Source organism: Callithrix jacchus, chromosome 10 (assembly GCF_049354715.1).
Source record: "Callithrix jacchus isolate 240 chromosome 10, calJac240_pri, whole genome shotgun sequence".
Taxonomy (NCBI): domain Eukaryota; kingdom Metazoa; phylum Chordata; class Mammalia; order Primates; family Cebidae; genus Callithrix; species Callithrix jacchus.
In genome coordinates this window covers 52,159,534-52,303,712 of record NC_133511.1, presented here as the reverse complement: position 1 = coordinate 52,303,712, position 144,179 = coordinate 52,159,534, and the positions used below count along the sequence as shown (strand labels likewise).

General features: G+C 38.0%; 1 protein-coding gene and 1 long non-coding RNA gene across 2 annotated transcripts; both read right to left on the bottom strand.

Annotated features, from left to right (window-relative positions):
- Positions 1-49,402: 49,402 nt before the first annotated feature.
- Positions 49,403-52,650, bottom strand: LOC144577987 (uncharacterized). Its single transcript, XR_013522876.1, has 3 exons — positions 52,394-52,650; positions 51,319-51,398; positions 49,403-49,847 (listed from the first exon to the last, which is right to left on the bottom strand). It is a non-coding gene; the product is annotated as an uncharacterized LOC144577987 (long non-coding RNA).
- A 13,733-nt stretch (positions 52,651-66,383) lies between these two features.
- Positions 66,384-134,968, bottom strand: RAB38 (RAB38, member RAS oncogene family). The gene is made up of 3 exons (XM_002754707.7): positions 134,695-134,968; positions 100,479-100,759; positions 66,384-67,255 (listed from the first exon to the last, which is right to left on the bottom strand). The coding sequence occupies exons 1-3, from the start codon at positions 134,894-134,896 to the stop codon at positions 67,103-67,105; spliced, it is 636 nt and encodes a 211-aa protein (XP_002754753.1). The 5' UTR covers positions 134,897-134,968; the 3' UTR covers positions 66,384-67,102.
- Between the last annotated feature and the right edge of the window lie 9,211 nt (positions 134,969-144,179).

Below are 144,179 nucleotides of genomic sequence, written 5' to 3'. Positions count from 1 at the left end.
CATTCTTGTCTAGTGCTGGATGTCAAAGGGAATGCTTCCAATTTTTGCCCATTCAGTATGATATTGGCTGTTGGTTTGTCATAAATAGCTTTTATTACTTTGAGATACGTTCCACCGATACTGAGTTTATTGAGGGTTTTTAGCATAAAGGGCTGTTGAATTTTTTCAAATGCCTTCTCTGCGTCAATTGAGATAATCGTGTGGTTTTTGTTTTTGGTTCTGTTTATGTGGTGAATTACGTTTATAGACTTGCATATGTTGAACCAGACTTGCATCCCCAGGATGAATCCTACTTGATCATGATGGATAAGTTTTTTAATGTGCTGTTGCAATCGGCTTGCCAGTATTTTATTGAAAATTTTTGCATCTATGTTCATCATGGATATTGGCCTGAAGTTTTCTTTTCTTGTTGGGTCTCTGCCGGGTTTTGGTAACAGGATGATGTTGGTCTCATGAAATAATTTGGGAAGAATTCCCTCTTTTTAAATTATTTGGAATCATTTCAGAAGGAATGGTACCAGCTCCTCTTTGTGTGTCTGGTAGAATTTGGCTGTGAACCCATGGACCTGGGCTTTTTTTGTCTGGTAGGCTCTTAATTGTTGCCTCGACTTCAGACCTTGTTATCGGTCTATTCATACTTTCGGCTTCCTCCTGGTTTAGGCTTGGGAGGACACAGGTGTCCAGGAATTTATGCATTTCTTCCAGGTTTACTAGTTTATGTGCATAGAGTTGTTTGAATTATTCTCTGATGATGGTTTGAATTTCTGTGGAATCTGTGGTGATTTCCCCTCTATCGATTTTTATTGCATCTATTTGGTTTTTCTCTCTTTTCTTTTTTATCAGTCTGGCTAGTGGTCTGTCTATTTTGTTGATCTTTTCAAAAAACCAGCTCTTGGATTTATTGATTTTTTGAAGTGTTTTTCGTGTCTCTATCTCCTTCAGTTCTGCTCTGATCTTAGTTATTTCTTGTCTTCTGCTAGGTTTTGAGTTTTTTTTTATCTTGCTCCTCTAGCTCTTTCAATTTTGACAATAGGTGTCAATTTTGGATCTCTCACTATTCTCATATTGGCACTTATTGCTATATATTTTCCTCTAGAGACTGCTTTAAATGTGTCCCAGAGATTCTGGTATGTTGTGTCTTCGTTCTCATTCGTTTCAAAGAACTTCTTTATTTCTGCCTTCATTTCATTGTTTATCCAGTCAACATTCAAGAGCCAGTTGTTCCATTTCCATGAAGCTATGCAGTTCTCAGTTAGTTTCTGAATTCTGAGTTCTAACTTGATTGCACTATGGTCTGAGAGACTGTTGGTTATGATTTCAGTTGTTTTGCATTTGCTGAGGAGTGCTTTACTTCCAATTATGTGGTCAGTTTTAGAGTAGGTGTGATGTAGTGCTGAGAAAAATGTATATTCTGTGGATTTGGGGTGGAGAGTTCTGTAAATGTCTATCAGGTTTGCTTGTTCCATGTCTGAGTTCAAGTCCTGGATATCCTTGTTAATTTTCTGTCTGGTTGATCTGTCTAATGTTGACAGTGGAGTGTTAAAGTCTCCCTCTATTATTGTGTGGGAGTCTAAGTCTCTTTGTAAGTCATTAAGAACTTGCCTTATATATCTGGGTGCTCCTGTATTGGGTCCATATACATTTAGGATCGTTAGCTCTTCTTGTTGTATCAATCGTTTTACCATTATGTAATGACTTTCTTTGTCTCTTTTGATCTTTGTTGCTTTAAAGTCTATTTTATCAGTGATGAGAATTGCAACTCCTCCTTTTTTTTGGCTCTCCATTTGCTTGGTAAATCTTCCTCCATCCCTTTATTTTGAGCCTTTGTGTATCCTTGCATGTGAGATGGGTTTTGGTTTTTTATCCAATTTGCCAGTCTGTTTCTTTTGATTGGTGCATTTAGCCCATTTACATTTAGGGTTAATATTGTTATGTGTCAATTTGATACTGCCATTTTTATGCTAGCTGGCCATTTTGCCTGTTAGTTGATGAAGATTCATCATTTTGTTGATGCTCTTTAGCATTTAGTGTGTTTTTGGAATGGCTGGTACTGGTTGTTCCTTTCTATGTGTAGTGCCTCTTTCAGGAGCTCTTGTAAAGCAGGCCTGGTGGTGACAAAATCTCTGAGTACTTGCTTGTTCACAAAGGATTTTATTTTTCCTTCACTTATGAAGCTCAGTTTGGCTGTATATGTAATTCTGGGTTGAAAGTTCTCTTCTTTAAGGATGTTGAATATTAGTGCCCTGTCTCTTCTGGCTTGTAGAGTTTCTGCCGGGAGATCTGCTGTGAGTCTGGTGGGCTTCCCTTTGTGGGTGACCCAACCTTTCTCTCTGGCTACCTTTAGTATTTTCTCCTTCATTTCAACCCTGGTGACTCTGACGATTATGTGCCTTGGGGTTGCTCTTCTTGCAGAGTATCTTTGTGGTGTTCTCTGTATTTCCTGGATTTGAGTGTTGGCCTGCCTTGATAGGTGGGGGAAATTTTCCTGGATAATATCCTGAAGAGTATTTTCCAGCTTGAATTCGTTCTCTTCGTCCCCTTCTGGTACACCTATCAAACGTAGGTTAGGTCTCCTCACATACTCCCACATTTCTTGGAGACTTTGTTCATTCCTTTTTGTGTTTTTTTTTTTCTCTAATCTTGGTTTCTCGTTTTATTTCATTGAGTTGATCTTCGACTTCTGATATTCTTTCTTCTGCTTGGTCAATTCGGCTTTTGAAACTTGTGCATGCTTCGCAAAGTTCTCGTGTTGTGTTTTTCAGCTCCTTCAATTCATTCATATTCCTCTCTAAGTTATCCATTCTTGTTATCATTTCCTCGAATCTTTTTTCAAGGTTCTTAGTTTCTTTGCATTGATTTAGAACATGTTCTTTTAGCTCACAGAAGTTTCTCATTACCTACCTTCTGAAGTCTGATTCCATCATTTCATCACAGTCATTCTCCGTCCAGCTTTGTTCCCTTGCTGGTGAGTAGTTTTGGTCCTTTGTAGCAGGTGAGGTCTTCTGGTTTCGGGTGTTTTTCTCCTTTTTGTGCTGGTTTCTTCCCATTTTTGTGGATTTATCCCTCTGTCGTCTGAGTAGTTGCTGAGTTTTTGATTGGGTCTCTGAGTGGACATCCAGATTGTTGATGATGAGGTATTTCTGTTACTTGGCTTTCCTTCTACCAGACTAGCCCCTCCACTGTATGACTGCTGAGGTCCACTCCAGGCCCTGCTTGTCTGAGGTATACCTGTAGCAGCTGCAGAACAGTGAGGGATGCTACCAGTTTCTTCTTCTGCTATCTTTGTCTCAGAATGATGCCCACCTAATATTAGTCTTATCAGTCCTTTTTGAGGTGACTCTGGATATACAGAGGTCAGGGAGCTGCTTAAGGTGACGATCTTAAGAGCTCAAGTGCTGAGCAGTGATCTCTGTTTTTCATTCAGGGCTGTTAGGCTGCTACGTTTATTTCTGATGGAGCAGACCTCTTAAAACTCCTTTTTTTTCTCAGATGCTCTGTCTCAGGGAGTTGGGGCTTTCTTTATGAGTGTCTGTTGCACTATCCTGTCCAGCTAGGAGGCGGTCTAGTCACTATTTGCCTGCCGAGGCCCGCATTGCTGATGTGGGGTCCACCCTGTTGCTGTGGACTCTGCCCTGCAGCTGCTGGCTCCACTGCGTGCTCCGCCCTGCTGCCACAGGCTCCACCCTGCGGCAGAGTCTGTTATGGTGGGTTACCTCGGCAACGGCAGGTGGCGTCAGAAATGGGAGTGTACCTCAGTAGGGGCAGATTGCCTCGGTAATGGTGGAAGACCCTTCTCCACGAAGCTGCACCATCCTGGGTTCAGCTGTGCCTGCAGTGAAACTCTCCACCCGGAGCATTTCGAATTGCCATTTTGTTTGTCCCTGTGGGGGTGAAACCCACCAAGCTTGTTCGCCTGGATCCCTGCCTCAGAGTGCCTTTCTTTTCTTTTTTTTTTTAAGTTTAACGGATGGCTCTCTCTCAGGTATTTCAGTCACCTGCTGTTAGGGCACCGGGATCTGTGTGATTTCCCATGCAGTGAGCCACTGCACTGGCTCAAACGCCACTTCCCAGGAATCTCCTGGTCTGGCTCACTGTCCAAGTCCCATTTAATCAGATGGATATGCTAATCTGCCCTCCCAAATCTCAGATTGCCGGTTTAGCAGGGCACCCAAACCAGTGTGTTTTGAGCAGTGTGTTGCAGAGTGCCGCTGTGCTGCAGCGCCAGCCAAAGTGGCCGCACCAGCCAAAACAGCTGCACTTGCATCCCGTGTCTCTCCTACACCTGGGAATTTCCCCGTACTGTGGACAACAAAGATCCATCTGGTAATGCACCTTTGACTCACCCTCTTCACGTTCACTGAGAGCTGCGATCCTGAGTTGTTCTTACCACACCATCTTGAATCCTCTCTCAATCATTATGATTTTTTATATATATATATGATTTTTTTCTTCTGTCCTGGGAGGAAGTAGTGGGAAGTATAAAAGTTTATATATATATATAAAATATAATTATATATATAATGTATATAGTCACATTTATATATTATATATGCCTTCTGTTCATATTCCAGAAAATTATCAAATGAACATGAAAGTCATCAGAAAGCTGTGTGTCTGGTGAAAAAGGTGCATTTACAAAAACCAATAGGAGCTTCACTCATACTGGGAAAGAAAAGTTAAAACCAAATAATATTCAAGAGGTTGGGACAATGAGACCAAAGCAGAAAATTTAAATGAATTTTATCAAAAGTCTTAACTACACAGTGATTTGCCAAGGACAAACAGCTACTTTAGTTCTCAATCTGGTGCACTGTTAAAAGAAAGGATTTAAGCTCATTTTTTTTTCTTTTTCCTCATAGCAAAGTCACCAGCCAGGTGGAAAAGAAAACGTTTGAATGAATAAGATGAAGAAGGCATTCTTCTTTATGTCATGGCTGCTCTTACAGCAAGAAAAGGTCATGCAGCATGTAAAGAGTACACATTTTGAAACCAGATAGAATTTTTTGCACATTGCACGTTTTCCCTTTAACTTGTATGTGAACTTGGCAAGTCATTAAACCTGCCTTGATCTCATGTGCATAAACAGTGAAGAATGATGTTATTCCTGCATCACATGACTATTGTAAGGATTAATGCATATAAAGCACACACACAGCCACATCTCTAAAAACTTAGATATTGTGAAGAATGAGAGGTAGAAACTTGACAGATAACATTTTTCTTGCATGTAGAGTACAACAGTCCCTCTAATTGGCCTTCCATTTTCATCTTGTTTTTTAAAGATTGAAGGATGAGATTAGGATGGTTTCCTTCAATTGACCACATTTCTGGGTAGTTTTTTGTATTCTAACAGCATCAACTTTTATGTGTAAGATGGAAAAATAGAACATGTAATACTTTAATCAAGTTTGACAGACCTCAGTGAAGTAATTAAGTAAGTTGGTATTAGTATGAATTTTAGCAAAAAATCCAAAAAGCAGCAAACATTCCCAGGTAATGTGCCCAACATAGTTTTAATGCTTTAAATTGTATAGCTAATTCAGCTCAACTGGGATTTACTAAGCATCTACTGGATGTGACATAATCTCTGTCTTCCAAGTGCCTAAGGCAAACCCGAGGAGACAGAAATCCCACTGTACTCCAGTGTAATAAATCCAGTAATAGAAAGATATACAAGGAACATAAGGGAGGCCACTAACTTTGTTCAGGGTGATAGATGTGCTTCTCAGGGAAAGTGACATCTGAGCACAAAGATATAAAGAGTTTTCATATTTGAGGTGGGAACAGGTTTCCCAAGAAAGAACAGCTTGTACAAAGATACAGAACCCAGTAATTTCACAGCATTATCAGATCTCCTTAAGTCTATGATGGTCTTAAGACAAAGCCTTGGGGATAAGAATCCATTTTTGTAGAGTCAGAGTTGAGAGGTTCTAAATTTCACACAAGTGGATACAATGGAGGGAATAATATGTAGACAAAAAAAATCTAGGTAGATTATTTGATCTTGGGCAAACCAACCAGGACATTAGTTTCCCCATCTGTAAGTAACCTACACTGGCTGTTGAGAATTTACTAATATTAAGTTACCCTTTAGCATGATATGATGGCGTGTGCCTGCAGTACTACTACTTGGCTTAAGTAAAAGGCTGGCTTGAGCCCAGGAGTTCAAGGTTCTAGTGCACTATCATCATGCCTGTGAATAGCCACTGCACTCCAACACAGGCAATATAGTAAGATGCCCATCTCTTTAACAAGATAATTAAATAAACAGTATTTAAACTGTAAGTCAATATAGATGTTGTTAAGTTTGTTTCTTTTGATATAATTTATAAATCAACATTAGATTACTCTTAAGTAGCAATATTCATAAAGTAACAGATACACAGTGCCATGAATCAGATTAGTATGTAATGCATGGCTGCCACGAAAATGTTCTTGGAGTTGAGATAGGTATGAAAAGATCTGGAGACTTTTGAATCACTTTCAAAATGTTTAGTGACTAGGAAGAGAAAATCAGTCACTTACATTATTACTTTCTATCTGCAAAGTGTAGAGGAAAAGCTGTATCATGAAAGAGGTACTGTCATAGGAAAAACTAAAACAAGTCAACAGAGTACTGTGCTTGAATACACGGTCTACTTTAAAAACATAAAATTATAAAGCAGTTTTCAAGCTGAGAAACTTGGCCAAAGGATTGTGTGGAATAAGAAGTAAAAACCATGCAGCTTCCCAGGAAGAATGAAAGAAGACAAAAGATGAACAAGGTAGAAAATCTTCAACATGAGGAATTTAATACTTAAACTGCAGCAATTCAGAGTAGCAGGCACCAGAAGTTTTAAAAGAATGAACTACTGCAGTGAGACAATTAGAAGGAGGCCCTGGTGATCTAATAATGAATTCAACTTGTTTAGTTTCAGTTTGTTTTTTATTTTGCTTTGCTTTGCTTTTATAGGGCCCTCATACTGCTACTTAGGTGCCATTTTATAATGCATGTATTTTTCTTTTGTGTGTTGGGGGGAGGCACAGTTTATATATAATAATTTGCTTTTGTGTAATTATTCTTATCTCTTCTCTGGATTATGACTCCCCTACCAAAGCATATTCATCATGTGTTTAGCATGGTAATCAAGAATAACTAAATATTGTACTCATTGATTGATTAGTTCTTTCATTCAAACCAATCAAGCCTACTTTATGCCAGGCTGGATATTACAGACACAAAGGTGACTAAGGGAGCCACACTGTCTTCAGGATGCTTACATGGGAATGAAAGAAGATGTCTAAATGAGAAGATGATTCTAAAAATGTTAATAGGTGCTCTGACAGGAGACGTATAGAAGTCATGTGGCAGAATTTCGTGTGTGGTTTGGCATAGGTGTAAGTCAAATTGAGGATTGTCAGGGAAGTATTCCCCAACTAAATGCAGTTCTAAATGGTGGGGTGTTTTTCAATTCAAAACATTTGTTGAGCACCTAAAATTGTCATGAGGACTTAGGGGATACAGAAACTACCAAATCACCAAACCTAATATATTAACACTTATCTTCAAGTTCCTTCAGTGATTCCTGGATTGCTGTGTTCACCAAGTCATTGATATATAATGAGTATCAATGGCTTCTATGGCCAGGTACTAGGTATGAGTCCTGAGTAAGACTGATCTGATCCCTTTCTTCATCCAGTTTAAATGTAACTCACCTAAAAACTTCACTGTACCACTGGAGAGACACTTAAACTAAAAGGAACACTGATCAAAATTTAGAAGTGGAGATGTTTTCTTCCCTGAGACAAGCATGCACAGAAAATAAGCTAGAAAATCCTGAAATATAATTTTGCCCTTTCCTCTGCCTGCACAAAGGACACAAACATTCAACCAGATATTCCTGGGTGGAATTTGCCTTCCCAATTCCCAGAACCATGCACCCTCATTTGAAGACCTCATGAGATCTGAATAGTCCTAATGCATGAAGGAACAAGGAAGGTTGAAGACAAACAGGTCTAGGTTGAAATCCCAGCCTCGAAGTGCCATACCTGTGCCACCCTGAGTAAATGCTTGATTTTTCCTGGGCCTTACTTTCATTGTCTAACAAAAAAAATGAGAGAAAATGCAGCTATCTTGTGCAGTTACCATTATTCAGCTAGCTAATCTAAATAAAGAAGCACAGAGCATACAGTGTTCAATAAACGTTGTTTCTTTATTCCGCAAGGTCCTGTCCAACTGTCAACTCCTGAGTTAAAACTTGCTTAATTCCCTTGACAGAGTAGGGAACTTGAAGGTCTCGTCTAGTGTTCTCATCCTCACATAAATGCAATTTTAAAAAACTGTGTGTTACAAAATTTTTTAACTTTTGCGTTTCCTCCATTAAGCCGGAAACTCTTTGAGAGTGGGGAATTTGTCATCTGTATCTGTGTAGCCCCAACCCTAGTTAATTGCTTAGAACCTTTTAGCTGTTCTTCACCTCTACCCCATGTAAAATTACCCTGACTTTCCCCATTAATGGGAGTTAAAATTAACAGGGGGTAAGGGAATCCCTTGTAACATCCTCACAAATGAAAAAAAGAAAAAAAAAAGGCTTGGAAAATCTCTGCCTCAGATAGAGGTACTTACCTGCAGTGCAAGTTCCTTTAAATCTGCGGGTAAGTGGCCATGCATTTTTGGCAGCCAAAACAAAGAAGGAAACGTGAATATTTACATGGTCTGATGTCCAAGAGGAAAAGATAAACCAAAGGCATTAGGGAAGCACAATTATCTTTGCGATTAAAACCAGAGAATCATTTCTCTGGGCCTCACACAGAGGACACTGTTTAAGTAACAATGCCGACAAGAGCAACTTTACTTTAAATAGGACACACAACAAAAAGACCATAACCATGAAATCTAGGGATATTCCTGCTGGTCATTCACAATGTAGAGGTAGATTTTATAATAGCTACAGCATAGAGGGTGCACAGCAACAGATTCACGCTTATGTACATGGCATTTGAGATCAGGCATGGAAAAATACTGAGGCACTGTGTATGTTATTTGTACATGAGAATGAAACCCCTTTACTCTGAAAACAGGACAGGGAGTAAGTAATGTGTGTGGTGTGATAAGGAATGCTGAAAACAGCCTCCTGAGAATGCAGTTTGAGTGTGTACAAGGTCACAGGTGCCTCAGCAACCCACCTTAAATGACCATCTAGTGGATATTTGTAGTTAATAGAAGCCATTTCAATAAATACTTGGCAGACTGATGCTGGGGCGGACTCTCTCGGAAGAGCTATCCCCTAGCCCTGCTCTAAGCTCTGCAACTGGTGCCCCCGACATGATTGACTTGAATTTATGTGTGAAGGAGAAGAGCTCATCAATTTTCAGGGAATCCCGTAAGGGACAGTTCTGACTCCCATCAGGAGGATGGGATGCATGTGTAAAACATCAGGGGCTAGATTATCATGTGTCAAGAAATGATCAAAAAGCAGAAAGTATTTTTTTAAAAAGTGCAACAGCTACTTAAGGCTGTCCAGTGCACTATAGAGCCTGGAGCTCTACACACGCTTATGCTCTTAATTCCGCAGGAATGCCCTTGGTTTCCTGATCAAGGAACCTTAGATTTAGAGTTATGGGAGCAGGTAGGTCGTTGCCTGAAAAGAGGACATAAGCAAGGTCATTTTACTAATGCTACTATTTTGACCACCTGGGTGCTGGTAGGCTCTGCATTGTATCCTCTATCTGTTAGCTTGCGATGTGTCAAAGGGCCCATCTTCTCCACCTGAAGGGAATTCAGGAGATTTAAAGGAGAAGGAAAAGCAGAAATCAGAACAACAGGGAGAGACTTCTCTCCCCACTTTATTCCCTTCTATAGGGAGTAAGGAAGAGTTTTTTTCTAGTGAGGATAAGGATGAACCGGAGCCTTTTCCTCTCCTAACAGAAAAGCTATTGCCCTCTTTTCTTCTACCCTTAACGGGACCTGCATTCATTGGCCCCATTCAGACAACAGTGCCTCCCATCCCCCTTGAGGAGACTAGAGGCCGCCCAAGGGACAGTCCTTGGATAAGACTCCTCGTCAGTGAACATCTATGTGATTGGGTGGCCGTGTCTCCTTAACAAACTTCCCTGCTGGAGGGGTGCCTCCAGGAGGGAAGGAAAGTGGCTGATTACGATTGTCTTTCTAATATGCAAGTTCTCACTTCCTCACTTTCCTATTTCCAGCATCAGCCCACCTGGCCTTGACTTTTTTCTGTTTCCCTGGAGTATAATGGAAAGTTACATGCTGCCTCCTGGGTTTTATCCAAGAAAACTCTGGCTTTCTTGCTGTCCACAGAGGCCTGGGGCAGGAGAGTTGCTATGATGCTATGGAGTGCCCATTTGGTCTCTGGCAGTCTAGACAAGTTGCCCTTGTCTGGGTTTGTGGTGATGGAGGGGAGGCCAAGAGGTACAGACCGAGTCCCCGGGTGACTGCAGGCAGCTCCAGCCCAGTCCTGAGAATCCTCTTTACCATGGTCACATGCCTTAGTAACTGTGCCCAGAAAGTGGCCTGCTGCCTGCTGCGCTGCTGCTTTTCCTACTTCTGCCCTTCCCTGCCACTCCCCAAATGTCTCAGCTGATAAGCAATTCTTTGTCTTCCCTGGCTCTCTATGGAAAGGGCTAAGAAACAGTCCATGTACACCCCAAACTTACTAGCCCAAGGTGGGCAGAGGAGTGTGGGGCAGCCTGGAGTATAGAGCTCTGGAAGAGAAGCCCGCTTGTAAGGGGCGCTGTCCCATCGCCATGTTAAATGCTAACAGCTGCTGTCATCTTCAGACGACAGCCACAGCAGTAAGGAATGTTTTTTTATAACATGTTTAAAAACACTATGGCTAGGAAATTTCAAGCAGACCCTGTGCTGCATGTCTGCTCCTCCTCTGAGCCTCTTTGCTTGGGGGTAGTAAAAATAATAAAAAGCCCAGTATGTTTTCAGTACCTTACCTAACAGCGTTGGTTCCAAGCTTAGGTGGTCTGGAGGATGAGGGGAGCAGTCTTCTCCCAGCTGTTACCCTCCTGACTCCTGCCTCCGCACTTACGCACTTTACCATCTGGTCATTCTCTGGCCTCTTGCTGCCACGTGTCGTCTTCCTTCCTTCCTCTCGGGGTAAGGGGAGCAACAGGTGGCAGGTTGTTAAAAAGAGAGGCTCTCTAAGGAGTCCGGAGCAGGTGAAAAGAAACCAACCACAGCCTTACTTTTCCAAGCTTACTTCTAGAGCATTCCAGCTAATGCAGGGAAATGGCCAGCTCCTAAAGACATTTTAAAAAGTTTTTTGAGTTGTTTTATTTTTTTTACACACTTAAGCTAACTCAGTGCAGGTTTATTATCCTGATGACTTGCAGTCACATTCTAATCACTTTCAAGGGCCAAAATATGGTAAAAATAACTTAGATCTCCATCCCTTGCATGGCTTAGTTTAGCAGATAGGGTTTGCCTTTTGCCAGTTCTGTATTTATGTGCTATTTACCTGTCTCACAATCCCTCTAAACACTACAAAAGACCACAGATTTAATAGCTTCTCTTCTCATAGAGGGGTGCTGATGTTGCCTCCAGTTATTAAGATACAACCCTGTTACTCTTTTCCTACAATTAAGCAGGAAAAATAACTTCCTGAGAATGCAGTTTGAGTGTGTACAAGGTAACGTGTCTCAGCAACCCACTTCAAATGACCACCTAGTGAATGTTTGTAGTTAGACAAGCCCTTTTAATAAATATCTGGTGGATGGATGCTGGGGCGGACTCTCTCGGAAGAGCTACCCCCAGGCCCGCTCAGCCGGAACTGTCTGAGTATTTCATTCTTGGCGTTCAATGAAAGCTGTAAGCTCTGCATAGAGGAACAAATTAACAGCATCATCTTCAGACAGTCTTCCGTAAACATTGTTTTCTCAGAGTCAGTTCAACGTGTATAGAGGGAGCATCTGCGACTTTAAGAATCTACTCCCTGAAGAGTAGAGCTTAGTGGTGGTTTCCTCTTACAAAAAACATGTGGCCTGTGTAGAGGTTTTTGATCTGCATAATTCATGACTATTTAGAAACATTCCTGAAGAATACTACCTTCTCCAAGAAGTGAGGCTTAAGACATTACATAAAAGGGTTAACTGCAGAATCAGTGGATCCCATCCCTCACGTTAACAAGAGGTTTTAAAATAATTTCAAGGCATTCAAATAATTTCAGTCATTTCATGGGTCTAGCCTTTTTGTTGCGCATCATCTTCATAGTCAAGATTCTTTTAGGCATTGTTATTTATATTAAACATTATCCTCTGTTGTGCCCCAGAGAAATGATTCTCTGGTTTTAATAGCAGAGATAATTGTGTTTCTCTAATACGTCTGGCTTGCCTTTCTCTTTTGCACATCAAATCATTAAATATTCACATTTTCTTCTTTGTTTTGGCTGCCAAAAATACGTGGCCACTCATCTGCCGATTTATAGGACCTGACACTGCAGGTAAATACCACTGGCTCAGGCAGAAATTTTTCCAAGCAATTTTTCCCATTTGTGAGGATGCTCCAAGGGATTCTCTAAGCGTGTTGCTTAATGTGTAAGAACTCAGGCTCTGGACTCATACTGACCTTAACTACTATTCTGTGACTTTGGGAAAATAACTTAACCTCTCTAAGCCTCAATGTTCTCGTCTGTAGAATGTGGATAACAACAGAATCTATGTCATAAGTTGATGTGTGCAGAAAATAAGGATATGTGTGAAAAGTGCTTAGTTCAATGGGTGGGAAGTGGCAAGCATTTAATAAAATGCTAATTATTAACACATGTTTTGAATGGTAAACTCATTAACTCTCCTAAGTAGTTATTTCTTCAACTGAATTTTATTATACTTCCCTCTGACTTATAATATATCAGGGTATATTTCAATAGCTCTTGCTAATGTGAGGGATGGGATCCACCTGATTCTGCAGTGATGCCTTTTATGTAAGGTTTTATGCCTCACTCCTTAGAGGAGGTATTATTCTTCAGGAATGCTTCTAAATGATTGTGAATCACCCAGCTCAAAGCCCTCCACACAGGCGACTTTGGCTTCTTCCCAGAGTGTTTCCCTCAGGTTTCAGAGTCAAATGTTACTGTTTCAGTGTTTCTGTGAGACTATTCAATAATCATTATTAAACACCTGTGTTCCAGGCACGTGTTTGGTCCTGCATCTGTTACATTAAACAGGATGACATACCTGCTTGCATAGCATCAGGACAGGCTCTCCTGGAGCTCCCTGACACCTATCTACTAGTGCTTCAACACAAAGATGGTGAACACTGGAGCATTCTAAAACTCTGGTATGGCTCACTGTCAGCCTTGGGCCCAGGCCTGGAGGAAGGCCAGCTGGTTGCAGCAGGTGCAGATGCATTTTCCTGCCTGCCGTGTTGGTGCCCAATTCTCTGGATGCTCACAGTCTCCTTTGGAGGCTCTAGACTGCCTAGAACAATCTTGATAAAAGTAAGTCTTTGTGATTCTATGAAACCAATTAAGCAAACATTCAATTTTATGAAAGCTGACTGAGCTCAGGAAGCAACTGGAATTCACATGTCTGTTAGGGCCTTGGCATATTCAGTTCCTCTTAAAGTGATCTGTGTTTGGGAAGCAAAGACAAAAGTAACCCAGAGTGGCCTAGCTACCAACAGGACACATGAGATTTCTTTGCATTCTCTTTCTGTAACACATTTTTCATCAGAACTGCCCCTCTTTGTGTCTCCAGAGAACAGCCTACATCTTATTCAAATTCCTTATTAAGACAAGGATTCCTGCTTGCATCTTTCTACCTCTCTGTGTCTAGATTCTTATAACATTTTATGCCAGACAGATTTTTAAGGAGTGCAAGGAAAATGTATATATATTTGCATAACGTCTATGTATTAAGCACTGACTACTTTACAATTATTATTTTTTAATTCCCAAAGTAAAAGGAAATGATAGCTTTATTTTACATTAAAATATAATATACTGACTATATACAGGTTAAAAACCAAGATGTAATCCCAGCACTTTGGGAAGCCAAGGTGGGTGGATTACGTGGTCAACAGATCGAGACCATCCTGGTCAACATGGTGAAACCCTATCTCTACTGAAAATACAAAAAATTAGCTGGGCATGGTGGCATGTGCCTGTAATCCCAGCTACTCAGGAGGCTGAGGCAGGAGAATTGCCTGAACCCAGGAGGCGGAGGTTGCAGTGAGCCGAGATCACGCCATTGCACTCCAGCCTGGGTAACAAGAGCGAAACTCCGTCTCAATTTAAAAAAAAAAAAAAAAAAACAACCAAGATGTAAAGAAGCCAAGCAACTCGCCCAAGATCATAAAGCAAGTGTACAACTGAGTTGGGACTGGAACCTAGGTCTGACTCTAAAGCCATATTTTCCACTATAGTAGGGTTTCTCAATCTTGGCACATTTGGAGCCAGATAATTTTTTGTTGTTTGTATACCCTATATATTCGAGAATATTTAGCAGCATCCTTGACTTATACCAACTGCCAGAAGCACCACCACCAGTTGTAACAGCCAAAATTTTCTCCAGACATCTTTCCATTAAAAACTACTGACTAAAGCTAGGCTAAGAAAAACCATCTATCAGGAAAAATTACAAAAATGTCAAATTATGTAAGGTGATATGTTAGCAACTGTGGGGATGCAAATTTGTATGAAACATTCTACCTTTAAGGAGTTTAATAAAAAGACTTTGGAATCAGAGGAAAGATGTCTAGTTTACCTGAAAGGTCAATAATTTATTTTTTGGGTCAGAAAATTATTAATGAACTGCTGTCCATTTACTAATCTGACAAACATTATCAGTACCCTACAATGATATGATGGTAATGTGACTAGTAATCATCACTGATATAACAATAATCATGTAATATTGACAGACTCTTGCTGATTTTGCCAGTGAGGAAATTGAGGCTGAGAGAAATAATGTATTCTGCTTTGGATTATACAGCTGTGAATAGGAAAGACCAGGATGGGCATCATTTCTGTCCAGTTCCAACAGTGTTCCAGGGGATCACAAATGGTGAGCAGTCACAGATGCTACAAAAGACCCAAGTGCAAGCAATTGGCAGAAGCCTCAGAAGTAAAGGGAAAACAAGAAATTAGTCATGAGTTTCAGTTCTGAAAAAATAAGAATATTAATCAAACAAGTTTGGAAAAGACATCCCAGATGTCTAGAGGCATTAGACTGTGTATGTAACATAAATGAAGATGTCACTTTGTTCAATGATCATTTAAGAATCACATTGCAATACGTGTTTGCCTCAAAAATAGACATCTGATTCTAACTGCTGATAGATTATAATAGAGCAATTTAGAAAAAATGAGGCAATGGAAAGAAATGGTTTTTTTAAAATTACCTTTATTGCTTATAGGAGGAGAAATTAAAATAACATTTTTTTCCCCATAGGCCCTAGAGAAGTGCCTGGAACTCAGTTCAGCACAGGTGTGAGGCCTGATTTCTCCTTGTGATCCTCACAGTGTGCTGGCAAGACCTGCTGATCCGCTCCCCTGGGAGCCCATCTGTCAATATGCAGAGGTGTCACTACAAGAAAATGGTCAGGCTGACGTTTTATTGTCTTCCTACGACTGCATGTCTTTTCTTTAGTGAGTGCAAGAAGACTTGATTCAGTCCAGCCTGAAACAGGGTCTTTGGTTTTTTTTAATGCTGTCTTCAATTTTGCTGTTCAATAAAATTTCAAATTGCAACTTCCTTGGAATTTGCAGATACATATATCACCATTTTTTCCCCACTAATTGTAGAGAAATGAAGACCAGTTTAATAAAGGCAAAAATAAAAGTAAGAATATTTGAAGAAATAGATTTGGAGATTAAATACTGATATGGTTAGGCTCTGTGTCCCCACCCAAATCTCATCTCAAATTGTAATCCCCATAATCCCCACGTGCTAAGGGAGGGACCTGGTGGGAAGTGATTGGATCATGGGGATAGCTTTCTCCATTCTGTTCTCATGATAGTGAGTTCTCACCAAGATCCAATGGTTTTTATAAGCATTTGACAGTTCCTCCTTCACACACACTCTTCTCTCTTGCCTGGCACCATGTAAAACATGCCTGCTTCACCTTTCACCATGATTGCACGTTTTCTGAGGCCTCCCCACCCATGTAGAACTGTGAGTCAATTAAACCTCTTTTCTTTATTAATTACCTGGTCTTGGGTATTTCTTTATAGCAGTGAGAGAATGGACTAATACAAATACTATCTTAACAATGCTCTAGTTTTCTACTTTCTAATTATTTCTGTTTTCTAAATTTTATTACTTAAGGAGTATCACTAAGCTCCTCATAAAAGGTAGCACTTGTTTTTCCTAAAAAGTGATAAGCACAGTGGCTGCTTAAATTATTGTGACTGCCTTTAATTAATCTGGACAATACTAAAGAGCAACATGGAAAAAGAATTAGATTAAGAATCAAGAGACTTCATTTCTAGTCCCAGGTTTCCCACTAACTAATTTTGTAATCTTCAGCAAGTCACTGAATGTCTCTGGATAGTGTTTGCTTCAATTTTACAACCCTATATATAATCTATTTCTCCTAAGTCTACAGTAATGTAAAGACTATATAGTCACACAGATTTGTCAAATTCCAGCTGTTAAACTCTATTTAAACTTATTTAACTTCATTCATTGAAAATTGTTGAAACCGGATGATGGGATTAGGGTGGTTCATTATGCACTCCACCTTTTTATATGTTGGAAATTTTCCAAAATGATTTTTAAGGCTTTGAGTGAAAAATGTTCTGTAAAATGTCTCAATTGAATAAACTGTCTCAAGGGATAGATCCATTCATGCTCTGCCTAAACTTGACTCCACTTATATTAAGAGAGAGTCATGGTGGGGGTAGCAAGAAAACAAAATAAAACAGACTTTAGAACTAGGTAATAGAACTTTATGATTAAAAGAAAATGGAATAATATGGAAACTAATATTATCAGAATCACTAAGTTTTTGAGGTAATTGTATTGACACAGAAACTCTTTTACTTCCCCATGTACATCCCCACACAAAAAACATTTTTTAAGCTTTGAAATTACCCTTTAGGTTTCCACTTTCCACAAGTAGAAAGTTGTTTTGGAAGTTTCTATAGTCTTCAAGGAGAGTACCATTCCTATGCTCTCTTTAGAATAGGCTAGGAGAAAAATGAATGAAGAGAAACTTCTTTTTCAGTAGGGACACAGAGAATAGTGGTCAAAGGAACAAAAGAGCCTCTGTCAGAAAGTATAGCCAAGGCTTAAGCAAGGACCTTACCCTACACATAAGATAGGGTATTGATATGATTTGGCTCTGTCCCTACCAAATCTCATCTTGAATTATATTAATCCCCACATGTCAAGGGCAGGGCCAGGTGGAGATAATTGAATCATGAGGGGTGGTTTCACCCATACCATTTTCATGATATTTGCTGGTTTTATAAAGGAGAGTTCCCCAGCACATGCTCTCTTGCCTGCCACCATGTAAGATATGCCTTCGCTTCTCCTGTGCCTTCTGCCATAATTGTGAGGCCTCCCCAGACACTTTGAACTGTGATTCAATTAAACCTCTTTCCTTTATAAATTACCCAGTCTCAGGTATGTCTTTATTGGCAGCATGAGAACAGACTAATACCAGGGTCTTCCCAAGCATGTGCTTAGTGGGGTTTCACTTTTGCTATGAACCAGTGACTTCTATGTCCCATTTGAAATGAGATAGTCTACTTCAGTTATTCTGGGCATGTTCCACCATTTTAAATGGCTGTATTGAACAGATAACTAGAAGGAACCACAACAAGGACTCAGAGAGGAAACTGTCATCTATGGAGATTCCAAAATTTGAGATGGGTGGAGGGCAATGAGTGACTACATGGGACACTGGGTTATCCCCTTATAGAGATGGTGAATGTGTTCATGGTGTGAGAGAAAGAGTATAATAAAAATTTAATGCTCAAAAAGATGGAATGGAGTAGAGAATATCCAAATGTTTACAAGTTCCAGTTCCTCTTAATGGACAAACAGGAAGAGAACATTTCCAACCCCTCTTCTAGTTAAGTTGAAGCCATATTTCTGGCTTCTGCCTAATGGCATGTGGAGGGAAGTAATGAATGCCATTCCCAAGATTGGCCTGCTCTTACCTATGTTATCTTGTATATATTCCGTCTCTCTCACCAATGCAATTGTAAGTGAAGTATAATACTCTGAAATGAAAGGAGCCTGGATACTTGAGTTGCCTCATGGGAGACAGCTGCCCACATCAGACTATAATATGTGATAAACAGGCCTTACTCTGTTAAGCCATTAAGATTTAAAGGTTGTCTGTTGAAGCAATTAGCATTAATTACCTTAGATTTACACATATGACTCCAAACAGCTTTCCAAGTAATAATACAACAATGTCATATACTTTAAGCTATTATGTACATGAAATTTTCTTTGAATTGACAGTTTGGGGAATTCATTAATTATATTCCTTTGCCTTTTTTCTCCACTTTTCATTCAAAAGATACTTAACAAAAATTTTTTGAATGCCTGCTATTTGTCAAATATTATTCTCCTTGCTAGGAATTCCTTAGGAAATAAACAGTATTTCTGTCCACATGGTGCTTACAATCTTGTGAAAACATCGTCTAGTTCTTGTAAAAAATCATTTTCAGAGATCTGTATTTCTAAAAAGATCTAGCCTTATGCTGTGTCTTTTCCTGGGCCCCATGATTCTTGACTTTTCATTTTATCTTCTCTTAAGTGATCTTTATATGGGCAGAACTCTGTCAATGCCAGCATTTAACAGGCTTGCAGCATTTCCTCCACAGATCCAAATATGAAGGGAAAGCTTTGCGTTTATCTTCTAGCTCCATATGTGATGCTCAGGTGCAGGTTTGCTTTACAAGTATTCACTCTCCTCTAACCAATGCCACAATAATGAGCTTTGTAACTTTAATAGAAACTAATATTTCATTTACAATTCATTGATCACACAGTACAAGAGAAACCATACATCCTAGCATCTAATTTTCCTAATAGTCTCTGTCCCTTAAACCCCAATTTTAATGTACTCACTTCAATTTGCAATGCCCCAAGATGCTGAGCTTGGAAAAGGTGTTTAAGGGTGAGGAAGTGCTGAAAGCAGCACAGAAAATGTCTAGCTGTAATTCCAAGATTAGTTGACCTGGGTAAGTGCATCCCCAGATATAGGCAGTAAAGCAGATAAACATGTTTTAACCTTTCCTTTTGGGAAGGGTTGCAGTATTTCATAGTAGGGAATAGAGGTAGCTAAAGAGACCTGAATATTGGCTCTCCCACTCAGAATTATGGGATGTGTATCCTCAGACAAACCAACACAGCTAACATGTTTTATTACTCTACGAATGTGCATATTAGTATTAAAGTCCTCATAGGGTTGCTGTGAGGATTAAATGAGTATATAAAGTGCTTCACATTAATACTGAATTTCAGAGGGTAAACTCACAGTTCATAGCACAAGAAGGCATTTCTCAGTTTATGTTCATCATGGCACAGAGGAAAAGGTCCCTTCGATTTGGTCAACTGTCCTTTTAAAATTTGGATTTCAGATTCAGATTTCTGAATTTATGTGGACTTTTTGATAGAAGTTGGGAGAGAACACATCAGGCAAGGTTTTGATAAGTTTAGAAACTTCTGCCTCTTTAAGGCAGAAATAACCTTAAAGTGACACTAATTCTGCAAAGGCACTGCAGATTGCTTTGTTTCATAGTCACCAAAGTATCAAGGGATCTTTGCTGACATATTTGATTTGAAATTTAAATGTATGCATTGTAAAAGAAGGTTAGATAACAAATTCAGTTGGTTGTTAAAGCCTTGTCTTAAAGATACTCCTAACTCCTTGAGGGTCCATTGCATGGCAGACATTGGTAGTGAATTTGCCACCAGAGGACTCACTGAGGTACTGTTTGAATATGCTACCTGAGGTTATCACAGCTGAAACATTACTTCCAAACATTTCCAGTGTTCTTGCAAATGCATAGCGATTCAAAGGATAGAATATATCCTGGGTCTCATCACCCTAGCTAAACATTTTGGGATATATGTTTTCTGCATAGAGGTTTGTCCAAACTATGCAATTCTATCTCTAATAAGACTATTTCAATAATATAAACAATAATGCAAATATAAATATGGTTCTCTGCCTCAAACTATGTTATACATTTACTAAGGATAAAATAACAAAGTATAAATATGAAAACATGGGTCAGCATACACAGATCTCACTAGAGGCAGTGGAGCCTAGTGGTTAGGTGCAGGAGCCATGCACTAAAATATATCTAGATTTGACTGGCACAGCCACCAGCAAGTGTGAGCTTGAATATATTATCCGGACAGTCTTCTTTAAAAAGTAGGCATAAAATGTTCCACTCCATGGATATTTTTACCAGTAGGTTTTTCCTCTCAATTTCTCATTCAGGGATAATTTACCAACAGTAAAATACCCACATTTTGTGTGTATAATTTGATGAGTTTTTCAAATGCTTACAAACCCCTATCGTGATTTAGCACATTTTTCATTACCTCAGGAGTTCCTTGGGGCCCTCTTCCAGTTAATCCCTGCTGGTTCTACTCCACTGATTTCTTTCATTATAAATTAGTTTTCCTTTCAAAAAAGACCAAGTTTTAAATGAAATAATGTACCTACAGTGTTTAGAATACTTCTTGGTATTTAGTAAGTACAAAAAATGACTTTGGTCATCAGTAGTATTTCTGCACAGTTAGAGCTCAGATGACAGATACACTGCAGCCACTAGAGAGGAATATGAGGGCAAGTTCAAACTGACAGAAAATGAGATGCATGTAAAACATTAAGAAAGTAAAAAGGAAGATTAGAATATTTAAGAAAAAGCAAGATATTATTTAAAGTTCATTGAATTCCTTCTAGATGTTGGCATTATGCCACAAGTTTATGTCATTTAATCTTTATAATAATCTAACATAGGTATTATTCCCTCCCACCTGTTTTACAAATTAAAAAAAAACACAAGACTAGAGAAGTTAAGTAGCTTTCTAATATCGCATAGCATCATTAAGTAATAAAGCTGGGATTCAAGTATCTTTTTCCAGCTCTGAAGCTCCATCCATTCTAATAGACCATCATGACCTCCATATTAAAAAAGCATAAAGGGAAAGAAAAATAACATTGATTGGGCCTTAAAATTGAAAGATATTAAACTTGGTGATTTTCACATATTATTTCATTCAATTTTCAGTGATGTTATTTTTTTCTCCCCATTTTACTCTGTGGAATATGCAATAAAAAGATGTTGAGCATCAGAGTTAAGATTTTAGACTAATTTCAAATGGCAATACTCTTCACACTATCGAAAAAGAAAAGAGAGAAAGAACACATGGACACAGGAGGGGGAACAACATAGGGTGCTGGGGGCAAGGGGAAGGAGAGCATTAGGACAAATACCTAAAGGATGCAGGGCTTAAAACCTAGATGATGATTGATACGTGAAGCAAACCACCATGGCACATGTATACCTATGTAACAAATCTGCACATTCTCCACATGTATCCCAGAACTTAAAGTAAAACAATATATTTTTTTGTTATATACACATATACATATACAAAAGAACATTTAGCTTAACCCATAATTCAGTTTGCAAAAACTCAAATTCTACAAAACATTCCACAAAAAGACCTACTGAAATCTCAGTATTTACACTTGAAGTTAAACGATGTGATCAAGGACTGAAGTTGAAAAACATTCACGGTGTGAATTAGGACTAGACAAGTGTACCCTTACTCCTGGCATACACATGTCAAATAACGTGTAGATTTATGTAAAATACCTCACTGGTAATTGAGTTATCTTTACTTTAGCTAATACATCACCTGTCATCTGAGTTTTTTTGTTAACTACTTGTAAAATTATTGTATTTTCTTCCTATAAGAAGACATTGCCTAATCTTTGATTATAAAAAAATAATAAATATAAACTTATGCAATCTTTTAAAATAAACCCATTTAAACACAGTAAATTTCCTGGCACTTGTGCAAGCTAAGAATTGAAACCGAGAAAATTTAGGATTTCTGAGCCCTGTGAGAAATCATTACATTGACACTATAAATTTCTTCTTTTCATTCAACTGTATTTGATTAAAACCAAATACCATGGCACTTTTTATAATACAAATCAATGTTTAATGAAGCTATTATAAAAATTAAATGACACAAGTAAGTATTTTATATTATTATGAGCTCATACTTTCCCTAACAAGACAACTTTCTGAATCTGGCTGTTCTAAATAACTATTACTGGTTGCACAAGAGAATTGTGAAATCAAAGGTTTTCTAACCAGTTAACACTGAAGGTTCTTCAATTCTGGCACCAATGCATCCTCATTTGATGAAAATAATATTTTAAGGCAATTTGTGAGGTTTATCTGAAGCTCTGCTGGGTATGGCTCCAGGAAGCAGAATGAGTCTAAACTATTTTCTGAATTTTCCCAGCAATTAAAAACATAAATGCCATCAGTCTGACAGGCAATGCTTCCTGAGTTTAAATTTCATGCACATGTGAAAAAGAGAAAATCTGGCGGGGTGGTTAGGGGAGGGTGGGAAGAAGAAAGAAAAAAAGAAAATGCTCAGAGGTCTTCTTAGGTCAAAAATGATATTCTAATCATCTCTGGTTGCCAGACATCAGCATTTAAGATAAGAATAGTGGGAAAAAAAATCCACTGTCACAAAGAATGAAGAAAACTGAAAGAAAATGTTCTCACCCAAACAACAGGAAAACAACAAGCAATCCACAAAATTACAGCTTATTTTGATCCCATCACGCAACTGAGATTGCAAGACAGTGAGAACTACCTAAATTACCAAGAGCGATAAGCTCATTTAAGAAGAAAGAGGACACATGAACTGTTTATAGAATGTTGAGATTCACTCAGGGAGGTTGGCAAAATATTACAGAAAATAGTAAAGATATATTAGGGAAAGTTGTAGATTAGTCTCAAGCCTTTTGGAAGGCCAAAAGGTTTTACTGTGGCAGGCTGAAGGTGAAGGTGGCCATCCAGTCCATTAAGTTAGGGAGAGATAGGGATAATCAAAAGCCTTACCCTGCACCCGTTGGTCTCTACTCTATTTACTCATGTCGATTTTGTGCTGGGTGGTCTCTCTGAGGAAGATCAAAGGGCAATTACCTGTTAATAGCATTTACTCTGGGCCTGGGAACTTAAAGCTTTTATTAATCTTAAAACCATTCGCTTAACCATGTTAATTATCCACAGGTGTGTTACCTTAGAACCTGTTATGAATAAAAGTGTGGACAGACAGAGGGTCTGGGTTGATTGGTTGCATTTCGCCTTCTGAAAGCAGTCAATAGCCCACTTAAAACATTGTAATGGTGTGAGAGTGCATTAATTCATTCATTGTTGAGTCAGGGTCTGCGGGTCAGACTTCCAGGACAGTGGAACCCACGTCTCAATAGAACATGAGAGAAGGAAATGGCTGTCATAATATTTGGTAAGAGAACATCAGTTAAAATATTAATAAATTTTTAAAAGCCAAGTATGGGCTATTACGAAAGTTTAAAATAACTGGGAGCCTAAGACTTGAAAGGGATTCACAAATATATACTCAAAAACCCTTTATCATGGGCTTCAACTAGATGATCAAAAGAAAAACTAGAGTCAGGGAAAGAGTGGAAACACTACAAGGTGGTATAAACATGCAGGTTCTGATCGCTATCCCACAGAGATGAGCAAGAACCCTTACCTGCTTTCCAGGATACTTCCCTCATAGAAAATAAAAGCCTTTAATACATTGGGGGAGGACACACACACACACACACACACACACACACACACGGGCAAGCAGAGGTTTACTACTTCTGGGGAGGAACAGAAACAAAATCCACCTTTCTATGGTGTACAGTGGAGGAATGGAAAACTCTCATATGCACATGGTCCAACAAGCTGCTGTTTTGGGGAGAGTGGCAGAAGCAATGGCTAGCTAACTCTGAGATAAAAGGAGGAAATTATCTGGAGCTTAAAATTCTGCACGAATATAAGACAGAGCTCTGGTCTCACTAGAGGAGCATTAGGAAACCCTTAGCCACCTAAGACACACCACAAATTAAAGGCAATATTTTACTGCCATATATACAGGGCATAAATTCAGAGAAAGACCAAACCCATGCCCAGAGGCTCATAAGAATTACCTAAATCTGACACTGGATAAGGAGATTTGATAATGACTAATCAAATCCACCATAACCCAAGCACCAAATAACAAGCAATGACAATCTACTGCTAATGGCAGCAAGGGAATGATTAAAGAACCTCTTTATTATACGCAAATGCGGAGACTGATGAAAGTTGGGGATGAATAAGGAACATCAGAAACAATCCTCTGATACTCCAGGCCCCATACTAGACAAACACTGGAGGATTTGATAGCTTTGGTGCATTGAGACTAATGGTAGCAACAAAACCCAAGACAGCTCAATTCCTGGATAGAATCACTTAACCTCTGACATTATAGCCTGACAGAAGAAGCATGCCCATTGTAAGGCATAAGTACAAATTACCTACAAGTCTGCCTTTCATACATTCACAATGTCCAATATTCAATTTAAAAAAAATTGCACAACCCACCAAAATACAAGAAAAAAAATCTCATTGTCAAGAGATAAACAATCTATATTACTGGAATCAGAAATCAGCAATAATTCACATGCTGGAAATACCAGACAGTAACTTCAAAATAATATGATTAATATATTAAAGGTCTATGGGAAAACTTTTGAAAAAAGAGGAAGCTTATAGAGTCAAATGGAATTTGCTAAAAATAATAAATGCAATACCAGAAGTGAAACAGGTCCTCACTGCATTCATCAGCAGACTGAGCTAAAGCAGTGCTTAAAAGGAAAAATTATAGCAGTATACACTTACATTAGAAAAGAAAAAATATTCAAATCAGTAATGTGTACTTCTTTTTTCAGAAAGTAGAAAAAAAGACCTCTGGTTCCAAAATGTTGGTGCAGAAGCTAGCTGGCTTCACTGCCTCAACCACCCGTTAATATACAACATTAAGGTTATAGGCAGGAAATTCTCAGAACTCAAGTCTGAGGAAAAGATAGTTCCTAGGGCCATAAAGAACACAGAAAACTCAGAGCAAACCGTAAGAGAATTGGGCTTGTATATCTGTGATATCACTGCCTCCAATCTGCTTGGCACCAAACACAGAAAATCTCCCTTTGACGCCTGGTTTATACACTAGTAAAAGTGAGATCAAGGTGAACAATCAACTTCCCCACCATCTTGGTTTTCTTGGCAGGATACCTTTCAACACACCATAAGAAGTGTTGAAAGTACCTAGAGAGAGATATATCTCTGAATATGGCCAGAAAAAAGTGGGGACGTCCATCTGCAGCCCTGGAAACTCTGCTCTGTGACTCAGCCAAAGGAGGCATCAAAGTGGATGTTCAACAGAACCATGCTATAGGAGGTTTGTTCCACAGTTCTCCTGGGCACAAACTCCTAGTCAGTCTTCCCACACTACTGGGATATCCTCCTTGGAACCTCCCTCTTTGGTGACTGAAGGCACTGTGATTGTTTATTAGAATTTAGGCAAACCTGGGCTTAGGGTGTCATCTAATAGCAAAACGAAGACAGAGATTTAGTAGGGAAAAAGAAAAGAGAGAGAGAGAGAAAATCAACAGGTAAATTACAAAGAACCTCTAAGCAAATGTATCTAATAAAAATCAAAGCAAGCCAGAGAGATTATTGGAATAAATAACTAATCCTTCAGTGAAAAGACATAGACATAAATCCACAAAAAACAACAGCAAGCAAGAAATTATGATCTTCTCAAATGCACAAAGTAAGGAACCAACGATTGACCCTAACAAGACAGTGATATGTGAGCTTTCTGACAAAGAATTCAAAATAGTAGTTAAAAAAAAAAAACAAACAAAAAAACTCAGTGACCTCCAAGGTAACACAGAAAAACAATTCAGTATTTTATCAAGGAGAATTTATTAATGAGATTAAAAAATTTTTAAAAAATCAAACAAATTTTAGAACTGAGGAATATATTTGTCAAAGTAGAAAATTGATTAGAGAGTCTTGACAGCAGAATGGATAAAGAAGAGAGAAAAATCAGTGAGCTTGAAGATAGACTATTTGACAATACCACAGTCAAAAGAGAAAAAAAGAAAAATAATTAAAAGAAATAAAGATCACCTACAATATATAGAAAAAAATACCTTAAAATCTAATGACTAGTGTTTAAGAAAGAGTTGAGCAAGAGCTGTAAAGCTTATATAAAAAAAATAGTAACAGATGTTTTCAAAGCTTGAGAAAGAGATAATTAAATAATGAAAATTCATTGCTAAAAGAAAATGCTAAGAGGAGATAAAATTTTACAGATATAAAACTCACTGTTAAGATAGGTGGATAAGCCCAGAATACTGTAATACTGTAAGTGTTATGTACAATACATACATAACTCTACTGTGAAACCCAAAAGACTAATCAAAAACAATAATAGCTACAGCAGCCTGTTAAGTATAGGCAATATAAAAATATGTAAATGAATTCAACACAAAGATTAACTATGGGGAAGTGGAGTTAAAGTATAGAGTTTTAACACTATCTTTTGTTGATTTTCTTTTTGGTCTAAAATAGATTGTCATCTCTTTAAATAACTTGTTATAACTGTAAGATCCTTTATGTAAGCTTCATGGTTACCACAATGCAAATACCTATAACACAGTTACTAAAAATAAAAAGCAACAAATTAAAACATACTACCGAGAAAATCACTTGACAACAAATGATGACAATAAGAAAGGAAGGGAGGGAGAGAAAAGTTACAAAACAATCAGAAAACAAACAACAAAATGTCAGTAACAAGTTTTTTTTTTTTTTACAGAAAACATGGAACCATATGCTTCTGGAGAGGCTTTGAGGAGTTTTCACATGCCAGAGAAAGAGAGAGGAAGGGTGCATAGGTGCTGCACATTTTTTTTTTTTTTTTTTTTTTTTGAGACGGAGTTTCGCTCTTCTTATCCAGGCTGGAGTGCAATGGCGCGATCTCGGCTCACGGCAACCTCCGCCTCCTGGGTTCAGGCAATTCTCCTGCCTCAGCCTCCTGAGTAGCTGGGATTACAGGCATGCGCCACCATGCCCAGCTAATTTTTTGTATTTTTAGTAGAGACGGGGTTTCACCATGTTGACCAGGTTGGTCTCGATCTCTCTACCTCGTGATTCACCCGCCTCGGCCTCCCAAAGTGCTGGGATTACAGGCTTGAGCCACCGCGCCCGGCCGGTGCTGAACATTTTTTAAAAATCAGCTATCATTCAGTCATGAGAATAGCATTAGTGGGATGGTGCTAAACAATTAGAAACTTCCCCAGTGATTGAATCTCCTCTCACCAGTCCTCACCTCAAGTATTGAGGATTACAACCTGATACGAAAGTTGGGTGGGGATACAGATCCAAACCATATCACCCAGGAAGTGCTAAATTAAATTTGGCCTAAAACTGCTTCTGTACATAGTGAAATGCAACCTAACTCAGTATATACACACAACACAACCTAACTTAAGAGTACATTTTTGTAACAAATAGTTGAATTTCAGTAATCACAGAAGCTGAACATCAGCAAATTACAGGCTGCCAACTGCTCAGACCATGTCCATGTAAGGCAAATGCTGGAGCTATAACCAATCAAGCTGCTTCCCTATGTCACTTCCCTTTTCCATTTATAAATACTACCAGCCCACAATCCAAATGGAGCTATGTGGACCTCTGCTTGGTTAGGGTGCTGCCCAATTTATAAGTAGTTATTTGCTCAAATAAGCTCTGCTAAATTTTGTCTAAAGTTTTTTAGTTAACAGAAGTAATCAGAAACACTGACATAATTATGACACAGATGTTGGAAGGGAACTAATTAAACTGTGTGGATTGGGAATGGTGTTCATTATGCATGTTTGGTAAATGATGATAACAATACAATAAAAGTTAAATTTAGAGATATAGGAGGAGATGAAAAATTAATATAGTAAAAATATAAGTAAATAGTGCCAGTACCAAAACTGTAACAAAGAAAGATCATGTTTGCAAATGTATTCAGCCTATTAAAATACAAATAACAGACATGAACAATTTGTATTTAGTGTCATAATCATACAACTTTTGAACTCTAGAGTTTTATATAGTTTAACAACTCTACTGTAATTTTGTTATAAAAGTCTTAGAGATATGAGTTATTAAATTGGGTTTTAAATGTTAGATGTGAAGGACAAAATTGTTCATATTTCTCTTAAAGTATTAGCTTTCTTATTTAGTAAGGCAGGAGTAATGTGGTTTGCCTAGATAAAAGAAATATTGGTGCTTGACAATTTTAGCAACTGTCAGAAATTTAACTAGATATAGAAAAGTATGAATATTTGCAATGAAATATTAGATTATTTCAATATCATCTAATTTTTTATTATGTTTAAACCATCACAAACACAAAGATTCTTATAATTCCTTTTAGCTTCTGATAGTACTTTTAATTTGAGATTTATCACTGTTGTTATATTCATAGTAACTGGTAATTAGTGGGAATTAAGTTTCTTGATAATATTTGAAGAAGAACTTTGAGTTGGCTTTTAAAACACAATATGGCTAAGATACACTATTTAAAAGCATATGGCAGGCTGTCTAGGAGACAGCTACAACCATGCCTGTTGTCACTGGTTATGGGTTCTTGTCTTACTTTTCTGGGGCTGCTATAACAAAATACCACAAAATGGGAGGCTTGTAAACCACAGGAATTTATGTATGTATGTATTTATTTATTTTTTAGGAAAGAAAGAAAAAAAAGGAGTGAAGGAGAGGAAGAAAAAGAGGGAGAGAGAATGGGAACGTTGCTTTAGTCTAAAAATGGGTATTGAAAACCTCTTTTATGCCAATAATCATGCTTAATCATGGCCGATTAATATTTCATTTAAACCTATGAGTAGGTGTGATGTGGTACTGACAAAAATGTATATTTTATGTATTTAAAGTGGAGAGCTCTATAAATGTTTATTAAGATTACTTGTTCCAGATCTGAGTTCAAGTCCTGGATATCCTTATTAATTTTCTATCTCGCTGATCTATCTAATATTGATGTTGAAGTCTCCCACTATTATTGTGTGGGAGTCTAGGGAGTCTAAGTCTCTTTATAGGTCTTATGTATCTGGGTGTTAAGATTGTTAGCTCTTATTGTTGCATTGATCCTTTTACCACTATATCTTTGTTGCTTTAAAATCTATTTTATCAGAGGTAAGAATTGCAACTCCTGCTTTTTATTTATTTATTTATCTCCATTTGGTTGGTAAATCTTTCTCCATCCCTTTGTTTTGAGTCTTTGTGAATCCTTGCATGTGAAATGGGTCTGGATATAGCATACCGTTGGGTTTTGGCTGTATCTTTTGATTGGGGGATTTAGTCTATTTAAATTTAGGATTATTGCCATTTGATGTTAACTGGCTGTTTTGTCCATTCGTTGATGTAAATTCTTCATTATGTTGATGCTCTTTACTTTTTGGTATATTTTTAGAAAGACTAATACTGGTTGTTCCTTTCTATGTGTAATGCTTCTTTCAGAAGCTCTTGTAAAGCAGGCCTGGTGGTAATACAGTCTCTGAGTACTTGCTTGTTCATAAAAGATTTTAATTTTCCTTCAGTTGTGAAGCTTAGTTTGGCTAGATATGAAATTTTGGGCTGAAAGTTCTTTTCTTTAAGGATGTTGAATATTGGCCCCCACTCTCTTCTGGCCTGTAGGGTTTCTGCTGGAGATCTGCTGTAAGTTTAATAGGCTTCCCTTTGTGGGTAACCCAACCTTTCTCTCTGGCTGCCCTTGGTATTTTCTCCTTCATTTCAACCCTGGTGAATCTAACAATTATGTGCCTTGGGGATGCTCTTCTTGAGGAATATCTTTGTGGTGTTCTCTGTATTACTTGGAGTTGAGTATTGTCCTGCCTTGCTAGGTTGGGAAAGTTTTCCTGGATAATATTCTGAAGAATATTTTCCAGCTTGGATTCATTCTCTTCATCACATTCAGGTACACCTATCATATATAAATTAGGTCTTTTCACATAGTCCCGTATTTCTTGGAGACTGCTCATTCCTTTTTATCCTTTTTTTCTCTATTCTTGTCTTCTTGTTTTATTTCATTAAGCTGGTCTTCAAGCTCTGATATGCTTTCTTCTGCTTGATCAATTCAGCTATTAAAACTTGTGCATATTTTGCAAAGTTCTCGTGTTGTGTTTTTGAACTTTGTTAATTCATTTATATTCCTATTAGCATTTCATCAGACATTTTTTCAAAGTTCTTAGTTTCTTTACATTGGGTTAGAACAAGTTCCTTTAACTCCCAGAAGTTTCTTATCATCCACCTTCTGAAGCCTACTTCTGTTAATGGAACATAGTCCTTCTCCATCATCCCTTGTTCCGTTGCTGATGCGGAACGGTAATCCCCTGTAGAAGGAGAGGCGTTCTGATTTTGTGTATTCTCAGCCTTTTTAGGCTGGTTTATTCTCTTCATTATAAATTTATCCATCTGTCATCTTTACAATTACCACCTTTCTAATTAGGTTTCTGAGTGGACATCCAATTTATTGATTCCCAGCGCCGGAATCTGAGCAACCCACTGTGCCGGCCAAAACAGCGGCATTAAGACTGATGGTGCTCTTCTGCTCAGGAATCTCTGGTCTGGCTTCCTTCTTGAGTCCCTAATAGGTGACTCTGCCTTCCTGGAACTCCAAACGTAGGTCAGAAGGGGAACCAGTCCCATTTACTCTGCACCAAGGGCCGCCACGCCAAGGCGCCAGCAAAACCACCCTGCTGGCCACAAGAGTCGTGCTGGCGACCTGTGGAGCTCCTCTGCTGGGGATCTTCTGGTCCATGAGTGACAAGAATTTGTCTGAAAGTGTGGCATCCTCTCATTCTCTGTGCTTTCACTGGGAGCTACAATCCCGAGCTGTTAGTGATCAGCCATCTTGGATCTCTCTCTCTCCAGGTCTTTACTTATCAAAAACACTGAATCTAAATTGATTCAATTCTTCAATTAAAAGGCACAGCATAGCTGAATGAATTTTTTAAAAGACTCAATTATAAGCTGCCTAGAAGAAACACATTTCACTTATAAAGGATTACATAAACTGAGAGTCAAGAGGTGGAAAGTCAGTCCATGCAACTAGAAAAGAAATATAAGTAGGAGTACCTAGACTTATATCAAATAAAATAGACTGCAAATGATAGACTATAAGAAGAGACAAAGAATGATACTACATAGTGATAAAGGAGTCAATTCAGCAAAAGGATGTATCAATTGTAAATATTTATGTACTCAACCCTGGAGCACCCAGATATATAAAGTAATTACTATTAAAGAGAGAGTTAGACACCAATGCAGTAATACTGGAGACTTCAACACCATTCTGAGCAATGGACAGATCATTCAGACAGAAAGTCAATGAAGAAACATTGGAGTTAAACTGCACACCAGACCAAATAGACCTAACTGACATTTATAAAACATTTCACTCCACTCCTGCAGAATACAGTCTTTTCATAAGCACATGGAACATTCTTTAGAATACACAATATCTTAGGCCACAAAACAAGTCTCAACAAATTTTAAAAAGTAGAAATCACATCAAGTATCTTTTCTGATAACAATGGAATAAAACCAGAAATCATTAAAAAAAAAAAAAAGAGGAAGCTCAGAAGATATACAAAAACATGGAAATTAAACACCCTGTTCCTGGATGATCAATGAAGATATTAAGAAGAAAATATAAAAGTTTCTGAAACAAATGAAAATGGGAATACAACATACCAAAGTCTTTGGGATACAGCAAAAGTAGTACTAATAGGAATACTTATAGCAATAACCACCTATATCAAAAAGGCAGAAAAGCTTCCAACCAGGTACAGTGGCTCACACCTGTAATCCTAACACTTTGGGAGTCTGAGCCAGGCAGATCGCTTGAGCTGAGGGGTTCAAGACTGGCCTGGACAACATGGTGAAACTCTGCCTCTACAAAAAATACAAAAATTAGCCAGGCATAGTGATGCGTGCCTGTAGTCCCAGATACTCAGGAGGCTGAGGTTGGAGGGTGGCTTGAGCGTGAGAGTAGGAGTGAGATCATACCACTGCACTGCAGCCTGAGCAATTGAGTGAGACTTTGTCTCAAAAAAAAAACCTTCAAACAACCTAATGACGCACCTAAAGGAACTAGAAAGGAACAAAACAAACTCAAAAACAGTAGAAGAAATAAAATAGTAAATGTCAGAGAAAAATAATTAAAATTGAAAATAATGAAATAAAAAGATAAAAATAACCAAAATATTTTGTTCCAGACCAACTAAAAAAGAGAGAGAAGATACAAATAAATAAAATCAGAAATGAAAAAAGAGATAGAAGAATGTGACCACAGAAATAGAAAGCATCATTAAAGACTGTTATGAACAACTATATGCCAATAAATTAGAAAACCTAGAAGAAATGAATAAATTCCTGGATTCATATAACAGAATAGTATAGAAAAAAATGCACCTCCAATAATAAAGACCATATATAAAAAATCCACAGCTAATATTGTACTGAACAAAAAATGTTTGATGGCCTTGGCCTTTCCTCTAACTCCTAGAACATGACAAAGATACCTACTTTCACCATTGTTATTCAGTGTAATAATGGAAGTCCTGGCCAGAGCAGCTAGTCAAGAGAAATAAATAAAGGGCATCCAAATTGGAAAAGAAGTCAAATTACCTTTGTTTAAAGAGGACATGATGTTAAACTTAGAAAAACTTAAAGCCTCCATCAGAAAACTGATAAAGCCACTAAATGAATTCTGTAACATTGCAGGATATAAATTCAACAATCATTATACATGAATGCCAACAGCAAATAACTCTTTTTAAAAGCAAGAAACAAATCCTATTTAAAATAGCTATAAAGAATATAGGGAAGGCACAGTGGCTCATGCCTGTAATCCCAGCACTGTGGGAGGCCAAGGCAGGTGGATCACCTGAGGTCTGGAGTTCAAGACCAGCCTGTCCAACATGGCAAAATCCTATCTCTACTAAAAATACCAAAAAAAAAAAAAAAAAAAAAAAGGAGCTGGGCCTGGTGGTGCATGCCTGTAATCCCAGGTACCCGGGAGGCTGAGGCAGGAGAATCACTTGAACTCAGGCAGAGGTTGCAGTAAGCCAAGATTATACCACTGGGCAACACAGTGAGACTCCATCTCACATAAATAGATAGATGAATAATAAATAAATAAATCCTGCAGACATTATCAGAATAATAAGCAAGTATTATTTTAAAACATGTAAAAAGGAAATGGCCAGATGAAATGGACAGATTGCTTGAATCACACAAAGTATCACAGCTCGTGTTAGAAAAATGATATTCTCAATAGTTCTATATCATTTAAAAACTCCACTTTTAAGTAAAAATCTACCCATGAGGAACTCTTCTAACCCAAATAAACTCACTAGCAAATTACACCAAAATTTTAGTGCCAATAGCACATAAACTCTTCTAAGAATTTGAAGAGGATGGAACACTGGTCAACTGATGTTATGAGGCCATCATTTCCCTGATATCAAAACTATTACAAAAAAAGAAAACTACTACTGATGTTGCACATGGAAATAGATGGAATAATCTTAAGGAAATATGGACAAACCAAATCTAGCAATACAAACATTGTAATACATCATTAGCAAACGGAGTTTATCCCAGGAATGCAAAGCTAGTTCAACATGTGCAACTCAATCTAAGTAATTCACCACATAAACATCATGAAACAGAAAAAATACATGGCAATCTCAATAGATGCACAAAATTATTAGACAGAATTAAATTCTCATTTAATATAAAAACACTTAACACACTTGGAGTAATGAGTTATTCCTAAATCTGATGGCAGGCATCTAACAAAAAACTTTACCCAGTATCATATTTAATGGAAACAAAGCAAATACTTTTTCTCTAAGACTGAGAACAAGATAGGAATATATGCCCTTATCATTTCTATTTAACATTTTACACTGAGGTATTAGACAGTTGAATACAATTTAAAAAACAGAAATGAATATATATAGATAGGAAATGGACAGACAAAACAAAAAATGGACAAATAATATATATAGATAGGAAATGGTCCTTATCATCTGATGGCATTTCCATACATAGAAAAATCAAGGAATCTCTCAAAAGTTTGTACAAGTAAGGAGTGAGCTTATCAGTATTTCAGGACACAAGGTCAGTATATAAGAACAAAACAAAACAAAATTTATTTACTAGCTATACACAATTAGAAATTTAACTTTTAAAATACTATAATGGTTTAAAAGGCAAAGATAATTCCAATAATAAATATGCAACACTTATAAGTCCCCAAACTACTATAGGAAGAAAAATATTGATGAAAAAAACGTTTAAAATATCAAAATAAAAGGTAATACATACTATAGTTTTTCACTGGACTACTCAACATTGTTAGGTTATCAGTTCTTCTGAAGTCCAGTCAAAATTGTTGCACATGGTTTTAGAAATTGGCAAATGGATTCTAAAACTTAAGTAGAAAAAAGGGTCCAGAATACTCAAAACAATTTTTAAATAGGAAAATGAAGTTGGAACATCCACATAACCTGTTTTTTTTTTAACTAAATAGCAGGCTTTATTCAGATTTCACTAGTTTTTACATGTACAATTTTTGAGAGTGTGTATTTGACATTTTGTTGCATGTATAGTTCCTGTAATTGCCATCAGAATCAGAATACAGAACCGATCCATTAATACTAAGAAACAATTTCTTTCCTCTTTTTTTAAAATATATATTTTATTGTACTTTAGGTTCTGGGGTACATGTGTAGAACATGCGGGATTATTGCATAGGTACATGCATGGCAATGTGGTTTGCTGCTTCCATCCTCCCATCACCTATATCTGGCATTTCTTCCCATATAATGCCTCCCCAACCTCCCTACCCCCTGCTGTCCCTCCCCTAGTACCCCCGAAGAGACCCCAGTGTGTGATGCTCACCTCCCTCTGTCCACGTGTTCTCATTGTTCAACACCTGCCTATGAGTGAGAACATGTGGTGTTTGATTTTCTGTTCTTGTGTCAGTTTGCTGAGAATGATGGTTTCCAGATGCATTCATGTCCCTACAAAGGACACAAAGGAAGGGAGGGAGGAAGAAAAGAAGGGAGGGAGAGGGGAGGGATGGAAGGAAGGAAGGAAAAAAGGAAGGAAGGAAGGAAGGAAGGAAGGAAGGAAGGAAGGAAGGAAGGAAGGAAGGAAGGAAGGAAGGAAGGGGAGAAGGAAGGAAGGAAGGAGGGAAGGAAGAGAGGGAGGGAGGGAAGGGGAAAGAAAGTAAGAAGAAAAAGGCCTGGCGCGGTGGCTCAAGCCTGTAATCCCAGCACTTTGGGAGGCCTAGGCAGGTGGATCACGAGGTCAAGAGATCGAGACCATCCTGGTCTACATGGTGAAACCCCGTCTCTACTAAAAATACGTAAAATTAGCTGGGCATGGTGGCGTGTGCCTGCAATCCCAGTTACTCAGGAGGCTAAGGCAGGAGAATTGCCTGAACCGAGGAGGAAGAGGTTGCGGTGAGCCAAGATCACGCCATTGCACTCCAGCCTGGGTAACAAGAGCAAAACTTAGTCTAAAAAAAAAAAAAGAAAGAAAGTAAGAAGAAAATAAAATAATAAAGAAGAAATGAAAGAAAGATAACAAAACCACCTTAACCCCTGTCTGCCAACATACTTACAACTCAATAGGAACCAAACAACAAATAAAAGTTGGACAAAACATTTTAAGACACTATGTAAAAATACTAGTTTAAAGATTTAAAGATTCTCATAATTAATCATTAGAAAAACAGAAAATAAGACCACTACACATTAACTGCAATGGCTAAAACAAAGTAAAAGACACACAAAATTTACAATACCAAGTGATGACAAATATGCAAAAGCAATTGGAACTGTCACATATTATTGGTTGAAATAAAAAGCAGTATAATCAGTATGGAAAAAGAGTTTGGAAGTTTCTTAGAAATTGAAACATATCTTTGTTATACTACCCAGAAATCTCACTGTAAGTATTTATACAAGAGAAACAAAAATGTATGTCCACACAAAGACCTGTATATTAATGTTTATAGAAGCTGTGTTAGTTTTCTACAGCTGACATAACAAATACTCCAAACTTGACAACTTAAAATAGCAGAAGTTTTTTTGTCTCACAGTTATGGACACTAGAAGTTATGGATTGCAAGGTGCTGACAGGGCTGGCTCCTCCTGGAAGCTCTAAAAAAGAATCCCTTCCATTCCTCTCTACTGGCTTCTGGTGGCTATTGGTAATCCTTAGTTAGCATTCCTTGACTTGCGACACATTATTGAATGTCTGCATCCATCTTTACATAGTCTTCTCCCCTCTGTGTCACTGTGTGTTTGTTTCTTCTGTATTTTATAAAAGGACATCGTCATTAATTCACGACCCACCCTAATTCAACATGATCTTATTTCAAGATTCTTATCTTAATTATGTCTGCAAAGGCCTTATTTGAAATAAGGTGAAGTTCCAGGTGGACATATCTTTTGGAAGGCCATCATTCAACCCTCTATAGAGGGTTTGCTCATAATAACCAAAATCTGGAAAAGCCCAATATTCTTCAACTGGTGTATGTATAAAAAGTAGTTACAGAACACCTTATTAGTTGGCAATAAAGCAGAATGAACTACTAATACATGTAACAAAAACGATATATCAGAAAGGCCTTATGCTAAGTGAAAAATTCCAGATACGAAAACCTACGTATGCTATGATTTCATTTATATTACATCTGAAAAGGCTAAAAAATTGATTTTTTAAGAAAAAAATTAGATCAGTAGTTGTCAGGGATTGGGGTGAGGAATGAAAATTGAAGAGCAAACTTTCTGGGGTGATGAAAATACCAATAATGTAATTGTTTTTGTAGTTACATATGTATATATTTGCCAATGTTCATAATAGTTTAGGCCAATCAATACTCAAGCTGAGGATCTACCAAATTAAGTAAGCAACGAGAAGATACTGAAATTTTGAGCAAAACTGTTAATCATCTTAATATTAGAAAGAAGATTGTATTCATAGGATGATTCAGGACTTGGCAAAGCCAAAAGGCAAGGAGATCAGTTTTAGGAGTCTGAGCACAAAATGTCAGCCTCAGGGCCTCTTCTGGCAGAGGCATTGGGAACTAAACACTGTCAGGAGAGACAGCCACTCAGATATCTAATAGGATATCAAATTTAACATAGCCAAAACAAATGCCTAATCTCTCTCAAATGTGTTTCTCCCACAGTCTATCCCATCTCAAGAAAGAGCAGCACCACTGTTCCAGTTGCTCTGATACAAAACATAAGCGTCATCTTTGATTTTTATCTCTCAATCCCACATCTCCATTCATCAGAAAATCCTGCAAGCTCCATCTTTAACATTTATTCAGTCTCACTTCTCAATAACTTCATTGAAGGCATCCAGGTCCAAGATTCCAGCAACACTCTCCTAATTTTTGCAATTGCTCACTAACTGATCTTCTGCTCCTGTCCTTATCCTCTCCAGTTTTTCCTCCATTTATCACCACAGTCATCCTTTTAAAACATAAATCAGATTATTTAACTTTTCTGTGCAAAGGCCTCCAATAGTTTTCTGTCTTTCTCATAAAATCCAAAGTCTTACAATAGCCTAAAGGACCCTCGATAATTTGGACTTCTAGTTCTCCTGACCCTTTCTCTTACTACTCTTCTACTTTAATCTCTTTCAGCCATACTGGTCACTTAATTGTTCCTTGAGCATAAATAGAAATGCTCCTGTTTCAAGGCTTTTGTACCTACTATTCTCTGGGTTGGTCTAGCTATTCTTCTAGAGAGATGCAAGGCTTACTTCCTCACTTCCTTTAGTGTTTATTAAAATATTATCTCTACTTGACTACCCTATTTAAAATTGCACTCCTCATCCCAAGCTCTCTTTACTCTTTTTCCCAACTTATTTTTTCTTAATATTTTCTTTTATCTAACATAACATATTATATACATAATAATAATGTGCATTATAGGTTATTGAATTTCATTGATTCAAAGATGCAGTAATTTAAATTTATGAAACATTTTAATATCTCTGAAATGAAAATGACTCACAATGGATGGAGTCTTATTTTAACTGGTAGCATTTTTTATGATGATACTTGAAATAATTATGTATTTAAAAATCACTGTCATCTTAAATTAAACATTCAACAAAGTATGGCAAAATCTTTATTGTTTATTTCTCCACATGATAATATAAATTCTCATGGCGGTGCCATGATTTAAATGTGTCCCTTTCAAAATTCAAACTTAATCCCCATTTTGATGGTATTGAGATGGGTTCTTTTGAGAAGTGATTAAGTCATGAGATCTCTGCCTTCACGAATGAACTAGTGCATTCTGAAAGGGCCGGAGGAACTAGCTCAGGCTTCGTTGCTCTTCTGCCTTCTGCCATACAAGAAAAAGGTCACAGAATGAGCAAAGAGGCACCATCTTGGAAGCAGAGAACAGGGCCCTCACCAGACACTTAACCCACCCAACGGCTAGATTTTGAACTCCCCTGCCTTCAAAACTGTGAGAAATGAATTTCTATTATTTATAAATTACCCAGTTTTTGATATCCTGTTATGGCATTGCAAATGAACTAAGAATGAAAGATATTTGTCTCTCTTGTTTACTGCTATATCCCAATATCCTAGGATTGTGCCTGGATAATAGTAAGTGTTCAATAAATGTTCATCCAATAGATATTGAGTAGGAATATTAAATGAATGAATAGTGACTATTAAAAAGAAAGGCACAGAGGATGTATGTGGTAATGGCTTGGATGGAGGGAGTAATAATATGTGTGACAATGAGGCTTAATGCAAGTCCTGAAGCCTAGACATTGGAATATAGGGTCAAACAGTTAACAATAATAGGGAAATTGGGAGAAAAAGCTTCCCTGTGGTTGAACGAGGAGAAAAGAATTTTGTGAGGATAGTGTTGCATTGAAAATCTGAGGCTAGAATTCAAACAAAAAGTAAAGTTATGAGGATCAATGTCATCTTCTCTGAAAGGAGATGAAATGTAGAAGTGAATGGAGCTCCAGGAAGTGTATAGCAAAGAGAAAAAAGGAAGGACATAAAATCATGCCAAATATCCACTGTTATTACAAGAAGAAATGGAAATGACCTGGTGAATAATTCAGATTGATCAGAAAAGAAGGAATAGGATGAAGTGAGATAAGGTAAAATCTTACTTTGTCAAAAGATCTCTGCATTACTAATTCCATTTTGATTAATAAGTGCCTGCTTACCCTTCAAAGCCAGACTTCATAATTATGCCCTTTTTGGATCCTTGGTCATAAACTTGGACTGTTCTGGTGTATGTCCTCCTTGCTGAGGTCTCCTTTTTTATGCAATTCCCATGTTTTCTGAAAGAATCCCAACAGTTGTCATGCCAATCCAAGAAAAGTCATTAATACTATATCATCCATCACAAGCCAAACCCTACTGAGGAAATAAAATCATCTTATCATTGTCCAAGGAGACTATGTGATATGACCACATAGTCTCCTTGGACAAGGACATTAATATAACCACTTTCTCTTCTATCCCTAGACAAGGCAATTGGTCCCCTGCTTAAGAGCTTATGTGTTAAGGCTTTATTATCTTTTTCTAATTAAGCTGTTGATGGATTGAGGAGACCTGGCATATGCTATTCCAATTACTGGTCACTGAACCCTTTCAAAGAGCTGGACATTAGGGTAGGAGGTAAACTTGGGCAAGTCACAGAGTTCAGATCAATCAATCAAGTGACCAATACTGTGTTTGAACTCCTTCAAGACACCAGTAAACGACTAGCATATGAATTTGCTGTCAAGTAATAGGCAAGCAGAAAAACAAGAATGGTTAGATAGATAGAGGATTTCTTTTGGCCATTCAATTATCTCCTCTAGGAATGTCTCTGTGTTAAGTCCAATGCTCTTTGAATTACAGAGACAGAGTACTTTCTTATTTCTAGCTGAGCTTTCTAGAGATGTAAAATGCTTATAACAGTGCCAGTACTTAGAAAAGACTAAACTTTCAATACATTGTACCAATTATCTTGACAGAGAAAGCTAAAGATATTAAAAAGCAGCCTAGACAATGCTATGCGGACAATAGGAGGGAGGAAAAAATGTTCTATGATGAGAAATCCTGTATTGGAACTTTCAGTACAACTAAGAATTAGCAGGTAAAGGAGATAGAGAAAGAGAGGAAGGATATTTGTTGGTTCTGTTTTGCTGCTGAAAGGCATTATATAACTTGCTGAGAAGAATGTGCCCTGAATAGAATACCTAATGCTTAATCCTCATATCTGAGATTATCTGTCCAAGCAGTGAACACTCAACAAAGACCTTACCTCCTACTTATTCCCAGAAGAGCCACTCAGGGAAGAGATGGCATTTAGCCAATTACTACATTGTTTTATTTATTTAAAATACTTTATTATAGAAAAGTGTGTTAATCCATTTGCATTGCTGTAAAGGAATATCGGAGACTGGGTAATTTATAAAGAAAATCAGTTCATTTGACTCACTGTTCTGCAGGCTGTACAGGCATGGCAGTGAGGCAAAATAGGTGAGTCCCAACATTGTAGATTTGTCAAGGAGGGTTCTTGGTTTTGCCCAGGAAAGAATTCAAGGGCAAATCAATAGTATTAGGCAGTAATCTTTTATTGAATGGCACTGCTCCATGAGAAGCAGGTCTAATTCATAGGCAATATTACAGAGTCAGGAACATGTTGGCTCTTGGCAACTGTATGGGTTCTTGGTAAATCCACTTTAAATTGCATGCACATTAAGGGGTATGTCAATACAAATACAAATAGCAATTGCAAACTGTCATGGTACTGATGAAAGCGTCTTATGTCAGTGAGCAATGAGGGTAGTTAGGGATTGCTTTCATCACCATTTTCTGGTTCCTGATGGTTTCTTCACTGTTCTGTCTGGACCAGATCCTGTTTTGGTCAACAGGGGTGTGACTATAAAAAGTCCTTATGATCTCCCACCTCATTTCCCACTTGGTTATTAGATATTTCTCCTTCCTATTACAGGAGCTGAAAAAGGGTGGTGGTCCATCTCCTGTAACAGCTTCTTGCCGATTTTATGGATGTAGGCCCTGCCTAACACTGGAGGTTGTAAGAATCTTTAGATATCTGATCTAAGGGACCAACAGTAGGATGTTTTCATTTCCCAGGTCAGCAGACAACATGGATTGGAAGCCTTGTGCTAGCATCATCTTTATGTAGAATCTAGAAGATATAAAATTTACTAGGAGGTTAAACAAGTAAATTATAATTAGACAGAAGAAAAGAATTAATGCTACTATGTCCACCCACAGCATCAATTATTTAACTAAGAATTTGTAAAACAACAAACTTAAGTTTCTCTGAGTTTTCAATTGCAGGTTGTGGTGTTCTTCTTTTATGCTTGTGGGCACTCATAAGAAACATTTTAACCCTGGACAGTTGTACTCAATTAATGATGTCCTGAAGCTTACAGTAGCAGGGGTACTTAACAATATCTGATAAGGACTCTTTTCTTTTGGTTGTAATTCTTATCAGGAGATTTTTCTAAAAGATTTTATTAAGACTAAGTCTTCTGGTTGAAGAGGAGAGCTATGTTTTCACTTATGTGAAAGGGCAATACTTCAATTTCATAATTTTTGAAAGGCATTAAATTTCAAGGGGGAACATGGTGAGGTGCGTCTGATCCCTGGTTTCCTGTCAAGACCTGAGTTCATTGTTTGTTTTTTTTTAGTTTCCCTGGCATTCTCTTTGGCCAATTAAACATTTTAGGCCAGATGAGAATGAAGGTGGGTAGACATCATGAGCCCTTAAACTTATTTTAAGCAATGTGAGAGTAAAAATCTAAAAGCCAAAACTAAGGTTACACATCAAGAAAAACCAAGAACATAGACTCAAGCTATATTGGGATAAAATATGTCTCTCAAAGACCTACAAGACAAAACACTTCAGCATCAGGCCACAATAAGAGTCAGAGTTGGAGGAGAAAAACTCACAGGAGCTTACAAAAACAAAACAAAACAAAACCCTGAAGGATAGAGACATCATCCCAGTCCTTATAAGGAACAAGAGATGAAAGCAGCGAGACACAGCAACAGTTAAGTCTCTGAGATACAAATCCAAGAAGTTTCAAAAGAAACTATTTTTAACATTACCAGAAAAATTTCTGATAATTTAACAAATAAATAACTTAAGGAAATCTGCTTTCCATATATACACATCCTAGTGGTGAGTCCTCTGGGACGTCAGTCATTGTCCCCATGTCTAACGGGATTGTTTCTGGACACAGAAGCTTTTTCTAAGTATAGCAAGAGGGAAAGCAACTGAACCTTTGCCATTTTTCCCTTTTAGATTCTCATTTCCTAGCAAGTCATTACAAAAGTGGATTATAAGTGTTTGCCAGTGAATGAAACATCACAAAAAAAGTATTTTTATTAAGCAAAAGTGGAAGTAAAAGTGTAAATAAAATGACAATAAAAAAAATCTGTTACAGAAAATAACTTTAGGGCAGAAAGTAAGAAAAGGCGAGACCAAGATTACACTAGGGTAGGCCCACAGTTTTCCAGAACCCACAGTTATGGGGAAATGCCAGTGCCAAAAACCTGGTAGCACTCAGATGGCAGCCAAAAATATCAAATGCCAAAAATCCCACGGTGCTCAACTATCAGCCAAGGAGGATCCTGACACTTAATGCCAAAATCTCTGGAGCATCTGAGGAGCAGCCAATAGTGAACTCCAAAGGTCTGGTTAGTACCATAGAACAACATGACTCTGGCATCACAGAGTCAGCATAACAAGGGCCTTTCACAACCCTGTGTCCTGCCTTAAACAATTGCCCAAATACAGTTAACTGGAAGTCAAAGAAGAAAAACAAAACTGCAAACAAAACATATATTTTAGAACTGAAAATACAATGGCTGGTGGAGCAATAAAATGAAGTCTAAGAAAAAGGACCAGGGGAAGAGGTGAGAAAGACAGGCTTCAGGTTATTCAAATCATGTAAGAATTTAAACAGACCATCTAGCCAGAAGCTTTATTCCCTGGCTCACCCAATATTGGGAGCAGGGGATGAAGGGACATTCACCCATCCACAGGAGCCAAAATGGTGCCAAGCAATCTTCTATGTGGAACCTGGATGAAGGGTTCTCTAGGTTCCCTCAGCCCAGGTGGGCTTCATTGCAATGCAGGGACCTGATAACCTGCTGGCTGGATTGACAGGTCCCACATGAGGCAATGGCACTATGGCCACATGCCCATCCTCTCAGCTCTGCTACCTGCCAGGATAGATGATGGCTCCTGAAAGAGCCTTTGGCTAATGTTACAGCTTGGTAACACTAACCACCATCTCACCATCTCTCACCAATTGCCACCTATTGCTGTCTTTCCATCTCATCAATCACCACCTCTTGCTGTCTCACCATGTCACAGACTTGATTGCCACCTCTCACCTCCTCTCTGATTGCCATTTGACTGTGTCTCACTGTCTGTTATTGTCTTCCTCTTTGCCAATTGCCACCATTTTGCTGTTTTACCACCACATCAGTTACAGCCTCTCATTTGCTTTCTTCATTCATTTGTGGTCACCAAACGTTGCAGGACAGGCAAGCCCCAGAATCGGGAGGATTCTTGACTTTAACCGGGAAAAATGTCAAGTATGAGCTGATAGTGTTAGACAGCAATCTTTTATTGAATTATACTATTCCTTATGGCCAGTTAACTCACGGGTAGTATGCCCAGAGCAAATTTATGGGCTCCTGACAATGTATAGGCTCTTGGTAAACCCACTTTCAATTATATGCAAATTAAGGGGCAGGTCAATGCAAATTGAGGGGCAGGTTATTTAGAACTTTCTAGGAAAAGGCAGTAATTTTTGGGTCATTGCCACAGAAAGCAGTGTAAACTGTCATGGTACTGTTGGGAATATCATATGCCAACGAGCAATGAGGAGAGTAGGGATCACTTTGTTGTCATCTGCTGGTTCCTTCCTGCTGAATTTCTTTACTTTATCCTGTCTGGACCAGATCCTGTTTTGGTCACCAGAGTCGTGACTAAAAAACAAGTCCTGCCAGTCTCTTACCTCAGCACTAGAATCTACTCAACTTGTGGTGAGGCCTCAGGGAGCTTACAATCATGGAAAATAGGTGAAGGTGGGGCCAGTGCATCACATGGGAAGAGGGAGGCTGAGAGAGAGAGGATATAAATGCCAGGCTCTTTTAACAACTCTGAGAACTCACTCATTACCACTATGAGGACAGCACCAAGCCATTCATGAGGGATTCAATTCTAGGACCCAAACACCTCCCACTAGACCCATCTCCAGCATTTGAGGTCATATTTCAACATGAAATGTAAAGGATTTGAAACAGTTGAACATGTCAGAGTATGTTATCTATATGGATTAACTAGTATATATATATAATGTTACATATATTTTCTTATATATATATATATTCCCCTTAGATACGGTAAATTAATATAAGTAACTTAATCATGAATACACGTTTCAAAAGAAAATAGTTAACATCTGAAAGACTATTCAGAAGCCTACTTCAGATGTAGTATAAAAATGAATAAAGTTTGGGAATCAGATGCCTAGAGTCATGAGAGTTCATTCTAAGATACATAAGATCACAAAAGAAAACAGGGATTTCTTTCCCACAGCCAGATATCTTAAAGAGTGGAAAAATTCTGTAACTAGATGCTCATACAAGGTATAAGGCATCTGGTGATGGCTGCTATGGGCTTCATTGCCACCGTGGTCAACCACATAATTTCAATACCTTTGTTCCAAGCACAACTAATTAACCATCTTTCTCTTTATGTTTCTCAAGATTATTACACTCCTTCAGAGAAAATCTGATTGGCTTATTGAGAAAGCATACAGATTGCTGAGTCCCCTTGTGTCCATATGGCCAGAATTTTCTCACTAGGCAACTTCACAGACTTTCGGCCAGCCTATATTGACTGAGTGACTTTGGGTAAGAAGATTACCTCTGATCTAATTGGCAAGAAACATGATTTGATTTATGTGAAATGTCCAGAATAGATAATTCCATAGAGAAAAATGTAGATTAATGCTTGTCAGGCATTGGAAGGGTGGCAATTCAAAGCGACTGTCTTTTTCATCTGGCTTCTAGAGAGTCATTCTGTTTTCCTCCTCCTGACTGGCTACTCCTTACCCTTGTATGCTATTCCTTCTTATTTTCCAAACTTTGAATGTTAAGTACCCCAGAAACTAATCCTTAAGTTGTTTCTTTTTTCTCTTTAAATTTACTTTCTGAATTATCCATAACTTTAAATACTATCTATAAGCTGATGGAGTCCAGAGTTGTAACTAAACCTGATGTTTCTTCACAGCTCTAGTATTATAGATCATATCTCCAATTACCTATCTCCAATTGGTATCTCAAATGTGACAAGCCCTAAATTTGACTCTTGATCTCCCTACTGTCACCACTACACTGCCTACTCTATTCACAGCTTTTGCAGTTACTCACGACAAAAACTTTCTATTGCCCTTAGTTCCTCTCACACCTCACGTCCAATCCATCAGGAAATCCCTTTGGTTCTGCTTTCAAATCAACACTCATAGACTTCCTGCACCTCATCCACTACCACCTTGGTTCAAGCCAGCATCACCGTTTGCTTGGATTATTGCAATAGTCTCCTATCTGGCATTTCTGATTCTACCTTTGAACCCTGTAAACTCTTCTTGACACAACATCCACAACGGCCCTCTTAAAATTTCAGGTATATAATGCCACTCCTCTTCTCAGTGTCTTCTAATGCTTCCCCATATTTATTCCAGTCAAAGACCAAAATAAGAAGTCCTACATCACCTTTACCCTCCCCAATACCTTTCTTATTTCATTCACCTTTATTCTCCCGGGCTCAGTGTCTTCAAGTGACACTGGCCACTCTACAGTTTCTTGGAAACTCCAAGCATGTTCCTCCCTCAGGGCCTTTGCATTTCTTGTTCTGTTTATAATTTTTTTCTTTCTCCCAGATATTTTCACATCTTGGTTACTCAATTCCCACTGTTCTCTGCTCAATTGTCACCTCGTCATAGAAGACTCCTTGGGCTATTCTGCATAAAACAGCACTCTAATAATCATTGTTTCTCCATCTTACGTGTCTTTATCTTTCTCTGTGAAACTCATTAATACCTGACATATAATCTATTTTTATCTGTAGATTGGTCACTTGGACCAGTGAAACCTACATGAGAGTGGAGCCTTTGCTTTATTCACTGCTTTATCTCAAGCAATTTCAACAGTGCTAAGAAGTTGTGGAAGAAATGAATTGTATTTAAAGAAATAATTCTTTAACAAAAAAAGAAAAAAGAAATGAACAAAAAGAAAGGAAGTAGGAATGAAGGAACAAAAGGAAGAAGTAAAGGGGCCAGTGTATTTTTATTAAAATGTTCTGTATGTAGAAAATATTCTATATGGTGTAACAATGCATATATAATTTTACACCATGTTTTTAAATTTTAAAAACATGAGCATAGAAAATATTCTAGAACCGTATATCAAAATGTCAATGGACTAAATATTTCAGGGGTGTGGTCATGGCAGAGGCAAGGGGAGCTCTTTTTCCCATATCTGTTTTTTCTTTTTCAATAAAGAACACATTTCTTTATGCATTCATCTGTTGATGGACACATCTACCTGTGAACATTTTTAAATAGAAAAAACAATTCTTAAAAGAAATTATCTAAGAAAAAAAGAGATCTGTATCCCCATATGTTTTTATTTTCTACACAGCAAGCGCAGATACTGGAGTGTCTAAATTAAAATAGGCCTTGTTTTGCACATAGGCAAGAGACTTTTCCTTCTATTCCCATTTCTCAGGGCTTTCCAGGATATCCCAAAATATCCCATGAAGTGCTAGTTACTTTATAGGGAATGGAAGGTTTCAAGTCCAACTTGATGGACAGCTTGGGCAAATTCAATCAGACAACCAGCAAGCATTTAGCATCTACCTGATTGTGAGCTAAGTACAGAGGAAACAAAGCACTCCATCTGTGCACCAAAGAGTTTATAAACTGTCAGGGAGAAATTCCTAAGTCTGCATTCAGAGCCTAAAACAATCTTTGATTGTGAGTAATACCTGTGCCTAGTGCTGCAGAAACACAGAGGAAAGAGTAACCAAGAATAAAGAGTTGAACCCTCCCAAGATACAGCCAGGATGCTTCAGGGATGCTTTGATCCCTTATAGTATTGTGTGCCATGTGGTGGCCTCTGCTTTGTGACTCACCAAGGAGCTCTAGTAGGAGCTGTATGTTGAGGATATCAGGATCAAATCCATTCAATACTGAAGCAATAATTTAAGTTCCTTCATCCCTTAATTTTCTCTGCTAGCATTACGTTTTCATATTCAACCTGTCCCACCTCCACATATAAAGAAATTCCTACATAAGTAGAAGTCATAAAAAACTAGAAAAGAACAAGATAGTGATTCTGATAAAGGAGAATATCTCTGATTGTGTCTCTGGAAAACAGGGGTCTTAATTCACTAATATCACAAAATCTCGGTTTTCTTATCAGTAAAATAGATGGATTTCAGAATCAAATATAAATACATACTTAACAATTTATAGGAGTATCACTTTATCAATACTTCACTGCTCATGCTTCTCTTCTTTCCAAAGTCAGGCTCTCTAGGAAGCCTTTCTTTGTAATTTTATTTATCAATGGGAATGGTTAAATATTGAAATTGCTTCATATTCTCTTCTGAACCAGTATAGATCAGCTGTGGTAGAGATATAGTAATACATAACTACCTAAATAGAATCTTATTTGGTGGTGGCTGCTTGGCTTCTTGTCAGAAATTTGGTACACAGCAAACAGGACAAAGACACATATTTCAACACTAGAGAGCATGATGGAATAGAGAGCCTACGATGAATGAGGTAGGGCAGGGCACCAGAAAAACAAATACTATGGTCAGAACAGGATTTGAATTCATCCTTACTGTGTGTGACCTTGTGCAAGTAACTTAACCTCTCTAAATTTCTGTTTATTTGTCAAGTAAAAACTTAGGTTCACATTTTAGGTTTGTTATGTCAACTAAATAAAGTAATGTAAGTAGAATGCCCAGTACCCAACATTCTCTCAGTAACAGGACACATTAGTATAGTGGAGAGATAGCTTTTAGCCAATATTCTCTGTCTTAGCTAGTTGCCTGACCTCATAGACACACTGAACATTCTTGGACTTCAGTTTCATTTGTATGATGAATGGCTGGAATATCTTTCCATTATGTTTTTATGCAACGTAACTTTTTGTTTTGTTTTGTTTTTTTTTTTTTTTTAGAACAACTCAGCAAAATAAAATTCCTGTTTATTGTTGGACAACATTGTTTCATACATACATCAAACAGGCCAAAACAAATAAACAGCAACTTCATAGACAAAAAAGGAAAAAAAGGAAACCTTTTAATCTTTGGCCTTTTAACCATCTCATACAAACCAACTACTTATAGTACAGCTAAGTACATACACAACAAAGGTACTGGAATGCTTGGAATACGATTGTTTTTCTGTTGTCGTTTTCGCTTTTTTTTACAAGGTTTTTTTTTTTCCTTTGAGATTATAATGAACATGGTCACACCACAAGTAAAGTCGGAAGTAGGACAGAGAACGCTCCGAAGGCTGGTTTGGACATCCGAGATCATTAAAAATGGCTGACCCTAACAATATGTACAAAAATATAAAATGTAAATAAAAAATACAAACAAATTTCCTTTTTAAAGTACTTTTAAGAAAAAAAGCAAGGCCTTGGAAGTTTTGGTTCTTTTTTCCTCCCCTGTTGCAAGTTCTCATGGTTTGGGTTGGGTAGTGGAGAGCGCGTCGTTCGTCTGCGGGTGGCACTGCCCGCGTTGGGCGGGCGGGCCGGCCTCTCTACTCGAAGGCAACGTAACTTTTTGAAAGAACATGTAAAATAGGTTGGATTTTTCTGTTTTACTAAAGCCTTGCAGAAGCACCTCTAAGACACAACAAGTGAATCAAATCCAAGGCCAGGCTGTAAGTGTGCTTCACATCTTACTTCAGATTGCCGTTCTTATTGGAATCTTGACTTATTAGGTAACGGCTAAGGCCAACCTATATGTTGCTTATCCTTGTGGTCTCTCCTCCAGGTACAGAAAAAACAAACAAACCCTACATTGTTTAAAAATAGTCCATCTTCATTTTGTGTCTTCTTACCAGGCATGACACTTAAAAAAATTTTTTTGTTTTATTTTTGTTGCTATTGTTTTTTGGTAAGAAAAGTAGATTCTTTTTTACAAAAACTAATTATATCCCGACTCTTATATATTTTTAATAGGACATAGAGTGAACCAAAGGAAATAAAAATGTGTCCCTATATGGTTTTTTGCTTCATATAAATCTCTTTAATTATTTGTTTGTTTTAAAAATTATTAAAAAGCTACAGAACTATACTTGATCTTAGAAATCAAAGTAATTGAAATAGAGTTAGAAATCTATACTGTTTTCTCTTATGCAAACTGATTATGTATAATATATAAAAAATGCAATAAAATGGCGAAAACGAACTCGGGATATAAATCAAGCCTGATGTGATTTAAATACTGCATGACTTTTATGCCCTAGAGCTCAAGTAAATCCTTTTTTTTGTTATGTTATTTGTTTTTTAATTTCCACAGCATTCGTCACCTCTTCTTAAGTCTCGTAGGTTTTCTTGGTATGACACTCCAAAAATCAAAAGGAGGGGAGAGAAAAAGAACTTCAAATAGACACAAGTGGAAATTATTTTTAAGTCACATTACCATTCCATTGTTATCAATTAGAATTTCCTAAGGAGAGTAAATCAATCCAAAATACAAGCATAGTTGAATTAAAACACAACATGAGGGCACTTGTGGTCATGTGCATACCTCCTCACCCAAACATAAAGCCCTACTCATGAGAGCCTAGTGAGTAGGAGAATATGTTAAGAGGTCCCAGCTAAGCCACCTCCAACACAATTAAGGTTTAATATTCTCTTAGGACAAGAGTATTGGGTCAAAACTTTCTAAATAGACATATGTGGATGTTACAGAGCACACTCTTAGTACAAGGGGTCAAGGCATGCCTTTTGCTTGGTGATATTTAAATTTCAATTTATGTTAAAATAATATTTTGATAATATAATAATTTATTACCATAATAATAATATTTTCTCAGTTCAAGATGTCAAGGACTCTTCTAAATACTTCAAATAGGTTGTCTCATTTAACTTATTTAACAATTCCATGACTAGGACCTTCATTCTTCCAGTTTCATCAGAAAATGTTTAGGTAGATCTAAAGGTAATGAGTTGTTTTAACTGTTCACAGTCAGTTACAGATCAAACTTCTTGTTTTACTCTCCTCCTTCTTACTACTGCACTTGACTCATCTTTAAAAAAAGTCATTAATCATGAGTCATTTCTGATGGCTTTCCTTAATAGCAATAAAACACATACATGGACGAACAATAAACAAACATTTTTTAAAACACCTAAAAAGTTGAAAAGTCACCCTGTCTGTTAGCCCAAATCCAAAGAAAAAGAATAGTGTAATACTGACAAATATCATCAATTCTGATTCAAGGTCAGCCAACATAAATCAAAAACATTTGTGGAATGACCCTTTTACGGGAGCCTAGCTAGCATTTCGCAAGAGTCCCAGAAAGAGGAGGGAATGGTGAGATTATGTGGAGCTGTAAAACTGTAAGAAAATCATGTAAGAAAGTGTATGATGGCATGTTAAAATTATAATTCATAGTCTAATTGTCCTTGATATTTCATATTTTATATTCCACTAATCCAATACATCAAAGAATCTGGCTCCCTGTTATGATTAAAATAGATTAATAAACATTTCTGGGGGTAATTTTCATGGCTATATTTATTCTGTTATTGGAATTATAGTTTATGCAAACAAAGTTAAGGTGTAAACCTCAATAGTATTTCAGAAAGTACATTTTATTGCCGTGGATTTAAAACAAATGAAGGCGATCCTATTACTAGTTAAACATTGTAATAATTCTTTGGTAGAATAAATGTCTTTTTAAAACTGTAAGACACAAAGACTTGACATTAATTTTAGTAATATTATGGGCAAGCAGGTTTTGCAGAAGCCTGGAGGTTATAATTTCAAGTAGACAACATAGTTCTTAGGAAACCCTATCATTTACTTACTTTTTACTTTACCTTTTTTCTTGACTGTCACAGTCCTTCTCCCCAGCTACTAGAAGATAAGGTGATCTTACTCAAGGGCACTGGACAAAAGGAGAAAGTTGACTAAAATATAAATTTAATCTGTTCTCCTATTGAAGGTGACATTGCTGTAATCTGACATCAGATTTTTGGTGTCTGCAAATGTTTTCCTTCTCATTTACCACTCCCTCCCCAACACACACATGAAAAGGCCTTCTGCTGGGTGTCTGCAATGGTAACAAGTATGTGTAGGAGAAATGATCTTAAATTGTTGTGCTCTTTGGGTATTTTTAAACATCATTGATGGAAGTGGAAATTGATATATCAGCTTTCTTAAAATAATTTTTAGATGGCTTAAATTTTTTTTATACTCTTCGATTTAGCAATTTAACTTCTAGGAATCTATTCTAAGTAATGAATTAAATAAAATATTTACCTTTGAAACAGCATTTAAAGGCAAATTATTTATTACATAGATATCCAGCATTAGTGATTTGGTTAAATAAACCACAGTATACATTAATATGATATGATTTCTATTCATCTTCAAAATTTATGCTGTATAAAAATATTTGATGAATTAGAAAGATGTTCATTACAAAGAGAAAAAAAATAGGTCCCCAAACATCGTGTTAAATACGATTCCATTTAGGTAGACAAAAAGGCAGGTTAATTTGAATAGTGTATCACTCGTGAATTTTGTATTCATTTTACTTACTTTATTTAATAGGTATGTTTTATATTTGTTGTAAGAGGAAATATTTTATAAAGACATAGTTTCTGTTTCACACCATAAAAGAAAGTTTTTGATTTCCATGACCACAAGCTTGATAATATTATCAACAGTTGGTTTTTAAGTAACCAACAAATAAAAGTAATAATATACATAATTATGTTATTTAAATTATGTAATCTCTATAGTTATACTATTATATCGATATATTATTAACATATTTATACTGTTTTCCATATAGAAATAATAAGATTTTCTGAATATTAATTTCAATTCTAATGGCATTTAGTGAAGATAGAGTGAAAGCTGAATTGGAATGCTTACCTGGGGATCATGGAGAAAGTGGAAAAACGATGATAGCAAACATCTGTATAGTATTTACAAGTAAACTTCTTAGAACTGTGCCAGGCACAGAGTGTCGGGGTCCGGCACGTCTGCCGGGGGACTACTGACCCGCAGGAGTCCCCGAGACCGCCAACGTAGATGTCTCGTTCAACCTGAGAGAGAGAGTGCGCGGAAAAGAAAGAATATAGAAAAGTAGAGTCTGGAGGGCTGCGTGAAGATTATGGCCAAAACGCAGCAAATTTATTTTTGTGGGTTACAGCTTTTATACCTTTTGTCTTGTTTACATTTACGTCATCTCAGCAGAAAGAAACAAAGGGGAAAACAGAAAGGAAACAAAAACTCCATAAAATAGATATCCGGGGCTTGATATCCTGCTCAGGAAGCAGTTTAAGGGGGCTAGTGGTAGTAGTTTACATTTCAATGATTTTACATTCTAAAGATACAATGGCGCCCTTAAGGTGGCTGGTTAAACCTGTTTTGCATCAGGAGCTAAAACAAAGGCTTGGCTCCAGGGAAAATATGGGCAGAGGTCTCTGCTCCTCTTAGACATTTCAATTGCAGCAAGTTTATTGCTTACACAGAGACTGAAGGGGGACATGGAAGCAGACAGCACAATGTCCTCATAAACTGCAGGCCTTTGCTTTGCATTCTGTTGTTGCTTTTAGTGAGTCAGCTTACGGCCCTGTCTCACTCGACAGCCCTCGAGGTGAGGAAATGCAGTACAGGTCCAGCAGCCAAACTGAGACGAATCAACTAACTGTCTCGAGCCTTTGGCGCGAACACCACAACAGAGTGAGGACTACATGAGCATCTGATATTTTTACTGTTATCCTTGTTGTCAATCTTCACAAGAACCAGGTTATATGACACTATTATTAATATTTCAAGTTTGCAGATTATAAAACCAGAGGATTAGTATGTTTTGCCCAGGATACATGCTAGGCTAAATCAGACACCTTCAATACTGTAGCTTCAACAGGACATAATTTATATTCTCTATCCTAAAATACCCAAGCAGGTAGTCCGCTGTTGGTAGGGCAACTCACCATTATCTGGGACCTGAACCCTTTTATTTTTTCACTCTTTCATTCTCAATGAGACTTCTACTTTGCAATTTGAGATGACTGTTCCAGCTCTCAGCTTCACATCTACATTCCAAAGGGACAGGGGCAATACCTTCTTTTCATTGAAGGAAAAAGCTCAGGAGTTGCACACAATTTCTGTTCATTTCACACTGACCACAATTTAATCACATGACTATACTCTTCTGCAAGGGAGGTGGAAATGTACTATTTAGCTGAGAGTTCAAATACCCAGATAAAAAGTATATATTCATGTAAGGAGAGAAATTTATTAGATGGCAACCAGAAGTCTCTGCCACAGAGATGTTAAGTAGATTGCTCAAGAACACATGAATATTAAGTAATAATGCTAGGATTTGAATGTAGGTAGTGTTATTTTAGACAAACTCCCATGCTCTGAAACTTCCTCTCCAGCATGAGTTAAGTCAAATAAGCATGACGACGGTACAGTCTTGCACGCATCTCAGGCAAGTATCTAACAAGCATTTATGGCAGTTTCTCAACCTTTGTTAACCCACATCTGTTCTAATAAATATAACATTTTTACTCCCTTCTCCCAACTTTCCTCTTTTAGTTTCACAAACACTAGATTCTGATATGTCATTCCACATCGTGCCCTTTCCACTTCCTCCTATATATAATCTAATCTGCCATGCTCTTCCCTTTGTAAATGCATGCTGTAAATTTAACCTCTAAATATCCTAATATAGAAGATCTTTAAATCTTCTAAGATGTCAATTGCCAAAATATTGATATTCTGGTTTTCCAAATATAAAAGTATAAGACTGAATATTTTCCCTATTATCACCATTTCTGTGAGATTTTGATATATATCCCATTTCTTTTTCCACCCTTGATAATTACCAATATAGGAAATTTAATATTTACTGAATGTCTAAGTATGTAGTGGCCCTGTTGTTTAATTCTTTATACAATATTTCTTTAAGTACCATAGTATTATTTTGAAGTAGATATCTTATTTTTTATATTAGAGATGAATTAATTAAGACTGAGACATATGATAACTTACTCAAATTATTAACAGACAAGCATTTGAAATCTAGTGTTTCAGAGATAAGGCTACATGTTTACTGTCTATTCCATTTTTCTCTAGTTCATTTCCCAGCTTCTCATAAAAGTAGAGTCTTCTGACTATGTTCTGGTCAGCACAATGTGGGCAAATGTTATATATATCCCTTCTAGGACTGGCTTTAAACTATGGCTCTAATCTTATATATTCTCTCTCTCCTGTTTGTATGCAGAAACAGAGGACTCCAAGGTAGTGTAGCCATACAAGACAAGGCGTCTAAATAGTGGAGTTTCTATTTCTAAAACAGTAGCTTTATAGAGTCACCTGACTAGCACCAGATCATGTTTTAAGTGAGAAGGAATCAGCCGCCAAGTGAGGGCTTTTCCCGGCATTTGCTATTCCTGTATTCTTTAGAGTTCTCTTTAACCAATCCTTAATTGATCTCCTTATACTAGCTAGTTTCTTAGATTAAATGTCCCGTATTCAGGTTATTATGTCTGTCCCTTACTGAAACTTAACTGATGCTTACGCAAAATAAATATTCAATCTTAAAAAGTGATGCCATCTAAACTATGGTCATAGGAAAATATGGTCAGATAGAGGCAGATTGAAAATGAGTTTTTTGAGTCATGGTAAAACAAAACCTTTTGAGTCAGCCAGTGTTGAGTTTGAGTACTGGCTCAGTCACTTTATGGCTATATGAACCTTGGAGTAGTCACTAAAGATCTCTGAGCTTTATCGTTTCTTCATCTCTAAAATCTGGTTAATAATGATTATCTTGTGGTGTTGCTGTGAAGACTAAGCAGTGTGTGTACAGTAGTTGGCACAATGTGGGCACTAAATGAACAGTGTTTTAAATACCAACTCACTATGATAATTTTTCAGTGCCTGTGACTGAGCACTACTTCATTTACTTGCCATATTCAAATGATTACATCTCTCCATAAACTCACTGTAATTCTTTGTGTGGTTAGGGCCAAACAAAGCATTTGTGAATCTTGCTTATTTTTTGTCCTCTCAATATTTGTTTCATTTGCCAAAGAGAATAGCTGAATACCACTCTTTTTAAAAGTAGCCAGTATTTGAGGCAATTATCAAATCCCTTCTCACTTCTTCTGGGAGACTCCATGGCCCATATTATTTTTGCACTGTCACAAAATTTGTATTTTCCATCCTTCTTTGATTCCTCTCAATATTCTCTCTTCTCTAAAGACTTCCAGACCTTCCTTTATAGATATTTAATAATATCTACCTTCTGGTTCTTGTATGCAAACACACTCTGATAAAAGCATGTTCATGTTAATTTTAAATATTGACTTATATACAACACTTGATGTTATGTCTATTATACCTTCCTCTATAGTAATTTAACAACATTATTTATTCCAAAAAAGTATTTATATGCTTAATTTTTATTCTATAAGCCACTTGCCACTATTTACCTTTTCATTTTGGGGCTGCTGACTGTTTCACTTGCATTAGTATCCGTTCTTCCATCGGCCACGTCCTTATAAACTTTCTACTAGCAGAATATTTGAAGTAAAGCTTCCAATACACATAAAAATCTATGGCTATATTAGGAATGTTTTACTTATAGAAAAATCAGTGCAGTCTGTTCTGAACAAATGAACAACAAGAACACCAAAGAGGAATTTGCTGCCTCTTCTAACTGGGAAGTTAAAGGTTAAATCATGATTCATACACAGGTAAACTAAGCCACTCAGATTGAATCTTCATTCCTCCCTGCCTTTCTTTATCTCCGTTTAATTCTTGATGCTCTATGCATTTTTCACACCAGCTGTCACAAGGGGTGAAAAAATCATGGCCATTTCCTACAGGCCTCTTTTCTAAAGACTTGGGGAAAAGGCATAGCAGAAGACCCTCATAGTTCAGTTTGGATCACAAACACACCTCTAGACCTGTCACTTGAGCCCAAAAGAATGAAGTTCTCTGATTAGCCCATTGTGGCCAGAAGAGCACATGCACTGACTAGAAATCTTGCCAGAATCACATGATCCATGTACATCTTTTTCTTCTAACAATCTGTTTTCTTATCTATAAAATGTGTAATCGCACCTCCCAATAGAGATAGTAATGATGATTAAATGACATGTTTGGAAAACATATAATATCTGATCTGAACAATAAATTATAGCTTCCTACATTTATTATAATGATAAAATAAAATGCAGAATGGCATGTAGTAGAAACAGAAACAGTCTTCTTTTCTTGATCTTTCGCCTCTTATTAACCCACTCTCCCTTCCCCGAAGGAAATTGTAGACTTAAAGAGCAGAGAGCCATGACTTTTTATTTCTCGTTTCCATGACAACAGCTATCACAGAGAAAAAAAAAGAAACTATATTAACATATATTAAGCACTATGGATTTTGTTAGAGCTCTTGACAAGTGACCTATTTAATGCACCAAACAGAGCAACTTGCTCAGAGCAGCCACTTGATAGCTATTTGATAAAGGAGCCCCACGAATACGAATTGATTGATGTTACACATCTGGCATAAGGTGACTTTTTAAAAGCTCAGTTCAAGACAAAACAGAAAATGCTGTATTTTATTACAAGTAATAGCAACTTTCTTGTATTTAATATTTACCAAATAAAAAACACTTTCATAAAGTTTCTTTGAGCTCTTTTGAAAGACAATTTTGTTCTAACAGAAAGCATGACCCAGGCCATCTGGAATTTTAAATTCCAGAGTTTTATGTCTACCATTATAGTTTCAGTGAGTACATTGCATTTAGGTATATACTGCCTGTGCCTGGAGGTTCATATTCTAAAAGTCAATCTAATTGAAGAAAATAAGTTGGCTTGATGATATGGAAATTTTCAGACTCATCAATGCAGTAAAACAGTTTCAGACACACGTTTCAGAGGCATTTTACCCTTGTCTTCGAGACTTATCTTGTTTAGTTTATCAGCATTTCTGACCATTTTTATTAGGATTTTTCATGATCTTTCCTGTTCCAGTATTGAGAAATTTTCTGGTACTTGGGAATTCCAGGAAGCCAATGATGTTTTAAGACAGAAACAGCTCAGATGCAGCTGAATTTAAATCCATACAAAATGCTAGTTCCAACATCTGATAGCAAGTCATGAATTCAGCAGTGATGCAGTACTAGGCAGATAAAAGCAGTGCTAAAGAGGCACATTCTAAAATTCGCTCTCATGGAATAACAAACACCAGCACTACACGCCATGGTTAAGCTAAAATGATGCATCAGGGGAAACAATCGTTTTATACTGCTTTTTCCTGTGGCTCCACTTTTTTTCTTATCACAGCTTTATTTCTTATTTGCATACCATAGATTTTACCCATTTAAAGTATAGCATTCAGTGGATTTCAGTACATTCATGTTATGTAACTATCACCACAATTAATTTGAGAACATTTTCCTCAGCCCCAAAGAAAACCCATATGTTTTACCTGTCATCTATGAAACCCTCCAAAGCCTAGGTGACTACTAGTCAACTTTCTGTTTGTACTGATTTACCCCCCAGGGTCAATTATTGACACATCCTAAAATATCTATGGTTTTTACCTAATAGCTTTCCTTATACTACTACTTCAATTTTAAAATAAGCAGACTAAGTAGTATCATAATATCTGCATGTATTAATTACTTGCTATGTTTTAGGCACTATACTAAGTGTTACACATATTATTTCAAGGCAACACTACCTTTCACTGTTAAGAGAAGTGTTAATTATCTTCAAAACAAAAACCTCAGCTTTTGGATTCATTGATTTTTTGAAGAGTTTGTTGTGTCTCTATCTCCTTCAGTTCTTCTCTAATCTTAGTTATTTCTTGTCTTCTGCCAGCTTTGGAATTAGTTTGCTCTTCCTTCTCTAGTTCTTTTAATCATGATGTTGGGATGTCGATTTTAAATCTTTCCTGCATTCCCCTGTGGGCATTTAGTGCTATACATTTCCCCCTAAACACTGCTTTAGCTGTGTGTTAGAGATTCTGGTACATTGTGTCTTTGTTCTCATTGGTTTCAAAGAACTTACTTATTTCTGCCTTAATTTCATTATTTACCCAGTAGTCAGTTCAGGAGTAGGTTGTTCAGTTTCCATGTAGTTGTGAGATTTTGACTGAGTTTCTTTATCCTGAGGTCTAATTTGCTGGCACTGTGGTCTGAGAGATTGTATCTTAACGATTTCCATTCTTTTGCATTTGCTGAGGAGTGTTTTACTTCCAATTATGTGATCAATTTTAGAATAAGTGTGATGTGGTGCTGAGAAGAAAGTATATTCTGTTGATTTGGGGTGGAGAGTTCTGTAGAAGTCTCAGGTCTGCTTGGTCCAGACCTGAGTTCAAGTCCTGAATATCCTTGTTAATTTTCTGTCTCATTGATCTCTCTAATATTGACATTAGGATGTTAAAGTCTTCCACTATTATTGTGGGGGAGTATAAGTCTCTTTGTAGGTCTCTAAGAATTGGCTTTATGAATCCAGGTGCTCCTGTATTTGGTGCATATTTATTTAGGATAGTTAGCTCTTCTTGTTGCATTGATCCCTTTACCATTATGTAATGCCCGTCTTTGTCTTTTTTGATCTTTGTTGGTTTAAAGTCTGTTTTTTATCAGAGACTAGGAATACAACCCCTGTTTTGTTTTGTTCTGCTTTCCATTTGCTTGGTAAATCTTCCTTCATCCCTTTATTTTGAGCTTATGTGTATCTTTGCATGTGAGGTGGGTCTTCTGAATACAGTAAACCAATGGGTCTTGACTCTTTATCCAATTTGCCAGTCCATGTCTTTTAACTGGGGCATTTAGCCCATTAACATTGAAGGTTAATATTATTATGTGTGAATTTGATCCTGCCATTATGATGCTAGCTGATTATTTTACCCGTTAGCTGATATAGTTTCTTCATAGTGTCAATGGTCTTTACAACTTGGTATGTTTTTGCAGTAGCTGGTACCGGTTGTTCCTTTCTATGTTTAGTGCTTCTTTCAGAAGCTCTTGTAAGGCAGGCCCGATGGTGACAAAAATCTCACAGCATTTGCTTGTCTGTAAAGGATTTTATTTCTCCTTCACTTATGAAGCTTAGCTTGGCTGCATATGAAATTCTGGGTTGAAAATTCTTTTCTTTAAGAATGTTGAATATTGTTCCCCCACTCTCTCCTGGCTTGTAGGGTTTCTTCAGAAATATACACCGTTAGTCTGATGGGCTTCCCCTTGTGGGTAACCCGACCTTTCTCTCTGGTTGCCCTTAACATTTTTCCTTCATTTCAACCTTGGTGAATCTGATGATTATTTGTCTTGGGGTTGCTCTTCAAACTATACTACAAAACTACAGTAACCAAAACATCATGGTACTGGTTCCAAAACAGAGATATAGACCAATGAAACAGAACAGAGGCCTCAAAAACAATGCTACACATCAACAACCATCTGATCTTTGACAAACCTGACAAAAACAAGCAATGGGGAAAGGATTCCCTATTTAATAAATGGTGGTGGAAAAACTGGCTAGCCATATTCAGAAAACTGAAACTAGACCTCTTTCTTAAAACTTATACTGTTAACTCAAAAATTAATTCAAGATGGATAAAGACTTAAACATAATCCATAAAAACCCTACAAGAAAACCAGGCAATATCATTTAGGACATAGGCATGGGCAAAGATTTCATGACTAAAACTCCAAAAGCAATGGCAACAAGAGCCAAAATTGGCCAATGGGATCTAATTAAATTGAAGAGCTTCTGCACAGCAAAAGAAACTATCATCAGAGTGAACAAGCAACCTGCAGAACAGGAGAAAATTTTTGCAATCTATCCATCTGACAAAGGGCTAATACACAGAATCTACAAGGAACTTAAACAAATTTACAAGAAAACAACAAACAACCCCATCAAAAAGTGGATGAAGGATATGAACAGACACTTCTCAAAAGACATTCATGTAGCTAACAAACATATGAAAAAAAGCTCATCATCACTGGTCATTACAGAAATGCAAATCAAAACCACAATGAGATACCACTCATGCCAATTAGATTGGCCAACATTAAAAAGTCAGGAGACAACAGATGCTGAAGAGGATGTGGAGAAAGAGAAACACTTTTACAATGTTGGTGGGAGTGTACATTAGTTCAATCATTGTGGAAGACAGTGTTGGTGATTTCTCAAGGATCTAGAACCAGATATACCATTTGACCCAGCAATCCCATTACTGGGTATATGCCCAAAGTATTAAAGGATTATAAGTCATTTACTATAAAGATATATGCATATATATGTTTATTGTGGCACTGTTCACAATAACAAAGACTTGAAACCAACCTAAATGCCCATCAATGATAGACTGGATAGAGAAAATGTGGCACATATACACCATGGAATACTATGCAGCCATAAAAAGGAATGAGTTTATGTCCTTTGCTGGCACATAGATGAAGCAGAAAACCATTATTCTCAGCAAACTAACACAGGAAAAGAAAACCAAACACTGCATATTCTTACTTATAAATGGATGTTTAACAATGAGTACACATGGACACAGGGAGGGGAACATCACATACCAGGGCCTGTCAGGGGGTGGAGGGCTAGAGGAGGGATAGCATTAAGAGAAATACGTAATGTAGATAACAGGTTGATGGGTGCAGCAAACCCCCATGGCATATGTATACCTATGCAATGAACCCACACATTCTGTACATGTATCCCAGAACCTAAAGCATAATTTTCAAAAAGTGTGTTTAGGCTGGGTGTGGTGGCTGATGCCTGTAAACCTACCACTTTGGGAGGCCAAATCAGGTGGATCACTTGAGGCAGAAGTTTGAGACCAGGCTAGTTAATGTGATGAAATGCTGTCTCTACTAAAAATGAAAAAAAAAAAAGCCTGGCATGGTGCCACACACCTGTAGTCCCAGCTACTTGGGAGGCTGAGGAAATCATTTGTACCTGGAAGGCAGAGGTTGTAGTGAGCTAAGATAATGCCATTGCACTCCAGCATGGGCAATAGAGTAAGACTCTTTCTCCATAAAAGAGAAATTGTTGAGCAGTGTCTGGCAGAGAGTAAGCTCAAATATTTCCTGGGCAGAGTATTGTGCTCTGCATTCAGAATATTATCACTTCCAGAAATCTGAGAGGAGATAGCTTGGCATAATGGTTAGGAACTTGGACATTGGAATCAGGCTGTCTTAGTCTGAATCCTTGCTTTGCCAGTCGGTAGCTGTGTGAGTTTTGGCAATGTGCTCAATGTCTCTATACCTCAATTTTTTTTCATATATAAAATAGGAGATTAGTTGATATATCTGTTGTAGGGGGTTAAATACATAATAAAGGTAAAGTTACATATCTGTGCCTGTCTCATAAGATATGTTCAATAAATAGAAGTTGATGCATAACTTTAATGCAGCAGGTGAGTGTCTGATAATCAAATCATTCAAGAGTTATATGAACCTGGAAAAAATGTAAATTGCCTACAGAGCTGGGCAAAGCTATAAGGCTGTGCCATGGTGCTGATCATTTAGGATGGGTAAGATTTCCAGGCAAAAAAGGAAAAGAATATTCCAAACTGCAGAAAGAGTTAGCTGAACAAAACAGTTTGGTGTGTCTATATCCCAGTATTCAAGGAAGAGAATGGTAGGAACATATATTCTATTTCCTTAAGCATGATTGACTGAAGTCCCTCCATATAGAAGTAAATTCCATGTTCAGATGAGATATATTGGTTTAGACATTTGACTTCTCTCATAAAACATGGTGAATTTTTTATATGTTTGAGTCTCCTAACTTATCATAGCACCTTAAAATCTGGGACCATGACTTGGCTATTTGTATCTCCACAACAGTACCCAGGCCAAGTATTGGGAATACAGTAATTGTTTGATAAATTTTTGTTGTGAGAATGAGTGGACTGATGAATCAATATATATTCATTTTGAAGACTATATGTGCAATAATTTTCTATGGTGGAAGAGGGTTAGAAGATACTTAGTTCTGACTTCACTACATATTTCTCAAATACATCATTTCAGTGGATCTTTAGAAGGAAAAGCAATGGATTCAAGATTCCATGTTACTGCCTGGGTACTGTGATGTGCAAGTGCCATCTACCAGTACTTCCAAGGATGGCCTCCAGAGTAATGTATTTTCATTTTTTGTTGAAGCTCAATAAAAAGTGAAAATACCTTAATCGGGAGGTCATCCTTGGGTGCACTGGTAGGGGAATAGATAGATATATGAGACAGAGAAGGGAGGGAGACCAAAATGGTTGTGATTATGAAGTTACCACTGTATGAAACTTTGCTTCTGTCCCACTGGTGACCTCTTAGGGAGAGTGCAGAGTAAGCTTCAGGTTTATTGCACCTGATGGGTCAGGAAGCTAGAGTATTTACCTACCAATTTATGTCAGTCTTGATGAGGCTGCTTCCAGAGGTGTTAACTCTGCAGCACTCTAGCCTGTCCAGTATGGAAGACAAATGTGCTGCACACATTCAGGGAAAACTTTTAGGCAGAGATACAGAGGATTGTAATAGGAGGCCATATGCTGAGGGGATATGGATATTTTCTCTGCTATTGTCCATACATTGCCCACACCTTGCACACTCAGGTTCATCCCCACTGCATGCTGAGTTCACTCTGTCCTTTCACTGATTTTCCGAGGAAGTCACTGGCCACAATTCCATGGAGACAGAAAGACAGAGAGAGTTAAAAAATACTAACAGGAAGGTTGGTGGGATAAGCTACTTTCTCCAGTGTTATAGTTAATCCTGAGACCATAAGTGATGCCATAATTAATATTCATCATTTCCCTCCCCTAACATTTTCATTCCCTTGACCAAACTGCTTCTAATCAAGGTTCATTTCATAGCGCAATAACTCAGACATCTATCCCTGAGAGTATGAGTCCCTGACTTCTTGTCCTCATCAAGACGTTGCTGCCCTTTCAGATGTCACCAGGCATGGGGCATCAAGAGGCACCCCAGTGAATCCCATGAGTTCCAGACACACTACTTTCTGCTCCACTATCTAGTAGCAAGCCCATTTTCTTTTGATCATTACTGTGAATAACCCTTGTCTGTCTAGTAACTACTTTCTCTAACTGCTGGTCTATAGACCAGAGGAGCCAAAAATAATCAGACCGCAGCTGAAGCTAAAGATTTATTGTGACCCTTACTGTGTCTTCTGGTAGGAGTATTAAGATCTCTAATTATGGACAACCTGAAGTTGTGGCAAGGAGAAACTCATTTTCTTAGGAGGATTATTAAAAGTAACAGTGAGAGGCTGTACTCCTACTTAGCTGTCTAAGACACAGAATCAAATATATTAGCACCATTTAATAGCCTGACACATAATGACCCTTAACCATGGAGGAAAACATTCCCATAAAAACACAGCAACATCTCTATAATCTCAAGCTTGGTCAACACAGATGGTCACTCCTGAGCTTCATTGATGCCGGTATCCCTCTTTCGAGAACACTTCTTGCTTTAGTCAAGTGATTGTCTTCTAGGCTTTCCTGGAGAACATGATCAGCCGGCAGGTTCTCCAACCTTTCCAAATAAGTATATTCTAACATTCCCGCTTCTATCAGATCGTGGATCTCTTCTCCAGTATTTTGCCAATGTAGTTCTTGCATGTCCACATCATTTATTTCAGGCCGGTATCATTTTTAAGCTTCAAGGAACCAAGCCATTCTAATAGCGTATCAAGATCAACACCAGGTAGACTTGCCAGAATGTTAAAAATTAACTCATGAAAGCATTTCCTCATATAAGTAGAGTATCTATTATCTGGCCTTATCGCCATGATCCACTATCTCAGTATCTCGAGACCAATTCTTTGGAATATTCTCTATTCCTCCTAATACTTATTAGCCAGATCCTGTAGTTCATCTGATGAATAATTCATTTCATCCTGCAACACAGATCATCCTTTTCCACTCAGATCATGCCGAGATTTAGCCATAGTTATTTATCCAGAAGCAATGAGGGGAAATGGGGCAGAACTTAATATGGGCAACCCTCACCTTAAAACTTCCTACTGAGGCAGGGCTTTTATGTAGCAATTAACTGTTCTCCCACTGAAAAGAGTAAAAGCCCTGTTTTTCTAGATCAGAGTTTCAGAAGAATTTGTGGGTTCAAAACTCTTAAGAATATGTACCCACATATCTCATCCTCTATCTCAGAATCCTGCTACTTTCCTATGAGGGCCTTGACTTTAGTAGAGAAAACTTGGTAGCTCTGTTAACCTGGCATCTTTTACAACTCTGCCTCTCTTAAAATCAAATCTTGGGCATAATTTTCAGCAGTCTATCTCATAGCTAAAGGAAATGAGGGTCATTGTGATTGTTGCTTGGAGCTGTTCAGTTTTCACATCACATGCAAATTAAATGTTGGTTGATCTGAGCCCCTGTTTTTAAAGCAGCATTCCTATAGCCATTAACTCCACAACTTCATGTCTTTCAAATGCACAAGTAACTGCATTTCCCTCCATCTATATTCTATCCACCTGATGACAACCTTTGTAAGTATGGCACTACAGCTTGCCAGAGATTAGCTCCACTCCATTGTCCCTGCTATCACCTGAATGGTGAATGATTCAATTCAGAAAGCTGATACCAAGGATCTGTTTTGAAGGTCCATCTCTGTGCCAAATAATTTAGGTTGGGTCACCTCATAAGGAGACCCTGAGACAAGGATTTCTGTGAAAGTAGTTTATTTAGGAAGTGAAGCCAAGAAGCACCAGTAGAGGAAAATGGAGAAATGAGGGAAGGAAAAGAAGTCAATAAATAGTGAGTCAACTGAGAAGGATACCTGTGGGAACCAGGAGCTGAATCCCACTAGGGACCTCTGAGAGACCGCACGGAGCATGCCTTGGAATTGTCCTTCCTGAGGGACAAGGAAGCTAGGGTATTTATTCCCCAATCCTTGCTAGCAGTACTTCAGAGCTTCTCCTAGAGACATGAACTTCCTGGTACTTCGAAGTGCAATCCTGCCTCATGAAAACTGCTCCCAAGGCCAGAGATTGCCCTCGGGGAAAGGATCACAAACATTTACAAGAGGATGCCACATGGTTGGTGCTTAAGGAAACACTGAATGTCACAAGAATATGGGTAGGATGTCAAAACACATCCTATACAAAAGATACGATCCTTGGACTGGGTGCAGTGGCTCGCGCCTGTAATCCCAGCATTTTGAGAGGCCAAGGTGGGCAGATCACAAGGTCAAGAGATTGAGACCATCTTGGACAACATGGTAAAACCCCATCTCTACTAAAAATACAAAAATTAGCTGGGCATGGTGGCAGGTGCCTGTAGTCCCAGCTACCTGGGAGGCTGAGGCAGGAGAATTGCTTGAACACAGGAGGTGGAAGTTTCAGTTAGCCAAGATCATGCCACTGCACCCCAGCCTGGGTAACAGAGCAAGACTCCATCTCAAAAATCAAACAAAAAAATGACTCCTGTCAGTGTATTACAAAAATTGACATAAATTAATGACGTTAAAAAATAATAGCTACCTGCATATAACAGCACCGCAGCCATTGTGTAAAGTGTCACAACGCATGTTTTGTTGTTTCTTCTTATGTTGATTAATCTGGCACCTTTCTTTACCAGAATGTATAAGGACATATTCCTCTGACTAACCAAAAGAAATGCATATGCACTGTATACTCTCTGGCCTAAATGTCAATATGAACAGTAAATTCAGATGGCATAGACTCATTCCAGTTTTAATAGTGCCCAGCAGTTTATTTAAGCATACATTTCTCATTTCCTTCTTTAAATAAGATTTTGGAAACGGATCTTGAGAACCTTGTTCACTTTGTCAAAAAAAAAAAAAAACCCCTTCACAATAGTAAGAAACTTAAAGCACTTTCATAAATAGGGAAACAGCAACTTTTAATGTTTTATTGTTCGCTTGTGAAATATATATATAATATATATTACATGTACAGAAGAGTCCCACATCTGAGTCAGAGAAAACTAACAGAAAGGCACATAAGAAGGCATGTGTTTTCATACAATTTTCATTAAGCGAACATTCAGGCCATGGCAAGTGAGAGTTAAGACAAGGAATATATAGCACACTTGTGTTCATGACTCCAAGGGGCTAACTCAGAGGCAACTCTTAGGTCTGCCAAGTATGGAGATCATCTTGGGAGAAAATAGCACTTCTATTTAATAGGCCTGTCAGACCATCAGAAAATATATTGAAAACTGGACAAAGGCACCAGGGAAAGGTGAAAGCCGATGCTTAACTTGACAGCTAGTTTGCTCTTCTCCCCTTCCATTTTAAGACCTGAGGCCTTTGCTGATTAAAATAAGCAAATAACAGGGCTGACTGCAGCCCTGCAGAATTTTGGTCAGCTACATGACAGAAGTTTGTAACACGCTAAATACTTTTCAAAGCTTGTAAACACTGTGATGATGATGAGGAAAGCATAAAGAGAACATTTGCTATTTCTCTCTCATTGAAAAGGTAGAGGCTTAGATCTCTGGCTTGCCACATGTGGTTTCTCTATCCTGACGTTTACTCAAAAAGTTATAGGCAGAATTCATGGAATGATGAGGTCATTCCTATCAGACACCAGAAAAGGTGCCTACTAGGATTTGGCACAGCCAGAGCAGCTGGCAACCTTGGCTGATGTGAGATGGGGCTTCACGACGTCCGGCTCAATAGACTCCATTAGGTCACACTCATTTGCAAGTATGTGTTTCACCAGGCATCTGGAGGCTTCATCAATGTTTATATTTTCCTATGAGGGAAAAAATAAAACAGATTTTCTTATTCAGTACTCTGAAGTAATGCTAGAGCAGAGACTTATATGTGATAAATCACTTAAATATTGCATCCTATATGTGACATGTACATCCCCCTACTGTTCCCCTTGCTCTTACTTGTTCCTTCAAAGAACTCTCTTTCAAAGAACTTTTTGGTTCCTCACAAAAAAATTATTTATTTTGCTGTGTCATATAAGAGGAATGGGGTTTGGTGAATTTACTTAGTAGGTTAAATTTCAGTTAGAAGGCACTTTTCTTATTTTCACATTGTCCCATACTCAAACTATAATAATATTGTCGAAGAAACATAAGCATTTAATCTGACTTAGATGTATAATTGCCATCTGCTACATATTATTTTTGTGACCTTGATTTAAAATAAGAATGACAAGACTTTTTATTGCATTCAGTAACGGTTTCACACATATTTTTGGGTTTCTGTCCTCCAGTTAAATGGGGAAGAGTGTGCCCTGTTCTGACCTCTTTGAACTTGGGCATGGACAAGTGATTTTCTGGCCATCAAAATGTGATAAGTAATGTGTGTCACTTGCATACAAAAGCAATAAGAGCCAGTGCTCAATTTCCCATGCTTTTTCTCTCTGTGTCTTCTTGTGCAAGCACAGCAATGGAAACTCTTTCGGATAAGGTCTGTGAGTGAGAATCAAGGAGAGGCAAGTATCCCGACCAGCCCATGCTGTGTCGTGTGCATGAGAATGATGACCTTGTTATTTTAACCCGCCCAGATTTGGGAGTTTTACCCCAAATAAACCCTGAAATTATCTAGACTTTCCAGATGGATATAACTTTTCAAAGAAAAAAGTAAAATTGGAAATATAAGTTTAGTTTCAAAAATGAAACTTGAATTTGGAAAACATATGGAATAAACATTTGAATCTAAAATATATCAGTAGTATAAGTTAAACTGACTTTTTTTCCCTGCTGGTTAGGAACCTTAGAAATACAGAATATATACTACCAGTGTACTACAATAAATATCTTTGCTTAGGTAAAAAGTGGTTAAATGAAGATCTCTAGTAAAGTTAAATTTGAATGTTTCTAATCACAATTTGTAGAACTTATCTATTTCTTCATATTTAATGTAAAGAAACAAGACTTTCTCATTGTTAAACTGTTGTACTACAGAACCTTGTTGTCCAATCTGAAGTAGAAGTACTTATCCCTAAGTTTCGAACGTATGTCAAAGTTGTTGATATATTTTGAGATCACTGATTGAAATCATATTACTTGGAAAATATACGAAGTGGTGTTGATTTCTAAATGGCATCCATGACTAATGACCTCAGTTGTAAATGTTCATTAGCAGGTTCCCCATCCTTCAAGCCTGACACTGAGTTGACCAGCTATGAAAGCTTAAGGTAACTTTGGAGTTGCCGACAAATAGCCTGATTATTTATCTCTCGAGAGCCTTAAAGAAAATGCTTCCCAGGGTTCCTAAATCCAAAACACAAGGTAAAGGCGTGGTTGTCTTTTTGCTTATAAAATTATCATTGTTGCTCTTTACCAGACCAGTCTTCGTTTCTCTAAGCCTCCCTTTCCTCAACTGTAAAATGGTCTTGATGATAACACTTACCTAATAAAAATTTGCTTCCCTTGACAGAGTGTAGCAGACATTACTGCTTTCACAGTGTGAACTTGCCAGGGACTTCAACAGTAAATAAGTAATCTTATTTAATCCCATTTAAAACCCTGTAAGATAAAGATTAGTTTTTGTCCTCATGAATTTTGTTGTTATTGTTGACGTAGGGTTGGGGATGGCATTTCTTCCCTCAGCTCAAGTATCTTCTTCACTCCATAGAATCCAGTCCTGAGAGAAGAGCAATACTTCTGCCCCATCGCCTGTTGGGCAACTTCACGTGCCTTAAAGTCATTGCCTGTGCTTAGCATGCCCTCTGCCACTCTTCCTCTTCCTAGTGTCATGTCCAAGGGTCACACTTGAGCTCCCTGCTCCCAGGCAACCAGTGACCTAGGCAAGGCCTTGCTCTTTGGAACAGACCCAGCTCAACACTTTTCTCTGGAGCCCTGCCACTTGCTATGTGACTGAGCGGAAGCCTGTCCAGTGAATGGTCCCCTACTCTCTCCCATTCGGGAAGGTAAAAATCGGTCAGCTCACCCAGCCTTCCAGGTCTTTGCCTTAAGGACCACCACATGTCATTAAAGAAGCCCTATTTGGATGGTTTTAAGGTACTTGTCTGGACATTCATAAGCCAGTACTTTGATTCCCATTTGGCTATTGCTTGTGTGTTGGAGAAGGAGGCAACAAAATTCTACCCCAAATACCAAACATGAGATATTGCCATATATGTTTATAGACAAGGAAGCTTATCTGTAAGGGGTTAAGAGGCTTCCCCAGGATCACACAGCAAGGAGGTTGGGAGGCCAGAGCTTATAGTGGGTCTTTCTGACATCAAAGCCCAACTTTTGCTAAGCTGCATTCCTTTTCCAGATTGTTCAAAAAATCAGGAACAATCAAAAATAAAAGTTAGTTCTTTAGTGTTAGACCCAGTATATGTTAAATAGATGCTAGTTTCTTTCTCTTCCATATATTATAATAAAAACATTTTTATATGGCAGAAAAAAACATTTAAACATTAGAAAGGGCCTTCTTCATATATGATGAAAGTTAGATTTGCCAGTAGTATTTTTTAATCCTCTGCTCATATATTAACATGCCAGTTAAATAGGGTTTTCCTTCATTAATTGGCAAATTGACAAAATCTACTAATGAGGAGAATTCAATGCTAGTGTGGAAAAATCAATGAAAATCCTTAATCATTATGAGAAGAAGAACTAAGATCTAAGCCCAAATTAGTGGCAACTTAGCAGGGTCATTTCAGTAAAAATATAAGATGATGCTGTTTAAATTGTGAGTTTTAACACAGCAAGTAAAGTCTAGATGGTATTAGGCCTAGGAGAGCAGGACCATGAAGGATGGGCTCTAGAGAAAGGAAACAGGCTTACAGACTGCAGATACGAAGAGTAGCAGCTCACGGTGACTGAGTCAGTTTCATTCATCCAATTAATAGTATTTACATTACCACTAAGTAAAGTACTAGGCATACACAAAGATAATACATCTCATTCCTGACTGAGCTGACCCACAAGCTGGGTTTATGTAAATAGCAAAAGCATAAAAAGGTTGGAAAGGGCACCTGGGTGCCAGATCCCTGTAGAGCCTTGAATACTAAATTTGCCAAGTAGCTTGAGCCATTGAGGGTTTTTTGCAGGTGAAATGTCAATAACCACAATACTCTAAAAGTCCATTACTAGACAAGCGTGTATCGATCCTCAGCACTTTAACAACTAACCTATCAGTAAGTATTTAGTGAATACCTATCATATGTACCCAGGTGCTGGCTGTCATGGCATACCTATTTCACATTAGAAATTTTAAGAGAAAACGAGGAAGAATTGCAAACGCTTTCCACTATATTTACCACAAGCACACTATAAAAAGACAAGAGGTATAGTGTCTGGATTACAGGCCTGGAGACAAGCCCTTATCTAATTCCCCTAGTTTCTGGTTATATGACCTTGGGAAAGTTACTTTAACCACTTCATTCCTCAGTTTTCTCATCTGTAAGAGAATTAAAAATTTACCTCACAACTGATTGTAAGTTAATATATGTTAATACTTGAAACATGAAATACTCAGAACAGTGAAGGGCATACAGTACATACTCAATAAATGCTATCTGTATATTCTCCTCACATAATTTAATCATCAGAAGAATACAATGTGTGTTTTCCATTCCTTCATTTTCCAGTGAAGGATTCTGAGGTTCAGAAAGCGAAAGTGACTCACCCCAAGTCACCCCCTAGTAATTGGGATGGCCAGCTGTTAGCTCAGGGAGAATAATAAATACTAGTATTTACCATGTGTTATATCTATACTGCAAGATGTATACTGTTTAAAGCACAAACTTGAAGCCAAACCTGTATCTCACCTCCCCTAAAATATTTCCCAGAATAAAAAAAGGGGCAGAATGAGCAGAACACCTGATTCCAGCATGCAAGGCAGGAGCATGCAACCAGGAATCAGCAAGGCTGATTTTATCACTGGTACACTTCCAAGCACATCTGGTCTTTCTGACTTTCTATACACCATTGAGCTCACAGCCAAAGGGCCTATACTAGAAGAAGTAGTAACAATATAGAACAAACATCCCTCTCCCCCTTAACCCGAGGTCAGCATGGATAGTCAGAGCCTCCTTGACAGAACTGCAGGTTCAGACCCTTTGGGCAATTAGATTTCACTATAATTGATTGAGCTACTTGGCATTCAAATAGACACAGTCAAGCCCACATTTTCTGGGTGATTTTAGAGACACAGAGTTGGTGGCTCAAGTGAAAAACACTACGTGGAAATTTTTATTTGCATTTATTATAGGGAGTAGTCACAACATCTCCAGGAGCATCTACTGCTAGAAAGGAAATGTATATACTCTGTGACTTCCAGAACATGTACATTTGGACTGCATCTCACTGCTATTTATTTCTATATCTGCAGTATGACAAGATGGTGTATTATGCTGAATGCTTTAAGGTGGTGTATGTTCTTTATTGTGCCACTGCTCAGAATCTTTTGTTTATACTGATAAGCAAGTCTCAGAAACAGGCTTAAAATTCCTAATGAAGAATTTTACTAAAAACAAATGGAGTTAACTAAGCACGTGCTTTATTCATGAAATAATGCTCACATCCAATATTCACAAACATCTATGGAGAGTTAATAGTCATATTTTAAAGGTAAGGGAGCTAGAAAAAAGCTTAAGTAACTTATCCAGAGCATAACATAATCTTAGCCAATCTATCATTTCAACCAAGACAATCCCAACTCCAGTTCCCATCCTACTCCTTACACATAACATTACAATGTCTCCTAGAATTAAAATAGATCCTAGAATATTATTTATAAATTATACCTTCTCAATTCTAGCTGTATATTCATATCCCTTATAGCATTAAAACAAATATGCTGGCCAGGCGCGGTGGCTCAGCCTATAATCCCAGCACTTTGGGAGGCTGAGGCGGGTGGATCACGAGGTCAAGAGATCAAGACCATCCTGGTCAACAAGGTGAAACCCCGTCTCTACTAAAAATACAAAAATTAGCTGGGTATGGTGGCGCACGCCTGTAGTCCCAGCTACTCGGGAGGCTGAGGCAGGAGAATTGCTTGAACCCAGAAGGCGGAGGTTGCAGTGAGCCGAGATCATGCCATTGCACTCCAGTCTGGGTAACAACAGCAAAACTCCATCTCAAAAAAAAAAAAATGCTACCAGGTCCCTCCTTCCAGACATTAATCTAATTGGTCTGATATGGGGCCCCAGCATGAGCATTAAAAAATAAAAATCCATTAGATACCGTGATGGGACCCATACTCCTAACCACTGCTTCACACAAGATATCCATGTAACAAATCTGCACATGTACCCCTGTATTTAAAAGTTGAAATTAAAACAAAATTTAATTTAATTTAAAAATACAGTTATTCATAACTTTTAAAAAAGATTCTCAACTTAAAATGTGCAACCAATTGTGAGACATGCTCATATAATTAAGAACGTCTTCAAAGACACTGTTCTATTTATTCCAATTGTGAACTTTCTGAAAACATAATTTAATATTATCATTCTAAACCGCAGTGATTCTGATCTTTCGGTGGAGGAAGGCACATACAACTAATCATCAGGGGTCCTGGGTACTTGTCAGTTTTTTAATTAGCTCTTCAGAACATCTGTCTTGTGGCAAAGTATTTAATCTTTGACCCCCCACCCCAGAGAGCCAGAAGAAAAAAAAATCTAGCAGAAAATGTTTACATCTGCCTAGTTAGAAGCTGGCAAAAATTCATCCTCCCATAATCTTTCCAAATACATCAACCTCAAACAAAACACCAACTGTACCCGAGACTCCAAGGTTAGGGCACTAAATTCCTCGGCTCTGTGAAATTTTAATTAGAGCAGATGGCCTGCTGGATAATAACACCACTGTAAAAAGCATTACACAAAACAAGTTTAAAAATCCTTTCTCTGTGAAGATTTAGCACTTGTTTATTGAGCACATAAGTTTAAGGATTTTGCTAGCTTTCTACTCATCTTCATTAATACCTAACCCAGGTGCTAGTGTAGTGGACACCTATATTTTTGTCTATTAAGCACTTCTGACCTCCCTCATCCCCTATATCAACCTCCAATTCCTTTGGGTACATGCTTTCTTCCACTGCAATCATGAGCTTCTACCGGGGCTCCCCCAAACTGACCTTATATTTCAGACATTATTCTCAGAATGTGGCATTTCACTTAATCACCGCAGTAACACTGAGGTGGGAGCTACTGCCCTCCTTTAACAGATGACGAAAGTGAAGCTCAGAGAAGCTAAATGATGTGTGCAAGGTCTCAGGGACAGTAAGGGTCAGAACCTGGCTTCTGTCTGTATTTTCTCTTTATCTTCTCCTTGCTGTCTTCTTAGAGTCTGTGGCCTACATTTTCTTAGCACCCAAGTCAATGTCTATTTGAATCCAAAGTCCACAGTTTTGTACTTTGCCATGATACCTCCATGAAGAGAAGGTATACGTGGTGAGTGTGACACAGAGAAATCAGGTCTCAATGATGCCCTACTGTATGAAAGTTACCAGAGTTTGGTCTAACAGGCATTGCAAAGGACAGATTGAGCCATAGTGTTACTTATTTTAACACAGGACAGAGTCACATTCTGAGCATGGAGAAATGGGGTATAGAAAAAAGAAAAGTTCCCAAAGGCAGCTCCAAAGATTGTGTCTCTCTGAAAATGCCTCCCTTATCCCCACCATGGCCTTCCCTCAGCCTCTGTCCTTTATTCTTTAGATGTCAAAGTATATTTCAAATATTTCTTGCCTCCTTTCTGCAGCTCCAGGACCATAAATCTTCTAGGTCTCCCTGCTTATGTACCTAGAGATCTCCCTCCCACCACCCTAGCCACCTCTGGTGCTCTGTTTCAGGAATGAAGCATCCCTAAGCTCACAGAGAATCACCAAAAATTAAGGAGGAAGGGAACTTAGGTATCACTAATTCACCTTGCTTTCTTTGACACACCAAGAAATTGGGGCAAAGAGAGGGAAAGTGATCTGCCTAGCATCACACAGGCTACTGAACCTCACAGGGAACATGCACCTCATCTCTTAGCTCAGGCTGCCTGCATCTTTCCTTGTTTTTGGAAATATCTCTTCTAAGTAGCCTTCTCTTAGCACCATGAAACATTATCTTCAGTGTTACCTGGTACTTGGTACCCACCTCCATTGACACCACTACATCCTAACTGCCTGCTGTCTGTGTCCTTAGAGACAAGGATCATCTCCTATTATATTTGTGTTCCTAGATCCCAGCACAATGCCAAATGCTTACAAGGTGTTTAAACAATATTACCAAAAATAGCTGATGCTATGCACAACTTATTATAAGCCTGGTAGCACGTAAGTATTTTACTGGTACTAAGTTTGGTACTCACAAAAATCCAGGTGAGGAAACTGAGCTAGAGAGAGGTTAAACAACTTTCCTAGGGTCACACACCCAGCAAGTCAAACTTCTGGCAGCTGGTTTTGCAGCCCATGTTCAGACATTCATAATATGATCCTGACAGTTTCACAACTGTCAAATAGCAAAGCCAGACTCAAGAACAGAGCCCCTGCACTTAACCCACTGCTCCTTACAAATGTTTGTTGGAGGAATGAGGACCCAGGTTTTCTAAGCTTTTAGCTACTGCTTCTTTCTAAATCGCAAAAGCTATGAAAAAACAGTTCATAATGTGTTACATGTGGTCCACAGTTATTAATTGATCAATTTACACTTATTTGTAATGTGCAAATATCTTTAAATGTGCATTTCTGTTAAATTCCTGGCCCCTGAAAATAATCTGGATTCAACATCCTTGACTTTTCTGCACCAGACCCCATAACTTTAACACTAGGCAGACACAGTGCATGGGTCCTTTTGATATTTCCTATTCCTGAGATATATTTCCCAAATCCAATATGTAATATATGACTTACCACTAATGGACATTAAGAACCAGGAGGTTCAGAGATATTGTCTATATCAACAGTTTGTTTTTAATTGTTCTCACTGTGAGTCTTTTACTGAAACAGTGCTAGAGTACCCAATAATCAGTCTTGAAAAGAAAGAATAAAGATAAGCATAAAGACTATTGTTTAGCCAGACTTAACAAACCCCATTCATGAAAAACAGCAGCCTTTAGTTAAAATACTTTCTCATTAATCAGCTTAAAAAGATAAATGGTCCACCAGACACAAAATATTAATTGTAATGATTGCTAACAATTATTGAATACTTACTATTGAACATTTTGGCACTACGCCATGTATGTTACATACATAATCTCATTTAACACTTACTATACCCTGAGAGGTGAATAAACTATTAAGCCTATTTTACAGATGAGGAGACTGAGACACATATAGGATAAACTACTTAGCCATAGTATTTTGCTGGACTTATTCAATTCAAAGTGTTATTTGTTGAGTACTATCTATGGTAGAAATAGCAGAAATTATGCGTTTCACAATTTACTTTTATGATAATTTAATGCTTTTATTCTGGCACCCTCTGTGGCAAGGCTGAGGACTGAGACTGGAAGACTGTTACACCAGGAAACAGCAGGATAAAATGGAAAAAGAAACATGTTGGAGTCAAGCTTTAAAACTTGGTTTTGCCACTTACTGTTAAACGAAGGACAAGTGAAAAGCCTCAGCCTCTACTCTTTAACTTAAATGAGGCCAATCATCCGTATATTTCATGAGATTTTATTAGAGTTAAATGACAAATCAGATGAAACGCCTAAACATTACATAGTTGGTCCTCCAATAAATGCAATCTTCTGTCTCCTTCCCTCAGGTTATTCTTCAGTGATCACCTCCCATGGGAAATCTCCCCTGACTCCCACAGGCTGAGCAGGAATCCCTCTATTCTGGCACTTATCATGGCTCAATATGTAATGCTTTGTGTATCTTCTACTGGACTGGGAGCTTTCAGGAGCTTCATTGCCCCATCCTGGTGTCTAGCACAGTGCCTGAAAACAGTAGGCACCCAGAAGACACACAGACTAAGTGAATGACTGACTGAATACATAGATGAACAAGTACTTCCGAAGAGTGGTAAGTTCAGCTTCCACTGAAAATAATTTTAGATGTGGGTGATTTCTGCAGAAAGTAAGAAAGAAAACATGTTCACAAGAAATTTTACTGTACAGGTCCAACTGCCTGTGCTTACTTTGCTTTCCAGTTACTACCTGACACCATTCCTTTTAGTAGAAATGAAAAGAAGACTGAATGAATCAGTTTACAAAAGTTGAGCTGAATTACTATAGGCTTTGCAGTAAAGCAGACAGGTTGGAGTCTTGATTTTTTTTTTTTTTTTAATAATTCTTTTTAAAATTCCGATGCTCTAAAAGTGATTTCAGGTGACTTCTGCTACTTACTAATTAAATGTACTTAGGCAAAATATTTAATTTTCTTTGGTCTTACCTATAAGGCAGAGATAATACCCATCTGGCAGAATTATGAAGATCAGAAATATTTTACTAGGGGCAAAATTAGAAGTTGAGTAATATTATGTATTTTTATGACTATACAGTACATATAATTATTTTAACATTATCTTCCTAAGCACTGTCATGGCTGAGAGCCAATTCTAGCTTAACAAATTCATTTCTCTCTCACACTAGAGAGTTATTTTTCTTATATCGATTCTTATGTTCTATCCCTTAATTCTTATAGTAGAGAGTTTGAAGCTCTTGCTTCTCCTGATAGCATAAAATGAAACTATTCTTGCCAGCACTGTTAGAATAATGTTAGCTTGGGTGAAAACAAATAAGGACCAGAACTATGTGTAAAAATGAATGTGTTTATAAAGCTAAAAAAATTAATAGTCAATGATACTAGCTAACTACCAAAATGCTATTCTCACCCACAGAACCTATCTACCCAACCCTTGCAAATTCCTGTTGTGTAACTACTAAATTCCACAGTCAGATAATAACTCATTCTTAGCCTGGGCAACCTCCCTGAGGCAGCACTTAGCATGTGATATACAAATTTCTACTTTCAGATATGGAATAAAACATTATTTTTCCTCATTCCACAAACTTGTAATTGAAAATAAAAAAGAGGAGATACATCAATTTGAAGTTCTTCTGCAGTACTTGAAATATCTTGTAACTAGATAAAATGATTTATTATTCAGCAAACAATCATTGAATACTTTCTGTGGACCAGCATTATCCCTCAAAGGCCTTCTACTTTGTGCTTTGATTTGCAGTGCAGTCAGTTATGTGATTGTCTTGTTAGTCCAGGACACTTCAACTTCTGCATAGAGATGATGATGGACATGACATGCTCTCTTCTCACAGTCACTGTAACATTTTACCCCAATTCATGTCCTATGTAGGCTCCTCTCTGCTTACATGCTTCTAGTTTCTTTGCATTGCAATCATCCTCCATATTCTTTCCAGATTGTCTCTTTACTCCAATTAAAGTGTAGCTATATTCATACGTCATCCAAAAAATACTTTGTTTGCTCACATTGCCTACTCAGAGTAAGTCCAGACTGCAAAACTGGTGGCCGAACAACATGGCTACAACTGCTCTCTTGTTTCATCTCTACTGACATCCCTTACTTAGCTAGATTCCAAATGAACTGGACCATAAACTGCTCCCTCAATGTGTTCTTTGCTTGAGTTAGTCTTATTCCCGTCTCTAACTGTAGATCCCCTGCCCCTCCAGAACAAACGTAACTTTTTTTTGGAAGTATTTAGCTGATAACCTCTAACTAATTCACATTCTGCTTTGAACTTTTGGATAAAGTTCAGGTATATTCTCTAGCTTCAGAATTTTCTGGTATCTTGAATTTTTATTATTTCTCTCTATTTATTTAATGTGAAGGGAAAAAGTGTCATACAAAGACTCAGAACTATTCCAGCTCTGTCAATTGCCACTTGTGTAACCTCCAGGAAGTCACCATAACCTCTCTCTCAGCCTCAGTTTCTTTACCTTTAATCTATGATGAAAATAATGCTAACTTCACAAGGTTATTGAGGATGTGTATCAAGTGAGAGGAGATATATGAAAGAACTTAGCAATAGTCCTGGCATGCAATGAGCACTGAAAAGAAAACACTTGGAAAACAATACAACACTGCCCAAATATCATTGTTAAGTCATATATGAGAATGTCGGGGGGCAAACAAACTTTTTCTTCAGCATAAGATGTTTCAAAGTGTGTTCTGAAGTTTCATAGGATGATATGTGGAAAAAGGCATCATATGGTTAAATGATTTTAGATGTTAAGTTAAAAATAATTCAAAAGTGCTTCTTAATCATAGGGTTTCTCAGAGTCTTTTAGAAGATCACGGAATGTGCCATGTGTTCAACCTTTCTATATGGAACAGAAAAGCAGTTTCTCATTCTGGGTTGGAAGGCATGAGAGGAACTGAAGTGACTTAAAAGAACTGGGAGCAGAGGGGAAAGGATGTATCAATCATATGTGAATGGGAAAAGGGCAGATTCAAGTTGGGATGGGAGGACAGGCTTTCTCTTTCTCCCTCCCATCTCAAAGAAGGGAACGGTTGTACAGTGGTCATACTTACTTCACTACAGAACTCTTATCTAATGCTATATCTCAGAGGGCTAGTGTTCCTCTTCACACAGTTTAGCAACCACTAATCTGGAAATAGTGGTGGTATATGTGGGAGTGGTTGTGGGTAGAGGGGTTTGTGGATAGAGACATTCATTAACCGATTTTGTATTACCCTGTGTGTTTTTTATGCCCTCACCTACGTAGTGCTACCCCCATTTTTACCTTTCTCTATTTTTCCTGAGACTAGCCCAAAATGAAATACAGATATTTTTGAAAATATGATTTTAACAGAGTAGATGATATAATGCAAAGTTGGAAACAATTGATCTGATTGGTTATGAAAGGAATTATGGTCTCTGATAGACCGATGTTCCCCAATCCAGAACCCCAGGTAGGTTGGCTACATCTCCTAGGTGGTTCCTAGCCATCCCTTATGGTATCTATTGTCACATACATGTACAATTTCTTTTTAAAACTTACTTTCTCTCTAGATAATAAAGTTCTTGAGAGCAGAAGTGACACACACTTGCAGTGTCTATCTTGCCAGCAGCTATCATAGAGCCTGTTGGCATGTATTGCTCAAGCGTAATTTATGAATGAACTGTTCTATAGAAGGGAAAGAAAAATAAGCTGATTCCAATTTAAAATGAACAAAAGAAATTGTGACTTTTCTATGCCAATATCCATTACACGGAATCCCTTTATACTTAGGACAGTTTAAGACAGGGAATTAGGAGACTTGAGTCCTCACCCTGATGTTGCTACAAACTATCTTTTTGTCACTATGAGAAGATCAAGCCCTCTCTCTGGGATCAGTGTCACCGGCTGTGAAAGGAGATAATTTATATGCTCCCTTTTTCCAAACAGAATTGAAGGTGACCCTTGAGACATCTCAAGCTCTTGAGTAATGTAGTTAAACTTGTGGGAGAGCTGAGAATAATGCTCCCTTAATGGGAAAGATTTCTCCAATTAAGAGTTTAAATATAAGGCATTTGTTAAGCAATCATTATCTAGAGCAAGTGCACTCTAACAACTTGATTAGCCATAAGTTATTGGCTGCAAAAATCAGAAACCCATTGAATCGTCTAGGCCATTTCGAGGGTAGCTCCTGGGAGTGACAGAATTGCTGAAAGACTGAGGCTATTCTAGGAACTTTAGAAAATAGAATCAGTCTCTCAAATACTATCAGGTCAGCTTAATTTTTTTCTTCTGTCCTCAGGTTTTGGCAAATAAAGAAGCTCAGAGCTTCTGGGTTCATATGCTTATAGTTTTGCCACTAAAGGGAAAAGGCTTGCTACCCTCAACCTCTGTTAGAGAAATCCTGAGGAAGGACTCTGATGACTGCAGCTTCAGACACATGTTCATACTCAAGACAAGTACAACTCCAAGTCCCAGAAACAGTGGTACCGTAAGTGGACACACTTGGGTAATGTGGACACTATCGGCCAGTTACAGTGACTTGAGAGACAGTATGTAGGAGTGGCAACTTGTACTGGGACAACTTGTAGCAGGAGAGGAAGAGGAATGATTGGGAGGAGGGGCTCAAATCTCGCATGGCTCAATGATTCTGAATCTGGAAAACCTCAGTTGTATTTGCTGTATCACTATATGGACAGTTGTACATCTACACCAACGTAGATGCATGCATTTACATTTTAGGTAGATATAAGCAATGTGTAACTTTAAAAAGAAATAAAAAATACTTTTCCATAAAGTTACACATTATCAAACAGATCAAATCTAGTGGCATCTTAGTACCTTAACATATACAGAATAAACGGCATCTGAGTACCTTAACATATACAGAATAACCTATACAGTACAATAGCCTCAATTGGAGGCTATTATACTGGACATGCAATAAGGCAAGGTGAGGAAAGTAGAGAGGAAACATAAATGACCCGAAGAAAGGCACCCGTCATCAGAAAGGTATAAAGTAGTTGCTCAATAAATTTGAGAGAAAAATAAATAAAAGGTATTTCTTATAGTTTAAGAACTGGTAAGGTGTGGTGGCTCACACCCGTAATCCCAGCCCTTTGGGAGGCCGAGGTGGGAGGATTACTTGAGGTCAAGAGTCCCAACATGTTGAAACCCTGTCTCTACTAAAAATTTAAAAATTAGCTGGGCATGGTGGCATGTACCTGTAATCTCAGCTACTCAGGAGGCTAAGACATGAGAATCGCTTGAACCCAGGAGGCGGAGGCTGCAGTGAGCCAAGATCAAACCACTGCACTCCAGCCTAAACAACAGAGCAAGAATCCACCTCAGGAAAAAAAAAAAAAAAAAAGAACTCCCTCAGTTTCAATCTTGTGGTTGTTTTTACAGAATTCTGATTCAAATAGATTCAAAAGGACAACACCTCTGCCACAGAAAAGATGTTTTTGCTTCCACTGTGAACTTTAAAAATGTTAATTTTGTTGCTGAGAATCACTTATGATTTAGTACATGCTTTCTTGCATTCTAAAACATTATTCAGAAGACAATATGGCTTTTCTTACAGATCCTGGGTGCCTTTTATTTTTTCTCTTTTGCCTCTAGTTGTTATTATGTATATGTAATTATGGCTGTATAATTAATGAGCCAATTTATAGGCTGACATTTTAAGAAAAAATATGGCTTAAAATGAATAAGATGAAGTTCTTTTTAATACACAAATACATACCTATTTTTTATATAATGAACAGAACAAAAATGTTAACAGTTAAATGAATTAGTGGTTTGATTACAAATAATTTTAATCCTATATTTTATAATTGTGACCATTTTCTAAGTTCCCTATAAAGTGCATATACTATTCTAATATTCATATTCAAAGGTGTGGAACAAAGAAAGTAACAGCAATAAATTTTGAACCAAGAATTGTGTAGGAAGTTCTAATATCTTTATTTTACCTTTGAAGCCCAGAAAATAGGAAGGGAGCAGCACATTTGGAAATACTCCCCAAACTGAAAAATAAAAATATATAAGAATGAATTTAAAACTAACTAGGTTATTCTCACAGATGGGAAACAGTCCACAAAATTGAATCTAGAAAAAAAAATAAAGACAGGAAGCTCAGAAACAGAAATTCTAACTATATAGTCATGAGTAATCCAACGAAGAAGAAAAAGGAAATCCATCTAAAAAAAGCTAGTTTGACTACAGAACATCTCAGGTAAAATCAAGTTTTAAAATAACATGTACAAAAGACAGAAGGAGGAGGGAAGCGAAGGCAGAACAGACTCAATTGGTGTCTGAACTCATCCACATGGGCTCAGGAAGCTAAAGTGAAATCTAAGGACAAACTTGAAGAAAATTCTAAAGGCTGAAAAAGACAGTTTTGGAGTTTATTCAGAGCAAAAGTATTATCACTGAAGAAACAGACTAGCACTACAAGTTTAGCAGACGACACAGAGAAAGGAGACCTAAACACAATAAACTAACTTCATTTTCTTCCATAATGAAGATTTCAGACTGAGCAATCAGGAGACTGCTTTGCTCATCTGATCTTTAGTATAATGCCCCCCTTAATGTCCCTGCTGACAAGGTGACTATGGATTGGTTCCAAGGTAAAATGGCTAGCTTTGTATGGGCTCAAACTGTGCCTGAAGACTATTAATTATTTAATTACATTAAACAATAATTGTTTCTCAGGTGGTAGTACAAGGCTCAAACCTCTGTCCAGAACTAACCTCATTTTTATCTGAAGATTAGATACAGTCATAAAAGGCATACTTATCATGCTTTTGTTAGACCTGATGGCAAGAAGTGGAACTGACATGAGGGATGAAATTGGAATTTTAGAATGGTCTCAGTGTGATAACTACTTCAGTTCATTGTTGATCAGTATAAATTAGTTCATAATTTTTGAAAATCTATATGAAAATATGTGACAAGAACATAAAAATGTCCATTCCCTTTGATCTAGTAAATCTACTAAGAATAAGCCATAATCAAATAATATTAGATGTATAAAATAATTCACATATACCCATCATGATATTATTTTAAACAGTAAAAACCAGAAATGCATTATAAGAAAAGGAGAGTTAATAACAGGGGATATTATGAATATCTTTATAATATGATATTCAGTTATTAAAAATTATTTTTACAAATAGTTCACCACGGAAGTGCTCATAATATATTTTTAAGTTGTACACGATATGATATAATTAAGAAGTATGACAATGTTAGCAGTGATTAATTCTATATAGGAATTTCTGTGTGATATTTTTTCCCATTATTAATTTCCATGTTTTCTAAACTAAACAAATGTATTTTCTCTACTTTGGCATTTGAATATTTACCCTGGCTATCAATTTGCAATATCTCCTCTTACTTTTTAACAGAACACTGACTTCTGCATAGGTAACTAAAATTTTATTTCCCTGGCTTCCTTGTGCTAATGGTAGTTACGACTAATGAAATGTAAATACAAGTCTACTGAGTGGGGTTTCTGATAAAACTATTGATTTCTGAACTTTAATCTATGGCCATACCACTTTGAATGTGCTTCATTTCATCTGATTTCTAAACTTTAAAAAAGGGGCAGGCAGATGTAGTTTTTACATGCCTTTTACTTTTAACCTTTCCAGAATACTTAACCTGCCCAGAAAATAATATGGCAGACAGAATTCTAATTCTAGTGTTCCCAAGATGCTCAACTCCTAGGGTCATACCTATTGAGTAATGGTGGGACCTATTAATATGATGGCTCTCTTGATTACCTTCCATAAGACTCCATTGTAGCAAACTAGAGAGAGATTCTCTTTCTAACCTTGAAGAGGTAAGCTGTCACGCTGTAAAAAGGCCACATGGTTAAGAACTCAGATCAGCCTCTAGGAGCTAAGAACAATCTCCAGGCAACAGCCAGCAAGAAAATAGAAACCTCAGTCCTACAACCAAAAGGAACTGAGTTTTGACAACAACCTGAATGAGCATGGAAGAGGATCCCAAGGTTTAGATGAGAACACAGGTATGGCCAACATCTTGGTTTTAGCATGATGAGAATCTGAGTAGAGGCCCAGCCAACCTGTGCTAGGACTACTGACCCATGAAAGTTGTGAAATCGTAAATGTGTGTTATTTTAAGCTGCCAAGTTTATGACAATGCATTACATAGGAAAAGAAAACAGAAACAAATATCCTCATCTTATAACCGTAAGGAAGAAAGTCTTGTGCTGAGGCTGGTAATCCAGAAAGTTGAGCCATTCATGATGTCCATGAACTGCAGCTCCAGCCCTGAGTACGTACCTCAAGACTTGTTTCATGTTATAAATGAGCTCTTCTTCAGTTAAATCACTATGTTTAGGGTCTCTTTCAAATGTATATGGACACAACTCTAACTGAAATAGATGTTTTACCTTTAAGGTTAAAAGTAATTGATTAAAAATAAAATTGGAATTACAGATTGAAACCACAGAATATATTTAATAGGTATTAATAATAAAATTCTGCATGTGAGTTCAAGCTATTAATAGTTTAAATGCACAAGATTTCATTTATTATTTAGAAACATAAGGGACTTTTACTTGACCATAAGTACAACATGTGTCTAACAGTTTGATACAACCGTTGAAAAGAAATTAATGTGATAATCTACTACATAAAATAAAAATACTGTAGCCCAGGCAAGGTAGGTTAGAGTCCCATTAACCCATACTCTGTTCAGTCTATATCTAGTATATTGTCAACAGATCTGGTCATTCCACTTAAAATGGCATATGGACAGATTACAGTGTCCAGGAAAGACAGCCAGAATGGTAAGGGTTCCCAAAGCCATTTCACTTGAACAACAGCGGAGTTCTTAACAAACAAGCCTTATCAAAGAGTGAAAAGTCATCCCGTGGTGGGAATTTGTGAAAGCCAAGTAAGAAATAGATGTTGGAAACTTTCAGAATTTGAAAGTTTTATACAAATGTTATATATTAACATTTTGAACATTCTTGGCAAATAACAAAAGCTGCTCAACCTAGAGGATGAACTCATTCACAAAGTTGTTGAATATTTTGGCCCTTTTGTAGACCTGAAATTTAGGCTTGCTATTATGCTCTTTAAATTAGATTTAAAAATCTCTAACTATTATAACGTCTGGTCAAAGCTTGCTCCTCCTATACCCTAGACACCTCTGACCCATGCTAGACCTTCCAGTGACTTAAAAGAAAACACACTGCTGACAGAATAGAGGGGGATAATCATTTAATAACCTCATCTTCCTACTTTAATTTTAGACCCACTAACTGGCAGCAACACAGTAAATAAATCTAAGTTTTGATTAATTAAAGAGAAAATCAATGCTGTATAATCTTACTTTTTTTCTTGTCAACATCTTCCCAGTTTACTACTCAGAATAGCACAGGAAAAAAAAAGTGAAAAGTCAGGCTACTCAAAAGTAATCTTATTAGGGTTGTCTATTGAGGAGAGTCCACTGATCTCTGGTCTTAGCTCTTTTGGAAAACACCTATACTACCTCTACTACTGCCCCTCTCTGGGGCCTCATTTTTTCATCTAAATATGGAAGTGCCAAGAGATCAGTCCTTAGTCCTTTTCTCTTTTCTGTCTATACTCATTCCCAAGGGATCTTTAAAAATCACCCACATATTCACAGCAACCAAACATATCTGCAGCCTGGACTTCTCTCCTGAACTGCAAAATCATACATAACTACTTATTTTACATCTGCTCTTAGTTGTATAGTAATCTTCTAGCCTTTAACACATAAAAAAACAAATCTTGTTGTCTCCTCCCCCTTGATCCCTCTACATCTCAAGACCCCATTCAAAAACTGCCAATTCTAGTTTTTTTTGTTTTTAAGATAGAATCTTGCTCTGTCATCTTGGCTGCAGTACAGTAGCACATTCTAGGCTCATTAAAACCTCTGCCTTTTGGGTTCAAGCAATTCTCCTGCCTCAGCCTCCTGAATACCTGAGATTACAGGTGTCCACCACCAACCCTGGCTAATTTTTTTTTTTGTATTTTTAGGAGAAATGGGGTTTCACCATGTTGACCAGGCTGGTCATGAACTCCTGACCTTAATTGATCCCCTCACTCTGGCCTCCCAAAGTGCTGGGATTACAGGCATGAGCCCCCTCACCCAGCCGCCAACTCTGTTCTTACAGTTGCTTAGGACAAAAACTGTTGAGTCATCCTTCAATCCTCTTTCTGTCATGACCTTTTTCAAATTGATAGGATGCCCAGTGTCTATGGAACGTTCATAAATACAGTGTACAATTTGAGCACTTCTCACAATTTCTCTTTCTTAGATATTGCAATAGCATCCCAGCTGATCTCCTGCTTCCAACCTTTCTCACTATAATCCAGGGTCAACAAAACCACTGGAATGATCCTATGGATCAAATCATATCACAGCTCAGATCAAACTCAATGGCTTTTTGCACAGAAAATTCTCACAGAAAAATCCAAAGTTCTTACAATTATCTAAAAACTCAACAGGACCCCATCACCTCTCTGACCTCATCTCTATCACTCTACCATTGCTCACTCTGTCCCATCTTCACTGGCTGCATTGCTGCTGCAAAAATACAGTTGTCAGTTCCTGCCACAGCACCTCTGCCCATGCTATTCCCATTTCCTGGAGCATTCTCCTTCTGTGAATTTACAGGGCTCAATAGTACTCATCTTTCAAATCTTTAACTTTAAAAAAATGAAAACAAAAAAACACCTCCTCAATGAAATCTTCCCTGGTCAGCTGTCTAAAACTGCTTTCTTCCCTTTGTACTCCTCGTCTCACATGTTACATATGCCACACAAGCGCCTCTGCTTTCATGTTCTGCTTAGCACTTATCTCCATCTGACAAACTATATATTACACTTGTTTGCCATTTTATAACTTGTCTCTATTGACTATAATGCAAGTTCCAAGGTGGGAGGAATTTTATCTATTTTGTCCGCTGGTATACTCGTAATGTCTAAAATACTACCTGTAACATAGACGTGCTCAATAATTATCTGAAGAATAAATGAATAAATAAAATCATAAAATAAGTAGTTAGACTATAGGTTAATTTAAAGTGCTCCCGAAATCTAATATTCTTGTGTTTCCATGCAAATGGTAGAAGAAGACATATAATGGCATGCTACTTTGAAGGTTAAATATGGGTTTCATCTACTGTGGTAATGCTAGATCTCTTTCAACTCTAATAGTTTACGTTTACTGCTCATGACTGTCCTTCTTTACAAAAATCTGACAAAAACTAAACTTACAAACAGATGAAACAGAAGGTGATAATAGTATTCCAAAGAAACTCTTCCTTTTTAAAGAGACTCATCCAGGAAGACCTGCCCATAATAAGTCTTTTGGGGCAGCATTTAAAAATAGGATTTACAACATAATGTTTCAGAAACATATTGTATCCTGGCATCCCAATGCTCTCATTCCTCTTTCATTTTGAGAACCCCAGGGGCAATGAAAGCTAAATAATTTGTCTTACACCTAACCAACAATTTTCCTTACATTCAAAGTGACCAGGAATTATGAAAGTTCTCAAGAGACAACTTCCATCCTCTGGAGCAACTTTTGACAAGCAAAATTACTAACAAAAAGTGACTTCACTTCATTCAGTTCAAGGAAATGGATTTATAAATCTGGAGAATTCTGTCATTGGCTTTTCTACATTATCCCTAGGGCAATTCAATCACTTTAGGGTATCTCTGGACACCACAGGCTTACCCAGCCTTTGAGCACTCCCCTAGTATGTTAGGTCTGCAGTCAGGCTACAGAGGCGCTGCTGCTGCTCCTCACTTTTGTCTAATGAGATATTGATTTTCCCCCAATCTCAGTAGCCTTTCTCAAGAAATCAATACCTTGGTAAGCAGTGAAGTAGATGGAGATGAAACAGAAGGCCTTGGGAGGGTAGGGCTGTCAGCCACAAATTTAAGGGCGCTTCAAATGCAGCAAACAAGACACATCAAAGAAGGCAAAGGACCACAAAACAGAGGTCAGATGAAATCAATACGAAAAACATAAAATAACAGAGAAGGAGAGGGCAAACACGTCTTAGTAACATAACCCCTTCTAAAACAAGGAGGCTACTCTGCCAGGTTTGAAGAGAAAGAAAGTTAATATTGGTTCTGACAGAAGAGACGGCCTTCGTCTATTGATTTTCTTTTAAAAGTAGAAAACTGGAAAGAATGAGAACATGTGGATCAGCATTCAAAAGATTTGCATACATTTTTAGAAATCTGAAAGTAATAGAGAAGTAGTAATAAGTTTAGCAGGGTGTAGGTAGCATGGTATAAAGGATGTACAGAGGGAGATATGAACATTAGCAGGGCTAATTCATTCCCTGAAAATCCAAGAACCTCAATACTTACATAGTAATTGTAGTTGAAATCAGGGAGACTGGCTGAAAGTCCAAGGGGCCATCAACCCCATCTCTTTTCCATTCTTCTGTATAGGATACCAGCAGCCAGATATTACACTACAACCAAATTCTGGTTTATCCTCTGAATAAACTAAAGAAAGAAGATCTGAGACTCAAGAGACACCAACTAGTGTACCCCTGTAGGTGGTACGGAGATGGCAAAAATAATGAACAAAAAGTCTGCAAATATGGCAACTGGACTGCTCCTTTCCTCTACAAAGAACCTGATATCACCCTTAGTGGGAAAGAAGAGTTTTTCTATAGAAAAAAGGCCTCCAAAAACTGACATGTAATCCCCAGTGAAAAGCAACCCAAAGCAAAACCCACAAATGGACAATCACCATAGCCAATAATCAACATGCCTACCTAGACACACAGAGCTCAGTATCTGCTTTTGATGATTTTGCTCTCAAAATTTTTAAAAAGGACCACCAACATAAATAGAAGAACAAAAGTGTACTGAAAAAATAATTTGAATGAAATAGTAAATGCAAGAAGCATAATAAACTTCAGAAAAATAAATCAGTATCTTCACAAATACAATAAACTATTACATTCTTAAATTAAGAATAGAATTTTTTTTAAAAAGAAAAATCAGGATAGGATGAGTTGTTTAAAATTAAAACTATAATTGCCGAAATTAAAAATTATAATAAAAGACTGGAAAATTACAACAAACTACTAAACAGAATAAAACAAAAATTGCAAAAGTGCTGAAAATATGTGAAAAAACCTTAGGTTCACAGACTTAGTCCAAGAGATTACACCAAACCAGGAGTTCATAAAGAAAGAACAAAAAAAAAAATGGGAAAAATTATTAAAGAAATAGTATCTTTCAGAACATGAGTTTCTAAGTTGAAAGAACTTACAGAGGGCCCAGAACAACAAATGAACAAAGGTTTATATAGAACGTAGGATTGTGGACTTTCAGATTACCAGGGTTAAAGAGATGATTCTAAAAACTACCAGACAAAAGAAAACAGCTTATGCACAAAGCTTTAAGAATGAGAATGAATGGTATAAGACTTCTGAAGAGTCATGCTAAATGCTGTTACAATGAAGCAATGCCTTCAAGTTATAAGGAGAAATCATTTTAAATTAAGGAATCTATACCCATTTAGAGAGTTGAAGTTGTGTGAGGGCTTGAAAATATATATTTGAAGATATCAAGTACCCAGAAATATAGTGCAGCTTTTTCTAAGCTGTAGCAGGAAGCTCTGTTCCAGCAAAACAGGAAAAATAATTGGAATCCAGGGAGCAGGCAATCTCTCACACACAAGAATGTCAAAGTGAAGTCCCAGGATTATAGCCATGCGCTGGCCCTACAGGACATTCAAAATAAACTACATGAGGAAAGCAGAGGATTCTGGGATGAAGATCTCCAAGACAAAACAAGTCTTAACAAAACAAATAATATAATGGAAATTTTAAAAAAACATTAAGGAATAAAGATTCATTGAAAGTAAACATAGACAACAAATTACGTGAGTGAATAATTTTTTCTATCTAATGGTATAAACCACGATTTTTGTCATGATTCAACTAAAAGCAGTGATAGAACTTTACCAAAAAGATGGCACAGTGGTGAAGTAGTCAGATAAGAAAGTTAAATTCTCATCTAGAAAAGCAAATTATTAATGGGTATGTAGAAACCTAGTCAATCAAGAAATAGCAATATAAGACTATCATTTAGACACAGGGAAGTAAAAAAAAATAGGGAGGAAGGGATTTGAATAGAGAGATTTGGGTTCCAATTTGATTCTGCCACCTGCTAACCATAGCATCTTGGGTAAATTGTTTAACTTCTTTAAGTCTCAGGTCCTTAATATATAATGTGGGCATAGTAATAGCATCTATATCATAAGGGTTTATGAGAAGTAAATGAAATAATTAAATAAAGCACATACACACAACCTGTTAAACATGCATTTTACAAATATAATTTTTATTATTCCTAATATTAAGATTATGTGTGGTCTTGTTTTGCCAATTTTCTGATGACTGATCCTGCGTGATAGGTAACTGCAGTAACAACATGTTCTTGATAGCTTAGAAAAGAGATGAGAAGCTTGTTTTTGCTTTCTAAAAATGAAATACCCGGGAATTCCTAAAGGTGGGTTCCTAGTGCTACACTGCACAATATGCATTAGAAAGGAGTTCTCAGTGCTTCCCTTCAGTTTTCCTTTGAGGCCTTTCTTATTCTTGGCAACCCAGATTAAACATCAAAGAAGCTGCGTCACTCACAGGTGGAGGTAACAGTTTTTTCTTTAGCTGCTCTTACTGCTCTTGTAAAAGCCATCAAATTATCTGGAACTTCAAACTATATTGTAATTATTTGTTTATTTGGGTGTCTTCCAGGAGATGTATCTAATAAGAAGAAACTGTGCCCTCTATTATCAGTGGCCCAGTGCTTAGCAAAGCGCCTACTGAGTATAGAGTAGGTATTCAAAGAATACTTCGAGAATGATTCAGTGAATGAATTAATAAGTTAACAAATTCCAACACATTACATCTTAATCAGGGTGCAAATCAAAATCACCGAAGGAATGTTTTCCAAAAATATATATTCTAAGCTCCTTCAGACTTCTCTGAGAATAGGGCCAAGGCATCTGCAATCTTACTAAGTTTTCACGTGTCTCTGATGCACAACGTTTTCAAGAATCACTGTCATGGAATAGATAGAGTGCTAGACTGGATCTGAAGTCTAGAACTGGTCTCAACAATAAAAATCACTGAAAATCCTTCCCAGAATTCTGTTTCTTTCTGAGTAAAGACAAATATGACAGCCATTGCAGATGGCTCAAAAGACAGTAGCCAAAACACAAATGAGAGATAGATGCAAAACAAGATTATAAGAATTTCAGTGAAGAAAACTGCTATATTCTTGTCCTGAAGTGTGAAGAAGGAATGACTGGTATAATTGAGTGCACAAGCTAATGTTAGATTCTTATGGAATGTTATGTGGCATTCCCAAGCAAAGAATTTGCAAATCTCAGTTGAGGGCCCAAGGCAAGGCATTAAATGGGGGCAGCTTCCCTCACTTTCATTTTTCTTCTTTACTTCCCCCATCCACTGCAGGGCACTACAAACTCCCTGCCGTGCAGTATCTAAAGAGCTTTCTGGATGAAAGGAGTTACACAATGTGAAGTCCTCCTGGGAACTATGGCAGTAAATTAATTTTTCTGCTTCTACACAGTTATCTAAGGCCCCACATGGGCAGGGCCAAGAGTAATAGAGTAAAATAATCATAAAGAGTCCTTAAAAGGCAGTGCATCAAAATATTCTTTTCCATCCAATAAACACTGACCAAGTTATCATCACTGTGTGTGTGCATGCCATTGTGCCGGGTGATGACCAGGAGGACTCACAATGCAGTGCAGGGGCCAGCCCATAAGGAAATCACATTAACATATCATGGTAAGGTATAGGAGAGACTGTAACAGGTAATGCTATAGCCAAGTCCTGAAGGAAGACTGAGAGACAGGTGCATAAAGCTAGGAAGCATTTTCCAGGGAGGAGAAATACCAAGGCATGATGGGAGACTTGGTGCAGTTTAGCATGACCATGGAATAAACAGAAGGAGTAGAGATAGGCTTGGAGAAGCAGAAAAAATTCACTATTGGGGTCTTCTGTGCTCAAGAATGAGGGGTTTCTGAAGAATGTGTGACCTAATTATATGGTGTCTCATTTGGGTACCTGTGTGGATGTGAGGTTTCCAAATTGGATAATTATGCTTGCAGAAAAGTTGATGAATTCACTTTCAGATATTTTGGGTTTGAGGAGTTCTCTGAGTGATATCCAAGTAGAGATCCAGAAGAATACAGAAGTCTGAAGTGTGGGAAAGAAGTACCCGGCTGGAGATAGGGATCCAGGAAGAGAGATCCAGGCTCAAAGGTAATACATCTTACTTTCTAGATGTTTTCATCCTCCCACGGAAAACATCTACAAGGATTCTTTTTTCTTAGAGAATCAAGGCAGACCTTACTCTGTCCCCACCCTCTAGAAAAGAGCAGGACTAACTGGGCAAAAGACATATTTTTGATGATTATTTAATTGTGGTTTCACTGGGGAGTAATTTTGATTCTTCAACCCGAGGACATTTGGCAACGTCTGGAGATAGGTTTGATTATCACAACTGATTAGGGTATTGGGTACTACTGATCTTAAGTGGGTAGAGACAAGGGATGCTTCTAAATATCCTACTTTGCACAGCACACACTCTCCCCTCCCAATCCCAGCTAAGAATTATTTGGCCCAAAATGCAACAGTGCTGATGCTGAAAAGCCCTATGCCTTTTATTAGCATTTTCTAAATTTTTGTAAAGAAAAGACACTAATTGAATAAGAGTTCTATTTAGTTGGCATTAGTCTTTTAACAAAAATCAAGTATGGTCATCCTTTGATTTTTGGACTTAACTAAGAAACTGTTGAATGTTTGAGTTCAGACTTGTGTAATCCATGAAGGATTCTCAACCTGAAAGGTTTATGCTAAGAAACATGGTTTGACGCACTGCACAGCTTTGCTCTCTGTTTCCCTCCACCTTATACTTCAGCCTTATTGAACTTCAGCATTTTCAGCACTTTCTCAGCTCCATGCCTTTCACACACTGTTTCCTCTGCCTAGAATATCTTTCTCCTTCCATCTCTGTCTTTGGCAATGCTACACATTTTACAAGTCCATGTTCCCCTCCTATCTTCCTATCCTCATATATCATATATGATGGCCTCTACATATGGTGTCTACAGGTTTCCTCAAGAGGTGTCATCTCTCTAACCCACATGACTGGCACCACCTAAGAGAAATATATATGCCAGGGCAGCCCATATAGTGCAGTTTAGCCCTCTCTTCTGATGGATGGTCCTTGCCTAGAGAGATAAGGCTGCAGTGTACAGAGCTTTCTGAGTGACTGCATCCTTCTGACCTCAGAAAAAGAGGCCTTTCCTCAACTAGACCCAGCTCTAGGTTCACCAGGAATTCTGAATTTGAGAAAGACTGCTGAGAAGCATGGAAGGCACTTTCACAGATCACGGAAAGTGTGGGCTTTGACTAGATAGCTAGGGGTCAGAATCATGACACAAGGCTGCATGGCTTTGGACAAGTCCCGTAATCATGCCATGACTTCTCCTCTCCATGAAAAATGGGGATAAAGCTTTATTATTGTAAGAATTAGTGATAATAGCTGTGAAAATGCCTGAAAGGTTCTTAGTATACAATAAATGATCACCATGGGCACGAAAAAGTGGCACATGTAATTTTGAGAGATTCTAGGAGAATCCTGTGCACTGAAACATGGATCCTCTTTTACAGCCAGCCCATGGTGCCTTGATTTGCTTAAGTCCCTTTCCATAGGTATCTGCAGAAAAATGTGTTGAAGTCAGGCAATTCCTGAAGAAAGAGTTAATACTTAGCCAGAGCAAGAAGTATTTGTTGGGGAGAGTATCAGAATCAGAGATTCTAATTTGAGTTCTGAAGACTCCTTACTACTAAAGCCGGGGTATTTTTCTATGTTTCTTCTCTCATATCCAGAGCTGGACTTTGTGAGCAAAATGAAATACAGACAAAGAATGTCTACTGCCTTATAATCAATCCCATACAGAGTGACCATCATGGACTAAAGCACAAAGGTGAGAAAAAGATAGGTGTCTGACAATGGCTAGAAGAAAAGTACACGTGAGAAAGGACCCTCCCTTATCTAACTCACCCAACAATTCCATGTGAATTATTCCATTTTGTCACATTTCTTGGAAAACGTATTTACACATTTGTGTATCTGTCATTAGACTTTAAACTCCTAGAGATCAGGACTACATTTTACTCATGTTGCTATCCCAGTCCCTGGTCTACCATGTATCAATTGTTCTATAAATAGTTATTACATAAGGTCAGGCTGGAAAAGGTTATAAGGTAGATCCACACGGTGGTTAGGTAGCTAAGCTGTTCCGTCAGTACATCTAGCTTGAAATCCTGACTCTTCCACATACCACTATGAGATCTTTAGCTGGTCACTCTCTAATTTAAACTTTAATTTCTTCACCTGTAAACCGGAAAAGTAACAATACTTACCATACAAGGTTATTTCAAGCATAAACTAAAATGCATGCAAAGCCACTAGCACAGCGCTTGGTTAAAGAGAAGCTATTCTTATTTTGAGACATCAGTGGTAAATTGTGAAGTGTAAAGGGACAGATGGTAAATAATTGAAGCTTTGCAGGCTACAAGGTCTCTGCTGCAACTGCTCAACTTTGTAGCTGTAACATGAAAGTAGCCATTGTTAACATGTAAACCAATGGGCTGAGTTCCAACAAAACTTTATTTACAATACAGAGCAGGCCATATTTGGCCTACAGGCCATAGTTTGCTCATGCATGTTCTAAGATATCTAAATTTAAATCATTAAGCAGTAGAACATACAAAAGATTCTTCAATCAGGCAATGAAAAAATCAAAATCATCCCTTGAGCAAGTTAAGTTTTTATCAGCATGCAAAACAGACTACTGTTAGCAAAATCTGGAGTCAGGTTATTATGATTGTCCAAGCATGAAACAGGAAAGATCTGAGCTCGAAGTAATGAAAATGTGAACCATGCAGGATAGAATGACATATGCAACACCCTGTCTTCCACAAACCAAACGATGGTTATAGCCTCTGATGGTCCATTTCTACTGCATCTTAGTCACAGTTGGATCTCAGATTATCCAGTAAATTATAAGCATTGACTTAACCTCCAGAGAATTAATTAGCTAAAGATAAAATATTGTTATTAATTTATATTGATCCTTAAATAGATAACTAGGTTAAGTTGGAGACTCATACACTTCAACTATTCCCAACTTTAGAAAAAAATTTTCATTTTTTACGTAGGGCATTAATATTCTTTCAGAGGTAATTATTCAAATAGTTGTACTACAGTCTGGTGGTCATTATGTGAAATCACTATGAAACACAGCCATCATTTCCTGTATATTATAATTCTAAGTTTGCCCAGATTTTAGATTTCAAATCAGGGTCTTCCTTTTATGTCCCTAAGTATAACCAGCTCAAATCAGATCAAGCAAAACTATAGGGTTAAATGTGCTGTGACAAATTAAGTCAGTGGAGGTTTATCTTATAACTTCATTTGCATTATTTGGAGATGGATGCCTACAACCTACAATTGGTGGAATCTAGGTCATCTGCTTGTGTCTAGTTACAAAGGAAGCAAAAGAAGAAAGTTTTATGAGTTCTTCCTGGCGAGGTGAGCTTCCTAGGGCTGAAAATTCTCCAAAGATAGCAAATGTACTTAACAGTTGTTAGAAAGCCAGAAAACACGAAAAATATCCACTATACTATGGAACATCTGCTCTTCTCCCTAAAAGAAACTAATACCATCTTACAGAGAACAGTATTAGATATATTCTTTTTCTCAGCAGAAGGATACACATTAACATTTTTATTTTTAGCTTCAGAGAAGAGGCTAAAATTGAATATAATTTAACAAAGGAAAGTTTCTTCCCAGGGCACCTGTTGCTCTTAGAACATTCTGGGAGAGAGGGTGAGTCCAAAAAATCACTATAAATAGCACAGAAAGAACCAGGGATATCTGTCAGGAGTAGGACTGCCGTAGGGGGAGCAAGAGCAGGAGGCACTGGACATTCTTTCTGTGCATTTGACTTTTGTCCCCACTATTGTATATATACAACTTGCTCCATCCTTTCCCACCTACATTCGTGTTTGTGGTGGTGTATTTCTGAACATAGCCGCACCTGATCCATTCCATTCTGTGAGCAAAATAGAGCAGGCTGGAAAGGGCTAAGATACAGAAACAAACCTTACACCAGAGTGCAACTGTCATGTGCATCACAGCCAGATCGGCATATGGACCGTGGGGAGAGACAGTAGGAATGGTGTAGTGTGTGTGAAGTGTGTGTCTACATGTGGTGGGATCTGATATTATGCATCTGGACCCCACATACATCATCTCTTAACACTCACAGCAGCTCTAGAAGGTGAGTGGGTGTGATTAGAGATTTAATTAAAAAAACAGCATCTGATGGAGAGTCAGGTAATGGGCACCAAGAACATACCAGGTAATTTGTTCAGCAGGTAACAGAGTTCGGTCAGCCTCTGAGATGGGCGCTGAATATATACTAACAAGAGAAGGGCAGGGTCCTTATCCTAAATAAACAGAACTGCCAAAGCAGATTATAAAAATGGGATATGGGCACAGGAATACTAAAATATCCATTATTAGAGCTAAAGTATGATGTATAGAGTAAAATGAATTGAGCTCATGATCTACAGGAGGCCATGCAAATTTAAATTACAGATTAAAAATGAAGGTATTATTAATAATTATGCTGAAACACCAGGTATAAACCAGGAATTTGGGGGACAAAGTGGGACACATGATTACCCCAATTATATATCACCTAGAGAATCCACAGGGAGAAGTCAAGGAAATACAGCCAAGAAAGCAAAAAATACATATATATACAAAGGTTGAAAACCAAGGAATATCTGACTTAGAATAGACTATTTTCTTTCCTTGGGTTTAACATTGGAAGAGATAACGTGAAAAACCAGAGACACCAATATTTATTTAATTTTTATTTTTTCTCTCTTAATTCACTTGCCAGCCAGGGACTACCATGCATTGCTCCAGCAACAGCATTAGCCATAAAACTCTCATCGAAAGTTATTGTATAGGATTGAAAAGCAAGGGGGTAAATTTGCCTCAGCAGTGGGGTCAGTGGTAAGATGGAGGCTGGTTCAATGATTAACTTATAAAAACCTTGAAAGTTTCAGTTGCAGAGATTTCCAAGCTGATGATGATACCCAAAGAATTTCTGCAGGATGTGCCCATGGGGACAAAGCCAGAAGTCTGACTCAGAAATTTCAGTGATGTGAAGAAAGGAAATCACATGTTTATCACCAGACATTATGTCACCACTCAAAAGGACTCTAATTGTTAGTAGATTGACTGTATAAGAGAAAGATACCAATGGGAAATACTCTTTGATCTCAGAATGAAGGAAAGAATTCATAGCTGTCCCCAAAAACTGGCATCTCTGCTTCAGGCAGACAGTTTGATCTAGGCTTCAGTTTTGCAAATGTTGTAATACTGTACTCAGAAAGTTAGCAGAGCTTTATGAGATATCTTTAAAAAGATTTTTGAAACAGTTTGACACTCCAGTTTGTCAGCGCTGCAGGACTGTTCCTGAGCTTCTAAGCGTTGACTTTGAGTACTAACCTGGGACAGGCAAGCCATTTTCATTAAGACATTCAAAAGGACAACCTCAATAGCATTATGTTTGAAAGGAAAAGAGATGTTGAACATGGCTTCTGTATTTTACAATTAGGCCTTGTATCCCCTTGATTATATTAGCTTGTGAAATCCCATGTCCCTTCTCCCCAACACTGTACAAAGCTTCTCTTCAAAGTGCACACTTACAGAGATTTGGAGGATTAGAAATCCAGTACCTAAGTAATGTGGGTCAGCCAGACCTAGAGGTAAAAAACATTGTGTCCTTAAGCAGACAGTTTAACACTCTAGTGGTTGAGCAAGGAATGTCCAAGTGAGGTGAAAAATGTGTTCAGAGGTCTTTGGCCCAGAAGTAATTTCAAGCCTCCCTACAGATTCATAGGCCTCTTTCTTTCTTTCCCTTTTTTCTTATTAGCACTTAATCCCTATCACACACTGTATATTTTATTTGTTTTATGGTGGTTGTTATCCATGAAGGCAAAGTTCTGTTTCATAATTTCTATATTCTCAGTGCCTAAAACATTTGTTTGGCATATAACAGGTATTTGATAATATCTATTGATTGACTGACTGAATGAATAAAAGATTCCTCTCCTCATTTAAATATGGGTCATTTAGCCTAGTTTACACTTATAATGTAATGTAATCAACTGAGAAAAGGAGTACTCCAAAGCCCTATTCTTTTTCCCCTGTGCCTGGAGGCTTCTGGGCTGGGGAGTGACACTTTTTGAAAGAAAGCAATTTGAAAGATTACACTGGAAATTTGGAGTGAAATTAAGTGTGGAGCTAAAAGGAAATGAAAATAAGTGAATTCACCCACATTTTGAAATTTAAAAAAAACAGGCTAACATTCCAAAAAGAAGATAGACTACAAAAAGATACCACGCTTGTTAAATTTCTGTAACTTAATCATGCCTTTCAGTTGTGCTCTACTTATCTCCCTTTACAGCAAGAAATCCCTCAACCACATAAACTAAAAAGGTTCAATGACAGTCAAGAAATATAAAATGATGGGGAATGTACCCTGAACCAAAGAAGAGTCCCAAGAAACAGCGAAACAGAAATTTTAAATAGAATGAAGGGGGAAAGCACACCAGCAAACTGGGGCCTCGAAAGGAAAACAAGAACTCTGGGAACTGAGAATAACAACTTAACAAACAGAAAAGTAGCTAGTGACAGAAGAGCGAGGAGACAGGCATCAGGGCTCTCCACAGGAAGGATCGAGAGAAAAGAACATCCCACTGTGACAGAAAAAGTGGGACCACCAGGCTCTTCTTCCCTGCCATCATCTCCAATCCCAGTGCTTGCTTAATTGTGCTGCTCTTTATAATTCAGGGTATTCTCAAATCCAGGTTTTCTTTCCAGCGTCTACAGCCACAACTCCCGTTTAAAGTCTCATAATGTTCACACAGAACATGGTAATTACCATGCCACTCTGTCTCCTGGCTCACCACCCTTCAATCCTTCTTCCTAGTTTTTCCAAGGCAAAGTGAACCATTCTACTTTCCCGCAGAAAACGCATTAGAGGTTCCTCCTCAGCCTATTGGAATGATGACAATTCCAGTAATATTTTCAAACCGTTTGGTAATGAGGTGCACAAATGTTCACTATAAGGCCCAAGCGTGAACTCTGTAAGTACGGAGCCCATGGCTGTCTTATTCACGGCTGAATCCCAAAAAACTAGCACAGTGCCTGTGCTCCACAAACATTTAACATTTGAATAAAAGTGGAACGATCATGATGTAAAATCATGTAAAATGGAATTCTAATAATGTAATTATATGCACACAAACAAAAATCAGAAAACACAGCAAAAATAGTTATTTTTTAAATTTTAGTTATGGTTTTTTATGGGTTTTCAAATTCTGCCATGAAAGCTTTTTTTCCTGTGATACTGAGATTTTTAAAATACAGGCACAAACAAAAAGAGAGCAGAACAAAAATCAGGCACCTGACACACCAGTTGACAACGTGAAGGTGCTATGAGAAGTACATTATCCTCATCCACTACACAGGATCCTTCATCTTCCAGCCCTGCCTCAGCTCTGCCTCTGGTCACTTCTCTGCCACCCAGGGGAATCAGCATGGCCAAGCTATGCTGTGCTCTTCACATTTGTGTTTGCTGTCTATTCTCTGTTACCCCACTATTCCAGGATGCCCAATGTGGTGTTTGCCATCTTTTCTTTCATTGGAGCAAGCACAATTCTTGACATACAGGTGAACATATTAAATATTGATTGTGTAAATTAACTAACACACGAATAAGGCATTTACTGTAAACTAGTACTCACTTAATGAAGTTTCTGTCAGGACTAAACAGTAAAATGTATGCAAATATGTCTGGCTTGGAGGCCAGGCACATGGCTCATGCCTGTAATCCCAGCACTTTGGGAGGCTGAGGCAGGTGCATCACCTGAGGTTGGGAGTTCAGGACCAGCCAGACCAACACGGAGAAACCCTCTTTCTACCAAAAATACAAAATTAGCCAGATGCAGTGACACATGCCTATAATCCCAGCTACTCAAGAGGTTGAGGTGGGAGAATCACTTGAACCTGGGAGGCAGAGGTTGCAGTGAGCAGAGATTGCACCATTGAACTCCAGCCTGGGCAACAAGAGTGAAACTTTGTTTCATAAAAAAAAAAAAAAAAAAGAAGAATGGAAAATATGCCTGGCTCATACTAAGACCTCAAAAAGCAAACACAGTTACCAACTATTATTATTATAACCTTGTACAAGTTGCTTTGCTCCTTTTGCCACGATGATCTTAAATTGCAGATGATAATTCCTGCCTTGCCTACTCATCACCTTGAAATGAGAAAGAATGTAAAGCAGTTGGGAAACCATAAATCACTAAAAAACATATTATTATCATTATGATGATGTTGATGATTATGTGCCATTTTCTTTGTTAATCTTGCCTATACTAAGCTTATTATTTAAAGTCACATTACCTTTGCTGATGTTTCAAACCATCCTACAAAACCATGCTCCTTGCAGAACTGGTCCATCTTGAGGCCGTTGTTCATGAGCACATCTTTCCCCTGGTCACATTTGTTGGCCAACAAAACCACTGAAACTGGTTTGCCATTAGGGAGAGTTAACTTAGAGTCCAAATCATTTTTCCACTTTGCCACTGCTTCAAATGTGGCTGGCCTGGTGACATCGAAGACAATAAATGCACCCATAGCTTCTCGGTAATAGACTCTTGTCATGTTTCCAAATCTTTCTTGACCTGACACCAAAAAGAAATCAAAATGAAAAACATATTACAATTGTAAACCAAATCATATTAGAACTTCATGCAGCCTCCAAGATGAGGAAGTCACTCCGTAAAGTCCTTCATCTTAATTGTTGATCTTTAAGAGTGAACCAAATATGCAATCATGCAGCTTTGTTCTTGATTTTTTAGTTCAGAAGGGAATTCATTCATTTAACGAATAGGTGCTAAGAAACTTCTGTGTACCATGTAATATTCTAGACCTGTGCTAATACAGTATTCCAGTAGCCACATATGGATATTTAAATTAAATGAACAAAAACTAAATAAAATTTTTAATGCAAGTACTCTGTCACTCTAGCTAGCTACATTTCAAGTGTTCAGTCACCGCATGTTGCTAATGACTACTGTATTAGACTATGCCAATATAAAACATTTCTATCAGTACAGAGCATTCGATTAGGGTAACACTGTTTTAAACATCTGGGATACTCTGATTCAAACATGAGAATCCCTGACACCATGGAGATTATATTTTAATGGGAAGACAGATTTTAAACAATAAACATAATAAATAAATTATGTAGTATGTTTAAAAGGGATCCACAATCTAGTCCAATTAAAGGTTATAATAATAGCTACTATTCATTGCCTGTTTACTAACAATGAGAAATGTGATTTACGTAGCAATCATGAAGGTAAAATTATTACCCCCATCTTAAAGTAAAAAAATTGAAACTTAGTCTAAGTAACATTCTCAAATTATACGGATGGTAAGCTTGAGAAATCATAATACAAAACTGAGCCATTTGAATCTAGAGCTCACAGTCTTTTACCAACATTGAATACTCTCAACTACTAAACTATAGACTGTACTCTCTCTTCCACGGGCTTATGTACCAGTACCATCCCACTGAATTTGAGTGAATGGATATTATTGGATATCTATTGTATTGGTGCCAGTTTCTGGACTAGCTGCTCAGAGTACAACCGTAAACTAGACGGTCTCTACCCTTAAATACTCTACAACCTACTGGATAAGAAAAGTCCTCCTAGAGCAAAACACTAAATAACTTTTTTTTTTTTTTTTTTTTTTGAGACGGAGTTTCGCTCTTGTTACCCAGGCTGGAGTGCAATGGCACGATCTCGGCTCACCGCAACCTCCGCCCCCTGGGTTCAGGCAATTCTCCTGCCTCAGCCTCCTGAGTAGCTGGGATTACAGGCACGCGCTACTGTGCCCAGCTAATTTTTTTTGTAATTTTAAGTAGAGACGGGGTTTCACCATGTTGACCAGGTTGGTCTCGATCTGCCGACCTCGTGATCCACCCGCCTCGGCCTCCCAAAGTGCTGGGATTACAGGCTTGAGCCACCGCGCCCGGCCCACTAAATAACTTTTGTTTTTTGTTTTTATTTAAGGATAAAAATTGGTTTTAGAATTAGTTAGAAACAGCTGGAATCAATTTTGCTCTGATGCTTAATTTTCTGATTGAATATTGCCAAGTTTCTTAAGCACTCTAAGTTCATTCTTCCTCATCTGCAAAATGGCAATAATAATTTGTACTGCACAGTGTTGTCATGTGGACAAAGTGAATTCATATTTGCAAGGCACCCAGATAGTACATTAGAACTAGTCAATACTTGAGTTTTCCTTCTCTTTTGGCAGTATGCTAAAAAAAATATGAAAGACAATATGGTACAAGTTCTGAAATCAGAGTTTCAGATCAGAGTTTATGACAAAAAAAATATAAGTATTTCAGCTGAATAACAAAAATAAACAAAATCCTATTACTTCTAACTCTGTCGATTAATAGTTGCTGAAGATAGGAGCTAATGAAGACTGGCTTATATTTTCTGAACTCAAAATACCAAAAGTATGTGACCAGATGAAGTCTTTTTATTCTGATTTGGGAATTTATTTATGTTAAGAGTCTTATAAAGTTACATAAATTAAAACAAAGTCAGTGTGTATTTAACAAGTCAACTTTTCTTGGAAAGAGTAAAATGCTTAAAGTGGGTTGTATCTAAGAAAAGACAGATCAACATATCTCTAAGAACACTTTATCCTTAATTTTAAGCTCAAAGTTTTATAATGGTAAGTTTTAATTCAAGTTAGCAAGCTGTTTTGTAGATTGTTATATTTACATTGGTAGTAGCACTGAAATTGTAAGAGAAGGCTCCCTAAGCACTTAGTGAAAATGAATGAAGGTCAAGGGCTCTGGTCCCATTGTGTAAGCATGTGCGCAGAAGCAAGAATCACTGGAAAAAACAGTATTTTGTCAGGGCCAGCATATGACAATCTTACAATATTTTTTACATGGGTTACACCAGAGAAGCATTTTTTTTAATATCCCACAGTTGCCTAATCAATGAAATAAAGGGGCAAAATACTCTCCACATGACACATAATCCACAGATGAACTTTCAGTTTTCCCAAATAAGTTTAACATTTCTTTTCTTTTTAAATTCCTGATGCAAACAGTGATCTTCTTTGATACTGCCCAGGGTGGCCATGATGTTTCAGAAAAATAGGGGAAAAAAGCTTTCTGTGATTATTCAGAACTTCCAAGGCCTTAAGGCTTTTAAAGGATGTCTTATGATATCTTTCAAGGATCTAATCAGATGAAGAGCCAAGTCATGGCTTATTTAATAATCTGCTTGTCCAGAGGTTTTCATCGTAGAATACGGTAGTTCTCAAGAATAAAGATTTGCATTTTAAATATATAATAAAGAGTTATTTTGAGACCATACAAAAAAGCAATACGTAGGCTATACCTTCACAGAGAATCAAAAAAGAAAATGTGTGTGTGTGTGTGTGTGTGTGTGTGTTTGAGTTTGTGAATGTATGTGTGTCAGATCAGAAACAAGAAGACAGACAGTTTGTTTCTAGAAAGAAAAGACATTTGTATGTTGAGGTCACTGGGCCAGCTCACTTGGAAAGTTTTTATTTTTGACATTCCAGCAAGGGGTCACATTTAGATCAGAGCATTTCTGATGCTGACATTGTTTCCTTCCTTTGTCAGCTGATAGTGCTCTTGGCTGTTTCTTATTCAAAGAATGAGAACCATGTGACTCAGAGTGAGTGCGTACTTTTGGACAAAGTAGAGACCTGATGAATTCATTACAGTTAAATTTCCTTTTAAAAAATGACTATAATTCAAAAACTTCCCTTGGCTTTAGATCACTTATTCAACATACATTTACAGAGTGGCTAATGTGGCTAAAGCTCTATGCTTGGTGCAGGAAATGTATAGTTTTTGCCTAGCAGGAACTTCTAAACTAAGTTGTGTCACACTGGATTACTGCACTGAAAATAATCAACTTCACCACGTAAGTCCCCAATGCTCTTAAACACACACTTCATAGTAGTGTAGATGGGGTTCATGATTCAGCTTTCAGCTATGAGGGGTGTTAAATGGCAAAGCAATCAATCAGTTCACAAAAGTTAATATAACAGATGTAAGAACTATTTAGATGATTTAACAGCAGAAGACATTAGCTTGAAAAGTCAGAAGACGGGGGTCTTAATTTTACTCACTAGTTACCAAAACAGACTTAGACAAATATATTTCTCTCCCTGAGACTCAGTTTTCTTATCTATAAAATGAACCTGGTGTGGCTGATTTCAAAGGCCCCTTCCTCATGACTTAGATTAAATCAAACCTTGGCCCTCTGTCCCAATAGCCTGAAATGGTCCATTTGGTGTCACAGACTCAGCTAAAAATACACACAAGCATCACAGGCATAATGTGTGTCTAGCAATATTTTTACTTCAAGTCATCTTCTAGCTCTCTCCTCACTCCTTCAACCAAAAAGGCTCCAGTATCCAACTAACACTTCTGTTTTAGAGGTAGCCCTTAACTCTGCCCCTCCTCTCCCCTGGCACTGCTCCTGCTCCATCTCAGCCCCTCATCACTTCTCAGCTGGATGTCTGGGAGCCCCTTAACTGGGGAACTCAGCATCTAGGCTCTCATAACTGTCTCTCTCCCTAAATATAAACATAAATTTAAGCACAGGTCTTCAGTCAGTTGACATTCTGGCAGCATAAGAAATCATCTGAGGTGCTTATTGAATACCCATCCCCAGGTTGCATGTCTCAGAGATTCTTTTATTTTTTTTATTTTTGGGGGTTTCAGTGGGACGGGAGAATCACAAGGAATCAGGTGTTCAGAGGAATGTATTGAGTAGAGGTGAGAAACTAGGATGTTGAAAAGTAAAAAAAGGAGAGAAGGAGAGGAAGAAAGAGGAAGAAAAAGAGGGAGAGAGAACAGGAATATTGCTTCATTCTAAAAATGGGTATTAATAATGGCCAATCAATATTTTGTGTATTTAAAATGGAGAACTCTATAAATATTTATTGAGTTTACTTGTTCTGGATCTGAGTTGAAGTCCTGGATATCCTTATTAATTTTCTGTCTCGTTGAGTCTAAATCTCGTTATGGGTCTTATGCATCTGGGTATTAAGATCTCTTATTGTTACATTGATCCTTTTACCACTGTATCTTTGTTGCTTTGAAATCTATTTTATCAAATGTGAGAATTGCAACTCCTGCTTTTTGTTTTTTTATTTATTTTTGCTCTCCATTTGGTTGGTAAATTTTTCTCCAACCCTTTGTTTTGAGTCTTTGTGTATCTTTGGATACACCATTAGGTTTTGGCTGTATCTTTTGATTGGGGGATTTAGTTGATTTAAATTTAGGGTTACTGCTATTTGATGTTAACTGGCTATTTTATCCATTCGTTGATGTAAATTCTTCTTTAGTTTGATGCTCTTTACTTTTTGGTATATTTTTAGAAAGGCTCATACTGGTTGTTCCTTTCTATGTGTAATGCTTCTTTCAGAAGTTCTTGTAAAGCAAGCCTGGTGGTAATAAAATCTCTGAGTACTTGCTTGTGCATAAAAGATTTTATTTTTCCTTCAATTGTGAAGCTTAGTTTGGCAGGATATGAGATTCTAGGCTGAAAGTTCTGTTCTTTAAGGATGTTGAATATTGGCCCCCACTCTCTTCTGGCTTGTAGGGTTTCCGCTGAGAGATCTGCTGTAAGTCTAATAGGCTTCCCTTTATGGGTAACCTGGCCTTTCTCTCTGGCTGCCCTTAGTATTTTCTCCTTTGTTTCGATCCTGGTGAATCTAACGATTATGTGCCTTGGGGTTGCTCTTCTTGAGGAATATCTTTGTGGTGTTCTCTGTATTACCTGGGGTTGAATAGTGTCCTGCTTTGCTAGATTGGGAAAATTTTCCTGGATAATATCCTGAAAAGTATTTTCCAGCTTGGATTCATTCTCTCCATCACATTCAGGCACACCAATCAAACGTAGATTGGGTCTTTTCACATAGTCCCATATTTCTTGGAGACTTTGCTCATTCCTTTTCATCCTTTTTTCTCTATTCTTGTCTTGTCATTTTATTTCATTAAGTTGGTCTTCGACCTCTGATATCCTTTCTTCTGCTTGATCCATTCTGCTATTTAAACTTGTGCATATTTCACTAAGTTCTCGTGTTGTAGTTTTCAGCTCTGTTAGTTCATTTATATTCCTCTCAATATTGTCTATTCTTTTCAGCATTTCGTCAAACCTTTTTTCAAAGTTCTCAGTTTCTTTACATTGGGTTAGAACAAGTTCTTTTAATTCCCAGAAGTTTCTTATCATCCACCTTCTGAAGCCTACTTCAGATAATGGAACACAGTCCTTTTCCATCAGGGCTTGTTCCGTTGCTGATGAGGAACTGCAATCCCCTGTAGAGGGAGAGGGGTTCTGATTTTGGGTATGCTCGGCCTTCTTAGGCTGGTTTTTCCCCTTTATTATAAATTTATCCATCTGTCATCTTTACAATTACCGCCTTTCTAATTAGGTTTTTGAGTCTACGTCCAAAATATTGATTCCTAGTTCTGGGATTCAAGCAACCCACTGCGCCGGCCAAAATAGCAGTGATAAGACTGATGGTGCTCTTCTGCCCAGGAATCTCTGGTCTGGCTTCCTTCTTGAGTCCGCAACCAGTGGCTCTGCCTTCCTGGAGCTCCAAACACCAGTCAGTAAGGGAACCAGTCCCGTTTACTCTGCATGAAGAGTTGCTGCGCCAAGGCGCCGGCAAAACTGCTGTGCCGCCACAAGAGTCGTGCTGGCAACCCGTGGGGCTCCTCCACTAGAAATCTGCTGGTCCATGAGTGACAAAAATTCATCTGAAAGTGTGGTGTCCTCTCGTTCTCTGAGCTTTCACTGGGAGCTACAATCCTGAGCTGTTAGTGATCAGCCATCTTGGATCTCTCTCTTTTTGTATTTCTTTATTGTGTTGTTTTAGTGTAGAGGTCAGGAATTTGTATTTTTTAAGGCATCTCTAGGTGATTATTAATGTATGACCTAATCTTATAACTACTATTTCTTTTTTCCCCTCGCCAAGATAGTATATTAGAGCCTTTTAACATGCCTCAGCCACTTGGAAGTAGCAAGATAGTGCATAAAGACCAATTGTGTGACCTTTATTTCAAGAAGGAAAATGGGAATCCACCAGAATCATGAAGGATATCCCAGATCCCAGGGAGGGGAACATGGGCAAACAGCCCCTTTGATAGCATCCAGCTAATAAAAATTAGAGAAGCTTCAGTATGTAAGAGAGGCAGAGAGCCTCCCTCTGTATTTGCCTTTCCATTGGAGATCCCAGCAAAGAATGCCAAGGGAAAGCACTTTGTTCCTCCCAAGCCCTGGAGCTAACTTGTTGAGTGTCTTGGAAACATTGTGAGGAAACAATATGAAGAAAAGCTGCAGACATTTTTCTAGACTCATGACCAAGACCAGAATGCCATTTTTAATCTGAGGGCATAGAAAGGCAGCCATTCATTTTAATCTCTAGCCAGAGACTGAAGCACTCACTCTAGAGCAGTGCAGGAGCCTCCAGCCAGACCTGTGGAAAGCACCTCAGCAGTAGGTGCCAGAATTGTGTTCTCCTCTGCCACAACCCTGGGACAGGACGAGAGTTGATAAACCTGCAGTTTTTACTGGGTAATAATACAAATCTAGGGCCAGCTTGGCAATGTGGAACCAATCTGCAAGTGTCCAGCCTGCATCCCTGAGACTGTGGTGCAGCAGGGCCCTCTCTGTTCTATTCCCTGGCAGAAATCCAGGCTTTTGGAGCACCCACTTGCCTGGATCAGCAGCCTGAGCTACCCTACACTTGATAGACATAGATCATGGTATAGCAAATTCCTCACCATTCCATGGCTAGGTAAATATCCAGGCTTTCAGATAGCCTGTTCACCTGGAGCAGTAGTCTGACCTGCACCCCTCATCCTATGCAGTGATCCTGGTGCAGGAAGGCCAGCTCTGTTTCACACCAGGGCAGAACTCAGGGCATTCAAAGCACCTGCTCATCTGGCTCAGTAGCCTGAGCCACCACACCTGCCCTGAACATAGATCATGAGGCAATGAGGCCCTCTCTGCTCCATGCCCAGGCAAATTTCCAGCCATTAGAAGAATCAGCTTACCTAAATTGGCAGCCTGAGCCATCCCACCTGTCCTGTGTAGAGACTGTGGCGCAAGGAGAACCTCTCTGCTCTACATCCAGGCAGATCTCTAGGCATCTGAAGCACTTATTCTCTTGGATTAGGAGTTTAGGCTGCTACCCTTCCCATGCAGAGCACTTGGGGCTGAGGAGGTTTCCCAGCTTGATGCCAAGGCACACAACTGGGCACTTGGTGGCTTCCTCCCACATTCTTCTTCAGCACAGGGTGCTTGCACCTGCCATTAGGGGCCCTGTAGATGAATCTACCTGGTCTGGCCCCACCCATTGTGGCTTCAAATCCCCAGGGCTGAGCAGGGGGCTCAGAACATTGTGCATTCCAAGAATCTGCCATTGCCTGAGGCAACGGAGAGCTTCTGTCAGTGAACAAGGATCAAGTATATACCTAGCTGCATTGGCTGCAGTCTGCTAACATGCATAAGTACTATCTACTGGCTTATAGCTCAAACTGCACAGCCCAATATAAAACCTGCAGAAAGAAGTACATAAGGCTACAGAAGCAAAACCAAAAGACCCTAAGGAAGTGAGGAAAGGAAAATGAAAAGAGAGAAAAAAACAGCAATAGTATAATAGGGAAAGAAAGAAAAAGAAATTAATTCTACAAACATGAAAATAATTACAAAAATTATAAGTGACATAATTTTTAAATAAGAAGGAACAGGTGCAAAAATACTGACACTATGAAAAATAGGAATGTAGTGACACCATCAAAGGATTGCACCAGCTTTCCAACAAAGGTCCCTAATGAAAATACAAACTCAGAAGTGACAGATAAAGAATTCAAATCATGGATTGCAAGGAAGCTCAATGAGGTCCAATACAAGATTAAAAAGAAACTTCTAAAGCAGTTCAGGAAATGAAGGAGGAGATCAATCTTAAAAAGTAATTAATCATGGCTTCTGGAATTGGACAGCTCACTTAAGGAATTTCAAAATATAATTGAAAGCTTTATCGATAGACTGAACCAAGCAGAAGAAACAATTTAGAGCTTTGGAACTGTTCTTTTGAACCCACCCAGTCAGGTATACAAAAAAAAGACAAAAATTTTTTTTAATACAAAAGTCTTGGAGAAATATTGTATTATGTAAAGAGATCAAAGCTACAAATTACTGGCATTCCTGCAAGAGAAGAAAAATTTGAAAACCTGGAATACATATTTGGGGGAATAATTCAAGAAAATTTCCCTAATCTTGCTAGAGAGGTAGAGATTTAGATACAAGAAATCCAGAGAACATCTGCCAGATACTATACAAAATGAACATCAGCAAGGCATCTAGTCACTACATTGTCCAAGATCAATGCTAAAGAGAAAAATCTTAAAGGCAGCTAAAGAAAAAGGTCAAATTGTATACAAAGGGGACCCCATTTGGCTAACAGTGGACATCTCAGTAGAAACCTTATGAATCAGAAGAGATTGAGAATCTATTTTCAGCATTCTTAAAGAATAGAAATTCCAATTAAGAATGTCATATCCTGGCTGGGTGCAGTGGCTCATGCTTGTAACACCAGAACTTTGGGAGACCAAGGCAGGTGAATCAAGAGGTCAGGAGTTCAAGCCTAGTCTGGCCAACATAGTGAAATCCCATATCTACTAAAAATACAAAAATTAGCCAGGCATGGTGTAGCATACCTGTAAACCCAGCTACTCAGGAGGCTGAGGAAGGAAGTGCTTGAACCTGGGAGGTGGAGGCCGTAGAGAGCCAAGATTGTGCCCCTGCACTGCTGCCTGGGCAACAGTGCGAGACTTTGTCTCAAAAAAAAAAAAATTCACCAAACTAAGCTCGTAAGTGAAGGAAATTAATAAAAGTTTTTCAAAATGAGCAAGTGCTAAGGAAATCTATAGACAAGCCTAACAAGAAATCCTTATGGGAGTTCTAAATACGGGAATGAAAAAACTATATGGCTACCACAAAAACACACTTAAGTACAGAGCCCAATGGCCCTATAAAGCAACCACACAATAGAAACTTATATTTCAGAGAAAAATAGCTAATAACTTCACAAGAGCAAAACCTCACAGATCAACATTAACCTTGAATGTAAATGGTCTAAACTCCTCACTTAAAAGGCTCAGAATGGCAAGTTGGAGAGAAAAACACAATCCATCCATATGCTGTCTTCAAGAGATCCATCTCATATATAATGACATTTATGGGCTCAAAGTAAAGGAGTGGAGAAAGATCCAGCACATAAACAGAAAACAAAGAAAATCACAGGTTGCCATTCTTACGTCAGATAAAACACACTGTAAACTAGCAACACTCAAATAGGACCAAGAAGGGCATTACATGATAATGAAGGGCTCAATTCTATAAGAAGACTTAACTGTCCTAAATATGTTATGCACCCAATATTAGAGTAGTCAGATGCATGAAACAAGTACTTCTAGACCTCTGAAAAGACATAGACAACCACACAATAATAGTGGGGGACTTCAAAATCCCACTGTCGGTATCAACAAATAAATGATTAGGGCAAAAAACTGACAAATTCTGAACTTGAATTTGACACTTACTGATGGGACCTAACAGACATCTACAGAATATTCAACCCATCAACCACAGAATAAACATTCTTCTCATCTGCACAGAACATATCAATATTGAACACATGCCCAGACATCAAACAAGTTGCAATAAATTTGAAAAAACTGAAAACATATAATCATACTCTTGAACCGCAGTGGAATAAAAATGGAAATCAATACCAAGAAGATCTCTCAAAACTACACAATTACATGGAAATAAAAACAACTTGCTTTTGAATGACTTTTGGATAAACAATGAAATGAAGAAATTTTTAAAAAAATTTTGAAATAAATAAAAACAGGGACAAGCGTTCCAAAATCTCTGGGGTGCAGCAAAAGTAAGGTTATTAAGAGGAAAGTTTATGGTGTTCAATGGATATTTTTAATAAGTTAGAAAGATCTTAAATAGACAATCTAACATAAGAAAAAAAATTAAAATCAGAGCATAACAAAATGAAACTGAGACCCAAAAATACATACAAAGTGTCAATGAAACCAAATGTCAGTTCTTTGAAAGAATGAACAAGATCAATAGACCACAAGCTAAATTAAGAAAGAAGAAAATGGAGAAGATCCAAATAAGTTCAATCGGAAATGATAAAGGTGACATTACAAATGATTCCACAAAAATACAAAAGATCATCAGAAACTATTATTAACACTTCTTTGCAAACAAGCTAGAAATTCTAGAGGAAATGAATAAATTCCTATAAACACACAATCTGTCAAGATTGAATCAGGAAGGAATTAAAACCCTGAATAGGCCAATAATGACCTACAAAGTTGAATCAGTAATAAAAAACCTACCAACCAAAGAATGTCCCAGGCCAGATAAGTTCACAACCAAATTCTGCCAGTCATACCAAAAGAGACTTGGTATCAATCCTACCAAAATTTTCAAAAAAATCAAGAAGAGTCTCCTCTCTAACTCATTCTAGAAAGCCAGCATCACCCTGATACCCAAATCCGACAAAACACAGTAAAAAAAGAAAACTACAGGCCAATATCCCTGATGAACATAGACACAAAATTCCTCAACAAAACACTAGCAAACCAAATCCAACACCACAGGAAAAGGTCAATTCACCATGATCAAATAGACTTCATTCCTGGAAGCAAGGTTGGTTCAACATATATAAATCAATAAATGTGATTCACCACACAAACAGAATTAAAAACAAAAACCATATGATCATCTTAATAGACTCAGAAAAAGCTTTTAATAAAATCCGACATCCTTCATGATAAAAAAAAACTCTCAAAAAAATAGGTATCAAAGAAACATACCTTAAAATAATAACAGTGATCTATGACCAACCCACAGTCAACATCATACTGAACAGGAAAAAACTGGAGGTACTCTCCTTGCGAACTGGAACAAGACAAGGATGCTCATTTTCACTGTACCTATTCAACATAATACTGGAAGTGCTAGCCTGAGTAATCAGGCAAGAGAAAGAAATTTTAAAAATTCCAAATAGGAAAAGAAAATGTCAAACTATCTCTTTTTATGGCCAATACATTCTATACCTAGAAAACCCTGAAGACTCCCTAGAATTATTAAAGACTTCAGCAAAATTTCAGGCTTCTAGAACTGATAAATGACTTCAGTAAAACTTTCAGGATACAAAATCAATGTATAAATATCAATAGCCTTTCTATACATCAATAATGTTCAAGCTAACAACCAAATTGAGAACACAATCACATTTACAGTAACAGAAAAAAATAAAATAAAATAAAACAAAGTACCTAGGAACACACTTAACCAAGGAAGGAGGTAAAAGATCTCTACAAGGAGAACTATAAAACACTACTAAAAACAATCATAGATGATATAAACAAAGAGAAAAACATTCCAAGCTCATAGATTGGAAGAGTCAATATCCTTAAAATGGCCATACTACCCCCCCAAAAATCTACACATTCAATGCTATTCCTATCAACCTAACATCATTTTTCATAGAACTAGAAAAAACTATCACAAAATTCACATGTTATCAAAAACTCCCAATAGCCAAAGTAATACTAAGCAAAAAGAACAAAACCAGAGATATCACATTACTCACCTTCAAACTCTAAGGCTACCTAACCCAAACAGCATGGTACTATTAGAAAAACAGACACATAGACCAATGAAACAGAATAGAGAACCCAGAAATAAAGATGCACAATTACAGCCATCTGATCTTTGACTAAGTTGACAAAACTGAACAGTAGAGAAAGGACACCCTATTCAATAAATGGTGCCAGGATAGCTGCCTAGCCATATGCAGAAGAATGATACTGGACCCCTATCGTTCACCATACAGAAAAATTAACTCAAGATAGATTAAAGATTTAAATGTGAGATCTCAAACTGGAAGAAACCTAGAAGATAACCTAGAAAATCCCATTCTGGACATCAGCTTTAGAAAATAATTTATGACTAACTCCACAAAAGCAATTGCAACAAAAACAAAAATTGATGGGGAGGACTCAAGATGGTGCTGTGAGAACAACCCAGGATTGAAGCTCTCGGCGCATGCGCAAAGAGGGTGAGTCAGGGTCGCATTTTCAGACGGATCTTTGTTGCCCACAGAACAGGGAAATTCCCAGGTATAAAATAGACGCAGGACGCCAGGCAGAGGTTTTGGCTGGTGTAGCCGGCAGCCGGTGCAGCGGCGCTACACAGCGCTCCACACAAAGCGCACTGGTCCGGGTGCCCTGTTGAACCAGCAACCTGAAACTTGAGAGGGCTGAACTTGAGACTGAATGGGACTTGGACAGTGAGCCAGCCCAGGAGGTAGTGAGTGTGGTGATTCCAAACGCTCCCAGTGGAGAGGTTCCCTGAGAGCAGCTCCATGGGGGAGGGGCATCTCCCATTACCAAGGCAACCCATCCCTACTGAGGTACATGCCCATTGCTGACGCAGCTTGCCATTGCCGAGGCAACCCGCTACAATAGAGAGACTCCGCCGAAGGGCATAGCCTGTGGCAGCAGGGCGGAGACCGGAGCAGAAGGGCAGAGCCTGCAGCAACAGGGCAAACCTCAAACCAGCAGGGCAGAGCCTCGGCAGGCAAATAGTGACTAGACTGCCTCCTAGATGGGCAGGACAGCACAATGGACACTCAAAAACAAAGCCCCCAACCCCCCCAGACAGAGCATCTGAGGAAAAAAAAGGGTTTTCTTATGAGTTCTGTTGCAGCAGAATTAAATATAGCAGGCTAACAGCCCTGAATGAACAACAGAGCTCACAGCTCAGCAATTGAGCTCCTATAAAGTACAGACTGTCTCCTCAAGCAGCTCCCTGACCCCTCTCTATCCAAAAGACTGACATTTGGCAGGCATCATTCTGGGACAAAGATAGCAGAAAAAGAAACTTGTAGCATCCCTCACTGTTCCGCAGCTGCTATAGGTGCACCCCAGACAAGCAGGGCCTGGAGTGGACCTCAGCAGTTGTACAGCGAAGGGGCTAGACTGGTAGAAGGAAAACCAAGTAACAGAAATACTTCATCATCAACAATCTGGGTGTCCATTCAGAGACCCAATCGAAAAGAGCAACTACACAGACGACAGGTAAATAAATCCACAAAGATGGGAAGAAACCAGTGCAAAAAGGAGAAAAACACCCAAAACCAGAACACCTCGAGTGCTAGAAAGGACCAAAACTTCTCACTAGCAAGGGAACAAAGCTGGACAGAGAATGACTGTGACAAAATGACGGAATTAGACTTCAGAAGATGGATAATGAGAAACTTTTGTGAGCTAAAAGATCATGTTTTAAATCAATGCAAAGAAACTAAGAAACTTGCAAAAAGATATGAATAAAGATTCGAGGAAATGATAACAAGAATGGATAATTTAGAAAGGAATATGAATGAATTAAAAGAGCTGAAAAACACAATACGAGAACTTCACAAAGCATGCACAAGTTTCAATAGCCGAATTGACAAAGCAGAAGAAAGAATATCAGAAGTCGAAGATCAACTCAATGAAATAAAATGAGAAACCAAGATCAGAGAAAAAATCGCAAAAAGGAATGAACAAAGCCTCCAAGAAATGTGGAACTATGTGAAGAGACCTAGCCTACGTTTGATAGGTGTACCAGAATGTGACGAAGAGAATGAATCCAAGATGGAAAATACTCTGCAGGACAATATCCAGGAAAATTTCCCCCACCTAGCAAGACAGGCCAACACTCAAATGCAGGAAAGACAGAGAACACCACACAGATATTCCGCAAGAAGAGCAACCCCAAGGCACATAATCGTCAGATTCAACAAGGTTGAAATAAAGGAGAAAATACTAAGGGCAGCCAGGGAGAAAGGTCGGGTCACCCACAAAGGGAAGCCCATCAGACTCACAGCAGATCTCTCGGCAGAAACACTACAAGCCAGAAGAGAGTGGGGGCCAATATTCAACATCCTTAAAGAAAAGAACTTTCAACCCAGAATTTCCTATCCAGCCAAACTGAGCTTCATAAGTGAAGGAAAAATAAAATCCTTTGCGAACAAGCAAGTACTCAGAGATTTTTGTCACCACCAGGCCTGCTTTACAAGAGCTCCTGAAAGAGGCACTACACATAGAAAGGAACAACCAGTACCAGCCATTCCAAAATCACACGAAATGCTAAAGAGCATCAACACAATGAAGAATCTACAACAACTAACGGGCAAAACAGCCAGCTAGCATCAAAATGGCAGTATCAAATTCACCCATAACAATATTAACCCTAAATATAAATGGACTAAACACACCAATCAAAAGACACAGACTGGCAAATTGAATAAAAATCCAAAACCCATCGGTGTGCTCGTATGAGGAGAATGGAGAGATCCAAAATTGACACCCTATTGTCAAAATTGAAAGAGCTAGAGGAGCAAGATCAAAATAACTCAAAACCCAGCAGAAGACAAGAAATAACTAAGATCAGAGCTGAACTGAAGGAGATTGAGACACGAAAACCCTTCCAAAAATCAATAAATCCAAGAGGTGGTTTATTGAAAAGATCAACAAAATAGACAGACCACTAGCCAGATTGATTAAAAAGAAAGGAGAGAACAACCAAATAGATGCAAAAAAAAAAATGATAAAAAGGAAATCACCACAGATTCCACAGAAATTCAAACCATCATTAGAGAATATTACAAACAACTCTATGCACATAAACTAGTAAACCTGAAAGAAATGGATAAATTCCTGGACTCCTGTGTCCTCCCAAGCCTAAACCAGAAGGAAGCTGAAACTGTGAATAGACCAATAACAAGGTCAGAAGTCAAGGCAGCAATTAAGAGCCTACCACACAAAAAAAGCCCAGGTCCAGACGGGTTCACAGCCGAATTCTACCAGACACACAAAGAGGAGCTGGTACCATTCCTTCTGAAACTATTCCAAATAATCCAAAAAGTGGGAATACTTCCCAAATCATTTTATGAGACCAATATCATCCTGATACCAAAACCCGGCAGAGACCCAACAAGAAAAGAAAACTTCAGGCCAATATCCATGATGAACATAGATGCAAAAAATCTTCAATAAAATATTGGCAAGCCGATTGCAACAGCAAGTCAAAAAACTTATTCATCATGATCAAGTAGGATTCATCTCGGGGATGCAAGGCTGGTTCAACATACACAAGTCTATAAACGTAATTCACCACATAAACAGAACCAAAAACAAAAACTACATGATTATCTCAATTGATGCAGAGAAGGCATTTGACAAAATTCAACAGCCCTTTAGGCTAAAAACCCTCAATAAACTCGGAATCAATGGAACGTATCTCAACGTAATAAAAGCTATTTATGACAAACCAACAGCCAATATCATACTGAATGGGGAAAAACTAGAAGCATTCCCTTTGAAATCTGGCACTAGACAAGGATGCCCTCTTTCACCACTCCTATTCAATATAGTACTGGAAGTCCTAGCCATAGCAATCAGGCAAGAAAAAGAAATAAAGGGTATTCAAATAGGAAAGATGGAAGCCAAATTGTCTCTATTTGCAGACAACATGATAGTATACATAGAAGACCCCATCGCCTCAGCCCAAAAAACTCCTGAAACTGATAAGCAACTTCAGCAAAGTCTCAGGATATAAAATCAATGTGCAAAAATCACAAGCATTCCTCTATACCAGTAACAGACATAAAGAGAGCCAAATGAAGAACGAACTGCCATTCAGAATTGCTACAAAAAGAATAAAATACCTAGGAATACAACTCACAAGGAACGTAAGAGACCTCTTCAAGGAAAACTACAAACCACTGCTCAACGAAATAAGAGAGGACACAAACAGATGGAGAAACATTCCATGTTCATGGTTAGGAAGAATTAATATAGTGAAAATGGCTATACTGCCCAAAGTAATTTACAGAATCAATGCTGTCCCCATCAAGCTACAATTGACTTTCTTCACAGAACTGGAAAAAACCACCATGAACTTCATATGGAACCAAAAGAGAGCCTGCATACCCAAGTCAATTCTAAGCAAAAAGAACACAGCGGGGGGCATCACACTACTGGATTTCAAACTATACTACAAGGCTACAGTAATCAAAACAGCATGGTACTGGCACCAAAACAGAGATATAGACCAATGGAACAAAACAGAGGCATCGGAGGCAACACAACATATCTACAACCATACAATCTTTGATAAACCTGACAAAAACAAGCAATGGGGAAAGGATTCCCTGTTTAACAAATGGTGTTGGGAAAACTGGCTAGCCATGTGCAGAAAGCAGAAACTGGACCCCTTCCTGACACCTTACACTACAATTAACTCCAGATGGATTAAAGACTTAAACATAAGACCTGGCACGATAAAAACCCTAGAAGAAAATCTAGGCAAAACCATCCAGGATATAGGAGTAGGCAAGGACTTCATGAACAAAACACCAAAAGCATTGGCAACAAAAGCCAAAATAGACTAATGGGACCTAATCAAACTCCACAGCTTCTGCACAGCAAAAGAAACAGTCTAGAGTGAATCGGCAACCAACAGAATGGGAAAAAATTTTTGCAGTTTACCCATCTGACAAAGGGCTGATATCCGGAATTTACAAAGAACTCAAACAGATTTACAGGAAAAAAACAAACAAGCCCATTCAAAATTGGGCAAGGATATGAACAGACTCTTTATGAAAGAAGACATATATGAGGCCAACAATCATATGAAAAAATGCTCATCGTCACTGGTCATCAGAGAGATACAAATCAAAACCACATTGAGATACCATCTCACGCCAGTTAGAATGGCGATCATTAAAAAATTTGGAGACAACAGATGCTGGAGAGGATGTGGGAGAAAAAGGAATACTTTTATACTGTTGGTGGGAGTGTAAACTAGTTCAACCATTGTGGAAGACAGTGTGGCGATTCCTCAAGGCCTTAGAAATAGAAATTCCATTTGACCCAGCAATCCCATTACTGGGTATATATCCAAAGGACTATAAATCGTTCTACTCTAAGGACACATGCACACGAATGTTCATTGCAGCACTGTTTACAATAGCAAAGACATGGAATCAACCCAAATGCTCAATGATGATAGACTGGATTGGGAAAATGTGGCACATATACACCATGGAATATTATGCAGCAATCAGAAATGATGAGTTTGTGTCGTTTGTAGGGACATGGATGAATCTGGAGAACATCATTCTCAGCAAACTGACACAAGAACAGAAAATGAAACACCGCATATTCTCACTCATAGGCGGGTGATGAAAAATGAGAACACATGGACACAGAGAGGGGAGTACTAAACACTGGGGTCTATTGGGGGGAAAAGGGGAGGGCCAGTGGGAGGGGGAGGTGGGGAGGGATAGCCTGGGGAGAAATGCCAAATGTGGGTGAAGGGGAGAAAGGAAGCAAAACACACTGCCATGTGTGTACCTATGCAACTGTCTTGCATGTTCTGTACATGTACCCCAAAACCTAAAATGCAATAAAAAATTAAAAAAGGAAATTGACAAGTGGAACCCAATTAAACTAGAGAGCTTCTGCACAACAAAAGAAACTATCAACTTAGTAAACAATCTATAGAGTGGGAGTAAATTCACAAACTACACATCCAGCAACTGTCTAATATCCACACTTTAGAACAAATTTAAATAACTGAACAAGCAGAAAACAGATAACCCCATTAAAAATGGGCAAAAACATGAACAGACAGTTCTCAAAAAGAAAATATACAAGCAGCCAATAAACATGAAAAAGTATCTCATATAACTAAACACCAAAGAAATGCAAATAGATACCATCTCACACCAGTCAGAATGGCTGTTACTGAAAAGTTAAAAAAAAACAGCAGATACTGGCAAGGCTTCAGAGAAAAGAGAATGCTTACACACTTTTAGTGGGAATGAAAATGAGTTCAGCCATCATGGAAAGCAGTTTGAAGATTTCTCAAAGAACTTAAAACAGAACTGTTTACTAATCAACCCAGCAATCCCACTCTCTCATATATATCCAAAAGAAAACAAATAATTCTACCAAAAAAACGTGCACATGCATGTTTATTGCAGTGCTATTCACAATAGCAGAGACATGGAATCAACTTGGTGCCCATCAGTGGTGGACTTGTTAAAGACAACATGGTACATATTCATCATGGAATATTATGCAAACAACAATGAAATCATATCCTCTGCAGAAACATAAATGTAGATCTTTGTAGAAACAAAGATCAGATGGCTGTAATTGTGCATCTTTATTTCTGGGTTCTCTATTCTGTTTCTTGGTCTTTGTGTTTGTTTTTGTAAAAGTATCACGCTGTTTTGATTAGGTAGCCTTATAGTTTGAAGTCAAGTAATGTGATACGTCTGATTTTGTTCTTTTTGCTCAGTATTACTTTGGCTATGAGGCTTTTTTTTTTATTCCATAGGATAGTTTTTTCTAGTTCTGAGGAAAATGATGTTGATTGATTGGTAGGAATAGCATTATCCTAAGTGAATTAATGCAGGAACAGGACAGTAAATACTGCATGTCCTCACTTACAAGTGGGAGCTATACATGAGGTAACCATGGACATGAAGATAATGACAACAGAAACCAGGAACTACTAGAGTGAGGAGAGAAGAAGGGACACGGGTTGAAAAACTGTTGGGTGCTGTGCTCACTACCTGAGTAAGGGGATAATTTGTATCCCAAAGCTCATTATCATGCAATATACCCATGTCTGTGTCATAAACCTGCATACGTATTCCCTTGAATCTATAATAAAAGTTTAGAAAAAAAGGAAAGAAAACCTTTATCTCCATTGGAATTCACTTTCAAAATCTTACTATTCCTCTGTGCTGTTTTAGCTATTTAGTGACTCTTATATGCCCAAGAAAAAGACACCTTCATTGACATGTCATGCAATGTTGTATATTTTTGGTTCTGACCTCTTTTATAAACTCTTCTCTGGTCACTTCCTTCAAAGTGCTCCATGGCCAAGTCCCATAGGATGACTTGTCCTTTTTAAAACATATCCTAAATTACTTTCCAGATTCCCTTGCCTTTTTACATCTTTGTTCCCAAAGCCTGAATTCCCTCCTCATCTCTACTCCCACTCTGTTCAATAAAATCCTATGCATTCTTGAAATGTGCACTTAAATATCACCACATTTGTGGCATACTTCCCTGTCCTGACAGCTGGAATCACTGCATCTTTTCTTTATAAACCCACAGAATTTAAAAAATTCTACACCACTGACACTGATCATGCTGTGCATTCATGCTTGGATCTCTAACCATGACGCTGAAAATCCTGAAGAGCAGATTGATCTTATTTTAATATTGCAAAACTGGAGGCTTATTTCTCCACCTTTAGGATACAATAAGAGCTCAAGATTTTATGGTGGAAATAAATTCAAATGAAGGTTCCTTCTTCCTCTAAAATGCATTATTGTATATTCATGAATTAGTGCTGCATACTGATGAACTTACTCTATACTCAGCTCCCACTTCCAGTAAACAATCAATAGATGTTTATTGGAGGAGAAAATTAACATTATTCCACCAGAGTTATGTGCATATCTGTTGTAACAAGTTTCATCCTGGATTATTATACTTTCATTATCATTCTCATTTCTTTAAGAAATACTACCTTGGAATCAATTTATTCCAAATGATACATGTGTTGAGGTCATAGAACAATCAGTAAATCTAAATGTGACTCCAAGATGTTCTCTATATTTCCAGGAAGTAACAGTGTGGAAAACAGAAAGTAAATATATAATCAACAGTAAATATGGAACTTGCACAATGATCTTCTATTTAAAAAAAAATCAAACTATAATTGCTGAAATGGTCAAAACTGCCATCATAATGGCTTACGCTGGTTTTGAAAACTCAAGGAAAACCGACATACTGAAATCAGAGTCAGGTTGACATCCTAGTGATAATGGTTATTTCCAGTTTTTAAGAAAAGCCTATCTGACAGTCTGGCAGTGGTTCAGAAACTCTTTCATCTGTCTTCATGACTTTACCCATCAAACCAATGACAGAAACATATCAATTAATCACTACTTTTCCAAGTCACCTTGGTGTATATTCTAGAACTCCCCTGATACAATATTCCTCTACAAAACAACAAGTCACCCCATAGCCAGAACCAAATTTCTGCAGTCCCTGTATCAAGCACTGCACTCTACATAGTAAGCATTCAATGAGGTCCTCATGCTGAGTGAAGGAATAATGCTTAATTCCTTACTCTTCTCCCAGTGGATACTTGCAGGCTTATTGTATAATTTAAGATTTTCTATTATATCTGATACGTTGCATTCATCACTTTCTTTCCACTCCCACTAAAATCACTTTAGTTAGGTTTTTGTCTAATTTCATCTCATCTAATTTTATTCTTTAACAACAACAAAAAAATAAATCCCTATAATTTTCCAGAATTATAACTAGGGACATATAACTAGAAAATACAGCTAGTTAGCTAGTTATGTTCTAATAACTAGAAAAAAATCCTTGCCTTCATGATGATTACATTCTACCCTCCAAACTCCTGTGGGATTTTTGAGGTTACACACTTATATCTACAAATTTAAGACTGATTTTCAGACTGAGGTCAAGGTTTGTCCCAACCTATGCCTTGCTAGGCTCTGCTAAGTTCTGCTTCTTGTTTCCACGTACTCCCATACCATGGCAAATCCACTCCCACTGAAAGGTACCCTCTCCCTCATCCTTCGCATGTACTCTAAGAGGCTGTTAGTTTATGTTCACAAAGGACTTCCAGAATAGAATGGAACTAGTAATACAAGTACTCTTTACATATGAATAACAATTAATATTTATTTCTTATTTCCAAGAGGGAACCCCAGCAGGGAAAGGAAGAGGCTGAAGAAAACCAAATCTTTGCTCTAACTCATTTACTTTTATGCCTATTAAACTTTTGCCATTTTAAGATCCCTTCTGACAAATATCTGTTCACAACTCAGAACCGCCCAAACTCTTTGAGCAATTTCCTTAGTTCTCACACAAGCAATGGCTCTCATTTCACCCTACTGTTAGTTGTCATCCCTTACAGGCAAGTTTTGTCTCTACTCAACCAGAAGATAAAGCTAGACGAAGTAAACTGAATTAAGTAAGCTAAAGGAAACAAGAGAATAAGATGGCACAAAAAGTAAATGTTGGCTTTACAGTTGTTCATAAATAATTACCTTACAGAACAAAAGGTAGATAGATTATTGTCATCTACTTTTAAAATACATTTTCAAAAGTATCCTTATTAAATGCTGAATATATACTTAAATTTAAGGCAGTGTATATATGTGTGTATGTGAAAATGAGTACTAATATAGTAGATCAACAGATTTTTTTATCAGAATAATTTTAGACTGGAGTTCAATGCTCCTAGCTTAAGCAAATAACTCATGTGGATGGAGATAAAAAGATCATATAGCAATGTAAGCTCCAACAGTGGATGAAGGATGGGAAGGAATGAAACCAAGTCATGGATGAAAAGTCAGAATGAATCAAGACAGAAGGACCAGCATCTCATGTTTATAACTAAATAAACAACCAACCTAAAAATACCTCTGAACTGTAAGCTCAAATGTATTACAAAAAAAAAAAGACAAAAAAACTATTTTTTAATTACTTAGCATTTGAGACAATACCACTCAGTAGTCATTAAATACATTTTTATAAATGACTAACAAGAGATCTTGGGCTCTAAAGGTTTCACTTTTAAGGAATTTCCAGATTCCTCTAGAGTTGTAACTCCCAAAATACATGCCAAGGTGCTCTGGGGTGCCATGGTGAATTCACATGGATGCAACAGGATATTTTAAAATTTCAAGGCAAATACAGTAGTACTCAAGATCCATTAGATACCCCAGGAACCACTGGCTTGAGGTAGTTCACAGTATTAACACTACATTCCTTTTGATGTCATTGTATCGTTTTGAAACTGGGCTTTGGAAGTTTCTGTGATGAAATGCAAAAATCACGTGAAAACCAATGTGAAACAGGAACGAGTTTCTGGAATGGTGGTGGCACCCATTCCAGCTCAAAGGTTTGAGAGGCTGTTTCATGGCCAAAGCCATACTCATGCCTATATTAAACTGCAGTGATTAAAAATAAAACAAACATAATTTTATTTTAATTTATATGTTCTCTTTTTTTTCTTATTGCTATTAAGTTCTTAAACATAACATTTATGAAGTTATTTGGTGCTATTTAATGAACGGGATTGTTAGGTATTGCTTTTGGCCTAGAGGCACAATGAAAAAAATAACACGAAGGATTTGGATGTGGTGAACTGAGAAAGTTTGAGAACTTACACTATAGTCTCTAGAGTCTAGTGTATTTTCTTTTAATTTAAGACACACACACCACACAATACATGCATACAGATCCCTCAAATACCATATAAATTTTAATTTGTATTCTGATACCAACAAGCACCACAACTATTTTCAGCTTTAATTTTTTTTTGAGGCGGAGTTTCCCTCTTGTTACCCAGGCTGGAGTGCAATGGAGCGATCTCGGCTCACCGCAACTTCCGCCTCCTGGGTTCAGGCACTTCTCCTGCCTTAGCCTTTTGAGTAGCTGGGATTACAGGCACGCACCACCATGCCCAGCTAATTTTTTGTATTTTTAGTAGAGACGGGGTTTCACCATCTTGACTAGGATGGTCTCGATCACTTGACCTCATGATCCACCCGCCTCGGCCTCCCAAAGTGCTGGGATTACAGGCGTGAGCCACCGGGCCGGGCCTAGCTTTAATTTTTAGACTAGAGACTTGTGTCCCTTAGGCACAGTGGTTTTCCTGCCTAAAGGAAAGATGACTGTTAAGTCAAACCAAACATATGGTGTCAGCAATGATGCATGCAAAAAATTCAATTCATTCAATTATTTGATCTATCCAAAAGTATACAGGTTAAAAATTAATAAATTACTCTTATAAAATATAGAATAAGCACCTTCTAAATGCAATATATCACAACCCAGGAGATGTAAAAACTTTTATGCTGTTTATCATGCATTAGGAAACAGTAGAATAACAAGGCTAGAAAATAGGATTTGCAGTTAGACAAATCTCGTTGTATGTCCCAGCATGACCTCTTACTATTGGTAAGACTTTTGAAAACTGTTATGTGCTTGTTAGCTAGTTGATCTGTTTTCTGGCCTGTTTATAGTCCTCTCATCTCTATAATAGGGTTCATAACAGTGTCCATCAGATAAGCTCATTATGACTGTAAATAAAATAATGCATATGAATGCACAGAACTATGCCTGACACTCAATAATTGGTGGCTATTTATAGCATGTTATAGGGAAAATGGTCCTCCCAAAAATAATTTAAATCAATATGTTTTCATCACTCTTCTTAAAAGAGTAGCTTTATGCAAGGCTGATAAACTAATTAAAAATTATATTTCATTAAAAGTGATAAGAAATAAGGCTAAATAATACATCAGAATAACACAAACTACAAAAAGTAGAGACTCTTAAACCAAGTTTACTTCAATGTTAATAAAGTAGTAAAAATTTTTATTGAAAGGCAAATTAGAGTATTTTAATATTATACCTGCCATCTTTTTTCTTAAAGCATATTCTTTGCATTTAACTGTCAGTGCCATTGTTAAAACTTATTTTTAAAATTGTTGTACATTTCTTATTAAACTAAGTGCTCAATTTTAAAGTATTATGTTGCCATCATATACTGCATAAAAATGTATAATTGCTGATTCATTGTAACTATTATTTATTTTTAAATGAAAGTGTAAGAATACTTTCTGATTTAACAAATTTGTTATCACACTGTTTTCTTATTCTTTTTTCTGATGTTGCATAAAAATTGTCCCAGTTTGAGTTATAACTGCCAGTAGATAACCAGTCACAAGTGAACGACTTCTCATTTGCCAGTCTTTGCTTATATTAAAAACAACTTACAAATGCTTAGTTTTTGTATCTAATCTCTGGTTATTAAAATGTTTATAAAGTTTATTTTTACCAAAGAGATGCAATCCATTATGACAAAGGATTGCATAATAAACTTTGTTTTATAACATTAAAAAAAAAAAGTAGAAACTCAGAGCAAAAAGTAATAAAACATTTGAAACTATTAACTATCCTTTTCTTAAATTTTCTACCTCTTGCTTCCAAAAGACTGCCCTTGCTAGGTTCTCCTCCTTCTTGGTGTTTTCGTCTTCTCTATCTCTTTGCTGACTCTATAGTAATTTCATTAAATTATGCAGAAAATAACTTATGGCAGGATTTACTAAAAATTGTAAAGGAAATCTGGATAGGTAGAAAATAACTGTAACACAAAGCTTAATTTGAGAAGTGCTACAAACAAGGGAAAGAAAAGTTGCATGGGACTCGAGGGAGGAAGAAGTTACTACTGAAAGAGAAAACTAGGAAAGTTTCTGTAGAGGAGTTGCCCTTTCAGACGGGTCTTAGACCTCAGGTAGGATTTGGATGTGCCCACAAAGGGAAGGACACATGAACCAGCAGGAAGAACAGGAGCAAAGGATCAGAGGCAGTAAGCATGGAAGTGAATGAGGAATGGCAAAGAGTGAAATGGTTGAAATTTAGACGTCATCATGGAGGCAGGGAAAAAATGATATTAGAAATGCTATTTGAAGCCAAACTGTGCATGACTCTGGGGGTTCCCAGTGCTACGCCATCATCTCCTCTTCTCCACTGCATGAACTTCCACAGGGCTGGGTATCTTCCCAGTTTGATTATCTTTATACCTCAGTGCTGAAGACATCACAAAAACACCTAGTGCTGAGAAAATACGTTTTTAATTATTCAAGCTTTCTTGGTAATAAGCCATGGAATCTTGTGTTCCGGTTCTATTTCTACCATTAAGAAGCTCTTTGGGCCTGAGAAATTAGCATTAGTTTTCCCTTCCAGATCCAGCTTGCTCATTGACCTGGTTGGTTGATGAGTACTCAGGGTTTTAACTCTGTAAAATTACCTTTCAAGAAGTTACTACTTTATATAATGTACCCTAAAATCATAAAAAAGACACAGTTTTGCCATTTGACATCCAAATTAATGACATTTCACTTCAAATTATGGAGACTGTATTTAAGGACCCTCCCCAGTTTTTATTGTTGGAAAAAAAAGAGAATGTCTCTTCAAGAAAAGTGGTTGCCATATCTCTCAATTCCAAAACATACTTTTATATATTAATGTTTATAAAGTGATGAAGTCTTCCAATCATGAACAGAAGTCTATTTTTTATTGAAGAAATGTTTAGATCAATGATATGTCTTAAGAATTAAGGCACTGATGCAATGATTAACTGAAAAACTTTTTATTGAACAAGTACTCCCTGAGTCCCTACGACATGTCCAAATACTATGTTAGGACCCAGGGATACACTTTGGAGGAAAAAGCCATTCCAATGCAGTAGTAGAAGATTTCTATCTGAAGTAGTCATGGAACTTTATCAGAGCAGAAAAAGTGTCTCCCTGAATCTCATGGTTTCAGTAGACATTCTGGAGCAGGTGATATTGATACAGTGAAAAGGACCCACAGGAGTTATCTATGTTAAGAAGAGGAATGTGCTTTTAGCCAGAGACAACTGTGTGAGCCACAGCATCAAGGAGAAGGTACTGGGCCACAATAAGATACCTGGAATGTAAAAATCATAGATGTGAGTGATGAGACTGGAATGAATGGCAAATGAATGACAGTCATGACAGCCCTGACTGTGATGCTAAAAAGTTCAGCCTTTAATTCTAAAAATGAAGTGGATCCATTGATGGATGCCAAACGAGAATATCAACTGGAGAACAACACCATCATGAGGAGTATCACCACTGTCGATTACAAACTGATGGGCAGGGATGGGCACGAGGCAACTGCTGCAATAGTTCCGGCGAGTTGTGAAGATGTGGCTGTTGAAATGAGGAATGAGATATTTATTTTATAAGGTAGAAAAGACAGAATTTCATTAGTACTTGAGAGTGGGCAATGAAAGGAATGAAAGAATAGTAGAAGTTAAAAACCTGAGTTATTTCCAAAGAGTAATTTAAGATCACATAACTTCTTAGTCAAATTCCCAAACAGTTAAAAAAATGAGTAAAACTCAATTATTAGGAACCCCAGGCTAGAGTCTCAGACTTGACCTTGCCAAGTTGAAGGATATCAGTCTAGTTCATTATTCTAGAAGACAAGGATCTTCTCTTGCTGGAATAAACCCAATTTCCCACCCCAGGAGCAACAGGTCCACTGTATCCTTTTGGGAATATACATCCCAGAATCTAAGAAAGTAAAATAAATAAAAAGGCTTCTCAGTGGTTTGAGAGCTTTGAAGGAGTCTCCAAAGAGAATCATCAGAAGAGGCGGAGAAAGGATTCTGCGTGTAACTCAAAGCATCTATTCTTAAAAATTTACCAGGTGAGTGATGACTTTAGTATGAACCTCAAGGACTACTCAACACCAAACCACTTTTACTAAGCAACAGTTATGTACCAAGTGTCATGTTCTACTTATCTTTGGCCCAGCTTCCTCATCTATGAAACTGGAAATAAGAGGACCTATTTGTTAGCATTACTGTGGTATTTAAATTACAAATATTGCTTTTATAAATTGATAAATGTAAGGAATTTTCACTATCACTACTCCTAACATTCAATTTGGTATATGTGACCTTTCCTAATTTGTCTGCTGCCTCCCTCTCATCACCTCCTTCCTTACACATTGTACTCTTTAGCTAAGTCAGATTACTTGAAGCCCACATAGTATTTTCTTATCTCCATGTTATGGCTAAGGTCAGTCCCCTGGTTGACTGTCTTTTAGCTTCTGACACTTTCCCATCAGATCACTTAAGCAGACTAAATAATTATCTCCATGATTATTTTGAAATAAATACCTTTATGCCACACCAGACTCTAAAAGTCCATAAGAGCAAAGATCAACCCAATTTGATCACTCCTAAATCTCTCTGCTTGTCACATGCATTAATAAATTTTCTCAAGCAAGATCTTATACTTCTCGAATCCTCAAGTTTTAAAACTGCACTTTAAGTAAAATGCAGTAACATAAACAAAAATATCAAGTAGCACTTGAACCCTTAATGACAGTTTCTGTGTTCCTCACAAGAAGACCACAATAGGAGAGACACCTGGTTTCCTTTTGACTTCACTAGGCCTCAAGGACTCCAATCACTTCTTACTTTCAAGGACTTCACAAACCCATTCCTCAATTTCTCTATGACCTGGATCTACCTTATTTCTATTTTTCTAATTATCAGTCCCCCAATACCTTATCCTCATCCCTTCCGTTGTTCTCATCGCAGTGTTATAATCTATAGGCAATGGAAAAGATAGATGTTCTGGGAAGATAAACTTGGCTTTGATACACCTGAGAACTAAAGGAGGCAAAGAACAGAGCTAGCTAAGAGGCTACAGTACTAGAACAGCCATGTAAAAAAGTGCTGTCTCTGGTCTGCGGAAGTGGGAAAAGAGAGGCATATTTACTATCTGACGTGGAGACTGGTGACATATGAGGGCCAAAAGAGAAAAGATGGCAGATGTTTCAAGTATAAATAACTGGTGGCAAGGTATTTTGGTTAATACAAACTAGATTTTCCAGTGAATGTGGAAAAAATGTCTAAGTTAGAAATACAAGTAGCATAATTTACTATTTATCATTAAGTGGGGCAAATGTGGATACATTGTATTTCTTTTTTGTTGTTTTTCTTTTCTTTCTTCCAGCTTTTCTACAATGAGCACACATGAGTTTATTAATAGAAAAAACAATTCTGTTTTCAAGAAAATTTTGTTATGGATATGTTCACTCCTGCAGTGTAGTGAAATATTGTACAGGAGATGTTCAGCAGGAAGATGGAATTGTAAGCCTGAAGCTCATGAGTAGTCAAGGGTATAATCATAGTTTCAAAGTCATCTGCATAAAGGTTAAAGCCCTGTGAATACATGAGATCCTCAAAGGAAGAAGCCTGAATTAGAGGGCCAGAGGATGAAATTGTGTCTCAAGCTGTGCAGTGCTGACACACACACAGGGAATGACTGGTGCTACATAAGAGCACAGGAAAGATCACACCAGCCCTGAGGCTTCATCCAACCTCAGATTTAGTCTCAAGAGAGTCGGAGGATGCAATGTGGACAAGATCTCTGCACCATGAGAGTGTTTTGAAGTTACGTCTGTCAATGCTCTTTACCTACTGTTACTGTGATTTGTTTTTGTGTCATCATGCTGATGAAACTGGGATCAAGAATCAAGTCTTATTACTATCCTTCTTTGGTTTCCCCTCACCTAAGTACTTTGACATACCAGGCACTCTTTATATACGTACATACATTTGCTGAAGAGAGCAATCACACATATAGAGCTACTTCTTCCTATCCCCTCCCACTCTCAGATGCCTTAGCTTTCCTTGGTCAGGCTGCTACTTGCTTTTCTATTGGACCAGTCCTCTAAAATCCAGATGACATGACATGTTCTGCCTTGAGGTGCCTTCCCCACATATCCCTCATTACCACTTTGAAAGTTCACCATTTTTGCTCAATGTACACATCATTTACCTGTAAACACAAAGCATGTTATTTTACTTCGCATTTAGAAAATCCGTAATTAGCTAGGCTAGAAACAAGGCAGTAAACTGCCCAGTGGAGCATGGCTCAGACTCAACATGCATTTTGGGGAGCTTTTATTTGACACACTCATCGCCAAATTTAGCTCTTTCTACATTCCTAGACCTATTATCTTGACATTTAAGAGTTGTCTTGTAAAACTCCTTGGAGAAATACAGTCTTTTAGAAATAAGTACTGAAGAGATAGTCAAGTCCAAACCCTATGTTCGGTTGAATTTCACAACCTGAAAGCACCTTACAAACTCTAAAACAACACACCACTGTGACCCAAATAAGTGTCAGAGTTGCTGGTGTGAAGAGTTAGTTACCCAAGGACTCCGGACACGGGGCCCGGGCTGCCTTCATCCTGTTACTTTGTCTGTGGGACAGTTAATGTATTCCTGTGCTGTCTTGTCACATGGCTTAGGTGGGGGAAGTTAGTATAGATGTGCCATGAGTGGAAATATTTTTCTTACAGGGTAGATCTTATTTGAAGTATTTAGAGGCATCTGTTATTTAGCAGAGCTCTGCAGTGAAACTTTTACATGGTAAAGAAACACTCTCTAAATTGTCTGCCAACTTAATTTATTTTCTACTATAGCAATATAAAACTAGAATTAGGTTTTCTGATTACTAACAGACTGGGTTATCTCATTCATGTCAGTAAGCTGAAGCTGAACAGACCAACTGTTCCTGTTCTCCTCTGTCACTTATGATCTCAGATAAGTCTCTTACCTCTATCATTTTTTATCTTTTTTTTAATAAAAAGTGGGTTTAGCACCATCTGCTCGTGTACACCGTTAGCAATGCTGGGAAGATCAAGTGGGAAAATGTATGTGAAAATAGTCTGTAATAATAACAATTACAATAACAAGAATAATATCTGACACTCATTCAGCATTTATTATGTGTCAGGCACAGCTTTGTATAAATTCATTCATTTAATTCTTCTAAAAATTCTAAGATACAGATATTGTTATTATCCCCATTTTCCAGACAGAAAAACCAAGGCACAGAGGCTAAGTAACTCACACAAGTCACAAAGCTAGTAAGTAAAGAAGATGGAATAAATGACCATGTGCTACCTATACCCTGAGCATAGTGATAATATAACATTTTGCTTTACAGAGACCACAAAAGAGTTTCTAAGTATCACAGGAAAATTAAATAATCATCATTTTATAGATGAGGCAATTGAGGTTCAGTAAGGTTTCACACTTTGCCCAATTATATTTTCAGAATACCTATAATTTAGAATATATTCAAGTTATGTCTGAAGTATTCTGTTTTGAAATTGAGGGAAGTAGAGCAAATCTGTTGAAAACAGATTCAATGGTCAATTTTTAATTCTAATGGCCTAACCAGTTACTATACTGGGAAATTATAAATTAAATATGCCGGGACATTTATAAGAATAAGAGTTTAAGAAATATTAGCAACTATCCCTATAAATGTCTCAATGGCTGCGTCAGAGTCCCAAAGCACAGCAAGAGTTCTAGACAAAATAGTATAGTTTTTTTGAAAGTGTGTATGAGCAATTATAGTCTCTGGATTTGGAGGGTAATAAAAAAGTAGAGTCTCAAATGTGAACTTTTTGTTTTCCTTTTCCCTAATTGACCTATTAATTTAAAAAAAAACCTTATACATTCACATCCTAATCAAGATCAAATTTTCAGAAATAGGTTTTTATTCATTTCTTTTTTCTGTATGCACAGTGATACTAATATCACAAATCCAGTTAGAAATAGAAAGGAGAAGGCAAGGTCAACCCACCTACTAATGAAACAACACCTTTAAAAAGGAAGAAGGCATAATCCCTGTGGGCCAGCTGTGGGCCAGGCACTCACAGGCCAGCAAGTACAAACAACATAGCTTGATTCTGAGTCAAACAGAACCAGGTCAATTCTGGCTCTTCTATTAGCTGGGTGGCCTCAGGCAAAGTTACTTCATTTCTCTGACCCTATCAAGAGCCTCTGAACACACAGAGGACCCAGCTGACCCTCTGGGGTGAAATCACTGGAATCCAGGCCAATTGCTATCCCCACGGGGTTTGGTGGGATTTATCACCTTGTTTCAAGGTCTATTTCTTAAGACCCTAGAGCTACTTTTTGGAGTCTTTCAACACCATACTGGCCAATCTACAGGGCTACAAGGGATTTATCATGGGAATTTAGTGGATAAATAGGGCCCTATTTGGCATTGAACCAAATGAACATCAAGAGTCTAGCTGAGCCAATATTCCTTCAATAACAGGTATATATCAGAACAGTGCAGGTTCTCCCTGTCTCATTGAACACCCACAACCTTCTCAAAGCTAGCCCCACTAACCTCCACCACCTGTTCTCTCCAGACACACACCGGAGTTGAACACTAGGAAGGGAGAGATGCATTCTTATCTGTGGACAGACAGGCTGTGATTTGAAGGTATTATAAGGTACACCTGGCTGACTGGAGTCTGAGTGGGCAGTTGAGGCTGGAATTCACATGAGCTCATAACCCATAGGGCGCCCTATGAAGCTTAAACCATGAAAAGTGGAGCGCATGCATGCTCCAACCATTTCCCACAGTGGCCTGGCTTCTACCCAAGTCACTGTGCCTGTTGTCCAATCTCTAATTCACCTGATAGGGCTTTTGGGCTTGAGGCTGCTAAACACAGGTTACCACTAAGCATTACACCTCGGGAAAAACAAGCTCCTCTACTGAGATGTTGAGCATAACACCACCACCACAGTATCTGTAGAACAAATGTCTCAAGACTACAGATTTCTTATTTATTCAGACTTCTGTGACTATAGCCTCCACAGCAACTTCAGGCTACAAACATGGCTACCAAAGCGCTTTCGAGCTTGGGAGTTAAACTGCTCCTGACAGTATGTTGTAAAATAGCAAAGCTGAAAATGGTGATAACCTGGGGACAAAGTATATATGCCATATTGGGATCATTATTAGGAATTAATAATCACTTGCATATCATATCCTTCTTGCCTAGCATTTATATGGGCTCAAAAACTGGTAGCTAGTGTAGTAGTAATCCTTGCAGATTTCTTAGGAACAGGCATGATCACCTTCAGCTAACACTGTTGGTTGCTTATCTGTCATTTATTGAGAGAAGGCATTCTCCCTGTTTACAAGTAAGGAAACTAAAACAAGGAGGTTAGAGAACTTACCTAAGATCGCTGCTACATATGGAGTAGAATAAGGACCCAGATGGAAGCAGTTCAACTCTGCAATTTGGGCAATTAATCACTACACCCTTCCATCTCCTCTGTTTATGTGAGGAGACAATCCACAGATATAGAACTTGTCTGCTGTCATACTCTAACTTGGATTGTACATAAAAGTCCAAATTACAGCTACATCCCCTTTTAAACAGCAAGCTATTTCTAAATCTGAATCCTGAAGATTTTCATGCAGCAGAAAAGTTTTCAGACATTATGACACACAGTAACAAAGTACACAGAGAGAATTTTTGTAGATGAAATGCCCCATCCAACAGTAGCTGATAACATCTCCTGGTCTCTGATAACCTCCTTGCTACTAGAGCAGCTGAAAATGACTCCAAATGCATGAATCTGCTCATTTGTTTACTTGACAAAAGAATAAGGCTCATGATTAAAAAGGCATGACAGTCCCCACACCACAAATGCCCTTTCAAAAATTTTCCACATTTGTTCTGGCTTCAAGCCATGATAAAGTGTTTCCAATTAGACATATCAGCTAAAATGAACCCATTTTCTGAAACAGAAGTGGGTAGTTTAGGTCCAGTACTTATAAAGTGTGGTTCCTGGTGTCATAGACCATGAAATAGACATGAAATAAGACTGTTTGAAGTTGTTCCCAAGGAGAATCCCAGAAGATCTTTAAACTTCTGAGCAAGAAGATCCCTGACCCTTGCCCAACTCCATTCCACTTAATAGTGATGCAACTGAGCTGAAGAGACTTGTCCAAAGCCACTGAGCAGGTTAGTTAGTGGCAGGGCTAAAATCTATAATGAGGAGTTGGTCATGCCCAGATTGCAAATAGCCTAGTCCAAGGATTCACACTTAACTTCTGGTACAAACCTGTGGATTCAAATTCTGATTTTAAATATTGTAAAAACAAACAAAAAACCTCTCATTTTCCAGATCTCTCAATGAAAATTTTAGGGCCAAATAAAGAAATCATAAAGCTACCATAGGCCCTTACATAAAAAATGGCTTTAAAATATATACACAACCTCGTTTTGACAGAAGACAGAGAGCCAGAGAGAAATACAGAAAGAGAAGAAGAAAGAATACTTTGCTTCTGACATATACACACAAAAGTACTTGGCTTCTTGAAAGGGTGGAAAAAATCTCAAGCTCCTTTGTCTTAAGGGCAGAGAGAAAGGTGACAAAATTTGGAACAAAGTGAAAGACTGAAGACAAGAATGGTCAAACTCCAGCTAGCCTGGAACTATTCCCGTTTCCGCTGTGAACCAGCCTAGGGGCTTCCCCTCGGTCGGCCCCTGCACGGAAGGACGTGTGTGACACTGGGCTGCGTCACTGGCAGAAATGCCCGCGCCCAGAAAACGAGCTGGAGTGGAGAACAAAATGCAATTGCAGACGATCTCCCTGTGGTTCCCCTGGGGAGGCCTGCTCTGGGCGGAGAGATCCCAGGGGAATGTGCGGGAAGGAGCTAAAGCAATAGCCCCAAAGCGCCAGGGAATGCACTTGAAGTTTCAGCTAGGGCGAGAAACGTTTTTCTTTTCTTTGAAACTTAAGTTTCCAACCCACCAGGAAAAAATCCCTCGCGACCTGGTGACTTCGATTTCACGCTTGGCCACAAGCCGCTGCCTCGAGACTGGACACTGGCCGCGAGGCGCTCTCGCCTCCTAACCCACTCCCGCAGCGCTCACCTGCGATATCCCACAGCTGCAGGCGGACCACGGTCTCCGGGTCCCAGTGGAGCACCTTCAGCGCGAAGTCCACGCCGATGGTGGCCCGGTAGTGCGAAGAGAAGTTCTGGTGCACGTAGCGCTTGATGATGCTGGTCTTCCCCACGCCCAGGTCGCCAATCACCAGCAACTTGTACAGGTGCTCCTTGTGCGGGGCCTGCATCCTGGCGGCCGGCCCGCCGTGCCGAGCCTGTCCAGGAGAGCGCAGCCCGGATGCGGCGCGCGAGAGAGACTCGGGGAGCGCGAGCGTGGGTGCAAAGGAGAGGCGGCGGCGGGGCGGGGGCCGGGGGACGGAACTCCTCCCCTAGGGGTTAATCCTCCTTCCTACTCCACGGTCTTGGAGAGGGGAGGAGACAGGAGCGAGTCCCGGGACTGGCAGCTGAAAGGGGCTCGCGTGTGGTTGCCTGTTGCAGCACTTACTTGTCCAGCGCTTTAGAGTTTCCGAAGAGCTGTTTTCGCCTGTGATCCCGGTCACAAACTTGTGAGGTGTGGATCTTATTTTTCACGTTTTGCTTGCAGAGAAAACTGACGGTGAAAAAGTACTCTGCGGGAGATGGCCGGTGAAAGGCCCCGCTGAACCCAAGGGTGAAGTCACAGGGCTCCCAACAACCCCACACTGTAGAGAGAAAATGCAGTATCAGGAAGCCCAGGGCTGGCTGGGTTTGGTTCCTGCGTGCCCTGGTTTTTAAGTCGAGAGACCATAAGTAAGTCATTTGAGCTCCCCCAGCCTGTTCTTTCTCAATGAATGACAATGCTGACCTCTCAGCAGCTTGGAGGTGTGATCGCTGAGAACTTTCACACGCTTTCAACTGGTAATCAGTTAACAAGGAGGACGATTGGGCTGAAAAGGCCAAAGGCACTCGTGACTTTCAGCCTCTTCTCATGCCCTAAAAACTCTGAGGTGCACAGAGACAATTTTAACGATCCACTAGATTATTACAAATAATAATGGCAAACATTTATTGAGCACTTGCTATAGGCCAGAGGGTTTAAAAATGATGTCTTTTAATCATCCCAGCTGTCTTAATGATAGATACCATTTTCCTCCTGTTTTACAAATGAGGACGTTAAGGGCTAGACATTTTAAATAATGCACGCACAGTCAAATGATTAGGAAAAAAGCCAAATTCAAACTTGGTCTTTAGGTTGCCAAAGTTTTTTTTTTTTTTTTTCATCCATTTGATCAATATACGTTGAGTACCTACCATGCACCATGCACAGTTCTGTGTATTTGGGATGATACAGAAATTGGAATGCAGAAGATGACTACTGGCCTCAAAACAATTTTCTTTCTCGTGGGTGGAGACAGACAAGACAAACAAATTAAGTACAATTTGTAATATATTAGTTGGTAATAGAATAAGGCAGGAAAGGGGATGTGAAGAGATTGTATGGGGTTTGGCTTTTAGATAGGGTGCCAGGGAGGTCTCAATAAGGAGACAATTTAGTAAAGACATAAAGAAAATGAGAAATTGGACATTCAGGCATAGGGGGTAAGCAGTTCATACCAAAAGGAACTATTTTATACCTAAATGTGCTGTGAATGGAGCTTGGTCCACATTCTATCATTTCATCTTCTCAAGTGCTTTATGAAGTGGGTTATTTTCTTCAATTTATAAATAAGAAAACCAAGATTAAGAGCAGCTTTCTCAAGGGCACACATAACTAGTATGTGTTATAACTGAGACTTAAACACAGGCCTGTGTGAAAGGAAGAACGGAGGTTTGACAAGGCCATTGTCTTTCTGCTTTCCTCCTCTCACCTTACACACTCTAAATTTTAGCCTCCACATGCCCCAAACAAGCAGAGGGATGCCCTAGTTGTGTGACTGGGATAAGTCACATAACCTCTCTGAGCCTTGATTTCTACCTGTTTTATAAAGTTGTTGATAGGCTGGGAGCAGTGGTTCACACCTGTAATCTGAGCACTTTGGGAGGCTGAGGCTGAAGGATCACTTGAGGTCAGGAGTTCGATACTAGCCTGGCCAACATTATGAAACCCCGTCTCTACTAAGAATACAAAAATTAGCCAGGCGTGGTAGTGGGTCCCTATAATCCCAGCTACTTGGGATTCTGAGGCAGGAGAATCACTTGAACCCAGGAAGCAGAGGTTGCAGTGAGCTGAAATCACACCATTGTACTCCAGCCTGGTCAAAAGAGCAAGACTCTATCTCAAAAAAATTAAAAAATAAAAATAAAGTTCATTGATAAAACATCAGGTCCATAGTAGGTGGTAAATAAATAGTAGCTATTAATATGAAATGATGGATAAGCTTTAAATTCTCTCCACAGGCACTGTCCTATGCAGCTTCATCTTTCCTCAGAGAGAAACTCAGAAGCTTTGCTCAGAATGAACAGTAAGTGATGGTGTGTAGAATTGCATGCTTAGCTGGGTAGGCCTCATTTACTGCTTTCCACCCACACAGGGACACACCAAGCAGGTTATATCTGACAAGTGAGACAAATATTCTGCCTGCTTAAAGCATTAGCCAACACTGTCACCTCACTTCCCCGGGAGGAATTCAGGAGCCCAAGATGCTTAAGCCATTCTAAATGTCTGCAAAATTAGGGAGGATGACAAAATGAGGCCTTTGCCAGCTCTAAAATTCTAGGTCTGTAAATATGAGAGATGGGTTTTGTCTGGACAATGAGCTGCTGGGGTAGAAACAAGGTAGGAGTTTGAAACATCTTGTGGGCCAGCCCTTGGTGTTAAAGCCAGCCCAACTTTCTCAACAGCCCAAACTGTTTTCCCAAGCCTGGTCCAGGCAGAGTCATCCTCACCTTTATCTGGTGTCCTCTTTTGATCAAGAGTGTATTGGAACATCAGACATTTAGATTTATGACAAAGGACAGGCGGGGCAAAATTCAGGGTCCTGAAGCTGATAAAATTGGAGGAAGGAGATCTTTAAGCAAAAGAATACAAAGACAAAAACCAAAAAGTATATTATTAGGTCTAGGGCCTTAGAAGGGGTCCTGAAGTTTCAGTTTTATTGCCTCCCTAGGGGTGGAAGATCCCTCTCTCAGGGACAGCAGCCAACCCTGGTGCGCAAGCTCCTTGGCCAGGCAGGAAGTATGTGCAGTGTTTCCAGCAGTATTCATTTAGGTCTCATGATCATTCTTCACGGTGGGAAGAAATTATTCGTGGTTTATATTTTTAAGACTTTTAGACTAAAGTAGTTTGCTAAGCACCCCAGTCTAGCAGTTCAGTAAAATCTTTGTAAAAGAAGCCTAGGTCTCTGAACTTGAAAGTCCCCTGGGTAAAATGAGGGAGTTGGGTTGCAAGATCTCTGGAAAGTACTTTCGACTCTACAATTTCAGAATTCTGAGTCTTCTAGACACCATCTGGTAGGAGTGACACTTTAGCCGATTCTAGTCACCCCACAATAGCACCATTGCCCAAGAGTTGAGGTTTTCTCTCCTCTTTTTAGGTTTAGAAGAAAGGCCATCTCATAGCAAACATGATGCCATAATTCTTCTCTGGTTTCATGGCACTATTCTTTCCTCTGCTGCTGCTGTACATTTTCCCACAAGACAAAGGCAATCTAAGCTCTATTTTTTTTTTTTTTTTTTTTTTTTGAGCTCCCCTGCCTGCTTTGAACTTATTTTCTCCTCTCAGAACCAGGTTGCAGACAGGGAGCCAGGGAAAAACTATGATCAGGCCAGACATTGAATAGATGGAAAGGATATTATCAAGCAGGTAGACCATTCTTGTCTCCTCTTTCATTCAACCCCATCTCCTGCAATTATGATGCTTCTTAAGAACCAGTCTTCCCCAACCTGAACATATACCTGCTCAGATGCCTTAGGATCAGGAAGATCTCAGCTTTTTCTTGACACAACTTCCAAAAGAGCCAGTGCTTCCTCCCTCTGGAGAGAACAGCTGTGTCATTCTTTCCCGTCCCAGCAACCACACGGCACCAAGGAAACCTGTTCTCCACAGTAACTCTAAAGCATCTCTGGTGATGTTTTAAAAAGCTTACTACCCTCAAATTGCTAAACCACAGCACATCTTCTCACCAGCGTCAGGAAGGGAGATGACTCAAGTTTGTAAAGGGTGTGTAAGACCACAAAGTGTTCAGAATTCAAGCCTAGAACAACATTCCAGAATGCACGGCATTAGGTTTCTCTGAGTCTCCATTCCCTTTCTGTCCAATGTGAATACCTATTCTTATATTTATGAAATGGAAAAACTAATTACAATGATTGCAAATTGCTTTGCAAATTTAAACTTGAAGGGACAAATCCTCATGTTTCTCTCCTAGGGCTGCTGTATTTGGTGAGTCCCTGTGAAGTTATATTATTTGCTTTTGCCATTAAGACAGCCATGGGGAGTTATTCATTAGCTTATGTGTGCTTTTAATTATTGCTCTGAAGAAATATTTAAATGACTGCAAGATGAGGTCCCAAGGGCTTCTGCTATAGAAAAGGTATTCTAATATTTCTTAGATTAATACAAAAAATATATCTTAAAACAGGTGAACTTCATTCTGCAAAAGGCCTGGAAGAAAGGACCATACATTTTATCATCCAAATTATAATTCTTAAGAATGAAAGGGGGCACTATGAGTAATTACACCAAACAAAGGTAACAAGACAGGGCTTTCCTAAATAATATTCATTTCCAAAGAAGAGAGAGAAGTTGGAGCTCTCAAATCAGATCTACAGCTACAAGGGCTTTGGAAAATTCTCCTAAACCACAATTTCGATAAATACATCTGCCAAGTTAAAGTTGTAGCTTATCTGTCTCTTGTCTTTGAAAAGTTCTCTCTTTACCCACTAGGCTTGTCTGAAACCTGTGCTAACTTGCAATTGGAGTCATCTAGTATTGATTCAGGGTTGCAGCAGGGATCCGGAAGTAGGAAGCAACTTTTGGGTTATTTAGAGAGAGGTCAAGAGGAATTCTGTAAGGGATATACTTGAAATAAATACTCCAGTCTATAAGAAATTTGTTGCTAGATTTTTTTTTTCCAGAAAGAAAGACTACAACAGGATATTTATGGGTTATCATGAGAAACTAACTGATTGTAAGCATATTTTTTGACCCACCTGTAGTATGAATCAAGAAAACTAGATTATGCCCTAACCCAATTTCAGCAGTATATTTATCACCAACTAACATTATGTTCCTGAGCTGCACCAAAAAGGCATGGCTGAGATAAGGCTTATTTTTCTACTAACCTACCTAACATGGATGAGTAGAAATAAGGTATGGAATGGCCAAAAGGCAAGCATCTGAGAACATGGAGGAAAATGATTCTGTATGTACTAGAATTTCAACTTCCTCATACTGGGAGCCTACAACAAGGTAAGCCCTTTATCTTGGGGTAAGTTTATTTGATCTTTACAAGCACTCTGTAGCAAGTTTCTTCACTTTATAATGAGGGAAATAGGGCTCAAAAATTTAAATATTTTTTCCAAAGTCACAGATATGAAGTGACAGAATGAGAATCATAACCCCTAATTCCTCAATATGTGCTTTTTTGACTATACTACATTCCTTTAGCATGTGATAAATTCCAGGTCCAGACTTTTACAGTAGCTTTGTTTCTGCTATGCTACTAAATATTCAGGCCATAAAGAAAAGAGATAGACTCTATTTCTATTTCATAAAGTTCTAACTATGTACAGAAACAGCCAATATAAGAAAAAGAGAAAAATCTATGATTCAAAGATAAAAGGATATATCCCATAATCTCTCATCAACTCAGGCAAAAAGTCAACACAAGTAAAAGTGGCATGCTGTGCATTTGTGGGAGGGGTCTGACCCAGTGCACAGAGAGAACATGTACCAAGGAGTCTGCTCCTGTTGCTCTTGGAGAATGTGATAGGATAGTACTGAGGCTCTCCAGTGAACGAACCCCTAGTCCATAACAGGTGAAGACACAAGGACTTGTAAGCTCTAGCTGAGGAGATTAACACAAGAAAATTACTGGCAGACCACCACAGCATCAGTGAAGAAATATTTATGTACGAAGGACTGTAACAGACATTTTTGAAGATCAGGGTCAGAAGAAGGGTCTCACATTTATCTGAAAGAGTATACAAGATATAAGCCCTTACCATCAAAATGCTTCCATTCTGGTTAAAGCATCAGCATGTATACATGTGGCCCTCTGCCTTCCACTCTGACCCTCTTCTCAGACACCTTCCCTGGAAACTTCCCTTCTTTTCTGTCCATCCACTGAAGTTTGCTATTCCTCATCCTTGGGATTATGACTTTCCCTGCTTGAGCTCATCCACTCCTATGACAATAGAGCAAATGGGGTTAGGGAATTTGGCAATCTGGAATCAGGCAAACTTACCTGATTTCATATTCAGGTTCTACCACTACCCAGTCACAAGAACTTCGTAAAGTAGTTTAACTTCTGCAAGCCTGACCCTTAGTGTGTAAAATGAGGATAATAATTTTAACCTCATAACTTTTTGAGAAGACTAAATAAAATTCTCTGAAGTGCTTAGTATAGTGCTTGGCCTAGGATATGCACTGAAAAGAACATGTTGTTGAACTATCAAATGTCTGCTGATGATTTCTATATCTGTATTTAAAACACAACCTTACTCCGGCATTGCATACCCTTGTTCCAACTGCCTGTTGGGCATTTCTACCAGGCTTTCTGGCAGACGGTTTCAATGCAACACGTGCAAAACTGAACTCATTATCTACCCTAACAGACTTGTTCCCTTTCCTGTATTCCTGGTTTTTGGTCAGTGGTTCCACCCTCGCTGAAGTCTACCAAGCCCAAAAACTCAGTCACTCTTGATTCCTCTCTCTTTGTTACCCTTACAACCTATCAGCCTGAGTCCTCTGATTCCATTTCAGACAAATTGATGGCATTTCCAATGCTCCACAAAATTACTGTTATAACAAAAAGGTGAATGTCTATGAATTATTCTTGTAGAGAAAGGATCTTTAAATATTATGTGAAAAGCAGAAATAATAAAAGGGAAAAATGTATAGACATTAACAATCACCAGAAGCAAGAGAAATGATACATGCAGGATGAGAAAAATTTTGCAACATTTAAGACAGGCAAAAGGAAATATATCTTATGTTAACTTGTTCTAATAAATGATTTTAAAACACTAAATTAGAGAAGGATATAAATAAGCAATTGACCACAGAAGACAAAAAACTAGGATAGTAATAAAATATGAAAATTAAGGAATAATGTAATACCATTTTTTACTTTTAAAATTGACAAATATATTTTAATACTAAAAATATCCAATTTTGATGAGAATGCAGAAACAATGGATACTATCATATGATGCTGGTGGGACTAAGGAAAAGCTGTTAAAGGGAAATGTGGCTATATGTATCAAAAACTTAAAATGCATGTGCCCTTTGTTAACAATTCTGTTTATAGGAATTTACAGTAAATAAATTATTAAATATGTATGTAACTATTTAGCTTTAGGAATTCCAATTGCAGTGTTGCTTATAAAAACAAAAAATCAGAAATCCTTTAATAGACATGAGGTTAAAAATTGTAATGGTGTACATATGTGCTGGCACATTATTCAGCCTTTATAAACAATGTTAAGAAAATATTGCAGCTGGAAAAATGTTCACAATTTTTTACAACATTTTTAAATGGGAGGGCAACAAATCACAAAAAGTTATAGTCCCCAATTTAGCATAAAATATGTAATTTCCATTTTACACACACACACACACACACACACACACACATACACATACATTGTTGATGGAAAAAAGTACAGACAATTATGTGTCCACATAGTAGAGTTTGTCTCTTGATAGTGAAATTATTGCTTCTTTTTTATGTACTTTCCTGCTTTTCTATATTTTAAATTTTTTTGTATTTCATTTCTATGGAAACACTATTCATATCAAAAGAAGAAAACATTAAACTCAAATGTGTACTGAATAGGTCTTGGATCAGGATTTCCAGTGGCTCCTGTTCCAGGTTTCAACATGCAATGTATAGTGACAAAGTTTCCTGTCTGGCCACGAAGTACTGGGTATCAGTGTTTAGGTTTCAGTATTTTTCTAGCCGACCTTTTTCATCTGATCACACAAATCTTATCAGTGCCGAGAGGTGTGCCCTCCTAAGGGAACCAATGCACTATTTCATGGGTGGCACGATCAGGCTGACACTCCAAAACCAGTTAGACAAGGTACTCACGCTGTCCTGGAGTGACTGCCACAGTAGCCCTGGCTTAGCTCATGAGGACAAGCTCCCTGTGTCTGAAAGGGAACTGTCTCTCCTCAATTTGAATTAAAATTCCCACTGGGGTCACCAATATCTAAACCTTGATATCATCTTCACTTCTTTTCTGCCTGTGCCCTACGTTTCCACTTGCAAATTCTTCTCTCCAGTGTCTTTCATTCATGCTGTCATTTCAGTCCCTCTTAATATCTCAACAAGTAGTTGTTTCCTGAGGACATCTTCCTGATTCAGTTTCCCTTGCTTTGTCCTATCCCTCACCTATCTCCTATCCCCAGATTATTCTTCAGAAATAAATTACTACAAGCTAGGCATGTTCGCATCTGCCTGTAGTCCCAACTACTGGGAGGCTGAAGTGGGAGGTTCACTTTAGCTCAGGAGTTCAATCCCAGAATGGGCAACATAGCAAGATCCTGCCTCCAAAAAGTAAAATAAAATAGATACTACTGCAATAGGACACTCACTCCTCTTATCACAACCTCTGAACTTATGTGTGAGAGGAATACATTGTTTTGTTTAACCTTTTGATGAGCTGAGTTTTCTGTTTATGCAGCCAAACCCTAATCTTAAATGATAAATCTCCTAGAGTCTGAAAGAAGTCCTGTCTCTGCTTAGCATGCCTGTATAACAGCAGTTTGTATGTATACCATTTCATCATTCTACCTCTCTCCAGCATTCTTTCTGTAGATTTTTGTCTCCTCCTCTTTGACTCTGCCCATGAAATCAGAAGCATATACTCTACCAGCACATAGTGCAACCTGCTTCACGATACTGCATGCTCAAGAAATGTTCCATACTTGTTTACGCCAGGCCGGATTTAATGTCCTGACTTGCACAGACACTGGCTAAGTCTTTTAATGACAATGAAACATATGAATCATGCAAGACCAGGTCTTATGTTATTGCCAACAATTTTGAGCCTGAAATGTAGTAAGCTACCTGGCGTTTTGTTTCATTTATTTTATTTTATTTTTACAAGAGGCTTGAGCATGCTACTGGCATCCACACAAAGCAATGGGAAGGTAAGAGCATAAAGACTGCTATCGTGGAAGTTATCAGGCCGCATTCCCTTCCTGACTCTACCACTAATTTCAGAGTCAGCCTGATCCCTTAACTTCACACATGCTGTTAAACTCCTTGGAGTATCTTCTCTAAATTGATAGCACCTTCTCAAAAACAATCAGGTCATATGCATGAAGGGTCTTAAAGATAGGCATAATTATCCAACAACTAGTGAGTACCCTCTAAACACTTG

Excerpts from the sequence above, each read along its gene's own strand:
- RAB38 (XM_002754707.7), bottom strand. The coding sequence starts at position 134,896 with ATGCAGGCCCCGCACAAGGAGCACCTGTACAAGTTGCTGGTGATTGGC. Across the intron at positions 100,760-134,694 it reads GCAGCTGTGGGATATCGCAG|GTCAAGAAAGATTTGGAAAC; the intron begins GTGAGCGCTGCG and ends TTTTGGTGTCAG. Across the intron at positions 67,256-100,478 it reads GGTTTGAAACATCAGCAAAG|GAAAATATAAACATTGATGA; the intron begins GTAATGTGACTT and ends TTTCCCTCATAG.